This window comes from Pinus tabuliformis, chromosome 3_2 (genome assembly GCF_031772625.1).
Source record: "Pinus tabuliformis cultivar Carrire ecotype Pingquan chromosome 3_2, CPIR1, whole genome shotgun sequence".
NCBI lineage: Eukaryota > Viridiplantae > Streptophyta > Pinopsida > Pinales > Pinaceae > Pinus > Pinus tabuliformis.
In genome coordinates, this window is record NC_142302.1 from 1154500199 (window position 1) to 1154644377 (window position 144179).

Below are 144179 nucleotides of genomic sequence, written 5' to 3' on the forward strand. Positions count from 1 at the left end.
ACACCACTCATTCCTCAAAAACGAGCCTTCTCTAAACCCTTTTCAGAATCGTTAAATATGAAAAGATTATCAAGCGCTTGTCTTCTTCGGCTCGTTAAAGTGATCGAAAAGTCATCCCTTTTGTATTATTTTAATCTTTTTTGGACTTAAGGGATTATCCTATGAAAAAGAACTGCTGGAGTTTCCTTTTCATCCCTTTTCAAACTCTCTAAACATGAAAAGGAACGAGTTATCCTTGTCATTAAACTTGTTAAAAAAATAGCGACAAACTCGTCCAGGCGAGACAGAGTTTCATTTTTGTCCCTTTCAAACCCTCTAAACATGAAAAGGACCGACTTATCTTTGTCATTAAATCATTAAAACAATAGCGAAAAACTTGTCCACCCAGACAAGAACGAGTTTCATTGTCGTTAGACTCGTTAAAACACGGCGACAGGTTTGCCGGAAGGGAAAATTATAGAACAAGCATATGTTATCCTCCTCAAGCTTGACAAAAATAAAGAGGTACTGGTCAGCAATGACTATGGAAAAGGGGAATAAAACTTTAAAACTCTATGGTAGCAGGTCGCTCTTGAACATGACTTTCACTCCATCACCATGATTGAGTCAGGTTGGGTTATTTTGTTCATCGGTCACTTCACCATTGGTCTTTCACACCATCCATTTTGGGGTTAACGCTACCAATCCATCTCAGTGTCGCTGATATGTTCAAGAGAAGTCTTTCAGTTGAGAATTCACCATCCAGTTAATGCCTCATCCACTGCAGTACCTTCAACCTCCATTTTTCATGACCGCCATTCTTAAACCTTCTGTCGTCAGATCATTTTCACCTCCAAAAAATCATTTGCTTCATTTTGTGTAGTAGATGTAGGATACATCAAGGCCCTCCTACGACAAGTCACTTCTTGTCGACATCAGCTCATTATCCAAGAAATTGACTTAGAAACAACCCTTTCAGTACTTTGAAGCTTGCATGGCAAGTTTCTCACTTCCAGCGATAGGTTGACATCAATGGCCTTCGACCGAAATATTTTGCGTGGTGTTCGACATCGGATCATATATTCACACCACATGAACTATATTGTAGTACCTTGAGGGTCATTATCATTACCAGTGATTCCTCTTGCATCTTTTAACATCTCACATTATTGGCTGGTAATCAGACGATATCTTTCCATGTTCGACTTCGGAACATCTTTTTACACAGATCGACTTATACAACGGGCGAAGATTGAACGAGTTTGAAGACCCAGGATCTAGTTTCATCCATCCAGGCTGCGATATATTCAGGGATATAAAGACATCAAATGTATGCAGAAGCTGCATAGATGGTCATCCAAGCCAGGGATGATGACTCTACATATGAAGAATCACCAGTCTGCAACTGCAGACGATTATCTGTTCTATGTACATGAAATGAATTTATAAAGTTGAGCATGGGAATGCCCACCTCTGCTAGATCATGAAAATTATATTATGATGATGTATTGTATTGTATCCTATATAGGTCACCTTCCAGTTTCGAAACCTCAGATCCTCATGATAAAGCATTTCACCCAACATCAAAGATTTATGACTTCATGCTTTAGGGGGCAACGTTTATAGACATATTTGGGCACTGCAACCACAATCTTATGTGTCTATAAACTAGGGCTCTTCTAACCCCTAAAAGTGTTGTTTCATACCCTAAAAGATCATGATCAACTTATTACATCATTCCCCAAAAGTTCCACCTAAAAAACCATCCATAATTGGCCTAAAATGGACCATACTGACTGCTCCACTGTCAGTGTGCGATGCATATTGACTTCTACACTAGCCAAGTGTGATGCATACTAATGAGGCCTTCTATAGGGTGTGATGAGCGAGGATGGACAAATGTCCGGGACAATTTGCTAAGTGGATGCTCATAGAATCTTCTAGAAACTTCCCCTCTGACACTTGCCTCTCTGAATTCACCCATGGATGAGTAAGAGATCTAAACTTCAGTTATCTCCCCTCTTGTGAAACCAAATGTAACAAGTGGAATGACACTAATCAAACCCCAAAGATGACTCACACCCTTGCACACATCTATAAATGGATCCCCCATCTAAGAGATCCGGAGGCTGGAATATTGTGAATTGCAAGTAGGTGTTGATAGTTTGTATTTGAGAAATAGAATTGTATTGTTGGGTGATCTAACTATTTCATGAGGTGAAGAGGGCTTTGATGCTGGGAGGATGATGTTGGATCAAACAACTGGGTTGAAATTCTCCCTTCTACTTAATAAATTTCTTTGAATTTTCTTCCATATAACTATGCAATTGTGAATGTTATTATTTGTGAATGCCATTGTATGTTCATTATATTTCTGATTCCGTAATGATTATGATATAATAGATCAAGATGCTTTGATGGTTCTTTGTTACTTTGTTTCTACATGTACTCTCAAAGCGAGATAAATATGGAGAGGAGTTGCAAGTTCTGTCAAGGGGGAGAGAGATCAAGCAAGTAGTTAAGCAGAAGATCCAGGTTGGTTCCTTTGTCTTTCTCTTATCTATTATACATAGAAGAAAACACGAATTGCTTTAAACTGTTGTTTCTAGGGTAGCTGCCAAACCTAGAGGGTTAATCGATCGAAAAGACACTAGTATTCCTAGAAACACTGTGCCTCTTCCTTTTGCATAATTTGTGCAAGTTTGTAATTAGCTTCTAAACTTGCCACCTTTTCCTTTAGTCTATTCATTTCTGTAGCCTGAATTGACATCTCTTCCATGGCTTTAACTAATTCTGTTGCTTTTTCTCCTGATGTACCTACTGTTGTTGTAGACTTTGTTGTAATTGGCAATGTTGTGGAAGGTGGAGCTATTGGTGCAAGTGAAGCTGCCAATGTAGAAGGGACTGATGTAGACACAATAGGGATGACGTTTGCACAAGTTGATGCAATGTCAATATGTTTTAATTGGATTAAATTATCCAATTCTTTCTCAATTTATTTTAGTTGATCATTGAGTTTTAGAACCAAGTCCATCAACTCTTCATGTTTGGTTTGGTTCTCTATGAATTCAAGTGTTTGAGGATGTTGCAGCTGAGGTATCTTCAATTGCTTCTTCAGTGCAACAATATCATCATTCTTCTTCTTTATCAGCTTCTCAGTAGATTTTATATCCTTGGGATCATGTCCCAACTCAATAACCAAGTCTTCCAAAGACTTAATCTGTGAGGAGGCCTTCTCTAACTGAAACTATGCTGAGATGTTGTTCAATGAGTTTTGTAGCTGATGGGCAGCTATGGCTTTACTTGTGAGGGTGGAGTATATCATTTCTCTAGCCTGTTTATGCAATTCTATTTGGTCTATGGGATGAATATCCCTTGCCAACACTTCAAAGTCAACCCTCTTTAAATCTGATGATGTCTTGGGCTGATGTGTTGTAGATTTGATAAAGGACATCTGCAGCTTTCCCTCCTTGATGTCAAACGCTAACATTAGCCTTTTTTGATTTGTGGGAGTGAGATTTAGGTATTGAGCATATGTTTGGGCTTTAAGCCTCTCATTTATCATTTTGATTTCCTTATACCTGTCCTTTATGTCCTCGTCTTTGTCAATAGGCCTACTGAAGGAAGAAACTTCCACACTAAGTTGTTGTTATAGACATATTTGGGCACATCAACCCAAAAATTATATGTCGATGTCTTAGGGCTCATCAACCCCTAAAAGAGTTGTTTCATACCCTAAAGAAACTTAGTCTTCTGAATACATCATTCCCTAAAAGTTCCATCTCAGAAATCATCCAGAAAGTGCCTAAATTGAACCATACTGACTGCTACACTGGCAAAGTGCGATGCATACTGATTGCTACACTGTCAAAGTACGATGCTTACTATTTAGGCCTTCTATAGGGTGCGATGGGTGAGGATGGAAAAAATTTCGGGACAATTTGTTAGTTGGTTGCTCATGGAATCTTCTAGAAACTTCCCCTATGCCACTTGCCTCTCTGAATTCGCCCAAGGATGACCAAGGGAACTAGGAAACCATCTCCAATTCCCCTCTCTTGTGGAACCAATTGTAACAAGTGGAATGACACTAATCAAACCCCATGGATGACTCACACCCTTGCAAACATCTATAAAAGGATCTCCCATCCAAGAGATCAGAAGGCTGAATTGTTGTGAATTGCAAGTAAGTGTTGTTAGTTTGAGTATTGAGGAGAGAGCATTGCATTCTTGTTGGTGTGTTCTTGCTAATTCATGAGGTGAAGAAGGATTGACACTGGGAGGATGGCATTGGATCAGACAACTGGGTTGTAATTCTCCTTATTATTAATAAAGTTCTTCAGTATTTTTCCCAATTGATTGTGTAATTGTGAATGCTTTCATTTGTTCATTATATATTTGATTCTGTAATGTTTATGTTGTAATAGATCACGATGCTTTGACAGTTCTTTGTTGTTGTACTTGTGTAGGTACTCTCCAAGCGTGTTAAGTACGGGGAGGAGTTACTGGATCTACCAAAGGAGTGAGAGATTAGGCAAGGGATCAAGCGAAAGTTCCAGGTTGGTTTCTACTATCTTTCTCTTATCTGTTACACATAGGAAAGATCATTGAATTGCTTTAAACTATTGTTTCTAGGGTAGCTGCCAAACCTAGAGGGTTAGTCATTCAACAAGACACTAGACACTAATTTTCCCAAAAACAAATTGGTGACTCTGCTGGGAAAGACCAGATGTTTGTTTTTTGTTATTGTTTGTTTTATGTTCAATTTTATAAACTATAGACAGCGTCTGAAGCCAGCCAAGTAGCTTTCAAACTGCTCTTGCTCTGTAATTGCATAGTAGATAAACGTTGCTTCAATGTATCTCTGGTTTAGTTTATGAATTAAACATTTGACTTGCAAATACATCTAGATGCCCTTTTGGTAGCTCAGTAACCTCTTAGGACATTCCATCATACTTTTCTTATCATTGTTCATCAAAACCAAGCTTGATTCATTGAAAACTACTCCAAATTTGAGCCAAAACACTTTCAGAAATCGCTCCCTGGACCATCGCACTGTCTTCCACTGTGACTCAGTATGCATCTCACTTCCCGAATGGGCAGGGTGAGATGCATCTCACCCTCTTCAAAGGCCAGGTGCGATGATCATATTGTTGTCTCCAAAGGCCAGGTGCGATGATTGACTGAACTCAATTTCCCATCTAGGAGTTGAGAGTTTTTGACTTGTTTTCAGATTTGTTTGGTTGTTTTGCTGAATATGAACAATGTCTCTTCACTGAAGCTTAGTTGCATCACTTAATTCAGCCCCACTTAGACTAGGATTGTTAAATGTTTCTTATGTATTACTTTATCAATTGCAATTTTTAGTCGAAAGTTGTTTTTCTTGTCAATTGATCTTTGTCGAAAGAAGTGTCGTAAAGTTGTTCCTCTTTCGAATTCTGAATTGTCGTAAAGTCTTCATTCATTAAAGATCAATTGATTTATATGTGCATATGATTTGTCTTTTCATTTAAAGTGTCATATTTCTTCATCTCTTTAAAATCGAAAGTGTCGTAAAGTCTTCCTTTTCGTTTAAGAGAAATTGTCGTAAATCGTCACTTTTATGAAAAGAGATTTTTGATCATTTGTGCATTAATTTTCCTTTCTGTATCATTCACATTAAGGGAAAATGAAAAGAAATACATGCATTTTGCATTATTCATATTAAATTTTGTGAATGCTTGATAGGAATAGCTAGGGAAATTGCATTAGATGTGCTCTTTGCTCTTTGTCAAAGATCTTATTGCTCTATCCTTTAGTAGCTAAGGTTTTCATCATTCAAACTAAATCAAAAGTTTGTTTATCATGATAGTTGCATTTTAGGAATTGCGAACATACATCACGTGGTGAACCTTCAAAGGAAAATTTTAAGCAAGATCAACTTAAAATGAACCTCAATTAACTTAACAATGCTTTGGAATTTAACGCAACACATCTAGAGGTCTAGGCTAGAGATGTGTTCTAGCGTCATTAAAACTAGTGGCTATCGTTTTCATTGAAGGTTGGGTGATTCCTCCTTTTTGATACGACAAGTGCTAGCACGTACTTGTGCTCCCCATACCGTAGTGTATATATTGGGAGACCACAATATGCTTGAATCATTTATCCATAGGAAACCGAGTCTGCCGCCTTATTGATCGCAATGCACTGAACACAGCATTCAGGAAGATTGACTGCCGTACATAAGTCCTTGGTAATTTCTCTTTAATTTACCACCAAGGTGTATATTGCAGTTTTGCGATTGGTTTGGTAAACCCTTTGTCTAGATTCTCCAAAGTAGTCACTTTCATTCCTTTTCGACTCTCTAAAAGAAAAGGTCCATCTGAGCACTTGTCCTTTCAGGCTCATTAAAAATCGAAAGAGACTAGAGTCATCTTTAGCTTTTTCTTGACTCTTTAAAACTGAAAAAGCAAAGTTGTGTCCAAGTGTCGTTAAAATTAATTGACCGCGAATAACATCCCTATTCCTTAGTTGATCTTAGGTTGGAACATATGGTGAAAAATCTGAATTCCACCGATCAAGGAATCCCTTTTAATGGAAATCCTAGTCCTTTTCCTTCTTTCGGAAGTATTGGTGCTCCTTATATGGCTACAATGTCCCTTCCCGAATTTACCATTGGCCTACCAGTATGGCTGTTTTCAACCTCTTTGGTTCAAAATGTCGTTGTTTCTTTGCAATCGAGTACACCTCCAATTGGACAAAATCAACCTCCAGTTGATCCTAGAGTTGACCTTTTGCCTTCTTCCTTGTTTCCTTCTTCCTCTTCGTCTGATGAAAGTATTGGTACTAGTAACTAGGTGGCTAAGAAGAAGAAGAAATGGAAGAAGAAGAAGAAGAAAATTCAGCAGAGGGGCAACCAAGCAGTCATTACTTTGAATGCAACCACTGATGAGAAACCATCCGTTAAGCCACACAAAATTCAATATCCATGCATAATTTGTGCGGGAGACCATCTTCATCAAAATTTTCCTTACATTCCTCGGATCTTGGAAGAATGGTCTTCCCGTTCACACCATCCCGTGTCATCAACCTCTGGAGATCATGTTGGTAACACACCATCAACTAGTGATAGTAAACTTCATGGATAGAAGGGAAAGGTCAAGTTTCCATGTAGGTTATGTGAAAGGAATCACCCCATTCACCTTTGTCCCTATCTGGATGAAGCCAAGAAAGTGTTGGATAACTATCTTGCTTCACCGCAGCGACTTCCATTTGGTTACAGGAAACTCTCCCTAAATCCTTCACTAGTTGATAAACCGACTGACCAAAATCAACTGTCAGTCAAAACCACTCTCTCTGAAAGTGAATCCAATGAGTCTATACCCGACCCAAATCAACAGGTCGAGGCAAAAGTTGACCTGATTTCACCTTCAGAAAATCGTACCTTTTCCAAAGAGAGTGAAAATGATACCGCTCAAGTTCTTTTTGTTACTTCAGATTCTAACGAGCTTGGGGGAAATCTGCCTATTCCATCAAGACAGGAGGAAAATCCTCCAGTTCTCATAACTCAAGGGGTTAATTCTCCCATTTCTATGGTACCCCCTCCAAGTAGTCTAGTCACTTCCTTTGATTGGAATCGACTGGCAGGATCCCGCCTTCCTTCTTATGTGCCTTTCCAGATCATAGTACAAGTTTGTAAAATGATTGTATCTAGCACTATTATAGATGAAGGTGCATCAGTGAGTATCCTTTCCTCAACTGCTTGGCAAGCACTCGGTTCGCCACCGCTTGTGCCTGTTACACAAAATCTGTTGGGCTTTAACAAAGGAACCAGTCGACCGTTAGGGATCCTTCCTCAGTTACCTATCACTTTGGGAGGAAAAACCATTTATCTAAACGTGATGGTAGTCCCAGGTGCTTTAGATTACAATTTGCTTCTTGGGCGTGACTATGTTTATCACATGGGAGCTATTGTTTCAACACTCTTTCGAGTGATTTGTTTCCCGCATGAAGGCAAGATTATCATTGTTGACTAGCTTTCATTTCTCGGTCCAAATATGGCTCCTAGTCAACCATCTTCCCTAAATGGTCCTTTTGTACCAATGGTATCATCCCCGCCACAGGTTAATTATGTGGCAACCTGTTCCATACCTACATCGACTGATGATAAATTCAGTGATGTTGTACATTATGTACTGGGGGCATTGGAACCAAATCTCTCCTTCATGACCACTTATCAGTTCTGAACAAGGAGTACGGAGGATAGTTCCTTGTCTTGTGTCAACCTCATTAAAAAATGAAACAAGGAATATGAGGATGGTTCTTTTACTGTGTCAACCTTGTTAAAAAATGAAACAGGCCCCCGAGGATAGTTCGTTGTCTTGTGTCAACCTCGTTAAAAAATGAAACCAAGGGTCTCCGAGGATAGTTCATTGTCTTGTGTCAACCTCGTTTAAAAAAGAAACAAGGAGTTTGAGGATAGTTAGTTGTCTTGTGTCAAACAAGGACTCCTGGAGAAAATTTCTAAGTCGAGTATTTGATTAGATCTCGTAAAATCCTAGTCGAGTCTTTCACTTGATCTCGTAAAAGAACCTTCATTCCACCCACCTGATAGCCATGAGTAGTCTACTTAGGTGAATGTAATGAAGCTTGGGGGGCATGCACCTAGTGGTAAAGTTAAATTTTCCTGTAGGTTATGTGAAGGGAATCACCCCATTCACCTTTTTCTATCTGGACGAAGCCAAATAGGTGTTGGATAACCGTCCTGCTTCACCGCAGTGACTTCCATCTGGTTATAGGAGACTCTCCCTTTCATCATGCTGGGGGCATGCAAACCATTTTCAAGCATATTTTTTTCATTTCGAGCTTGTGTAAAAATGAATCAGAATCTAAGCATAATTTTTCGTTTCAAGCTTGTGTAAAAATGAAAGTGAATCCAAACATAGTTCCCTATGGTTCAAGCTTGTCTAAAAATGAACCCATTTTCAATTTTTAATCCTCGTGATTTCCATTCTATTAGCCTTTTCTATCAGATGAGCCTTGGTTGTTTTCATCCCAACGCCACCATCTCTTTGGCCGATCATACACTTTCACTTAGTTGTTTTACCCTTTTTTGAGGAACAGTTGCAATGAGTGGTCTTATTATCCAGCCTCTTCACATAAATCAACATGTTTTGAAAAGTTCCAACATCACCAGAACTAGTTGCTACCCTAGACACCACTCGTTCCTCAAAATAGAGTCCTTGTTAAACTCTTTTGAGACTCTCTAAACATGAAAAGATAGTTGAGCGCTTGTCTTTTTCCGTTCATTAATGTATTGGAAATGACATCCCTCTTGTATTATTTTATCCTTTTTCGGACCTAAGGGATTACTTTACAAAAAATAACTTATGGAGTTTTCTTTTCGTCCCTTTTCAAACTCTCTAAGCATGAAAAGGTCCAAGTTATCCTTGTCATTTAACTCGTTAAAATAATAGCGACAAACTTGTCTATCTAAGATGAGACCGATTTTTACTGTTGCTAAACTCATTAAAACATCAAATAGCGACGGGTTTTCCCGAAGGGTGAATTATAGAACAAGCATATGTTATCCTCCTCAAGCTTGAAAAAAATAAAGAAGTATTGGTAAGCTATGACTGGGGAAAAAGGGAAAAATCTTGAAGAATTTATGGTAGCAATTCGCTCTTGAACATGACACTTTCACTTCATCTACATGATTGAGTTGGGTGGGGTTATTCCGTTCACCAGTCATCATATCATTGGTCTTTCATACCATCCATCTTTCGGGGTTAACGCTGCCAATTCATCTCAGTGTCGCTGACATGTTCAAGAGAAGTCATTCAATTGAGAAATCATCCAGTTAATGTCTTATACACTGCAATACCTCCAATCTTCATTTTTCATGACCACCATTCCTGAACCTTGTGTCGTTAGTTCATTTTCACCTCTAGAAATCATTTGCTTCATTTCGTGTTGCAGATGTGGGATACATCAAGGCCCTCCTATGACGAGTCGCTTCTTGTCGACATCAATTCATTATCCAAGAAGTTGACCTAGAAACAACCCTTTCAGTACTTTGAAGCTTGCATACATCAATGGCAAGTTTCTCTCTTTCGGCGACAACTTGACATCAATGGCCTTCGACCGAAAGATTTTGTGTGGTGTTCGATATCGGATCATGTATTCACACTACGTAAAATGTACTGTAGTACCTTGAGGATCATTATCATTATTGGTGATCCCTCTCGCGTCTGTTAATAGCTCACATCATTGGCTGGTAATCAGGCGATGTCTTTCCATGTTCGACTTCAGAACATCTCTTCACATGGTTTGACTTGTACATCAAGCGAAGATTGAACGAGTTTGAAGACCCTGGATCTAGTTTCATCCATCTGGGCTGCGATATATTCAGGAATAAAAAAACATCAAATGTACAAAGGCTCTACACAGATGGTCATCCTAGTCATGGATTGCGACTCTATATCTATAGAATCATGAGTCTGTATCTGCAGATGACTATCTAATCTATGTACTTGAAATGAAATTTATAAAGCTGAGCATGGGAATGCCTCCCTCAGCTAGATCATGAAAAATCATATTATTATGGTGTATTTTATTATAACTTATGCAGGTCACCTTCTAGTTTGAAACTTCAGATCCTCATGATAAAGCATTTCACCTGACATGAACATTTACGACCTCATGCTTTAGGGGGCAACTGTTATAAACATATTTGGGCACATCAACCCCAAACTTATATATCGATGTATTAGGGCTCATCAACCCCTAAAAGAGTTGTTTCATACCCTAAAGAAACTTAGTCATCTGAATACATCACTCACTAAAAGTTCCATCTCAGAAATCATCCAAAAAGTGCCTAAACTGAACCATATTGACTGCTACATTGGCAAAGTGCGATGCATACTAACTACTACACTGTCAAAGTACGATGCATACTGTTTAGGCCTTCTATAGGGTGTGATGGGCGAGGATGGACAAAATTTCGGGACAATTTGTTAGTTGGTTGCTCATGGAATCTTCTAGAAACTTCCCCTATGCCACTTGCCTCTCTGAATTCGCCCAAGGATGACTAAGGGAACTAGGAAACCATCTCCAATTCCCCTCTCTTGTGGAACCAATTGTAACAAGTGGAATGACACTAATCAAACCCCATGGATGAGTCATACCCTTGCAAACATCTATAAAAGGATCTCCCATCCAAGAGATCATAAGGCTGAATTGTTGGGAATTGCAAGTAAGTCCTGTTAGTTTGAGTATTGAGGAGAGAGCATTGTATTCTTGTTGGTGTGTTCTTGCTAATTCATGAGGTGAAGAAGGATTGATGCTGGGAGGATGGCACTGGATCAGACAACTGGGTTGTAATTCTCCTTATTATTAATAAAGTTCTTCTGGATTTTTCCCAATCGATTGTGTAATTGTGAATGCTTTCATTTGTTTATTATATATCTTATTCTGTAATTTTTATGTTGTAATAGATCACGATGCTTTGATAGTTCTTTGTTGCTGTACTTGTAGGAATTTACAGGGTAAGTTCCTCAGAAATAACACCAAAAGGACACCGCTCACAACCAGATCACAGATCAATACACCAGTATTTTTGACGTGGTTAAAACCCTCAAAGAGGGAAACAGTCCACGGCCTGTGCCAACGTGGCTACTACAGGCAATTTATTAATCAAAGAATGAAAATTTACATAAGCTTCTCTCATGCACGGATTACCCGAACAATGACCCTCCATGTGCTTTAAATAGAATTCATGGACCAATCGGGTGTCAAGCCACGGATCAAGTGTCGGTAATGCCGAGGAGAGAGTGAACCGTCAGATCACTACATATCGTGACCGTCGGATTGTAAGTTACAAAATGTACAACGGTAAAGAAACACACTTTACCTAACTCTATACTAGACCAAGTTGAACTTAACTATTTCCTATGTGTCAGAATATCCTAACATCCCCCCTTAAGAACAACTTGGGATAGGATTGAAGGATTTACAAATATGACACAATAGGAGAAGGAAGGAGGCACTAGAGCCTATCCCCCCTTAGTGACAACTTCCTGAACTCCAAGCATATATCGAAGTTTATTGAACTTCGCCTCTGTGAGAGCCTTTGTGAAGATGTCTGCAACCTGATCATTTGTTGAACAATATTGCACTTCAAGAACATGGTCATGAATGAGCTTTCTGATGAAGTGCATGTGTAGTTCAATGTGTTTGCTGCGCTGATGCTGGACTGGATCTTTGCATAGCTGAATGGCACTTTGATTATCACACCAAAGTGTGGTTGGATGTTGCTGCTCAAAGCCAAACTCTGATAGGATCTGACGAAGCCACAAGGCTTCCTTACTAGCTTCCACGGCACCACGATACTCTACTTCTACTGACAAAAGAGAAATGGAAGCCTGTTTCTTACAAGCCCATGTAATAGGTCCGGAACCAAGAGTGAAGACATAACCGGCAGTAGACTTCCGATCATCAGGGTCACCTGCCCAATCAGAATCAGTGAAACCAACTAATAGAGGAGCTGCTTTGGCACTGTAATGAATCCCAAACTGTACTGTACCTCGAACATAACGAAGTATTCTTTTAGCTGCTTTCCAATGACTTTCACGGGGGTTTTTCATAAACCGAGCAACAAGGCCAACAGCAAAGGAAAGGTCAGGACGAGTATGGGTTAAATACAAGAGTTTTCCTACAAGTTGACGGTATAAGGATGCATCAACTTCAGGAGAAGTACAAGAGACTGAAAATTTGACTCCAGACTGAAAGGGAGAAGGGGCTGGCTTATAGTCTTCCATGTGAAAATGACGAAGAATATCACAAGCATACTTGCACTGGGAAAGGGAAATACCCTCCTTGGATTGCAAGACTTGAAGACCGAGAAAATAGTGTAAGTGTCCTAAGTCTGTCATTTCAAATTTCTTTTTAAGGCTGGACTTCACATGGTTTATAAGGTTGGGATCACTACCAGTAAGAATAAGATCATCAACATAAAGAACAAGGATGATAAGAGAGTTGCCCACTTTCTTGCTGTAGACAGTATTGTCAGAATAACACCTAGAAAAGCCAGATTCTAAAAGAAAGCTATCCATTTTGGCATACCAAGCCCGAGGAGCTTGCTTGAGACCATAAAGAGATTTCTTAAGTCGACATACAAGGCTGGAGTCTGTTTGGATGAAGCCAATGGGTTGTTCCATATAGATTTCTTCATGCAATTCCCCATGCAAGAAGGCAGATTTAACATCCATCTGATGGACTTCCCATTTTAAAGAGGCAGCAAGGCAAAGAACAAGGCGGATAGAGTTCATTTTGGCAACAGGGGAGAAGGTTTCAGTGTAGTCAATGCCTTCAACCTGTGAAAAGCCCTTAGCAACAAGACGATCTTTATGTTTATCAACTTTCCCATCTGGTCCATACTTGGTTCTGTAAACCCATTTACATCTAACAAGTTTCCGTCCCTTTGGTAGAGGAACAAGATCCCATGTATCATTTGCCAACAATGAATGATATTCTTCATTCATAGCTGCTTCCCAATGTGGATGGCCTGAAGCTTCTGCAAAAGTGTCAGGATCATGATTTACTGGAGCTTGAGCCAGTAGAGAAGAGGCTCTTTCAAACTGAGAACGTGTATGTCGCTGATCTGTAGGATCACCGGCAAGATCACCTGCTGCATCCCGAGTAGCACGGACCCATCTTGGAAGTTGAGGATCCTGAGAAGGTGGGGGAGGATTATCATCCTCACTTTCATCATCTGAAGAAGAAATGTTTTCAAAAGTAGAAGAGATAGGAAGAGGTGGCACATCCGCCGGACTAGGCTCGCAGGCCGATTTATTTTCATCAAATTTTACATCTCTTCTAATGATAACATTTTTGGACTTAAATGGAATAAGTCTATAACCTTTTACATCTTCAGAATATCCAACAAAAGTACATTTCTCACTCTTAGGTTCTAAAGCTTTATGCTTTTCATCTGGAATATGGGCCCATGCTTCACTTCCAAAAACACGAAAGTGACTTACATCTGGTTTAATGGAACTCCAAGCTTCTTCTGGAGTGATATTCTTTAGAACCTTAGTAGGAGTGCGATTGATTATATAATTTGCACAAGTAATTGCTTCGGCCCAAAAACTAAGAATGAGTCCTTTAGATTGCAGCATACAATTAGCCATTTCCTTTAAGGTGCGATTTTTCCTTTCAGCTACACCATTTTGTTGTGGAGTGTATGGAACAGTATGTTGCATTTGAATTCCATTTTCGGTGCAAAAGTTGATGAATGTGTTTTTAACATATTCTCCACCATTATCAGTTCTTAGCTTAAGAATTTGATGTCCAGATTGATTTTCAACAAAGGCTTTGAAGGCCAAAAATGTGTTAAATACTTCGCTCTTGAGTTTTAAGAAGTATACCCAAGTGCGTCTGGAGAAATCATCAATGAAAGTTAAGAAATACTTGCAGCCAGAGAATGAAGCAACAGGAAGTGGACCACATAAATCACTGTGCACAAGCTGTAAAGGGGCTGAGGCGTGCCAAGAGGCACGTTTTTCAAAACTGTCCCGATGATGTTTTCCGAGTACACATCCGAAACAAACACCATCTCTGCAAGATACCATAGGAAGACCTGTCACCATATTTTCTTTACATAGATGCTGAAGGGAGCGATAGTTTAAGTGACCAAATCGCTCATGCCAAAGTTTGCTCATTTCATCATTATGAGCAACAAATACTGAGGGAAGATTTGATGACCCAAAGTTGTGAAACTTATACAACCTTGTGGAATCATCAGCAATACCAGTAGCTAGAATCTGTTTAGGATCTCTCAGATCCTTGATTACAACATCATGAGGTGAAAATTCAACAATTTTACCTTCACCTGAATGAGTTATCTGATATACAGATAGAAGGTTGCAGGATAAGGTTGGAACACTTAATACATCATTAAACTGACCATTGTCTAGATGAACAGTTCCAGTCCCTACAACATTAAGAGATCTATCATCACCAACATATATATTTTTGGTGTTACAATCATTTAAAGAAGAAAACATGGCTTGGTTTTTGGCCATGTGATAAGAGGCTCCAGAATCAATGAGCCACTCATGAGAATGAGAAGAAGAAGATACATTTAATGCATAACCAGACTGAGATGATTGACAACGACATGCAGAAAGTGCCATTCCTGAAGATGAAGTTGAAGTTGAAGTTGAAGAATGCTCCACATGGATGTTATGTTTCTTCATTGCGGCTTCCAAGGCTTCCATCTTCTTAAAGCATTTAGATTCTAAGTGGCCATCTCGATTACAAAAGTTACAATGTCTATCAATCTTCTTCCATTTGTTTTTATTGGTCCTATCATTTTGCTGAAATGATCTTTCATTTTGAGGCTGAGTTTGCTTAGGACCCTTGTTTGGTTTAGGACCATTCTTTTTACATATCGTGACCGTCGGATTGTAAGTTACAAAATGTACAACGGTAAAGAAACACACTTTACCTAACTCTATAGTAGACCAAGTTGAACTTAACTATTTCCTATGTGTCGGAATATCCTAACAGTACTTGTGCAGGTACTCTCCAAGCGTTTTAAGTACGAGGAGGAGTTACTGGATCTACCAAAGGAGTGAGAGATCAGGCAAGGGATCAAGCGAAAGTTCTAGGTTGGTTTCTACTATCTTTCTCTTATCTGTTACACATAGGAAAGATCATTGAATTGCTTTAAACTGTTGTTTCTAGGGTAGCTGCCAAACCTAGAGGGTTAGTCGTTCAACAAGACACTAGACACTAATTTTTCCAGAAAAAACTACCTTTCCAACATCTGAGTCTGTGATGTGGAAGGCTCTTGTATGTCTTCAGATGGAGTTGTGGGCCTACTTCTGTCTACCTCTGTGTTGGTAACATGTGCTGATCCTTCTATGTATTCCTGTTCAGAGGTCGGATTGAGCCTTTGCCTCTTGTTGTGACTTGTTTCTTGTTGCAAATTAGAGGTGTCCATTCCTGAAGTGGAAGCTCCCTCTCTGTTTCTTTTTGGATTTTTCTCCTCATTCTGAGGAGTCTTCATGACTGGAGGGGCACTCATGTCTCTTTCTTGCTCTCCTGGTACTTGCAAAAAAGAGCTTTCATCAAGCTACTTTTCCAAATCAATCAGAGCATTTTCTACATCTACCCTTGTGCTGTCACTGTCTACTAAGGTATTTTCCACCCATTCTGTTTGATTGGCATATGCCTCTATTTCTGGTATGGGGTGGTGGATGAAAGGTCCTAGCTTGACCTTTTTCCTTTTCTTGGTAATGAATTCTAAAGGGTCATATCTCCATACAAAACTCCTTTGGAATTTCATTCTTTGCAGGATCAGGTCTGCCTCTTTCCTTGCCTCTCTAAAATTGCATATGAAGGGACCTAATTGATCTTTGATTTCGAAATAGGATTTCTTCTTGGCATTGACAAAGTTGACTTCATATGCATTGATGATATGTCTGTGTTAGTTCCAGTCTTTGCAGCCTGTCACCAGGGATCAACATGAGCTCTTACTATGTCTGGTTTTGTTAGATGTTTTGCACATGATGTTCAACACAAAACATGTTACAAGTGTGTCCATCAGAAGAAGCTCGGAAAAATATTTCCAATGGTATATCACACTCCCATAAACGGTTCCTGGATTAGAAGAAATGAATGAGTGATTCTTGGTTATGCATGTTTTGAGGTCAATTGCTGCACACAATGACAAGTTTAGTACAAAATCAATTTTTGAAATAATAGTAAGGAATTTTTAAAACGTGAAAGAGGTTTTTTTTCATCACATACCAAATCAAAAAAACCTCCTTCAGTTTATGCACAGGTGCTACTATGTGGGAGATATATAGTTATCTTTGGAGCCTACATTTAAACAAAGCCAAATTTTCATATTTTTTACTGTTTTAGTCATTTTAGTGCGGGGCCATTTTACAACATATGGAAAGTAATTTTTAAAAACCCAAAGAGGTTTTTGTTAAGCACGCGCCATTTAACAAAAACCTATTTCAGTTTTTTCACAGGTGTCATGGATTGGGATATGTGACTAGATCTTTACAACTCATTTTTACAGATTTAAATTTTTAATGATTTTCTGTTTTAAAGATGATTTTGTAGAACAAATTGCGAGCTACTGGAAACAAATTTCCCAAATTTGAGAGAGGTGTTTCTCCAGAATGACCTTATCTACAAAAACCTCTTTCAGTTTTGTAAAAAGTGCTATGGTTTAGGAGATACGAGTTCATCTTCAACACCTATTTTCATAAATTCGGCCCAAGTTTAATGTAACTAATTCTATTTTGAAGAAAATGGTTGAGCTCAAACCCTTAGTACAAGGATGAGCAAATGTATATATTTTATGAATTTCATAATGTAGGGATTGGATTTTGATAGAAGGTTGGACACTTGGGATTGCTTGGCACTCTATTGTACATTTCATTTTCTGCAATTTTGGCAAAGAAAAGACCAGGGTTTTGCAACACTTGTTGGGATCCATGTGGCTTTATGTTTTGATGGTGTGTTTCTCTATGTATTTGTAAGTTCACTGATGTTTATGTATATCATTTTCCCTTCTCTTGTCTTCTGCAATTGAACAAATGAGTGATTAAGGTAGAATTCATTGGACTGTTATTGCTCTGCCTTGATATTTTGTTTAATTCTACATGTTTTCATCTGTTTGAGGAGGATTCTTGAGACCCTCTTTCCCTCCTTGGCTCCTCACCAGTATAATCCACCCATTCATTCAATCCAAGGCATCAAAACTACTGCCTATCTTGCCCCTACCTGAACTCTGCAAAAATTTGGCCTCATCCCCGGACCCAAAATTTGCCTTTCCCTTTTTCCAACAAAACCCCCAAAAAATCAAATCAAATCCTTGCACTTCATACCTAGCCTAAGATTAGTTTGTATTTCAGTCATCTCCAGCCCCATTGATTATTTTTCTGCCGAGATTTACCCGGAGAGAGCCCTCTCCTGTCCTCGTAGGGCTAGCTACGAGGCTGAGCGTGGTTTGATGTGGACCTAGAACCTTGCCTTTTCAGCCTGAGGAAAATCTAGGATTTAATAGTCTGTAATATTCTACGGCAAACAACCTCATAGGGAGGTATCTTGGCAACTTATATGGTGCAAGTAGGCAACCATATATTATGATTTATGTGTGATTTTGGTAAAGGTACCAATCACCCACTTTGGTTTGTTTGGAAAGTTGGAGGACTTTTTTTATCTCTGGACTTAGCCGAGGTGGAGGATTCCAGTGAGCATAGTCATGATTGGATACACAAAAGAATCTATGAAGTCTGAGTATGTATATGGTGATCCAAACTCATGGAAAAGTGGGGTCCAAAAAATGACAGATCTTGGTTGGCCCCTGGTGTCAAGCTTCTGAAGAGTGAAAGGAAACTTATCTGACTGATAATACAAAAACAGATGGTACAATACAGAGGAGTATTTGAATACTTTCTCATTGCCCATTCTAGTGAACTGCTCATGCATTCTATCAACTATAAAATTGGCAAAGTCATATGTGGTTGTAGGAGGTTTCTCTGGGGTATAAATGGACATGAAGGCAAGAATAAGTTCATCAATGTATTCACTGGTAGAGTAACCCAAAACACAGGATATCATGGTTATAATGTTCTGGCCCCATTTAGAGAAAATAATTGCTACATATGGAGGGGGATCCTTAGGGATGTGTTTTTCCTCTCTAATGAAGGTTTGGAACAACTGGGCCAACCTTGATGGGCTTAGCTTGGGATACTGTTCCAACAGGGCTCCAATTGAGAGTGGGGTTAGGTTTAACCCTAGTTGGAACTGAAGCATTTCATTAATGGACTCAGTTGTGATAGTGAATAGAACCTTTTGGTCATGAGACATTATGGCTCTATGGCTGGGGACGTAGCATGCATAGCACATATGAACAATTTCTGGAAAGATATGAACTTGGGGGAACTGGTATCTGGGTAAATTGGACTCCCAGAGGCCAATATCATTTGTCTTTGCTTAAGCAATGAATTTTAAGCAGGAGCTCTATTGCAGTTGTGTCTTTGATTTGGAAATCCCTGTCAGCCAGGGGAAGGTGGTCCAGGTCTAAGTGTGGAGTGGTAATGGGTCTAACGTCCATGGCAACAGGGGCAGCCATAATTCAGTTCTTGTGGATTTGAATTATGCTCTGGGGGGTTTTATCAAAGGTTTTGGGTTTTTTCAGAGGGTTTAGGCAAGCAGTTTCTTAAAATTGGCAGTATTCTTACTTAGTTTTTAAATCAAAACACTCCATAGGCTAAAGGTTTTGAAATTTGTGGGGCTAAGGGGCAATTTGTGGTACAATACTTGGAATTGGGTGAATTGGTTCTAAAAATGGTGGTTCACGGCAGCTGCAGTGGTTTGCGTGGTCTTGGTACAAACTGAACAGTCAGCTAGGTTGTCTGCAACGTCTTCTGGAGCGGTCTTGAAAGTCTGGTGGTAAATTTGGCGTTCACAAGGATTGCAATGGTTCACAGAGTTTAAATACAGAACGCGCGGAAAAATGGCGAAAGAGGGCTTCACGGCCTTTTATAGAGAAAATGATTGATTTTGGCAGGTTCACTTTCGGATGAATAGTTGACATTTTTTCGGTTATGTGGGGGAAGCGGTTTTGGAGGGCCGTTGCACCACTTTTGTGGCGCAGGCGGTATTTGGGAGGGGTAACCGGATGTGATACAACGTTTGACACATAGCATCTGTGGGGTCGGGGAAAACCACTTTATCGGGTGGTTAACGTTCAACCATCGGGCGTGGCCGATATGGCTGTGCGCCGTTGGATGACGGGGGGGTGATGATCAATGGTATTCAGGCAGAAGAGCTGTGCGGGGGGAAATGGTGGGAGTTGATGAGGGGCCTAGGGGTTTAATCATGACGGTTCGGGATTAGCTTAGGGATAAATCAGAGGTTTAAAATGATGGGGTCGAGCTTAATTACGGAATTAGGGAGTCGAGGGAGGTTAATACCGGAATTAACTTAAGTTTATCGGGATTAGGTAAACTAAGTAAGATTGTATTAGGATATGGGCGGTTTATATAGTTTTTATGAAAACTAAGGGTGGGGGTATTTACGTAAGGGAATTAATTTAATACGAGATTATGGGGATTTCGGGGAATTTATATAATAATATTAGAAATTAATATGAAAATGTGATGGCGAAGTGGGTTTTTCCTTAGTACAAGGGTAAAGTAAACATTCGCGCACTTAGCTTTATACTTAGGAAAAAGGCTTTTTTGTGGGTTTTTTAGTGAAAAGAGGTTTACATGGGGGTTCCCACTTTTCTTAGGTAAAAGATGTCAACCATAGGAAAGTGTGATTTTATTAGGAAAATGAGGGGAAATGAAGAGAGATGAATTTTTGATGAAGGGGGTTCTAGTACTTGTTGTCGATAAGCCATCAAGCCGAGGGTCTGGCCCCTCCAAAAGTCAAAGAAATGCTCTGAGCATTTTTGACTTGTAGGATTTAAGTATTAGAACTTATTTATGGGAAATTAGCGAAGTAAAGGGGTGAAATGAATGAGGGGATGTTAAATAAACCATATTGTGAACTATTGTATTTGCTTTGTTTGCTGCTTATGCATATTTGAAAGATGCATTTAAAACTATGACATAAGTGCTTTTGTGTAATCACATGGTATTTCTACAACCTTTCTACTACTTACCCATTTACTTACCCTACCATTTTCTCTTCACTTTATTTGGGTGCATTTAGGCTAGAAAACCCTTATCAATCTTTTTCTTTTCTTTACAAAGTAAACTATATAATTCTAATCTTATATCATCCTAGGGTTCAACTTAAACTGATGAGCTCCTTTTATTTACTCTACCTATCTAATGATCTGCCAAGATAACACTGTTTGGTAAGATTTATTCTCTAACTATAAACATAAAATTTAAAATATGAAATAGCCAAGTTTAAACATTTTGACTATCATGGATTGTGGCATGAGTAACAAGTTGCACACAATCATTATTATGCATAAAAGTAAATAGTAGTGGCATTTTGACTTGCTCACTTTCATGGTCTCTTTTTGTCTTTTGGGGTTCATATATTTTCATTTTTTTGGCCTTTTCTTATTATTTTTGTCCTTTGATTATTCTTTTAGGACATACCCTCTTTACATTTTTTAATTTTTTAATATGGAAAACATTTGTAGAAAGCAAAGGTATGTACAATATTACAAGGCTTAACCTTAGCCATTCAAAATTATGACCCCTGTTCGTATAGGAACCTAACAATGGATTGTGCGGAGGATCTCCGAACAATCATAGCTATTGGCATAGTGAAATATCTTTGCACAATGAAATTGATAATCATTGTTATATAATATTCATAATATTTTAATACTAAATAATATATATTTCAGAGTTGTGCGGAGTATGGAGGATCTCGACACAGTGAAACCCATTGACAGGGTGTAATATCTCCTCATAATGAAATGGCAATGCGAATGCAAAAGAAACAATGAAAGTTGTTTGCATAGTGAAAGATCTCCTTTTACTGAAAACTCTTAATTGATTTAATAGTTAAGCATTAAATTTCTATGAAATCACAATATGGATGCGGAGGAAAGATAAATCCGCACAACTTCATGTGAAAATAAGCTTCTTGTTATGAAGTCAATGTCATTAAAATAGAAGGTCATCATATGTCTGATCTCTTAGTAATGATTCATTGAACATGGTGCATGAACTTCCTACTAAGAGGAAATGTGGATTCAGAGGAAAGCTAATTCCACACATGTTCTATACTTCACACAATATTGGTAATATTTTAATAGGGTTTATGTCTGCCTTAACATAAATTGACCAAAGGTTATGCGGAGCACATAGAAAACTGTACACAATGGAATCTCATTGTACAAAACTCTTGTCATAATAAAAACTCTTCGTTCACTTTTTTAACTTAATACATGAAGCATATACTGAGGAATATTACATATTAGTTATGCAATAAAGTTCTTTTGTATACAATGAAGCCAAAAATCACGCGCGACAACTACGAAAATACAATTTAACAGCATGGCAAAAATTTACTTAGCTAGACGAACTGTTAGGAGATTACTATGATCTATTTTATTTATTTTTATATGTTATAAAGTATTAAGTTTTAATTCACAAGATTAATATTATTTTAAGATATATATATGATTGATAGCCCTTGGGGGCAACTCAATTGGAAATGGTTATGAAATGAAGTGTCATGTACTAGGATATTTGAGCTTCAAACCCCCCCAATTTACTTGTTTCTGTGGAAGGGGCATACATAGGCCCCTAGGGGTTATAGTGGTAGCGTTCAGAATCAACCCGTGTCACGTGAATACAAAACCAACCTAATTGTTGATTCCTCTAGTCTCAGACAAAAAGAAAATAGATTCATATATGATTGACACAATGCATATTAATATTAAAAATAGAAAGAATCATCATGCATACTCATAATGCTTGAAAAAATGATACAAGATATGTTCCAATAATCAAATGAATTGCATATATTAATCAAATGAATAAATAATGCATGAATAGAAAAAAATAGAGATAGAGAGAATCATTGTAAATATTAATAATGCATGAAAAGGTCATACAACATTTGTTGCAATAATTAAATGAACAAGATTAATTGCTGCAATGCAACATAATCCCTATCTCTACTGGTAATTGATCCGCATTTCGCCTACATTTCTACACATGCTTCCTTAGCAAAGTCAATTGCACACACTTCCTCTAAACAGTCAATTTCACACAACTTCCTTCGTACAATGGCTGCTATGCATAAAGCTTTTTGCATAGTGAAAGCTCTTTGTATAGTGAAAGCTTTGAATTGATTAAAGGTTTTTAGATGGGAAGGAAAGCTTGCCCACACAACTTCCACATTATTGGTTAACTTAGCTCTCCCATATAATCATTGTTATAAAATATTGGTAATATTTTAATAATAAATCATGTATATTTGTGGGTTGTGCAAAGGATCTCTAAACCATCATAGCTATTGGTATAGTGAAACATCTATGCATAAAGAAATGGATAATCATTGTTATATAATATTTTTAATATTTTAATACTAAATAATGTATATTTCAGAGTCGTGAGGAGTGCGAACGATCTCAACATAGTGAAACCCATTAGTAGAGTGTAATATATCCACATAATGAAATGACAATGTGGATGAATTGATTAAAGATTATGAAGATGTGGAGGAAAGCTAAGTCCGCACAACTTCCATGTTATATAATATTGGTAATATTTAAATACTAAATAATGTATATCTCGGCACAGTCAAATCCATTCGCATGGTGAAATGGAAATGTCGATGAAGAAGAAATCTATTTGACAGAGAAATGCCTTCATAATGAAGTCATAAAGCTTTATGTAGACTGAAAAACATTCGCATCCTCTATTCACACAATTGTTTGCATAGTGAAAACATTCTATGCAATGAAAGCTCTTTACATAGTGACAACTCTCCATTTACTGAATGCTCAATAACTAAGCATTAACTTCCTGTCTTCAGACATGCTGCATCCATAGATCTTCTTGTGCACACGCTTCCTCTGCACAGTGAATTTCACACAACTTCCTTTACACAATGAATGATATTCATAAATCTCTTCGTATAGTGAAAGCTTTCAATTGATTAAAGGTTGCGTTGATGCGAAAGAAAACTAAATCCACACAACTTCTGCATTCTCTGTTCACTTATCTCTCTCGGATAATCATTGTTATATAATATTGGTAATATTTTAATACTAAATAATGTATATTTGTGGGTTGTGCGGAGGATCTCCAGACAGTCATAGCTATTGGCATAGTGAAATATCTCTCCACAATAAAATGGATAATCATTGTTATATAATATTCATAAAATTTTAATACTAAATAATATATATTTCAGAATTGTGTGGAGTACGGAGAATCTCGGCACAGTGAAACCCATTGACATAGTGTAATATCTCCTCAGAATGAATTGTCAATGAGAATGCAAAAGAAACAACTTTCGTTGTTTGCATAGTGAAAGTTCTCCTTTTCTTGAAAACTCTTAATTGATTTAATAGTTAAGCATTAACTTTCTATGAAATGAAAATACGGATGCGGAGGAAAACTAAATCTGCACAACTTCATGTGAAAAGTAAGCTTCTTGTTATGAAGTCAATATCATTCAAATAGGATCTCATCATCTGTTTGATATCTTAGTAATGCTTCAATGAACATGGTGCATGAACTTCCTATGAAGAGGCAATGAGGATGTGGAGGAAAGCTAATTCCACACATGTTTTGTACTTCGCATGATAGTGTGCGACGATATTTTGTACCGACACATACATTTTTTTTTGCCTAGATGGTTGTTCTGGATGATTATTATTATATTATATTGGTAATATTTTAATAGAGTTTATGTCTGCCTTAACAGAAATTGACCAAAGGTTATACCGAGCACATAGAAAACTTTACACAATGGAATCTCATTGTAGAAAACTCTTTCCAAAATGAAAGCTCTTCGTTCACGTTTTGAACCTAATACATGAAGCATACACTGAGCAATATTACATATCAGTTGTGCAATAAAGTTCTTTTGTATACAATGAATCCAAAAAGCACGTGCGAAAACTACGAAAATAAAATTTAACAGTGTAGCAGAAATTTACTTAGCTAGAGGAACTAGTGGGAGATTATTATGATCTGTATTTATTTGGCTATATTATTGTGCACAAGTGCCGAATAACTAACATTGAAACATTGCCCGAAGTGCTCAAATAGTTCGCGGATGCTGGAAATAAGCTCTTCATATAGAAAAAGCTCTTAATTGGTTAAAGGTTGTGCATATATAGAGAAAAGCTAAGTCCACATAGCTTCTATAATCTCTACCCACTGAGCCTTGTCCGAAAATAATTATTATATAATATTACTTTAGTATTATATAATGTATATATGCGGGCTGTGCGGAGTTCCGGAGGATCTACGCACATTCATAGCTATTGGCATAATGAAATATCTATGCACAATGAAATGGCAATGCAGATGCATAAGAAAGCTAATTCAACACAAAATTGTTCGCACAATGAAGTCATAAATATTTCTGCATAGTGAAAGTTCTCCGTGTAGTGAAATCCCTTAACTGATTAAAGGTTGTGTGGATGCGGAGAAAAGTTAGGTGCACACAACTTCCACATTCCGCAAAAATTTTCAAATTTTTTGTCCACTTAGTTGTTCTACACAGTCAATACTTCGTACAATGTTCGCATTTTTTGCATAGTAAAAACTCTCCATGCAATGAAATATATTTGCATAGTGAAAGCTCTCGGTTTACTGAAATGGCTTAATTGATTAATTAGTTCAGCATTAACTTGCTGCAAAATGGCAATGCAGATGCGGAGGAAAGCTAAATCCGCACACCTTTTGCATTTTCTGTCGTGATCTCTCAATGTTTTCATCGATGGTGGAAATGCATGGGTTGTTGGTGTTGTTGCTAATGGAACTTTGAACATTCTCTTTCCAAGGTTTGGATGAAGCGTAGTTGTGGGTTTGTGATTCCCATCTTTGGGGTGGTGGAATTTTCCTGGTGGCTTTCGTTGGGCTGGAATTATTTCCGGCGGTGTTTTTGAATTTTGTGGTGTCTGGGTACATTCATTCTCTTCGTTGTGTGACAACATTCTTTTCCAATTTCTTCTTCCCCTAAGGCGGCTTGTTTCTGGGGTGGCATTATTATTCCTTCACGAACATTCTGAGTGTCTAGTGGAGTAATTTTTTTCTTGGATTGAACACAGGTGGCTGGCTATTCACAAAATCGGGGTGGGATATTTATTATGAATGACTTGAGATCTGAGTAGGTGAGATCACAAATATGTTTGATTTCCTTGACGATCGTGCAAGCAATATGAGATATTGGGATCCTTACATGCCCTTGACTATTCATTTGTATTTTCGGATTGATAAACTGGAAGTAGCGACATACAAAATCTGGGTACTATCTACCCGCGGGTGGTCGGTCTGTGCAAACTTGGGTTGGTGAGATTGGTATTCCTAGTGGATCACACGTCGACGGTGGTGGTGTTTTATTTCCATACTTACCACTTTTAATGTCCAACATTTGACCATCTCCCGATTACCAGATTCCCATTCCTCAGTCGTCGACATTTCCTAATTTGGCTTGTTTGATGTGTTCATATTATTTTTATTTCCTGCTCCACCCGAGTGGACTGTGAATTGTCACATTGTATGATTGTCGCGTTGACTTGGAAGCCACTTGTCCTTGCAAAAGGACATGCAGCACATGGATTATAGTTCAGATTTTCTTAAGACTGATGTTTTTGTGCATAAGGCGTTCATACAAGCTACATTGGAGGTTGAATTGGCATATTCTAAATCTCGACAGGAGGTGGGGACCCATGGTCCGTCGGATCATACACTTGTCACTTTGACCTCGGATGGACCTACCCGTGTTCATTCAGTGGAGGATCTGGAGACATGTCAAAGATTACTGAACACGGGGTGGAGGGCGAAAAAGAAGGATCGAGGTAAAATTATCGCGGTGACTACCGATATGAAAATTTTGAGTTTCAGATATGATATTCTCTGGGACCGAGTATCCATTTTGCAAAAGAGAGCACTCGTGGGTCAATGGGCTTTTGCAGATTTACAAGAACTAGATATGTAGGACTGGGCTAAATCTCAGTGGGCGCCAATCTTAAGATATGCACCTAAGGTTAGTCTGTTGATGAATTCTTGGTACAATTTCCATAATTTCTATTGAAATAATAGCAGAGAAAGAAAGAATAGCAAGAACAAAATGAGAGAAGACCAAGAAATAGAAACTGAATGTGTATGTGTTTTATTCAAAAATGACTTTTCATCTACATGAACTTTCGATATATTCATGTCATTACCGTTACATAACTAAAATCTAAATTGGTTACAAAAACTGTTTAACTATGTTTGTTTAACCAAGTTCGTTGTCAAACTAACAAACTCCACCTTGACAACAACTTTCTCATTCATCATCTTTCCTGCAAGCCAAGAGAAGCTAAACACCACCGCAACTTCTCTACTGTAACTGGCTTTGTGAATATGTCTGCACAATTTTCTCGTGTGTGGACCTTTTTAAGAGCTACTTTTCCACCATCGATCACATGTCTCAGAAAATGATATCTCACATCAATGTGCTTGGTTCCGCTGTGATAGGCAGGGTTTGTGGCCAAGTGAATAGCACTTTGACTGTCACAAAGTACACTCACTTTCTCCTGCGTTCTTCCGATTTCATCGAGCAAACCCTTTAACCAGATTGCTTCTTTACTGGCATCTGAAGCAGCTATATATTCAGCTTCGGTAGTGGACAATGCAACCGTGTCTTGAAGCTTTGACATCCAACTAATTGCTCCACCTGCAAGAGTAAAGACATAACCTGTAGTAGATCTTCTTTTGTCCAAATCACCTACATAGTCAGCATCTACATATCCGCAGACTGATCCTTCACTACCATTAAAGACGATGCAATGATCTCTTGTGCCTCTTAGATATCGAAGCACCCATTTCACTGCTTGCCAATGTTCTTTACCTGGATTTGCCATGAATCTGTTGACAACTCCAACTGCATGTGAAATGTCAGGTCTTGTAGATACCATCGCATACATTAAGTTGCCTACCGCATTTGCAAATGGTACATGAGACATATACTGCTTTTCTTCATCAGCTCTAGGACTCAAAACCGAAGAAAGCTTAAAATGGGAAGCTAGGGGAACATTAACAGGTTTCACATTATTCATAGAAAAATTTTCAAGTACCTTCTCCACATACTTCTGTTGTGATAACCAAAGCTTACCATTTTTCCTGTCTCTGTGTATCTCCATGCCCAAGATATGTTTTGCTGCTCCAAGATCCTTCATATCAAACGCCCTAGAGAGTTGAGCCTTTAACCTGTTGATCTCTTCCATGCTTTTGCTTGCAATAAGCATATCGTCAACATACAAAGCTAAGATAATGAATATGCCATTGAAACTTTTGAAGTACACACAATGATCATACTCACTTCTTATAAAGTTCTGGCTCACCATGAAGGAATCAAACTTCTTGTACCATTGTCTAGGAGACTGCCTCAGACCATACAATGATTTCCTGAGCTTGCAAACTAATCTTCTGCTGCGACCTCGTACAAAACCTTCTGGTTGTTCCATATATATCTCTTCGTTCAAATCACCATGTAGAAAAGCTGTTTTAACATCTAACTGTTCTAACTCAAGATTAAGCAACGCAGTTAGTGCCAACACAGTACGTATAGAAACAAGTTTTACAACTGGAGAAAAAATCTCATGAAAGTCTATACCTTCAACCTGAGAATACCCTTTTGCTACCAGTCTCGCCTTATATCTCTCGATACTACCATCAACTTTTGTTTCAGCTTGAAGACCCATTTACATCCAACAACACTTCTCCCTTCAGGAAGCTCTACAAGATCCCAGGTATTGTTCTTGGCTAAGGAGTCCATTTCTTCTTCCATAGCCTTTTTCCATTTCTCGCTATCTGTATCATCTATCGCTTCCTGATAACAAGACGGTTCCCCATCTTCAGTAACCAAAGCAAAAGATGAAGCAGAATCTTCATACCTTTTGGGAGTTTTCCTTTCCCTTGTTGATCTTCTCAGGGTGACTGGTTGCTGAACTGGTTCAGAAAATCGCACTGGTTCAGAAGCTTCAACGGCTCCCTTTGTGTCTTCAACACCTTTGTCTCCAGAAGTCTCTCCTTCCTTTCGACTGTCACCGAAAGATCTAGCCTCCAACTGAACTCGTTGACTCGGCGATACCTGTTCCTGTTCCATTCTTTCAACATTCGATTTTAACAAAGAGGATTCATCAAATGTTACATCTCTACTAATGACTATCTTCCGCAATGTAGGATCCCACAACCTATATCCTTTCACTGCATAGTCATACCCAACAAAGACATAACATTTCGACTTTGGATCTAACTTTGAACGCTGATTTTTCGGAATAAGAGAATAAGCATCACAGCCAAATATCCTCAAATGAGAATAGTCACAAGACTGACCTGTCCAAACTTCTTCAGGAATTTTACAATCAATCGCTACTGAAGGTGATCTGTTAACTAAATAACAAGCAGTAGATACTGCTTCTGCCCACAACTCCTTTTGCAAGTTAGCATTGTTGATCATGCTTCTGGCTCTTTCCATAAGAGTCCGATTCATACGCTCAGCAACACCATTTTGCTGAGGAGTATAAACAGCAGTTTTGTGTCTAACAATGCCCTCATCCTTACAGTATTGTTCAAACTCAACAGAAGTGAACTCACCACCATTGTCAGTTCTTAGACATTTAATAGATTTGTTTGTTCTTTTCTCTACCATTACTTTAAATTGTTTAAAGACATTGAATACATCAGCTTTCCTTTTTAGCATATAGACCCAAACTCTACGAGAGTAATCATCAATGAACGTTAAAAAATACAATGCACCTCCATATGACATAACAGGGGAAGGCCCCCACAGATCAGAATGAATGTAGTCTAAAACATCTTTACTATTATGATTGCCAACTTTAAATCTCTGTTTACACTGTTTCCCATACACACAATGTTTACAGAAATCTAAATTCAAGGATTTCAGACCGGGAAGAGATTTACGTTTCATCAGTATGTGAAGACCTTTCTCGCTCATATGGCCCAAACGCTGATGCCACAGAGGAGTACCTGCTTCTTCCTTTTCTGACGCAACCGCTGCTTCACCGACCTGAGTACTTCCTTTTAACCTGTAAAGATTCCCGACCTTCTCTGCCTTCATAACCACAAGAGCACCTTTGAAGACCTTCAAGACGCCATCCTGACCTGTACACTTATAACCATCTGAATCCAACACTCCCAAAGAGATTAAATTTTTCTTCAAATCAGGCACATGTCTAACACTAGTTAATGTCCTAACTGTGTTATCATACATCTTAATCCTGATATCTCCCATCCCAACAGTCTGACATGACATATTGTTACCCATAAACACAGAACTACCGTTTACATTTTCATACGAAGTAAACCAGTTTCTATGTGGGCACATATGATGCGAAGCACCAGAGTCTAACAGCCAGCTATCAAAACTATGAGAGACATTACATTCAGGTGAAGTTTCATCTATCATACACAATTCTTCAGCAGATAAAAATTCGTCTACAATACCTGAATCAACCTGATTCGCTTCGTTCTTCAGGTTTTCGGATTCCTTCCGTTTCCAACAGTCCTTCTTCAAGTGTCCAACTTTACCGCAGTTCCAACATTTTGCCTTACACTTTTTGCCCTTAGATTTCGACCTGGAAGACCCCCTTGGTTTGTCTCCTCTTTCCTTTCAGCGTCCTCTAGCGACCATGGCTTCTGATGTAGTTGTATCGGTGCTGGATTTCCTTCGTACTTCTTCAGACAGAAGAGCTCCCACGACTAATTCAAACTTCAAAGAATCAGCAGAGCTGAAGCTGATTGAGGTTACGAAGTGATCCCATGATTCAGGCAAAGAACACAGCAAGGTTATGGCTTTATCTTCTTCCTTTATTTTGACTTCCATATCTGTTAATTGACAAATTAGTGTATTAAAAACATTCAAATGTTCTGCAATGCTTGAACCTTCTTTCATTCGAAGACTGTATAATTGTCGTTTCAGATAAATTCTGTTGGTTAATGATTTTGTCATATAAAGGTTTTCAAGTTTTTCCCACAAACCTGACGTCGTGGTCTCTTCAACGATGTTGAAGAGAACTTCATCCGCTAGACATAGCCGGATGGTACTGAGAGCTCGGGCATCCAAGTCCTCCCAGTCTGAAGTAGTCATGGTTGTAGGTTTCTTAGTAACCCCATCCAATGCCTTGTGCAAACCTTGTTGCACAAGCAGATCCTTAACCTTCAGTTTCCAAAGAGCAAAATTGCTCTTTCCGGTGAATTTCTCCACCTCGAATCTTGCATTCGACATCTTGGCCATTTTCCCTCCTTCCTAGGATTTCAGGCTTTCAAAAAAAATAACTTCCCCAATTCAAACAGAAAGACAAGTTTCAAATCCTTTGATTTCTTGCAAACCCTTTTGTTTTTCTAGTTTCACAACATTCGTGCAAATCCCTTGCAAACTTGTTCTTCTACAATATTTAAAAAAACCATTTTCCCTCCTTCCTAGGATTTCAGGCTTTCAAAAAAAATAACTTCCCCAATTCAAACAGAAAGACAAGTTTCAAATCCTTTGATTTCTTGCAAACCCTTTTGTTTTTCTAGTTTCACAACATTCGTGCAAATCCCTTGCAAACTTGTTCTTCTACAATATTTAAAAAAACAACAACACCCTTTTCAATCTCTGCTGCTATCTTTAAAATCTGAACAACCTTTGCTGCTATCTTTAAAAAAATTTCTGCAAACCCTTCCCTTTTTTCAATAATTTTATAAAAACCACAACAACAACCTTTGCTGCTATCTTTAAAATCTGAACAACCTTTGCTGCTATCTTTAAAATTTTATAAAAACCACAACAACAACCTTTGCTGCTATCTTTAAAATCTGAACAACCTTTGCTGCTATCTTTAAAAATTCCTGCAAACCCTTCTTTTTTTTTTTAAAAAAAATTCTGCTAAAAAAAAACAATACCCGGATTGCAACGCCGTCCACAGGGCCGTCCTCAGGGATTCTATCTTCAGCGTTTGGGCAATGGCCGTCCTCAGGGATCCAGCTCCACAGGGATTCTTCAAGCCTCAACGCCAGGGATTCTTCAAGCCTCAACGCGGATCCAACGATTCGGATTCTTCAAGCCTCAACGTTTGTGCAACGCCGTCCTCAGGGTTCACCACGTCTTCAACGTTAGCAACGCCGTCACGTCGTCCACGATTTTGCTACCGTCCACAGGAGAATTACAGCCAAAACACGTCGTCCACGATTCTGCTACCGTCCACAGGAGAATTACAGCCAAAACACGCCGTCCGTCCACATGTTGATCACAGGTTCGCACTGCAGGGATTTTGTCCAGGCTCTGATACCACTTATTGAAATAATAGCAGAGAAAGAAAGAATAGCAAGAACAAAATGAGAGAAGACCAAGAAATAGAAACTGAATGTGTATGTGTTTTATTCAAGAATGACTTTTCATCTACATGAACTTTCGATATATTCATGTCATTACCGTTACATAACTAAAATCTAAATTGGTTACAAAAACTGTTTAACTACGTTTGTTTAACCAAGTTCGTTGTCAAACTAACAATTTCCATTTCTTACATCAGGAAGATTTAGAGCGCATTTTTAGGACTCCTTGGGTACGGGGGCGTAGCTTCCTCCAGCTCCACAGAGGGTATGTGGGTTTTAACCCTATGAAGGATACTCCGAAGAAAAATATGGTTTGGGTTAAACTCTCGGGCCTCCCTATTGAATTTTGCACCTGGTGGTTCTGAAGGAGATTGGGAAAGTGATTGTTCGATTCATTTATATGGAACCTGGTTGTTTGGGTGCTACATGGATCTTGGTGGAGCACGACTTCTCGGGGGGTCTCCAGGAACACATAGATTTAGAATGGGAGAAAATTTGTATTAGGCAGTGGTTGGACTGTTGGGGCATCCCCTTTTGATGCCTCTTGTGCCATCACACTGGACACCTCATGGCCTGTTGCCCACGGCGACACTCTAACGATGGTGGAGAAGGAAAATGAAGGGGAGGCTATCGGTATGGTCGACGTTTCCGGGACAAGCCACATGACAGACCGGTTATATGTACAGATTCTAATCCAAATAAGTCACCTTCACTATTTGATTCTTCTCACTCCCCATTTCCCTTTCTCCTCATTCCTCTCCTGAACATTTTTCCCTTCCCCGAGTCGAGGGGATTAATGTTAATATAAATATGGAGGCCCCCCATATACCCAGTACCGATGCCATCCCCTGCTTACATGCCTCACCTCCCTCATTAGTATCCCCTCCAAACTATGCCCACTTGATTATTTCATAAAATTCCTCTCGTCCTTATGTACCTAATGAGGTGTCACCTTGTCCCGTTCCCCCTCTGGTCGGTTCCCCTCTCATGCTGGTGCCATCATCCTCCCCTCCTCCACTTGAAGACCCTATGAGAGAAAATTCTCCTCATAACTCGGTCGGGAGCGACCTTGAATTTCTCATGGTTAACCTTGTACTGGACTTGGCTGCCTTCACTATCCATAAGGATGTGGGGTGCTCTATCTCTCCGACTATCAGTCCAAACTCGACCCTCAACATCACTATTAGACGTAGAGAGGCAAGGGTAGTAGACACTTTAGAGGAAGACCGAACCCGAAGTCACTTCTTTTTCAAGAGTCATCATAATTGTGAGATGTTCCCATCATTTCTTCTTATGACCCTCGAGCCCTTAGAGAAGATGCACCCGGTCCATAGGATTGATTTGTCTCTCCCTAAACATGCGAGATATGGGGGGGTTCCTCTAAACTTCTTTCCCTCAGTCATCTTTTCCTTTATGTTCGTCCTTATATTATTCTGTTGCAAGAAACTATGGCGGTCTCCCATAAGGTCATTGAATATTTTTGGCATTATTTCCCGGCTTGGCGCATGGTGGTTGTTGATTCTTGTGGGTTTTCAGAGGGCTCTGTAGCCTTTTGGACCCCCGGTGGTTATCGTTGACTGCATATAAGTGCTTCGTTGGCATCTTGTTGACAAGACACATTCAAGGAGATTCAAAAAGAATACATTTTCTTAACCTCTATGCTCCATGCAAGGACAGGGTGGTATTTTGGGACCGTTTGGAGGCAAGTGATATCATCAAGATCGGTTCTCTAATCATTGTGGGAGACTTCAATTCCACTCTCTTCATGAGGGGGTGTTGGGGGGAAATGTGCGGGCGAGACCCTTTGGCTGATAGACTGTAGACTCTTTTGCAGAAAAACATTTGATGGACATATATCCCAATCTTTCGCCCACTTGGTATAACGGCAGAACAAGGGAAAAACATATTGGGAAAAGTTTGGACCGCTTTTTGGTGCATGAAAACATGTTTGAGCGATTGGGGAATCTATGGTCCTAGGTGGATAGGAAATTCATTTCAGATCACCTTCCCATTGTATTACAATGGCGGACCGAACAAGTTAGCCTGGGCATTGCCTTTAAATTCAATCGAAATTGCCTTTAAATTCAATCGATTATGGTTGGAGGATGAAGATTTCAACAAATTGGTTACTACAACTTGGAAAATGGTGGTTGCGGAGCCGGGGACATCTTCCATTGACCACATTTCTGAGAAATTACAATTTCTCGAGAGTTAGGTCCGGATATGGGAATGACTTAAAAAAACCATCTTCATGGAATTGAAGGTTATTGTTGCGGAGATTGATTGTCTTGGTAGGAAGTTGGATAAAGGGGCCCCTACCCAATCACAATTAGAGCGGAAGGCGCTGGAGGGCAAAAGAAGGCACATCTTACAGATCCAGGAAGCCACTTGGCGCTTGAAAAGTCGGCCTTTATGACTAAACGAAGGGGACATGAACCGCTTCTTTCATAGATACACAAACCAAAGGAGAAACATTAATACAATTTGGCAAACAAAGGGAAGAAATGATGTGAATGTTTTCACTACAGCTGAGATACCCGAAGAAGCGGCGCATTTTTTTTAATCTTTTTACAGGGATCGATCTGGGGTTAACATTGAGGACCAAATTTGGGGGTCGGAGAACTATCCTCTCATGTTTGACATGGAACAAAATGAGGCATTATTCAAACCAATTGAGATGGACGAAGTACGAAGGGTATTGAAATCTTTTGCAAAGGAAAAATGTCCAGGCCCGAATGGCTGGACAGTAGAGATTTTCCTTCATTTCTTCGTTTCATTTCTTTGTTTTGATGGGGCAGGAGCTCCTGAATATGTTCGAAGAATCAAAGACTGCCAAGAATGTTACAGGGGCCATTAATTCAACCTTTATAGCTCTCATTCCGAAGATAATTGTTCCCTCCACGTTTTTGGATTTCAGACCAATATCGCTTTGTAATATAACATACAAACTTATCTCTAAAATCATTGCGGAGCACATGAAGTTTACTCTTTCGGCCCATATCTCTTGAGAACAATACGGTTTCCTGCATAAACGTTTGATACGTGATGTTGTGGCCACATCACATGAATGCATACATTCCATTCACGCGAAGAAAATGGAGGCATTGGTCATGAAGGTGGATATCCAAAAGGCATACAATTGTGTGGATTGGACATTCTTGCGCCTCTTATTGACAAAAGATTGGACTAGCGATGTACAATTGCGCCTCATATTGACAAAAGATTGGACTAGCGATGTACAATGTTGAATGGATTATAGCATGTGTTAATTCGATTTATTTTGCGGTTTTGATTAATGGATATCCTTCCCGTTTTTTCCAAGCGAGAAGGGGATTGCGGCAGGGATGCTCAATTTCACCCTTACTCTTTATTTTGGTTATGGACGAGCTCAGCCTTAAAATCAAAGAGGCTCGATCATCGGGTCTTTTCTGTGGCATAAATTTGGGTATGTATGACGATATCTCCCATAGTTTTTTCGTTGATGACATCCTCACTTTCAGGGTGGTATCTAGATCACAATGGTCGACACTACATTATATCTTTATGAGATCTGGTGAGGCATCGACGTTGATGGTAAATGGGGGCAAATCAATTCTCCTATTTTTCGGGGGGAGACCAGTAGGTGATCGATTTTATTGTCGGTAGATTTGGTGTTGTAACAAAGCCCCTGTGTGAAGGCTTCACATATATGGGATATCGACTCAAGCCCAACAATTACAGATCTACTGACTGGTTATGGCTCCTGGATAAATTCCAACACAAACTATATGGCTGGTCTCATAGATGGCTTACCTTGCGGGGAGATACACCCTTGCACATACGCCCTTGCACATACGGTTCTTCAATAGATTGTGGTATATTGTGGTATATTGGGCACATTTATATATACTTCTCACAACTATTATTTCCAAAATTCGAAGTATGATGCCACATCAATTGGGTTGGCATTGGGGAGGGAAGAAAATTCCCTCTGATCAAATTGGATAAGATCACCATCTCGAAGGAATATGGTGGATGGGGGATTCTGGACGTGAAAGTGATCAAATGGGATAAGATCACCATCCCGAAGGAATATGGTGGATGGGGGATTCTGGGGGATTCTGGATGTGAAAGTATTTGGATGGGCTATTTGATAAAGTCCTTATGGCATGCTCTATTTTCGAGAGAGTATCTAGAGGGACATCATTTGGGTGAAGTACCTGAAATACAAGAATGTTTCTGATTGGATCAGGGATGGCACCATAGGGAAAAAAATTGGTTCTTATATCTGGTTGAGTTTCCACAAAGTAAAATCTTGGTTTCTCCAGTGGCTTTGGTGGTATTTTGGTAAAGGAAATTGCATACTAATTGGTTTAGATCATATTCTAGGCATTAAACTTGTCGTTGGCCTCACGGCAGATATTATAGACAGACTACATGAAAAGGGATATTTCTATTTGGAACAGGTCATTCATCATTGGCATCGTTTGTTTCCTTTTTGGAAGAAGGGCACAGATATGGGACTGGTTGGACACAGTGTTCAAATTTGAACACATCACAGCCCTTCTGAAGCCCTCTAGCACATCAGAGAAGTGCTCAGCAAAATTTACCAGTCAAAAGAAATTTAAATTTTGATTTTTATAAGTTTTAAAAAAAATTAAAAGAATATTATAAAATGCCCAATGAAGGGCTACCTGTCCATAGGACATTTCAAAAAATTCCAGTTCTCTCATTGATGTAACACTCTAAAGTCTAAAGGAGGTTATGGCAACACTCAAGAAAGTGCAATGGGATGTAATGGAGGTTGTTCATCCATTCCCAACCCATCAGTCATAATGGCAGCACTGATAGAGTTAGTAGTGATGATATGAGGTTTATGTTCGCATTCATTGATAACAAAGGTTTCTTTTCGCATTCATTGATAACAGAGGAGAAGTAGCTATGTATTGGTATCCGTGAATAGGCATATTTTGAAGGTATCAAATATTTAGAACAAACAAAATACAAAAGACAGAATTAACGATGACTAAGGTATATTACTCTGAGCTGGTGAATCTTACCTACATTGATTTTTCCAATCCCAACCTTATGGCGAGTACAGCACAAATTCGCAAGGTATTTTAACTCTCAGTTATAATCTGCAACTTTCATTTCCATGGCCTTTCATTCAGTTCACTGATTTAGGCAGAACTGATTAAAATTATTATGTATGGAATGGTTGATTGATCCTTATATAGTCATGTGTAGCACAAGTTCACAAGGTATTTTAACTCTCAGTTTTAATTTTCAACTTTCATTTCCCTGGCCTTTCATTCAATTCATTGATTTAGGCAGAACCAATTAAAATTATTATGTATGGAATCATAGATTGATCTTTATATAGTTATGTGTAGACTCTGTATTTTTTTTATATCATCCATCATGTCATCGATGAAGATTTTTTGGACTAAGTCTTTGAGCAAAGTCGACGGCTTTTTGCGCTTCCGGAGGAGGAAACAATGAAATTGCTGTGAAATGAGAACCATCAAGGTTACACTCCATATCAAGCAAAATCTCTTAATCTTTCCATTCAACTGGAAGATTTGATGTGGATTTGTGTCTCCTTATATTTCCTGCTTGTAATTACATCTTGCTCTGCTCAACTCTGAAAAATTAATCCATTAAAGTATTACACTTCATATTTTTTCATATATTCATTTTTCCGAGGGATTGGAAGGGGAGTTATGAAGCTTTTGAAGCATCAATAAAGGCAAGTGATTTCATGGTCCCAATTAATGGCCTTCAGCAGGTAGATTTCATGGTCCCAATTAATGGCCTTCAACAGGTATGCAGTTCAACATTTGAAACGTTATTTTTCATACTTGTCCAGTGGTTAAAAATAGATTAAAGTGACAATGTTGATATTTTTACATCATAATCACATACTACATTTTATGTGGTATCTCCATTTTCTTTCATTTGTAAAATTGTATTCTTTCTTGTCAACTCACCATTACCACAAGATTGTTCAATTACGAGATTACTTCATTAGACTTATCATCCTACGGCTATGAAAAAAGCTTCCATCCTACCTTTATGAGGACATATTCATGACATTACTTTGATGTTTCACATAGATAACTTGACATAGTATAATAAGGCCGATAGGTTTCCTTACATTTTCCATGAAGACATCATTACTTTGAAACTTTGATGTTCGACATGGAAATCTTGAGATAGCATAATAAGACCGATATGGTTCTTTATTTAGGGTTTATTTTTAGGGTGGTATATAGACAAAGTAATCTCTTTATTAATTTGAATTCTTATTTCATAGTAATAAATGAATACATTGTCATTTTATAGTAATAAATGAATAAATTTTCATTTTATAGTAATAAATGAAATAAATTAGTTAAAGATGTAAATTTATCGTGTTTAAAAATAAATTAAAATGATAATATTGACATTTGTACATCATAACCACATTTTTTGTTGTATCTTCATTTTCTTTCCTAATTTGCAAAATTTTCTTTCTTTCTTGTCAACCAATCATTCAAACAAGGTTCTTCAATTTTGACAACCATTTAGACAAGATTGTTCAACTATGAAATTACCCCATTATATGGTGGTAACTACGCTTTGTGATTCAAACGTTTTTTATATTCTTGTAAATAACTACTACCATCTCTTTTCTATTTTTAGATGATTTCGTAACTAACCACAATGCCTACAAAAGCCTAGCATTGTTTCCATTTGAACTTACTGTAATCAAGATTACTAGTAAGCCTAGCATTTGTAAAATCAAACTTCATTTAAAACCCCGTATTTCTTCTCTTATCTTACAAAAAAAATTCTTTATTAACTCTCTAGTTTTTGAAAACATTGAAATTAATGCTATAAAAAAATTGAGAAATTATAAGTGTGCCTCCCATAAAATTATGTAGAGTTTTGAACGGGGAGAAGTGTTAAAATGAAACTCCAAGGCTGTATTAATAAGTGCACAACATAAGATTGGTGTGCCTACACGATGACAACTTAATTTTCTTTTTCCAACGGGTCTTCCCAAAAGATATAGAATGCCAATAACTATCCTACAACTACTATTGTGTCTCCCACTTCATTCTCTCCATTCGACATCTAGGAAATAAGTTGTGTGTGTGGGTGTCCATGTAGCTACTACTATGAAGGGTTTTTAAGTTGATGTTTAAATCATAGAAAAATTAAATGACATTGTTAATGAAAAGAAACCATATTATTAGAAAAAGACATCAACAAAAAGAAACCGCATTATTAGAAAAAGATATCAACCAAACTTGAATTCATTGTAAGGGCCAAATTTGAAAACCATTTTTAAACAAATAAAAAAAACGACTAACCAAGCCATACAACAACAACACTATAGATGTGTACTACATATTACAATATTTCCCTATTAGATGTGGAAAACTTTCCTTTAATTACATAAATTTTTGAATCTATAAAACTTGAAGTTTTTAATGGAGATAAAAGTCTATTGATAGTGTTCTTTGATTGAGCACTGTTAAGAGAAAAGTTCAATTTCCTTGTTTTTTGAAGGTATATATTTATTTTTCTGGTTTGCTTCAAATTGTTTTAAACTTAACAAAATAGTTAGTATAAATTAGAAACAAATGAAAACTAAAAATACTTTTTCCATTGTGCAAATAGATTTATATTTTCAATGATGTAAATTCAGATACTTTTGAATATTATCTAATGAATAGAATAAACATATGTTTACCTTTTTTTAGTAGAATTTGAGAAAAATGTTTGCCTATTTACTAAATTCTATTAAAATTTTATAGTATTTTAATGTAGCCACTTTTTAAATTTTAAAGATTTAGGACACCATTTCATTTTGTCAATTTTTTTTATAAAGAGTTTATTCAATATACATTTGTTAATAGAAGTACAATTTTTTTTATAACTTTTCATCAATGAAGGATTAGATAAATATATGCCCTTCAAAATAAAATTAAGACCAGCCCTTCAAATTTGATCATTGGTTGGACACACAGCCGATGTTTGGGAAACCCACATTTTGGAACTTAAAAGAGTGTTTGTGCAACACTAAGAGAGGCGACTCCATCAAATGGGGTGGGATTTGCCATAAGTGAACAGTGGAGGTGGCAGGCACATACATGTACATTTTGTGTTCTAAACTCTCATTAAATAATACTTATAATACTTGTAGGTTCAGAAAAAATTGGAAACTCAAGGTTCCTATTAAGATCATTCTCTTCACCTGGTTGGTTTGGCATGACAAAACACTAACTTGGGAGAACCTACATAAGAGGGGTATATATGGCCCAGGTTGGTGGGCTATGTCAAAATTCATCTGAGACAATTCTACATCTTCTATGGGAATGCACAATTGCATCACATGTATGGCACTGCATATTACAATATTTTCATATTCCTTTTAGAACTTACCTCTCTGTTGAACAATGTCTTTGTTGGTGAATCGAGAGGGTGGGAATACATCAGACTATTCCTCTCTACATCTTCTGGGAAATATGGCACGCTAGGAACGGATACATTTTTTTACGATATCCCCATCAACATCCACAGGGTTTGTACCAACATCGGGACATGGATGGGCACACAAAAAATAAGAGTGCATGGGGATAAAGATTTAAGTGTTCGTCTCTTTCATCCTTGCATACAATTTCTTGCAGGGTACTGCGATGGTGCTGCACAAGCAGGAATATGCGGCTGTGGTGTATGGCTTAGGATCTGCAACAGAAAACAATACAAAATATCTTGGCACAGTGGCACTGTCACTAACATGAGGGCTGAGATCTTGGCATTATGGGGACTTCTATGGTTTGCAAAGGAGCTTTCTATGAGTACACTTCACGTATATGGAGACTCCAAGTCCCTCATTGACGGAGTGCTAGGGAAAATTGTACTTTCTCTTTCTCCTCCTCGTCTTGATGGCTGGCTCAACCATATACACAATTTAAAACAAACCTTTGAAAGCATCCCCTTTCATCACATTTTCAGGGAGTCTAACATTGTTGCTGATTCACTGTTGGAAAAGGGTCTTACCAAGGCTACAAGTTTTATGCACTTTCAATATCTGGAGGACAACACTGTTAGACAGGCTGGCTCGATCCAACTTCCGTAGTTTTATAGACAATGTCCATTATATTTTGCTAAATTTTTGAAAATATATGTCACTGTTTAATGCATATTCATTAAGAGGTAGAAGTCAGCATTTTTGTGCACAAACGAGCTATTATCCTTAGCTCCATAATGACCCATAACTTGGACAAGGAGATGCACTCTCTCATTCTGTTTGCTGGAGTTTTTATGCATGCTTTATTATTGAAAATGTATTCGTACTATATATAAACCAGTGTTTTTTTCCTCTGAACAAATAAACATCCTCCAATTCTTTTATCAAATTAGCTAGTAAAGATGTTAGTTCTGGAACATAATGTCAATGTCTAGATGGTGGTTTCATTCCTGATTGGGGCTATTTTCTATGCGGGTGTGTCCTGTTATAACGGCTACCTTTTTTCCAACTCTGATATCACCGCATTCCGAAAAAAAGTTCTGAAGAACATGTCATTACAAAATTCCGTCTTGAAAACTGTTGTCTATTGAAAACTGGGTGGGATGTGAAAGTTGATTTTCTTCATATGAGGTCCAATAAAGTTGGAACGCTGTCAAACATCTTGGAACTATTGATGATAATATGGGAAAAATTAAGTAAACATATAAAGGGAAACATAAGGGAAAACGAAAACTTTTAATTTAAGAATTTTATGTTGTCATTGACTCATTTGTTTCCCTTCTAAGGGTCAAACTCACAAGTTCTTGCAAGTTCCAACAAGTTTGACAAGTTTTCACAAATTTGGGCAAGTTTCCACTCAGTCTAGGGTTGAGGTGAGATTTCCCATGAGTTTAAAGCAAGTGCCTGTTTCATAAAAGACTTTGTAAGACTTGCCAATCCCTGCTAAGTTTCACAACACTAAGCATAATTATTGTCACACTACTACATGCCCTATGAAACATGTAACAACATAACAGCAACGAAAGGAAACTCATTTGAATATGATAGTGATAACAAGTTCTGTATAATATTGATAAAAAAATATACGATATAGAATGGTAAAAAGTACAGAAACGAAGCTCAATTGAATATGATAGTGACAAAAAGTGCATTGTAATAGTGATAAGAAATATATGATAAAGAATGGTAAAAAGTACAAAAACAAGTGGAAAAGTCCTTGCTTGCAAGCATCTCCCTAAAGAGACTGAGAATGCCAAAACCAAGCGGCAGCGTGAACAAGCAATTTATAGCCTCATCTACCTCACAATGAATGGAATAATTTTTCAAAACATGCTCATATTCATAAGCTATAGTCTGATTAAAAAGTTAACGTGCAATTAAATGTGTTGGAATTGGAAAACTTGACTAATGAATTTGAAGAAAGAAAATAGGATAGAGCAACATGTCACAAAGTTGTATTGGAAAGCTTTAAAGATCAACTAAAAACCTATATTATACTCCCTGGAATGCAATTTGATGGACCTTGAAATTTACGAAATGAGGGCTAATGTATTTTATACTATGAAAAGCAACCTTCCATGTTTTAGATGTAAAACAAGTTCTTCCTATTAAAAACATATGCAAGCTAAAACATAAACAGTAAAAAATGTTGAAACTTCACAGCAGCAAAATATATAGCAGTATAAAATTTGATCATGTCAAAATTGGTTAGATGATGATGAACCCTTTGAAGCATAATTATATAGATTTATGTAAACCTTTTTTCAAAGATAACGTAGGCAGACATAGCATTATGTTTTAGCTGAATATCATTCTAAAAAAACTTATTCCCAAAAAATTGAATGGAGGGGGCATTATTACCCACTATGACCTGCAGTTCACACTTCCTCTACTCACACTGAGAGAGCACTTCTCAATATTGTTTAACTCCATGCGTATTTCTGGCTGCCTTATAAATCTACTTTCCACATGTCCTGATAAATTTATTTTCTAACGTGAAGAAATTTTGCTGCTGCCATGGTTATCAGCAACCATTCTTTCTTCCCAAGCATTTGTTGAAAACTGAAATAAGACTAGATGTATGGTGTTCACCTCTCAAAATGCATTTTCATTGTTCAGTAACCCCTAGAATGACTCCTTCCTTCCCTTCTCCCAAATAAACTGTATAATCACAACAATAATATAACCTGGGAAAGCAAGATACTGACGACAAAACTAGATGAAGCACTAAACGTTTTCACAATGTGCCAAGAACTAACCTGGAAGAAAGAACTCAGGAAGGGAGGCTTCAAGATGGCTGCAATAAGCCAATTGTCTTAGAGAACCAGCGACAATATGCAACTCCCAAGAGAGAAATATCCCATAATAGCTAAAATATTGTTGAAGAAACATGAAATGGCAGGATATATTACAAACATTAAATAAGAATGAGAGATGCCCACTAAGATGTCATAATGAAAGAAAAAAATAGAAAACAAGATGCATCATCTATGCAGCATGACGATCAGGCATAGAAATATACTGCATTTTACTCGAACAATTAGGCATTGGAGTGGATAACCCCTGTCCTTATTGGCATCCAAGTAATGTTATATAAAAAAGATTGATTTTGTCTGTCTAGGTTATAAAGGACTTGGTTTTTGAAATGGTCACATCTACTTTAACCAGTATAATATACAACCAAAGACCTTATGCATTTGAACCAAACCCTTCAGAAGTAAATGCCAGTAAATATTATGAGCAAAGTCGTCCCCCCCATTACCATAACTGGCGATGGTCCATTGATCATACAAGAGTAGAATAACATGAATTGACAACTTTTCAGATCATATATTTCAATCTTTCAACAAATCATGTATGAACAAAATATAATAATTGAAATACATCTCCCTTGAAGGACTTAGTATAAAAAATCAACACTGAACATTCATGCAGCACAATTCTCGCCTTCACGCATTTAGAGAAGGTTGAAGCCTATAAAGTACAGCTTTAGCCCTTTCACTAAACTAGACAGAATATTATAGATTTCATAACTTCGAATTGAGATTTTGTTTCAGACATGTCATGAAACAAATGCTAAAGAGGGTGGCAAAGAGGGAAGCTGATACTATAAAAATCATATGCCCTGGGACCCAGAGTTGTCCAGCCAATAAAGTGGTTCATTACTAAAGATTTAACAGACAGCAAGAAATGACCAGTCATCATAATTAAGTTCTTTGTTTAATTCTCCTGAGACACGTCTGTATTTTCTTGCTTAGATTCATTATCAACAGACTCCTCCAGCTCGTATTCCTCATCATCATCATCCACTTCATCATCTTCAAACAAATCCCTGTTTGCAAACTTATTATAGAAGCTTCCCCTGGAATCTGATTCATTCACAAATTCCAGGCCATAGGACGTATCCCTATATTTCACTAAAAGCCAGCGAAGCAATCTGTCATCCTTGTTCAGGTATTCTAACTCCTTGGGAAATTTTGGAGTGACCATCATTGTCATCTGCATCATTTGACCCTGCAAAAGAGCAAACAGCTCAAAGCATTCATTTATAATATAAAATTTAGATTCATTGTCCTATGGAATAAACAAGTAGAGAACTCAAACAGGCATTCATAGTTCAATTCCAAACATCGGTGCAAGGCCTATGAGGAACATAAAGAACCCTGGAGTTGCTCTTATTTTCCCGCTGCATTCATAGTTCAATTCTAAATATCGGTGCAAGGCCTATGAGGAACATAAAGGACCCTGGAGTTCCTCTTATTTTCCCACTTCCTGCTACTCCAATATCCCTTAAAACAAGCACTAGAAAACAGAATACATATACCTGAACTTTTTCATAATCCTTGACAACTGTATAATGTAAATATTAATGGGAAAGCCACCAAATTACAGAACAATGGTCAGACTCTTATATCTGTGTCTCCTGTATTCGCATGCATATTAACCAGGTATACAATGAAACATGGCTTTCAGATCTTGATATTTTAGTCTTAATTTTCTTTACCATACAATAAAGCATACTAATTCTTCATATCTGGTGCAGAAACCTATCTACATTAAAAGCTACTATACCTTGCGTACTGTATAGAACAACAACCTCTTTTGAACGCTTGAAAGATTATAGGGTATTTACAAATAGTGATTGTAGCAAAGGAATTTCACACTTTGGTCTGACTTCCCTGTGATGAGTTAGTTACCCCTTATCCTTTCTTACAAATGATCTTTTGTGCTAGATCACTCTCCCTTGTGTAACCTCGCCTTACTCTAGATGTATGACGTCTTGGATGTGAAGTACTTAGGTAAGGTTACCCCTCTTTGCCTCACCTCCTCTATTACCTCGGTCATTGGTTTGACCCTGTTAGACTTTGGGGCACTCATTTTGCCTGTACTTTGGGTTATATTTAAGGCTCTGAGCCCCTTATATAGCCCATGGTTAGGATGCCTCATTTTGAGTCCTCAATGACCCAAATCCATCTGGAGTTTTTTAACTATGGATCCACATGGTCAAAGATTTCTTAACCCTCAATGATTTCTTAGCATCAACCCATGAGTTTTAGGGATCTTATCACATATGTGAGTCATTGCTCATGAAACAGAATGTTGAAGTCAAGGAAAACACCTGGATAAAGGCTAAGAAACCAGTGGCACTTGATCAAAATCCAGGGTACAACTCTATCATACAAAACATTTTCCCAACAACTTTTTTAATGTTCAATTCAACCTTGAGTTTACCTATGCTCCTCTCATCTATGTAAATCCTCTTCAAATACTCTTTGAATCTTCTATCTTTAAAAACCTATATTTCACAAGAACACCATTGGATTGGCATCAAGCCTTGATGTAACTATCTAACTCATCTTCCATGCTCTTGGGCTACTTGTTCCTATAATCTCCAACACCTTTACAAGTATCTCTTTCTTTTGGATTAATTTGTCCATTGAAAGTTTGTTGTTTTGTCCTAAGGCATCTCCATTGGCTTACTTCCTTCCAACATATTGGACGATTCAACCCTACTACCTCAAGGGAGGTTCCATCACAATGAGGTCAAGGGAGTAGGGGAACTTTGGGTCACCACACAACTCTTCATTGTTCTATCATTTATATGGTAGATCTATATATTTTTACTGCATTGTATTAGAGATCAAAATCAAGCATGTTTTGTAGGAAGGTGTAGCAACAATTGCAAGTTCATTCAAAAGAATAATTCTTCTCTTGGAGGCTTGTAGCACCTCTCATCTTCAGCCCAAGCAACTTCAACACCTACAATAGTGTCATTCTAAGTGAGTTCCTTTTTTCTCATCTTCAGAATTTAGGTTGATTAATTAGCTCACCAAAGGAGATCAGTAAGTTAACCTTAGATACTTTGCTTTCCATTATTAATGATGATGATAATGGTCTATCGGACCTTAAGAAGGTAAGAGATTACTCATAATTCTTTAGCATTTTATTTTTATACTTGAAAAGCATTAAGAGAAGAGTTCCAAGATCACCTTAGTTTTTTCAACTTAAAAGGTCAAGAAGGTTGGTAGTGTAACAAATATTTTGAAATTTAGATCTAATGTGAGTATAAGCTAGACACTCTAAGAGAAAGTGTTTCTCATCTCAACCCTCTTAATGTTGCAAAGGTGACAGACACTTCACCCCCATGGTGTTTTGGGAATTGGCCAATGCCTAGTCTCACTATGAAGCTCATGACAATTTGTTCTTATTTTAGCAATGCTTATTTTCTTCTTTACACTAAGTCAAGATAGAGAGATAATTCTGATTTATGAATTTGGGTTGATCACCTCCTTATAATATCTAAGCTTCCTTTTTTCCTCCAACTCTTTATCATACCACAATTTCTCCTTAAATTTTGATGTAATAATATCTTTCATCTTATCTTTATTCTACAAATTGATCTCCTCTTTTATCCCCAAATGGTCTAGCCAAGAATGGTCATCCTTATGCCATCTCCACTTGAGCCTAAGCTGATAGTTGTTGCTAAAGTTGGAAGAAATTTTAGAAAACCTTTTGTCTTATGTATTGTTTAACTTATTTTTATACATAAGATACCTAGTCATAGCCATGCATTCAATGGGGAAAAGACTTGCTTGGATCAGGAGGATAGGATAGGGTTTATTTCCTTTAATCTTGAGGTTGTAGGTTACAAATTTCTTTTGGATCTGTTCTATCTTCCTCCAGAACTCTCTAGAGATACTACAACCCCGGACCTCGTATCCATATCAAATAACAAGAGTGGTGAGAGTATCAAAGAGGAGTTTCTTTTTATCCCATATCAAAATATCTATCAACTTACAATTGTTTTCAAGCCCATAATAAGCTTTCCATCCTCCAAGTTGTTGTTGTCATGTATGAAAATACCATATGTAATCTTTCTAGATTTAATTATCATGACTTTTGTTTTGTCAGTGTTAAGTTTTAACAGTCATTACCCATCTTGGAACAAAAATCTTGGAGGATTCTTAGTTGCCTGCTAAGATCATAATGACTCCTTGCCAAAAGAACAATATTGCCAGCATAAAGTATAAGAGTTATGACTATATTGGTGAGCATGGGGCCAACACAACCTACATCATTCAAACACTTTTCTAGTTTATCAACCTATATGCCAAAAAAGGGTAGGGGACAAGGGAACCCTTGCTTGACTTCAATATTGCAATTAATTTCTTCCAACCAACCCTTAGTGGTCCTAAAATTGGCAATAACATTCTCATACAACCTTGTCACAGCCACCCTCAACTCAAGAGGAACCATTATCTCTTCCATCCTTTTCCACAAGTTTGTCCTGGGAACAGTGTCAAAAGTTTTTATAGAGTTAACGAAACAATAGAAGAGAACATTTTTATTATTGCTACACTCCTCTACAATGATCCTAAGAGTAACAAGGTGATCCACAGTTGAATGGTATCTCCAAAACCCAACTTGGCCTTTAGCTCTTTTATCATGGCTTTCTAGCCATAGGCTAATCTTCTTTTCCAAAATAATTCCATACAGGTTGGTTAAAATGTGGCTAATCATAATGGTCCTATAATTAGAGGGAATGTTTTTATCCCCACTTTTAAAGATAGGTACAATGAGGCTCTATGTCCAAGGCTTAGGGAATCCTTGCTTCAATGCCAAATTGAAGAGATTATGTGTGTGAGGAACGAGGATAGGCCCCCCCATTTTAAAAATCTCAACTTGGTAGCCTTCAATGTCCTTAGCTTTCCCAATTGTGAGTCGCTTAATCCCAAACCCAATGTCTTCCAAAGGAAAAATTTCATCCTCTATGGGTACACTTTCTTGGTTAATTTGTTGTTACATTTTTGTTGTTGAGACACAATCGAATTACCTTAATTAATTCATTTCCCTAGGTCACATAATCAACCCTAGAACCCTAATTAACCTAGTGGCCTTCTCTCCTTGTTCATTCCTCTCTTCCTTTCTCCTATGATTTCTCAATGTTAGTTTCCCTAAAACTGAGTGGTAACTCCACTCTCTCATTCCTCCTTTTGGTAGCATGGTTCCCCCACTAAATTACCCTCGCATTGCATTTTAGTAACTCCACTAGGGAGTTCTCATCAACCCTTCCCTCTATCAAGCAAAGGCTTTCTCTTTCTTGTGTCTATCTTCTACTCTCACCATAGAAAGTATTATGTCCTTTTTCACCAAGAGAAAAAAGGCCCCCCTTCTTCTTCTCCACCTTTCCACTTGATTACTTCCAAAAGTAATCCCTTCTCTTTCATTTTATCCCTCTTGGATGGAATTTATGAAGCTCAACACCATTTTGATGGCAAGATACATGGTTGGTCATGATCCCCCTCCTCTTTGTCATAGAACACACCTTCAAGGTGCATAACTACAACTCTCTCAAGGACTCAACTTTTTGTGAGATCCTCAAGTTCAATATCCCAAAATTCTTGTTCTACTTGAGACTCTAGCCTCTTCCAAGCATGAGGATAGCTTCTTCTCTCAAACAGATGAATATTACCCTTCCTCTAAGCCACCTCCTATCTCAACAAAACATCCTATTGTTGGAGTTGGAAAATGTAACTAGTTTCAATCTTCATAATTGTCATTGTACTCATGTTATTATGTATATCTTATGTAACAGAAAAAAGAATAAAGAAAAATTATTATTTTCAAGCACGGGTTTCATGCTTTTGTTGATTGGTCAACTAAGTTAAGCATTTTCTTCATGTTTCTAGGGTTTGTCATGTCATAAGAATAATTTTCATGAGTCAAGAGATTCCATATCAATTGTCTAAGACCCATTTGGGCAATTGTAACATCAAAAATATTTATTTTTTTATCTAGAAAGTAAAAAATACCTCCAAGCACAAGTTGGCCCTTCTAGTGACAAGTCAGCCTAGAAGAGGCTTATTCGACCTCATGAGAAGGCTATATAAAGGAAGTGTTACCCACCACCTGTGGGTAGTATATATAGGAGAAACCACTGTTGATAATATTGGCGATATATCGGCGATATTCGAAAATATCGCGATATTTTCGGCAAAACGATATATCGCCGAGAAAATATCGCGATATTTTATGTTTTGAAAATATCGCGATATTTTCAAAATATCGGCAAATATCGGAAAATATCGGCAAAATATCGCGATATTTTGAAAATATCGGCAAAATATCGGCTATATTTAAAAATTTGAAAAAATTATTTTTTATGCTTGCCGATATTTGCCGATATTTTGCCGATATTTTTGCCGATATTGCCAATAAGATATTTTTTGGACCCTTGCCGATATTTTGCCGATACTGATATTTTCAACACTGGGAGAAACAATTTCTCCTAGATGGCCCTCAGTCGGCAGCCAACAGCCCCTTGCAGCCCCCAAATAGCTCGACGTGCCATTTTTCTCCGCCACCTGAGCCAGCCATGTGGTCCACGTTGAAGAATGTAACTAGGTTTGGTCTTCATAATTGTACTTGAAGTCAAAATGTAATATATTTGTCAAGAGAAAGCAAAAAGAATTTTATTATTATTGAATTGACTTGTTAAAGCATGGGTTCATGCTTGGGTCAATTGTCTTACGTCAAGCCTCCATTGTCAGCTTTAGGTTATTGTCAAAGTCAATCTTATTTGAAGACTCCTCCATCCATCAAGTCTCCTTCAAGTCGGCCTCAAAATAATTCATCATCAAGTCGGCCTACAAGACACATCTCTTCAATAACTCATTACAAGAGGGAAACTACTATAAATAGGAGTGCAACCTTCGACCAAAATCGCAGAGATGAACTCGTGGATCTCAGAAACAACCGTGGATTTCAAAGAGATGTTTTCGGTTCTATTACAGAGGACACAGTTCGGATGATTTCAGATTTCGGTGCAATTACAGTCAGTGTTAGAATGATGATGCAGATTACAATTCAGTGCTACCACAGAAGTCATGCTACTACAGTTTCGGTGCTAATACAGTGAATACATTTCAATGATATTACAGTGGATATATCTCGGTGCTACCACAATGAATGTCTCTGTGTTATCATAGTGATGAAGTCTCAGTTCTTCTCAATGCTATCACAGTAATGTAGTCTCAATGCTAGTGCTATCACAGTGATAAAGTTTTGATGTTAATGGATAAACTTCGATGTTATCACAGTGGACAACTTTCAATGCTATCTTGGTGAATTCGGTGCTATCACACAAGGATGGTTCAGAGATCATTCTCTCAACATACACGTTTGGTGCCATTGCAAGGATCAAAGTGTGAAGAAGAATGACTGCTACAAGAGCAATAGAACTGAAGAATGACAAGGTTGACTTGATGGAGGGAGGTAGTCTCAAGTCTAAGTTGTAAGGGTCTTCGTGGTTTCATCTTGAATCTACTGAAGGAAGAATTTTGACTGGGTTTTCCCCTAGAGTGGACTTTTGCCCTGGCAACGTGCCTGCATCTTGTGCTCACTTCTATTTGTTGGTTGGCATTAGTCTTGATGATAAGAAAAGATAATTCGAAAGAACAAATAATAATAATGAAAAACATCACAAGATAATGTCATTATAAGAGAAATCGTGTAATTGCCACCCTTTGGATATCTCAACATGGTATCAAAGCTATGGTCATGGTCAAAGGCAATTTGAAGAAGGGCATTTCTAGGCTAATGAAACTAATGGAATGAAGATTACAGTGAGCATATTAAAGACACCAAGAAGGAGGAGGTTCGGATGTCTCAATGAAAACAGTCGGATCATTCCAGAGAATGAGCTTGTAGAATTTCGGTGAATACACAGTACAACAAAGGAGTAACTTCACTATAAATTGCAGAAAGATTCTCGGCATATAAGTGTGGACTGACAGTGAAAACAAGAGACAGAATTTCGGTTTATTACAGTGAAGAAAACTCGAACCATGAACTGAGTCATCACAGGACCAAAAGTTTGTGTATGGATAATCATTGCTTGGGCTATATCTACAACACCATACTACAAAATAATGTATGCCATTACTAATGACGAAGATAGGGATGACACTACAAGTATATAAATATAACTTTGTCATAAGTTATCAAATAGAACCAAAGTATGAAGCATTTGACTAAACTGTGTCATCACGTCTGAAATTTGTTCTATGGAGAAAGAAGCCTTGAGGACCTGAATTGAAAATCTGAACCAGCTCAAGTAAATCAAGTATTGATGCATATACAACAAGTATAACAAGTCTAATAAAATCAGAGGTATGTAATTCACAAGGTATGTATATTTATAAGCTTTTAGATTTCTATTATCTCTAATGGTTCATATAATCCTTGTTTATAACTAGTCTAGGATAAAGAGTGTGCTCTCTAGATAATATATTAGAACCTTAATCGTCTTCCTCAAGGATTTACAAGTAATCTAGGAAAAAGTCCTTGATTGAAAGAAGGAATAACTTTTCATAGGATTCCATCCGCCATGGTTATGTAGGAAATCTAACTTGAGAAATTAAATCATGTTCTTGGTATCACATGTTTTGCTTGTAAGTATGTATTACAGGTATAAAAGATCATGGCTTAGTACAAAGAAGACACTTCAAGGAATCCTTCCAAGGTCTGTTCAGGAACATCTCCAGGTATGTCTTAAACTATACACCTTATAAAATTCTCTTAAAAGTACGTTCATCTTATTTTTGTAATTTGCATTACATTACTAACATCATTATGTCTAGTTGTCTCGAATCATAAAGATTCTTGTTTAGGGTGATTCATCATTTGATAAATCTACCCTCCTTACATTCTTGATTGCTCTTATAGAACCCTAGACAGGTTCTCAAAAAAAACCCTAAACTTAAGGGTATGTTAATGATGATGTATGAAACCCTAACCTGCTTAGGGTTATTGGGAAATGATATTTGAAGTTTTAATAATGATGTCATGTTTGGGGTTTTGGTGTGATCATGAAAACCCTAACTTGTTAGGGTTGAATGGTGTCGTCTGAAATCACATACCTTTGAAGTGTTGGTATAGTAGGGTTGCTTTGCTATGTTATAAAACCCTAGATCTTTAGGGTTTGGTTGTGGCTATAAACAAAACCCTTGTTATGTATTTAAAAGTAAGATCCTAGGAATGAAGCCCTAGGTATATATGTGTCCATTTGGTTGAAACCCTAGCTTGGTCTAGGTCAGTGTATGTCTAATGTATTAATGTTGTCTACCATATGATATGCTTATGCATCATAATGAATTCCTAGATATGTGTGTTGACCTAATTATTGATGGTCATAAGTCTTAGGGTTTAATCTAAGCCCTTGTCTAAGATTGATATTCTAGGATGATGTCGTTTGGGAAATCTAGGGTTTTGCAGCTAAACCCTAGTAGTAGTTAAATTTTTAAGATGTGTGATATGACAATCTGGAATCTATGAAATTGTATTGTGATTGTTGAAGATAAAATCTAGGGTTTATATCAAGCCGTAGTAGATGTTGGTCATATGTTGTCACTGGTTTTGATTATTAAAGCTCGTGTATGAAATTTAGGGTTTGTATGAAATCCTAGTAGGTAGTCTAACATATGAATTCTGAAAGTTGTTAGATGCATTGATCTAATTTGTTTCTAAGGTTTGCTATATGAAAGAACTTGTCATTGAAAGAATATTGAAACCCTAGGCATAATGAGTTTGATACCTTGATGAGTTGTGGATGTGATTTAGGGTTTGTAACAAAACCTGGGCAAGAAGTTGAAGTATTGAAGTATAGTCTCTTTTTTATTATGTTTGTAAAATCTAATGCTTCCATTATTAAAAGAATGTGTTATGGCTAACTTCATGCTTCTATAGTTCTGGTTGTACTTGCTATCTAAAGTTGTGCAGGTACATCATCTTCAAGATGGTGAAGATGATCGACAAAAAATTTGATGTGATAAGCATGATGTGAATGGTGATGGTAATGATAACTCTGATGAGAAGGATGGAAGCCACAAAAGATTCTCCGATGTCGTAAAGAAGAAGTAGAACTCCCTAAGTTAAGAGGGAGCCTAGATGAAATCTCCCTAGGTTAAGATGGAACTTGAATAAAAGGAATATCCCTAGGTTAAGAGGGAACTTGACTGAAAGGAATCTCCCTAGGATAAGAGGATGGCTGAGAATATTTCTTTTACAGGAATGATTAGATCCTCTCTGATTAAGAGATTAAGAGGGAGTAACAGATATGCTTCTCTACTCCATATGTCATGCACTAGACCAGGACTAACAGTGGTAAGTTTTAGTGAAGGTCGTGAGTGAGAGAAAGAAATTGGAGAATGTATTTTTTTAAGCGCTGCTAAGTTAAGAAAATCTAGATCGATTTATGAAATATGTTGTTGCATGAAAAGTAGGAAAGGAAGTTGCATGGTTGAGGAATCTTCTGTCAAGATTCATTGGGAAAGCTCTAAGTCCTACTATGAAAAGTTGAAAAGCGACATCTAGTTGTCTAGAAGACCCTGGAGGTTTGTATATATTTATGTACATTTGAAAGTTTGTTACTGATTGACGTTGTGTTTGTATAGGAAAATCTCTCGATAGCATGTTGGTTACTGATCAGTTTGATAGGGAGAGATTTATTGTCCTTGATCTGTTGGATCAAGAAGTGTTAAGGCTTCGTGAGTGAAGCATTCTTTGGGAGGACATCTGGTTGGCACTTTGGGTTGATTTCTAGGTCCCGAAGTTAGGAGGGTGGTGTTGGTCATAGAGCTCTGACCTCGGATACACGCCTAGATCCTTAGGTTGATGGTTAGCAAGTAAGCCTAATGGTACCTAGAGAGGATGAAAGCTTGAGTCCATCTTAGTACCACCCAGATAGATTGCCCTGGTCAGGGATCTAGTCCGTAGCATTGTGGTGCCTAAATTGTTAAGAGACCAATGGATCGATTGCCCTGGTCAGGAATCTAGTCCATGGCATTGTGGTGCCTAAACTCCTTCGTAGATGATTTGTTTTGAGATCTTCCATGTACCTCTATGGTTATATGTAAATATGAATACCTCCCTAGTTAAGAGGGAGTGTTGAAGAATGTAACTAGGTTCGGTCTTCATAATTGTACTTTAAGTCAAAATGTAATATATTTGTCAAAAGAAAGCAAAAAGAATTTTATTATTATTGAATTGACTTGTTAAAGCATGGGTTTCAAGCTTGGGTCAATTGTCTTAGGTCAAGCCTCCATTGTAGGCTTTTAGGTTATTGTCAAAGTCAATCTTATTTGAAGACTCCTCCATCCATCAAGTCTCCTTCAAGTCGGCCTACAAGACACATCTCTTCAAGAACTCATGTCGACTCATTACAAGAGGGAAACTATTATAAATAGGAGTGCAACCTTTGACCAAAATCACAAAGATGAACTCGTGGATCGCAGAGACAACCATGGATTTAGAGAGATGTTTTTGGTGCTATTACAAAGGAAACAGTTTGGATGATTTCAGATTTCGGTGCAATTACAGTCAGTTTTCAAATGATGATGTGGATTGCAGTTTGGTGCTACCACAAAAGTCATATGCTACTACAGTTTCGGTGCTAATACAGTGAATACATTTCAGTGATATTACAGTTGATATATCTCGGTGCTACCACAGTGAATGTCTCGATGTTATCACAATGATGAAGTCTCGGTTCTTCTCGATGCTATCACAGTAATGTAGTCTCGATGCTAGTGCTATCACAATGATAAGGTTTTGATGTTAATGGATAAACTTTGATGTTATCACAGTGGACAACTTTCAGTGCTATCTCAGTGAAGTCAATGATATCACACAAGGATGGTTCAAAGATCATTGTTATCTCAAGATACAAGTTCGGTGCCATTGCAAGGATCAAAGTGTGAAGAAGAATAACTGCTACAGGAGCAATAGAACTGAAGAATGACAAGGTTGACTTGATGGATGGAGGTAGTCTCGAGTCTAAGTTGTAAGGGTCTTAGTTGTCTCATCTTGAATCTACTGAAGAAAGAATTTTGACTGGGTTTTCCCCTAGAGTGAGGTTTTTCCCTGGCAGCGTGCCTACATCTTGTGTTCACTTCTATTTGTTGCTTGGCATTAGTCTTGATGACAAGAAAAGATAATTTGAAAGAACAAATAATAATAATGAAAAACGTCACAAGATAATGTCATAATAAGAGAAATTGTGCAACTGCCACCCTTTGGATTTCTCAACAATCCCTTGCTCATCTATTATGAATGTATGTTTGAAGGTGGGCCTCCCAACCCTGAAGGTATGGATTTTCATTGGTATAGTTGAGTAGTTTTCCTTACTTGTCATGGGCACTTTTGGGCATGAATTGGTGGGGGGATTCAGCGGAAAGAGTGGGTTAGGTTTGTATTCTTGTCTCCATTGCCTGATTTTGTGGTTACCCTTATATCCTAGTCCCGTGGGATCTCCTTTACTGGCCATTAGCTTTAGGGTTGGCACTACATGGGAAATCCCAATTTTGGTTGTGTGTTCATGCTTCCCGACACCATCTACATTACTCCCTTTCCACTCATTTGAGCCCCATTCATCGTTTTTCCCGTCCTGGTCCACATAGGGTTGGCCTCCCCCTCCCCTTGTCCACACCTTGGGTCGGACCTGGAACAATGACCCGGAGGTTGATGCAGCTAAAAAGAAAAGAAAAAGCATAATTTGGCCACTCTCAACAAGAAATGTACCACAAAATGCAAAAGATGGCTAGGACATATAAATTTAGCACATGGGAAAAATTCGAGCATGAGCTCTACCCCTTATTCATGGTCATCACCCTGGTTCCTATGGGTCCTAGATGAGCCCTCTCCATCCTTAAGGAACCCATGATTGTCCCAACCCCTGGTGGATGATGAAATGCCCCACCTCAAAGGGGGTATCCCTGCTACATATTACACATCATGATCTCCATCCCCTAGAGCCCCGAGCAGGTATGAAAAAAAATCAATCAAAGGCAAAAGGAATATGAAGAAGGGCGAAAAAACAAAGGCTGGGGTAACTCATGTGCCATGATTTGCTCCATCCTACACTCATATACCCAAGTGTGGACTTCCCTTGTTATAACTACCCAATGTACCTTAACATGTGGTCTGGATGATTCCCCTGATTCCCACTCCATTCCATCATTATATCATTTCTCACCTACCTCTTGATCTGAAAATGGGGCACTTAAGGCTTCTTGTCTAACTTACAAGAACCTTCCAAAGCTTTAAATTTTCCCAAGTCTTATTGATTAACCAATGTGGAATTAAGAAATGCTTGAAAATATGGGTGTATGCTTGTATTTGTTTTCAACTAATTACTTGCTTTAATTTTTATTGTTGTGTTGTAAATTAGTGTGTTGACACTGATGTATAAACACATATAACAGTAAATAAAACAACAGAGATAATGCAGCTATAAAACACACACAGAAACAGCAATTTAATTAAGAGTTCACCCACACTTCTTGGGCTACATCTCCGTGAGCTCTAGTCAACTCAACTAGGCTCTCTAAGATTATGGTATAAGTCTTTTTACAAGCTCTTTGGCTCAACTCCTGCTCTTCTACACATAACAGTGGGTTCAGACACCATTTTATCCCTTGGCTCTTGAAGCTCTAGCTCATGGCTCTAGCTCTTGGCTCTTGGTTCTGGCTCTTGGCTCTGACTCTGGCTCTTTGGCTCTTGGTTCTGGCTCTTGGCTCTGACTCTGGCTCTTTGGCTCTGGCTCTCGGCTCTTCGCTCTTCTCTCGGGCTTCTCTCTGCCTTCTATCAGGTTATATCCCTCTCTGGGCTTTTCACTTGAACTCCAAGTGACTCCCTTGGCTGCCTTTTGCTTCTGCATTGCCTCTTTGGCTTCTGCCTACCTCCTTCGCCTTGGCTTCCTGCCTTGGCTTCACTTTCAGCAACAAAAAACCCCAACAACACCCTCAGCAACCAACAGTCCTCTCGTTCTGTTGTTCTGTGGCTTTTTAAGCCAAATCGCGTTGCCTGTTCATTTTCCCTCTCGGGCTCTGCAACTTCCGGCTTTGGTCCACTCAAATCCCTCTTCTAGCATTCAATAATCATTGCATAACGCCTTTAGGGCAGGCGGCCACCTGTTCTGTAACGGAATGGACCCATCGGCGCTTGAAATCCTTCAAAAACAGTCATTCTCTTTTTGCACAAAGAACGTTGTAAAACAAAGGAAAATCCGCAGAAACACTGTCTTTCGAACTTCAAAAGTCCTTAATCCCGCCTTATATTTCTATCGAGTCCGCCTGGGAGTCACTATCGCATATCACAAATGGCCTGGTTCCAAGGTTTCTCTTGGTATTTCGTTTGATAACGAAATATATGAAAATACATTAAAATATGGAAAAATCTCACTTATCGGACTTGAAATTATTATAATATCACATCTATCGGTTCCCTCAGGTCCATAATATCACATCGCATATATATAACATATATCCCCGCTCCTTTGTAATGCGTCGATGCGATATCGCGATGCGACTTGTCGCAATCACAAATCCCCTGAGCTCCAGGATCTGTCCACATATCATGGCCTAAGCCAACGCCGATATCGCTAGGCCCAAGTTCCCGCCTCTGCCTCGTGGCATCGCCAATTGCGATCTGCCAATTTCGGCGATCGCACCATCGCATCGGCCCAGTCCTATCGCGCGTCTGCCTCTGATATCCGCCGACTGCCTTCCCCGATTGTGATTGCCAATCGGATCTGGACCGTTGGTCGGCCAGATCCGACGGCTCCTATGCAGATTTGGTTTAAGCCTCCGATATCCCTTATTTTCGTTGTTTTCTCATGTTTTTGCCTTTTTCCCAAAGAATAAAAGGGGAATTTCTTTTTATGATAACTCCTTCATCTGAAGTTTGTTTTCACCCATTCAAGTTGCGTTGGATTCAGAATGAGGAGATCTCTGCAATGAAACTATTTCCGGGAGTAGCCTGCGACTTTCATTTTCCTCTGATTTACAAAGGATTTGTGCCATTTGGCACCTTTTACCCCTTATATGAAGTCTTTTAGACTTAGAGGTTTATCTAAGATGCATTTTTGGATCACCTCTTAAAGGATGTACTATGGACATGCCAACCCTTTTGGAGGTTGAAACCACCTAGTAGGTTCCTTGGTTAGCCTCTCTTGAGCTTGAAGACACTTGCACTTTCCAAAGCCTACTATGGAAGGGCATGCCACCATGAAGTGCCCCATTGATCCCATAACTTGTAAGCATTATTACTTGATTATTCTAATGATCTGTTGTATTGGAAGGCAAGGGGACGCATTGGATCTTATGCAGGGTTGTAGGTGGGTCTTCATTTAGGGCTTGGTCTCCCTATACGGGGTCCTAACTCTCCAAAGAGCCACATTGGCACTTGTAGGGTGAGCGTTGAGAACCATGGGTCTCCACCATAACAGATATTACTTCATGGATCCCCAACAGTGTTCATTGATTGCTCGTGTTCCACCTTTTGGATGAGGATGATGCACCCGGTCCACCATGCCCAGTCGACTCCACAGTTGCACCATACATTTTCCAGATGTTCCAGGACGCCTCCCGATGCAAATGGAGGGTTTATGTCATCACTCCAGCCCTTACAGATGGTTTACAAGCATATTTGATCCATTTGGAGACCATGAGGTTGTCCTTGTGCCCCCACACTCATTTGGGAGCATCACAGGTTCTTGATTGGAAAACAAGGGGTCAACCCTTTGTCCACTATGTTTGGAGTCCTTTTCTTCATCATGGCACCCCTTAGACTTCATCAAGCCTCCTTAAAGGCCCAACGACATCACTTTGTTGATCGTTCGACCCTCTTGAGAGGTTTATCTTTACATTATTGAGCTATTTGGTGGGCTGTCACCAAATGCTTTGTTATTATGCACATTATTTTATTTTAGGGGCTAAATTAGGCCTAATTAGCTAAATCGAATTCATTAGGAAGTGTATAAATAGAAGTGTGATGGAATCATTTGATCATCATCACTTGGATTGGATCATTCTCTCTTGTGAGATTTCGCTATTCTTTTTGGAGGACAAAATTGGATGGATGGATGAATTTTGATGTTTGGATATCTTCATTTTTGTCTTAGAGCTTCTATATTGGCATATGATGATGATTGGATATACTTGTTCTCACATGTAAGTGCTCTTTTAATGCTATTTTGTCTTTTTCTTATGTCACATGCATGTTGCTGGGGAATTTCGCTATACTAGGCTGAAATTTGTTGCTTTTCTTGTGTGAAATGGTGGAAATTTGTCTTTTTATAGCATTGCATCATGTCATGGGCCATGTTTGAATAAGTGAATGTTCCTAGAGATATTTTGTTAAAATTTTATCTCGATAAGTCATCACATATTTCATATCGAAGTATAAAGACCTTGAAGCAATTGTCCCATGCCCTAATTGCCATGCAAAATTGTTCTAGAGGCCTCCTTGACCAAGTGAAATCATCCCAAGCATTGGAATCATCTTGACTCCATTTCTCCCAAAGGATTAGGCACTGGTCCTCCATAGGTGATCACCAAAAAGCATAATCTTTATCACCTCTCCCTCTTTCTTCTAGGCCTAGCCTCCATAGGGGACCTAGGGCATCACATTTCTCACAAGTTACCCATCAAAAAAATTCGATCTCCTAGCCTCTACTGCGTTGTTGTGTCTCCTAGGAGCCCTCCAAATTTGAAGCCATTCCGATGGTGGGATCTCAAGATACTTCAAGCCCTAGCTCCGAGATTGTTTCTTGCCCTTTGATTCCCTTGGCTAGTGACCTCATTGGGATCATTGTATTAAGATTGTTGAAAATTCTTCCTTTGATCCCCTTCTTCCCCTCAATTAGGTCAAGCATACCCTTGATTGATCAACTCCACCCCCTTGACCTAATTTTGGGTCCACTTGGTCCCATGTGGTCCCACAACCTTTTGAAGATAATTTCACAAAGACCACTTGGAATCCAAGTTTTCACAAGGATCTCTTGGACTAGGTCCCTCCTTTACAAGTCTTATTTGCAAACCCTAGCCCTTGAAATCCCCTTGGCCCTTCTTAGAGAGCTTTACACCTTGCTTCTCAAGCAAGCAAGCCACAAAATTGAGTCTCTCTTGTGAATAGGCCCTTAGGAATCACTCTTTATCCCTTCATTGACTTATTCATCTAGTGATTCCCTTCATATCGGGTCTCCTCCCATCGGTGAAAGTCTGTAAAGAGCAGGGAGATTTAGCTGAGGTGACAGTGGGCTATTGCTCCATTGTTGCCCTTGACCTAGTAGTTGTCCCTTTAGGATCCCCTCCTAGGACCCCTGCTAGTTTGAGCGGTAACATTTTGGCGTTGTTGTTGGGGAGGAAGCAGGTCTACCTCCCTAGTGAATCATTGGGGAATTGATTCATTAACGACATTTCTAATATTCCCCTGGTGACTCCATTCATTGTCCAATCCCCTAGTTTACTTGAAGGCGACAACATTCCTCCTTTAACTAGGGCCGCTATGATCTAGGAGGATCTCGTCAGATCAATTACACAGTTTCAGTGTCGTCGTCAGCATTCAGTTCAGTGTCGTTAGCTTCGACAGTGTTGTTTATGGCTCAGGTTGTTCAGGTGATGTTAATGGTTTTCATGGTGATGGTTTTGTACCTAGCTGTCGACATGTGGTTGTCATCAATTCCACCAGGATTTGGTCGTCGACATGTGTTGTGGTTCGCCTCGCAGGATTTGGGTTGTTGACATGTGGTTGTCATCCACTTTGCAAGATTTGGTTGTCGGCGTCTTCATCATCAGTTCCGCCAGGGTTGGTTATCGAAAAGGATTCAGGTATCGCCATGTGGTTTTACGTCACATTGTGACAAATGTGTTGTAAAAGGGTTTTTAGAACAAAGTGTGTAAAAGTCTAAAAGACTAAACACTTAACCTAAGTCTAAAAACCTAAAACCTAAATTCATGTATTAAAAAATGCAATAAAAAGCCTTTCCCTAAGTGATGCAGGAGCATCGGCTCAGAAATATCATTGTATTTTAGTAGACATAGGGGGTCTTGTGTTTTAAGGAAGTTGGTTTCCTAAGTATTAAATTACTGTAATTATTAAGGTTTTTAAGTAAGTTCATGAGAGATTAAGAATAGGATCTAATTAAGTATCAAGAGGTATATTGTAAATGTTCTCGAATGAAGGGGAACATGAGAGAATCAGGATAGTTGAGAGTTCATAGAGATTGATAGATTTGGAAATTAATTGTAGATCTTAAATTAGGAATTAGTTCATGATTTATGGAATTGGGAGGATTCTTAGGGTTTAGTTGAAATTATTAAGGATCTGAACCAGCATTGGTTCATAGAACCTTTTGTATAAATGTAAGCCTACAAGGCATAGAAAGAGTTAGTTAGTTAGAGTGTGAATTAAAATTTAGATAGATAGTAAAGGTTTGAATTGTGAGCCTACAGGCCAGAGAGTAGGTGAAGAGGCCACTGTTTAGAAATCAAGCCAAAGAAAAGAACCCTTTTGTAAATATTTGTTTATATATATATACAGAGATTCGATTCCGAATTATAGTGTACACTAAGTGATTGAACTACAAACGGTGTGTAAATTGTGGAATATTTCTGTGGAATACAGAGGTGCAGGTGAACTTGAGCAAATTTACACAGAGGACAATGCACAATCAACAGTGCGCAATCGAGACTGTAGACAGTTCTACATGTGAACTAGGCGTGAGAGAAATTCACCGAAGAAGCTCAAAAATGGTAGCGGAATTGCAAAGATTGCGAGGTGAATATGTTGTAAACAACCAAGACTTTCAGATCATGAACCGGTGGACGAAGACGAAGTGCAAAACACAAATAAAACTGACAACAGTCGCGAGAGTGTTGTGATCGTCAATTGGAGGAGATCCTACAATCCTACGATGATCGAGTTCAAACTAGCATGCGATCTATCAATGGCTGACAGACTCGATGCATCTATTAACCAAAGTTTATTCGTCGGTTCATCGTGACCGTTCATCCTGGTGAAAATCCGACGGTAATCGCTCTCGAATGTGAGCACGAGTTAACACGTTGGGCGGACCCGATGCGTTATTCAAAAGAAGTTTAACTTCTTTGAGTTCCAATGGGAGAGATGGTAAGCAGTATATCGCGTGGAAATAAAGTGGTAAGCGGAATTCCTTGAGAGCGCGCGATAAAACGTGGAGGTGACACGTAGCATGCCGAGGGGGAAGCAAAACAGCTTTTCTCGCACACTTCCGGAATTTTATCCGTCGTGCTAGTTAGAGCGCGATATGACGCGATAACTGTTGGAACTAACAGAAGAGAATTAACGGTGGAGATTTGAAGTGCAGGTTGGGCATCGGTAAATGTGCAAAGTTCTGTGAATCGGCAGAATGGTAAGTAATGACGGGTTAAATGGTTTATGTGTAATTTTTATTATACACGAGTTATAATAGAAATAAAGCGGGATAAATATACTATGGGTTAAGTTAAGTTTAACCAAAGTCTAAAGACCATGGTGTGGTTGATAAGTGCGGATAAAAAGAGTTAACCAAAGATATTGAAGGGTCGTATAGTTTCCACTCGAAGGTTTATAAAGGTTTAGACTTTGGATAATTGAATGAAATGTTTCCGCATAGAGTTTATTTGAAAGAGCATTCAACCTTCATCTAAGAGAGTTTTTCCTAAGTATGAGATGAAAATTCCTGGGACATGAATATGAAATGCATTTGTCTGCATACTGTGGATATTTGTGGCTAAGGCTGCATCACTAAGTCTAAGCCCATTCGGGCTATTACAAAGTTTGTAAAACATTAATAAACATTGCAAAAACCATATAAAAACCCTTCGGGCTATTGCATAACATAAAAAAAACTATGAATGGGTCTTTGACCCACATATAATCAGTTCCCATTTTATGTAGCTTTTGATATTTGTTACTTCATGTAAAAACATCTATGTAGCTGAAACAGTCTCAGCAGTGCTCTCTGCAAAGAGCTGGAATGTATTTGTTTCTCCTAAGTTTGGGCATATACAGCCTCAGATACTAGAACTCCCTGTGTGGAGTCACGACAAATGGGGCTTCTTAAGGAAGGCCACTGGACCACAATATGAATGCAACAACATCTGCAAAATGTAATTTCTCCATATTAATAGAAATTACGACTTTTTCCTTATGGGAAAAAAAAACATAAAAAAATTATGTAATAAACAAATAAAACCATATAACAGTGCTTAACCGCGGGTTTAGACCACGTCGGAACCGCGCCATGTGAGTGGCCAAAGGATATCCGTCAGGGTTAACAGTGTTAAGGCCTGACTGCAGCAGATAACAATTGTGACATGTCGAGGTTGTGACATGTGAACAGCAAGGTAACCGCACAGTCTAGCGTAACCGCAGCAGATAAACCGCGCAGGGAACGGAACCGTCGGCGGTAGTTGTCACATGCTGCAGAAAGACCGCGCCAGAATCGCCAACAACTAACCTGCAAGGTGGTGGTTTATGGTTAGACCGCCCAGTCACATGATTCAGCTCTGTTCTCCGCGCAATTAACCTGACCGCCAGCGGGTTATTATAACCTAAAGTTCATTTTTGGGTTTGATCGTTGAGTTTTGTTCTATTTTAATTAGATCACCATGTGACTAGGCACTAAGATGTCCTCTACTGATAAGACTGGGAACACATGATGGTTAATGCTCAACCAAATGCTATGTTTAGCCATAGAAGCTCAAAGCAGAACCTTGAACTCTATAAATTCATCCTTTTACTCATGGAGAAGAGAGGAGAGTGGTTTTGGATTTTGTATGCAGGTTCTAGAGGTCATAGTCGTTTTTGTTTTCAGTGTAACAGGAGCATCCGGAGTCGAAATTGGGAACCGTGATAGGCGTTGGAAAGCTAGTTCAGAGAGCTATCCTTTGACAGTGACCAGAAGTGCCTGTGTGCACATTCAGTTTGGTCAAATCTCTGTGTAATCAACCTCTTATGTTTCAATCCTAATAAAGCAGTCACCCATCTTGAAAGCGGACCCAGAGACGTAGTCCATCAGGGACGAACTCCATAATCAATATTGTTGTTTGGTATTGCTATGTTTTAGCTGTGTTTTCGTTGTTTTCACTTTTGTTTTGCATCATACTTATGTTTTATCATCTGTCGTAAAAGTCTTCTTCTCGAGCAGTTCTCACACTTTCAACACTTTGAGTTAACATTCTATTCATTAATGGCTAATCAATTCTACATCAGTTTTAACTTATGATCATTTCAGATCATGCTGCAAGAAGGAGAGAATGAACTCCATCAACTGTTAGAACCACCCTTCTCCCTGAGTTTGAAAAGGTCAGTGATCCCACCCCAAAAATGGCAACTAGTTCCAACACTGACTGTCCCAAGATGACCAAGAGTGAAAGGCATTTGGTTAGTGTCTTCTCCCCTTGAAGTTTAGTGATGACCCGAAACCATTACCCGAGAAATACAATAAATGGTTACCCAAATTCAAAGGCAATGCTACCATGAGTGCCCGTGATTTTGTTGAAGAATTCTATTGGCATATGTCCCCTAGGATGATTTTTGATGTAGATAGGCTCATGATGCTTTTTGCGTTATCACTTAAAGGACAAGCGAGAGAATGGTACCTTAGTCTTCCCCCAGCATGCATAGAAGATTCTGACCAATTCTAGGACCTATTCATGAGAAGATGGTCATGCAATTCCCAAGGAACCTTCAACATTGGAAAATTTTATCAAATAACTAGGGGAAGGGAAGACATTCGAGAATTCATCCAGAAATTTGATAAGGTAGTCAGGGATATCCCTTGAAGCCCCCCGATGCTAACATTCTCGACAAATTCATCAAAGTTGTGGGTGGCCATCTTACCTATGCATTAAAGGATAAGAAACCTTCAACACTAGCTGAGACTAAAGAGATATCAATGGAGGTTGAAGAAAACCTACAAGTATCTAGAGTAGATGTTGATGACCATCCCAAGGCAAAGACAGAGGTCAAAAGGGAAAAATCCAAAGATCAACACGAAGAAACCCTTATGGCCATCCTCAAAAAAATAGAAAACCTTAGTGAAGAAATAAATTCACGAGATAGGCTTTACATGAACAAAATCATTGCCTTGGAAAGGGCCCAAAAATCTAGCTACATTCCAAAAGGGAAACCCTTTCCTAAAAAGCAAAATGAAGAAGACAAGGCAAGTTCATCTCAAGTCCCAAACACCTTGGCTCCGACTGATGCAGTTGAGCAAGATTCATCTTCCAAGGATGAGAAAAGTGAAAAGGACGAAAGTGATAATGAAGAGGTAGATGAGAAGGCTAACCTTGTAGAATCCGATGTCTTCAACATTTTGTTAGGAGGTTCATACACTCATCCTCCCATTAGTGAGGTCACCTTTAAAGAAGAAGAGGAGGAGCCCATTCTTAATGTTGATGATAGTGGAAGATTCAAAGGGGTTCAATATTCACCAAAAGGGCAATAATAAGGACCCTGCAACCTCTAAGGAACCCAAAAAAGATGACTCAATTTCCAAGCAAGTCTCTCCTAAGGAGCCTCTCCCTAAAGATCCTCCTAAAAAGGATCCCCCAACGAAAGCCAATCCAAAAAAGGATCCTCCAAGGAAAGAAAACACCAAGAAGAAGGAAAAGGGCAAAGAGGTTGGACTTACCATTAACATAGAGATTTCTATAGGGAAAATAATTGTACATGTTCCATTGAAAGATATTGTGAAACTTCCAAAGCAACAACAGCAAATTAAGAAATCCCTAGGTTTTGAAGAGGAAGAATTACCCGAAGAGTTGCAAAACATTCACCTTCTTGATCTCAACCCTGGATATGAGCCATTCATGCTTACTTTAGCCATCAATGGCCTTCTATTGCATAATTGTATGTCAGACTCAAGGGCTTCCGCAAGCATCATGCCCTTAAAATTCATGAAGCGATTGGGTCTTAACATCACTCGGCCATATAAGAAGGAATGTGGTGTTAACTCCAAGCCTGTGGAGGTGGAAAATCTCATAAAGGACCTTAAGGTTTCTTTGGCTATGAACCATGATATATCACAACTTATGGATGTTGTGGTCATAGACATCCCTGATGTATGGGGTATGCTCTTATCAAGGAAATGGGGAACCACTATTGGAGGTCATCTCCAAATGGAGTTGTCATACGCCACTATCGCGCAGTCTGATGGAACCCCCTTCACAAGAAGCCTACCTACCCTTCTCATGTGGCTAAGCCAAGACCAATCCCATACTACAAAACGCATGAGATCAAGAAGCCTTCTCCCATTCTCCCTTCACAAGAAGTCTAAATTCTCAAATGACCAAATCACAAAGCAAGCAAAAAGTGGAAGCCTCAAAAAGAATATAAGGTGGGGGACTTGGTCTTGGTTGATCAAGACCCAATGTCTGTCAAGATCCACGAGAAAGTTGGGGAGGATTATTATTACATTGCTAAACTCAACGACGAACTTTGGCCACAACCGGTCAAGTTAAGTCGTTGAATTGAGGTTGGACCAGAGTCAAAATTAGCCGTTAGTCAAGATAGCCGTTGGAGTCTCTGCTCAGACTATTTAACTTGCTAAGCTGGATCTGTTTCTTCAACTTGTCCTGACGATGAACCACACTTGTTGGTTCGAAACGCGTCGACAAATGATTTATCTTGTGATTTACGCCGAAGAATTTCTCTTAAAGTTAAGTCGTATCATCTCTTTCCTTGACACTTGACATTGTACCATATGCGTGTTAGAGTAGGATGCATTGCATGTTGACTTTTGCATTAGAACTAACATCATATGATATTTCTCATGGTAGATTAGTTGCATTTAGATTAAATTTGCATACTATTTTCTTTTATGTTGATTTTACGGCCTAACGCTAAGCATGGGTGATCATAAGACACCACGAAAACATGTTGCCTCGTGTGTTTAGTCTTTGATATGTGCAAGTAACAGGTATACAGTAACCAAGAGATTGTTGGTGTTCTCATGACCTCCCGTTCGAGTAGCTTCGCCCACTTGTCCGAGAACTTATGCACCAGTTGGAGCCAAATGTTACCCACCACCTATGGGTAGTATATATAGAAGAAACTTTTTCTCCTAGATGGACCTCAGCCCGCAGCCAACAGCCCCTTGCAGCCCCCAGATAGCTCAATGTGCCATTTTTCTCCGCCATCTGAGCCAGCCATGTGGTCCCTCGCCCATCTGTTATGAATGTATGTTTGAAGGTGGGCCTCCCAACCCCGAAGGAATGGCTTTTCATTGGTATAGTAGAGTAGATTTCCTTATATGTCATGGGCTCTTTTGGGCATGAATTGGTGGGGGTATTCGGCTGAAAGAGTGGGTTAGGTTTGTATTCTTGTCTCCATTGGCCGATTTCGTGGTTACCCTTGTATACTAGTCCTGTGAGATCTCCTTTACTGGCCATTAGCTTTACGGTTGGCACTACATAGGAAATTTCTAATTTTGGTTGTGTGGTCTCGCTTCCCAACACCACCTACATTACTTCTTTTCCACTCATTTGAGCCCCATTCATCTCTTTTCCCGTCCAGGTCCACATAGGGTTAGCCTCCCCCTCCCCTTGTACATACCTTAAGTCGGGCCTGGAATGATGACCCAGAGGTTGATGCAGATAAAAAGAAAAGAAAAAGAATAATTTGGCCACTCTCAACAGGAAATGTACCACAAAATGTAAAAGATGGTCAGGACATACAAATTTAGCACGTGGGAAAAAGTCGAACATGAGCTCTACCCCTTATTCATGGTCATCACCCTAGTTCCTAAGGCCCTAGATGAGCCCCCTCCATCATTAAGGAACCCATGATTGTCCCAACCCCTAGTGGGCGATGAACTACCCCACCTCAAAGGGGGCATCCACTGCTACATATTACACATCATGCTCTCCATTCCCTAGAGCCCTGAGCAGTTATGAAAAAAAATCAAAGGCAAAAGGCATATGAAGAAGGGTGGAAAAACAAAGGTCGGGGTAACTCATGTGTCCCACCTCAAAGGGGGTATCCACTGCTACATATTACACATCATGCTCTCCATTCCCTAGAGCCCTGAGCAGTTATGAAAAAAAAATCAATCAAAGGCAAAAGGCATATGAAGAAGGGTGGAAAAACAAAGGTCGAGGTAACTCATGTGTCGCGATTTTCTCCCTCCTACACTCATATACCCAAGTGTGGACTTACCTTGTTATAGCTACCCATTGTACCTTGACATGTGGTCTGGATGATTCCCCAAATCCCCACTTCATTCCATCATTATACCATTTGCCACCTACCTCTTAAAGGATGTACTATGGACATGCCACCCCCTTTGGAGGTTGAAACCACCTAGTAGGGTCCTTGGTTAGCCCCCTTTTGAGCTTGGAGACACTTGTCCTTGCCAAAGCCCACTATGGAAGGGCATGCCACCACGAAATGCCCCATTGATCCCATAACTTGTAAGCATTATTACTTGATTATTCTAATGATTTGTTGTATTGGAAGGCAAGGGGATGCATTGAATCTTATGCAGGATTACAGGTGGGTCTTCATTTAGGGCTTGGCCTCCCTATACAAGGTCCTAGCTCTTCGGAGGGCCACATTGGCACTTGTAGGGTGAGCGTTGAGAAATATGGGTCTCCACCATAGCAGATATTACTTCATGGATCCCCAACAGTGTTCATTGATTGCTCGTGTTCCACCTTTTGGATGAGGATGATGCACCTGGTCCACCATGCCCAGTCGGCTCCACAGTTGCACCATACACTTGGCAGATGTTCCAGGATGCCTCCCAATGCAAATGGAGGGTTTATGTCATCACTCCAGCCCTTACAGATGGTTTACAGGAATATTTGATCCATTTGGAGACCATGAGATTATCCTTGTGCCCCCACACCCACTTGGGAGCACCACAAGTTGTTGATTGGATAACAAGGGGTCAACCGCTTGTCCACTATGTTTGGAGTCATTTTCTTCAACATGGCACACCTTGGACTTCATCAAGCCTCCTCAAAGGCCCAAAGACATCACTTTGTTGATCATTCAACCCTCTTGAGAGGTTTATCTTTACATTACTGAGCTATTTGGTGGGCTTGTCACCAAAAGTTTTATATTAAGCACATTATTTTATTTTAGGGGATAAATTAGGCCTAATTAGCTAAATCGAATTCATTAGGAAGTGTATAAATAGAAGTATGATGGAATCATTTGATCATCATCACTTGGATTGGATCATTCTCTCTTGTGAGATATTCGCTATTCATTTTGCAGGACAAAATTGGATGGATGGATGAATTTTGATGTTTGGATCTCTTCATTTTTGTCTTGGAGCTTCTATATTGGCATATGATGATGACTGGATATACCTGTTCTCGCATATAAGTGCTCTTTTAATGTTATTTTGTCTTTTTCTTATGTCACATGCATGTTGTTGGGGAATTTCGCTATACTAGGCTGAAATTTGTTGCTTTTCTTGTGTGAAATGGTGGAAATTTGTCTTTTTATAGTGTTGCATCATGTCATGGGCCATGTTTGAATAAGTGAATGTTCCTAGAGATATTTTGTTAAAATTTTATCTCGATAAGTCATCACATATTGCATATCGAAGTATAAAGACCTTGAAGCAATTGTCCCATGCCCTAATTGCCATGTGAAATTGTTCTAGAGGCCTCCTTGACCAAGTGAAATCATCCCAAGCATTGAAATCATCTTGACCCCATTTCTCCCAAAGGATTAGGCTCTGGTCCTCCATAGGTGATCACCAAAAAGCATAATCTTTATCACCTCTCCCTCTTTCCTCTAGGCCTAGCCTCCATAGGGGACCTAGGGAATCACATTTGTCACAAGTTGCCCATCAAATAAATTAGATCTCCTAGCCTTTACGGCGTTGTTGTGCCTCCTAGGAGCCCTCCAAATTTGAAGCCATTCCAACTGTGGGATCTCGAGATACTTCAAGTCTGAGCTCCGAGATTGTTTCTTGCCCTTTTATTCCCTTGGCTAGTGACCTCATTGAGATCATTGTATTAAGACTGTTGAATATTCTTCCTTTGATCCCCTTCTTCCCCTCAATTAGGTCAAGCATACCCTTGATTGATCAACTCAACCCCCTTGACCTAATTTTGGGTCCACTTGGTCCCATGTGGTCCCATAAACTTTTGAAGATAATCTCATAAAGAACACTTGGAATCCAAGTTTTCACAAGGATCTCTTGGGCTAGGTCTCCCCTTTACAAGTCTTATTTGCAAACCCTGGCCCTTGAAATCCCCTTGGCCCTTCTTAGAGATCTCTACACCTTGCTTCTCAAGCAAGCAAGCGACAAAATTGAGTCTCTCTACTGAATAGGCCCTTGGGAATCATTCTTTATCCCTTCATTGACTTATTCATCTAGTGATTCCCTTCATACCGGGTATCCTCCAATTGGTGAAAGTCTGTAAAGAGCAGGGAGATTTAGCTGAGGTGATAGTGGGCTATTGCTCCATTGTTGCCCTTGACCTAGTGGTTGTCCCTTTAGGATCCCCTCCTAGGACCCCTGCTAGTTTGAGAGGTAACTGGAAGCAAGTTCGATTCATTTGGACACACTTCTGCGATTCGATCTCTACAAGAAGGAGGAAAAGAAATAAGCGAAGAAGACGAGGAAGAAGTCAAAGATCAAGGAAAAAAGAAGGAAATGTCCAAACAAAGAAAATTTGCACTCCAAGATTTCACACGTGTGAAAATTTCAGGATTGCAGAAAGCCGAAGTTGCAAACATAATTACAGGTCCGAAATTCTATTGCAAGGAGGCCGAAACTTTTGTTGCAGGGGCCAAAGTCTAAGTTTTGACTATCATTGGAAGAGTTTGACTATCTTGACTTGAGGAGACTTTTGTCTTGTTTGGAAGAGATCCTTGAAGGGTTGATTTGGTGCTTGGAGGAGGTCTTAGCTTTGGGCTTTGGGACTTGGATTTCACATTTGATCTTATTCTATAAGATGAGAAGAGATTATTTATGGGTTCTCCCCTTTGGAGGGGTTTTGCACTGGCTTGGAGCCTATATCTTGTGTTCTATGTGTATTTTGTTGAGAAATCTAAGGGCAACAAGTGTAGGTGATTTCTCTTTTCTTTGATAATTGTTTGTGGTGTATTTTTACTTTTCTTGATTAGCTTCTTCTTTCACTTGATTATTATTGGTATTCTTTTCATCAAACAGCTACCAAACCATAAAGAACAATAAGACAATGGGACACAAGATGTAGGCAATCAGCCAGGGCCAAAACCTCTCCAACTTGAGAGGAAAACCAACCAGAATTCTTTCTCTTCTTATAGACCTTCAATTGACAAATTCCAATACCTTTGACCCTTGAACAAGAACCTCTAAGACCAAGTCAAACCTTGCTTCTAGCAACTTCTATAAATTTTGGCTTCCAACAGCTTCTTCTGCAACTTCGACCTACCTAGCAGCTTCTCCTACAACTTCGACCTACCCAGTAGCTTCTCCAGCAACTTCAACCTGCCCAATAGCTTCTTCTGTAACTTTGACTTACCCAATAGCTTCTTATGCAACTTCGACTTGCCCAGCAGCTTCTTCTACAAAAACCCTAACCCTAGCACGTGTGAGAAATGATGGTGTGATCTTGTTCCCTTCTCCTTCGCTTGGGTAGATTCTCTCTCCTAGAGAATTCGGCTTCCAGAATGGCTCTTCTTAATGACCTAATTTTACTTTTGCAACTCGTCTTTTATTGCAAATTCCTTCACACGTGTGGAGAGAAGTAGACCAGAAACAATTCCAAAAACTCAATTTTCTCTTCCTCCTTCGTCCTCTTTCTTCTTCGCACTCTTTTCCTTTCTTGTGATCGAACTTGTGCGAGTGAAGTGTGTCTTCCAAGTGAAGTCGATGTCTCCTTTATATAAGCTTCTCATTGGGTCAAATTGTTCCTTTTAGGCCGACTTGAATAGTGCATCATAACTTGGTCTTGGAGGTTTCTTTGAATTGACTTTGACTCAAATAAATTCTTTGTACAATATGTAACATATGCCCAAATGGGTCATTCATACATGACAATGACACATAAACCCTAGAAGCTCTCAATGGGAGCTTGACCTATAAAATAAATTCGTCTTGAGCATGAAACCCATGCCTCAAGAAAACAATATCAAATTTATTTTTCTCTACATAAAATCATGATTACATGTGTCATTATGAAGACTGAACCTAGTTACATATTTCAACACTCCCTCTTAACTAGGGAGGTATTCATAATCGATACATGGTACTTGGTGTAGAAATTTCTGTTTTCCCACCCCGGTTTTCAGTTTCTCCTTATTTCTTCCATATAGTTAAATGCCCATTCCCATAACCATACATTTAACAGACTGAAAAAAATAAATATTGCTGAAAACACAAATTCTGGAAATTTTTCAGAATGCTGGAAATTGCAGAATTAAAAATCAGCAATCAAAAACAGCCATTAAAACACTGATATTTTTGGTCAACTTGACCCTGGAAAACCCCCCTACAACTCTTGGGGAAAACCAGTTTGAGAGCTCTTCTTTATTTCTGAAAATTGCCTTTTTATAGTGAGAATTATTCAGCAAAAAATCAGCAAGCAAATTTACAACTTATCTCATTTCCTGTGCCTCACAGCAATCTGGAAATTACAGCAAACAGAACAACAATAAATGTTGTACGGCCTCCGTTTTGTGTGCAGAAAAATCAGCAAACTGCTCCTCGATTTTTGTGCAAAAATCTGCCTTTCACTATGTGCTGAATCAGCTGTACAAATCTGCTCAACTGCTGCCTTGGAATGTGTGCCAAGCTGCTGTCTCCTTCTCCTCCCTGCTCAGAAATCTCTCTTGCTCTCTTGCTCTCCTTCTCCCAATCTGCTCATGAAAGAATGAATGACCTTTTCCTCCTTTAATATAACTCCAAGTGACTTTTGGGTGATCCAAGTGACTTTTGGGTGATCTCTAAATCCTATGGCTGAAATAGATTTAGATCAATGGCTGAGATTAAATGCTCATTTAAATCTCACTTTCTATTTTTTAATTCACCCTACTTTAATAAAGACCCACTTAGTCATTTATTTCCAAAGTCACTTTTCCTTTCTAATTTTTCATTTACTTTATAAAAGTTACTTTAAAATTAGACTTAGTAACTTTATCACTTAAAGTCACTTTTAAATTAGATTTAACTTTATAAAATTATAAAGTCACTTTAGGAGAAAAATTAAATTCTTTTAGACACTTTTCCCTAGGCCAAAGATCAAAGCCTAAGGGAACCACCTGTCCTCTGGTACCAAATTTCAACACTCCCTCTTACCGAGGAAGGTGTTCCTCACCACACCCATCTTGTCTCTGAAGTAGACATGCTTGCCCCGTGGTAAGGCTTTGGTAAGAATATCTGCAACCTGCTCATCAGTGGAAATATACTCAAGTTTCACAACTCCCTTCTGAACATAGTCTCTGATGAAATGATATCTGATCCCGATATGCTTTGACCTGACATGAAATACTGGATTCTCCGTGAGTTTAATGCAACTCTGATTATCACAGTAAATCACTGAAGGTCTCAACGGCTGACCAAATAAGCCAAACAACATCTTGCGAAGCCAGATAGCCTCACAACTAGCTAGACTGGCTGCCATATACTCTGCTTCCGCTGAACTCAGTGCTACTGACTGCTGCTTCCGGCTGAACCATGACACTACTGCTGAACCCAACCCAAAACAACACCCTGAAGTGCTCTTCCTATCAGAAGCACAACCTGCCCAATCAGAATCAGTGTACCCTGCCAATCTCACTCCATCTCCCTGCGTGTAGTCCAGACCATAATCCACTGTCCCCTGCAAGTACCACAAAATGTGTTTTGCAGCCACCCAGTGAACCTTCCTAGGCTCACACATAAACTGACTCATCGTGTTGACTGTAAAACAGATATCTGATCTAGTGTTGACCAAATACATCAAGGAACCAATCAGCTGCCTGTACAATGTGGGATCCACCAACTCGGAATCCGAAGCATGAAGCTTCTTCCAGTTGGTGATCATCGGTGTCGACATGGGTCTACAATCCTCCATGTGGAATCTGCTAAGGATGTCCACAATATACTTCCCCTGCCCCAGGAAGAAATGCCCCTCCTCCTGCCACACCTCCAAACCCAAAAAGTAATGCATCAAGCCGATGTCCTTCATCTCAAACTCCGCCGCAAGATCTCTCTTGCAGTGCTCTATGAGTCTCTCTGCACCTGTAATAATCAAGTCATCCACATACAGCACCAGAATGAGAGGCTCCTCACCAATCACAATAAAGTAAAGGTTCGGATCTGCCTCACTCTTTGTGAAACCCATCCCCTGCAAGTATGCATCTATCCTGGAGTACCAAGCTCTGGGAGCTTGCTTCAGGCCATAAAGGGCCTTCTTCAATCTGCACACATGGGACTCCTTCCCATGCACCTCAAAGCCCTGTGGCTGCTCAATGTACACCTCCTCCTGTATGAAGCCATTGAGAAATGCGGTCTTCACATCCATCTGGTGGATCTTCCAACCCATCTCTGCTGCTATCAATATAATGGAGCGGATCGAAGTATATCGAGCCACGGGAGCGAAGGTCTCCTCATAATCAACTCCCTCTACCTGGGAGAACCCTCTAGCCACAAACCTCGCTTTGAATTTCTCAATGCTGCCATCTGCAGCATGCTTTACCTTGTAAAGCCATCTGGAAGTAACCACGGATTTGCCCTCAGGCCTCGGCACCACCTCCCAAACATCATTCTTCATGATAGAAGAATACTCCTCCTGCATGGCCTCTCTCCAGACCTGCTGGCTAGCTGCCTCCTCATAGCTAGAAGGCTCAGAGTCAAGGATGCTGGTAACCATCGCCATATAACTACAAAACCTCTCAGGTGGTCTACTCTCTCTGACCGGCCTCTTCGGCTCAGCAACAGATGTGGCATCTCTCAAGGTGTCCTGAAGCCACTTGGGCTTCCTCTTCCCTGAGCATGCTTCTCCCATAGGAGAATGAAACTCCTCCTCCTCATCACCATCAGTAGCCTGAACTCCTGACTGTCTGTCTGCTGTCCTCCTGCCTGCACCTGAACCTGTAGAAGCTGAGGTACCGTGTGAACTGTCCATCAGTGGACTCCCTAGTGAACTGCTCTGTGAACTGCTCTGCATGCTGCCCGGAGCACCACCCCTCTGGCTCGGCGAGCCACTGCTCACTGATGGACCTGACATCCTCATGGATGTACCTCCGGATCCTCCTGATCCCTGCCCACTGGATCCCTGTGACTGACTCAACTGCTGCTGAGGGTCTGGCTGATCCAGATACTCTAACTCCCGTGACCTCCTAAAGGCCCTGTCCTCCTCGAACTTCACATCCCGTCTGACAACAACTCTCCTCTGTGCAGGAATGTAAATCCGAAAGGCCTTTGAGGTCTCACTGTAGCCCACAAAGATACCCTTCTCTGCGGTGGGCTCTAGTTTGGTCCTCTTCTCCTTGGGTATATAGGAGTATGTAATGCATCCAAAGATATGAAGATGACCAAGATCAGGCTTCTTCCCAGAGAAAGCCTCCTCCGGAGTCATGTGCCCCAAGGCACGATGCGGACTCCTGTTCTGCAAGTAAACAGCTGTGTTGCAGGCCTCTGCCCACAAGAACAATGGCAACCCCTGATCATGTAACATGGCTTTGGCAGCCCCTATGATGGATCTGTTCTTCCTCTCTGCAACCCCGTTCTGCTGGGGGTTGTAAGGAACAGTGAACTCCCTCCTAATGCCTGCCTCCACACAAAAGTCAACAAACTCTCCAAGGGTGTACTCTCCTCCATTTTCCGACCTCAAGGACTTGATCTTTCGACCTGTCTGAGTCTCCACAAGAGCTCTGAACTCCTGAAACCGCTTGAAGACCTCACTCTTGGTCTTCAAAAAATAAATCCAGGTCCTCCTGGAGTGATCATCAATGAATAAAACATAGTACTCATATCCACTCAAGGAAACATGAGACATCCGACCGCTCACATCGGAATGAATCAAATCAAGTATCCCCGTCGCTCTGCTGTCACTGCTGGGAAAAGGGGATTTGGCAAACTTGCCCATCGCACAACCTCTGCAAGTATCAAAGTGATCAGTACTGAAATCTGGCACACCTGTAGTGATCTCCCGCAATGTCCTCAAGGCTCCATGATACATATGTCCCATCCTGCGGTGCCAAATCTCACACAGCTCAGAACTGCTAGCTATGCTGTCGGTACAACTGCTCAATGCCAAAAGGGGTTGGAATGCAAACTTGTACACCTTTGCATGGTGTACACCTATCACTCTAGCTGAATCAGCTGGAGTGCCCCTAGGATACATCAACACCTGTCCTCCCCTGAACAGTACCTCATATCCTCTGTCCTCCAAAGCTGAGACGGATATGAGGTTCTTCCTCATCCCTGGCACATAAAGAACCTCTGACACCTTCAAGGGAGGTTTGGACTCCCTCTGAAATGTCACTGTCCCCACCCCGACTGCTCTAACAACTCTGTCATCACCGAGTACTACCTCAATATCAGTGCCACTCTCTGAAAGCTCTGAGAAGTACTCACGGACTCCTGTCATGTGACGTGAAGCCCCACTGTCCACATACCAGATACCTGTAGATGCTCCGCTAATCGAGGGAAAAGCATGCTCCCTCTGAACCTGTGTGGCAGGTGATCCTGCACTAGAGGACTCACACGTAGTGAACGCAAACTCTCGGTCAAAACGACCAGCAAAATCCTCAATCTCTGCTGAAGCTGCCACGTCATGGTTCTTCCCCTTCTTCTTCTTCTTCTCCGGACACACAACTGCATAGTGTCCCATCTTTTGACAATTCCAACACTTCACCTTGGAATAGTCCTTCTGTGTGTTCCCCTGTTTACCTTTACCTTTGCCTTTGCCCCCACCACTGCTTGTGGAAGCCTGCTTCTTTCCTTTGCCTTTCTTGCCTCCTGCCACCAGTGCTACATCCTCATCCTGCTCAACTGGCTTGGCTGCCCCAAGCTGACCTTTCCTGATCTCTGTCTGAATGCAATCATCCCAAAACCTCTCCCATGTGGGAAGGGTCTCACGTGCACAAACCCCATCAGCAAAGTTCAACCATGAACGGGGGAGGCCATTCACTGCAATCCGCACCAACTCAGTGGGTGGAATGGCCTCTCCAATCGCTGCCAACTCATCTCTCACATTAGTAATCTTTGTGAGATATCCAGCTGCACTATCATTACCCATCTTAATGTTCTTCAGCTTCTCCTTCAGGACCATCTTCCGGTTCTCATTGGTACTCTGGTAGAGATTGGACAATGCTGTCCACATCTCATGGGCATTGCTCTTTCCTCTCACATGAGGAATGCAATGGTCTTTGATTCCGTCTAGAATCAGCCTCTTACCCTTATTGTTCTTCTTTTTATACTCAGCCAACTGAGTAACATCAGTGGGCACAACAACAGGGTTCTGTGCGGTATGCACCATGATATCCCAGACTTCTGCCTCCTCAAAGATACTCTGCATTCTCTCCTTCCAAACGCTGTAATTTATATGCCCATCCAACCTATCCTCCACCCTCAATCCCAATGACATCCTGCTGTCCTAAAACTGAAAAAATAGCACTGTTGTAGTAAAGATAAAACTGCTGTTTATGCAAAAATCAGCTTGCTGGAATTTTCTGAGTGAAAAATCAGCAACTGTAATTTTTCTTTTTGCTGTCCCAAACTGCCCTTCAGCACTCAAGCTCCGATACCATGTAGAAATTTCTGTTTTCCCACCCCGGTTTTCAGTTTCTCCTTATTTCTCCCATGTAGTTAAATGCCCATTCCCATAACCATACATTTAACAGACTGAAAAAAATAAATATTGCTGAAAACACAAATTCTGGAAATTTTTCAGAATGCTGGAAATTGCAGAATTAAAAATCAGCAATCAAAAACAGTCATTAAAACACATTAAAACACTGATATTTTTGGTCAACTTGACCCTGGAAAAACCCCCTACAACTCTTGGGGAAAACCAGTTTGAGAGCTCTTCTTTATTTCTGAAAATTGTCTTTTTACAGTGAGAATTATTCAGCAAAAAATCAACAAGCAAATTTACAACTTATCTCCTTTCCCGTGCCTCACAGCAATCTGGAAATTACAGCAAACAGGACAGCAATAAATGTTGTACGGCCTCCGTTTTGTGTGCAGAAAAATCAGCAAACTGCTCCTCGATTTTTGTGCAAAAATCTGTCTTTCACTATGTGCTGAATCAACTGTACAAATCTGCTCAACTGCTGCCTTGGAATGTGTGCCAAGCTGCTGTCTCCTTCTCCTCCCTGCTCAGAAATCTCTCTTGCTCTCCTTCTCCCAATCTGCTCATGAAAGAATGAATGACATTTTCCTCCTTTTCCTCCTTTAATATAACTCCAAGTGACTTTTGGGTGATCCAAGTGACTTTTGGGTGATCTCTAAATCCAATGGCTGAAATAGATTTAGATCAATGGCTGAGATTAAATGCTCATTTAAATCTCACTTTCTATTTTTTAATTCACCCTACTTTAATAAAGACCCACTTAGTCATTTATTTCCAAAGTCACTTTTCCTTTCTAATTTTTCATTTACTTTATAAAAGTTACTTTAAAATTAGACTTAGTAACTTTATCACTTAAAGTCACTTTTAAATTAGATTTAACTTTATAAAATTATAAAGTCACTTTAGGAGAAAAATTAAATTCTTTTGGACACTTTTCCCTAGGCCAAAGATCAAAGCCTAAGGGAACCACCTGTCCTCTGGTACCAAATTTCAACACTTGAACATTTTCAATCTGAAGAATTCTCATAAGAAGAGTTGGATTGGTAACCCATCTGCTCAACATCAAATCAACCAATGTTGTCACATAGCAAGGCCTTGACTAACAGCTCTATCTCTCCACAAGATCAAAGCACAATGCTCGCAAGACTAATGATTTATAGACACCTTCATCATTGTCTCTCAAGGAACATACCCAACCTGGGTGTTCACAAGGTATGTCCTTCTAGGACTATTCTTATCTTGGATTCCCGGTCCTCAAAGAATATCGTCCTCCATGACTACTCTTATCTTGGATGCCCCACCACATCCTCAAAGAGTATCGCATGCCAGATGCTTACACAATCCTCCATTCTTTCTTCCCATGTGAAGACAATAATGATGTGCCTATCTCTCCCTCTTAACTAAGGAGGATATACCCATTCCTATGAAGGAATGTACCCATTCCTATAAAAGGAATGTACCCAAGCTCCCTCTCATCTAGGGACTTGTCCAAGCTCCCACTTAGCTAGGGACTTGCTTTCCAAGTTTCTTCTTTACCAGAAACTTTCTTCCAAACTCCCTCTTAACTAGGGACAATTTCCAGCAGCAGTTATCTCTTCTTTGGTGGAGATCATGGGACCTTTAGCTGCTTGTAGAGCTCCTTCATTCGATGTCATGAATTTCATCTTCTTCGTCTTGTAGGGCATCGACCATCCATCACTTTCCTTCATGAACCATGTCAGTCATGTCATCCTTCCTTTCATTGGAAAGTGATTTGCTAGTCCATATTTGGCTTTCCTTCATACAACTACCTTTTCCACATCATGTATCCTTCAGGATCTTCCATCCTTCCACATGAGTACTTATTTGTAGATGACATCCACAATTCTCTTTCGGTAGTGTCATATTAGCCCATCCAGATATTGTTCAAAAATCAAAATGAACATCAAATAAAAATTACCTTTTGTGATGGCCCTTCATCATGACATTTGCTTGTTGCAATATCAACATCCTACATATATATTGACACATCTTCAAGATATTGAATTGTCAAGGGTCTTCTTTCTTTCCAAACTTTCCCAAGGTCTTCATATCTTTCCCATGGAGATATCACGGCCAATTCTTCTAATCATCGGATGTTGATTGCCTTTTCTAGGTGACCATAGTTGCATCTTTCACGACCTCTTCTTGTCTTTATTCACATATTGCTTCCCAGGAACTTCCAATCATAATTCCTTCATCTTTGTCAACCACCTCATATTTCATGTGAGGACGTATTATATTGATTTCATCTAGTCAATATGTGAATCATGCCTTCAATGCATCTTTCCAACAAAAGAGAATCCTTTATTTTGATCATACTCGTGAGGTAGAGAATCCAGCGATCTGCAACTATATGATGACATGACCTAACTTATCAAACATATGCATACATACCTCTTTTCTTCTTTTGGTCATCTAGACTTCCTTCAGCAGTTTCCTTTCCTTGATTGAGAGTATTTCAACCATCTCGACATGTTGCATTCCTTTGTCATCATACCATCATTCTTCCAAGTAGTGAATCCCATCCAAGGTGGTATTCTTGGCGAGATACTTGCTTCTTCCAAGAGATGACCCTTCTAATGAAGATTCCAATGGAGGATCTTGATTATGCTCATCTTGGATGCTCCTTTCCAATGACGTATGATGAGCTCTACACTAGATGACTTGTCTCATAAGTACTACTCATGCTTTTAATGAGGTTACCAAGAGCTACTTCCTTCTAATGATGACTGCCACAATCTTCTACTTCAGCTATCTTTCAAGCTTTTTTTATGTCATGAGCTCTTGTTTTCATTGTATGCTATGATGCCATCTCATAAAATGATGCAACCTACCATGCTTCTAATGCTTTCTACTCCAAAAGCTATACTTTACAAAACTCGAAAAGAACTAGGTGGAGAAGATTATCTCAATCATAGTGTAGATCTTTTACTTCCTCCTTCTTTGATTACTTCTTTTCAACTTCTTCCACTTCTTTAGTGATATGGGCTTCTTCCCTTCCTCTTTTATTGTTGTCCTTTTTGAGTTTGGGACAATCTCTCTTGTAGTGCCCATATTCTTGACAACCATAGCATTGAACCTTGGCCATATTCTTCTTCCTTTTCTGAGGACCAAACTTCCCTTTTCTCTTAGCCATGGCAACAAATGCTTTTGTTTGCTCATTTGATCCTACATCACTTTTTGCCTTCAGCCTGGTTTCTTCAATTTTGCATAGTGACCAAAGTTCATTGAATGGGGTAGCTTCCTTCTTTCCATAGATGCTTGATGTAAAGTTGTCCCATTCCTTTGGTAGTGCATTGAGCACTATAGTTGTCATTTCCTTATCAGACATTATTTCTCCCAACTCTTGTAGTTGGTCTCTAATTTCTGACACCCTCATAAAGTATGAGGCTATTCCTTCTTCTTTTGATATCTTCATCTTGTAGAGTTCTTGTCTTAATGAGATCACTTCTCCTGCAGTGCTTACGGAGAACAATTCTACAAGTTTGTTGTATATTTCTTTTGATGTTTCTAACTTCGATACGTAAGGAATGAGGGGATCTTTGATGGATTCTATGAGAATCCTTTGTGCCCTTACTTCCCCTTTCATGTACTTTGCAAGTGCTTGAGCTTCTTCCTTTGGAGGTTTAGTGATTGAGCCCTTAACATGTTCCACAACTTCATTTTCTATGAGGATCAAATTTGTCCTCTTCTTCCATGCAAGAAAGTTTGATGCCCCAACCAACTTGTTGCTTTCCTTGCAAAAAGACATTTTGATAGATTCAGATGTGGACATAAAGATACTTACTTGTGAAGATACTCCTTGATGACAATATCTTCAACCTGCTGCCTTCTTGATTTTGATGATGATATTGATAGTGGAGGATGACTTCTTGATGAAGATGTCTTCCTTCAAAAGTGATCCTTGACTCAAGGAGAGGGAGATCACCTTGAATCCTTGATGATGATGATAACGCCTCTCTTTTTGCTTCCCTTGGATGTGTAGACTTCAAGATGCTACAATTTGAGGTTCTTCTTAATTCAAGTAGAGGTAGGGTCTTTCGAGGTCTCCTTCTCCGTGTGATGGTTGAGCGAGGTTCCCAAGAATGCTTTAAGTGTAGAGTCCTCCTTTGAACGAACTAGGGTTTTTGAGGTCTTCTTTAGAAACTTCTTTGATGAACAATGCTCTTGATGATCTTCTAGTGTTTCACCTTAGCTCTGATACCATGTTGAGAAATCTAGGGGCAACAAGTGTAGGTGATTTCTCTTTTCTTTGATAACTGTTTGTGGTGTAGTTTTACTTTTCTTGATTAGCTTCTTCTTTCACTTGATTATTATTAGTATTCTTTTCATCAAACAGCTACCAAACCATACAAAGCAATAAGACAATAGCACATAAGATGTAGGCGATCAACCAAGGCCAAAACCTCTCCAACTTGAGAGGAAAACCGACCAGAAATATTTCTCTTCATATAGACCTTCAATTGAAAAATTCCAAGACCTTTGACCCTTGACCAAGAACCTCCAAGACCAATTCAAACATTGTTTCTAGCAACTTCTATAAATTTTGACTTCCAGCAGCTTCTTTTGCAACTTTGACCTGCCCAACAGCTTCTTCTGTAACTTCAACCTGCCCAGCAACTTCTTATGCAACTTCGACCTGCCCAGCAACGTCTTCTGCAGAAACCCTAACCCTAGCACGTGTGAGAAATGATGGTGTGATCTTGTTCCTTTCTCCTTCGCTTAGGTAGATTCTCTCCTAGAGAATTCGGCTTCCGGAATGGCTCTTCTCGATGGCTTCCAATGTATGTGATGAGGCTCGACCATAAATTGACTCAACGTGTTCACAGCGAATCATATGTCAAGACAGGAGTTTACCAAGAACATCAGGGCCCCCACAAGTTGTCTATATTCAGAAGGGTTTGCCAATTCGGGCTCAGCAGCACTTGCACATAGCTTCTTGAAGTTGAGTTCCATCGGAGTAGACACGGACTTCCAATCTGTAGGTTTTAAGCCCATATATAAATTACCTGCAAACGAATTCTTAAAAGCAAAAAATAAACAATGGCGAGTGCATAAAACATATATACACAGAGATTTTTCCCGTGCATCCCAAAACCGAGACTACCAGATTGATTTTTCATTATGTTCCTTTCAATGTTACAATACATATATATACATGCCGAAGCATCCATAAACCCCAATCCATTAACCCTAGATTAGAACATAACGGTAGTTCCGTTGACCAAATCTACAAAAATACCATGGACAGAAAACCATCATGCCCAAAACCATGTGCGAAAACCATAGGTAGGTTCGCTCACCTAATATAGGGTCCAAAAAAAATCCACAAGGCGTTGCCCCGGACCCCGTAGAGGGGGGGGCTACCACCCCCCTGCTACGCGCAATGTACAGGGGGGCTACCACCCCCCTGCTACGCGCAACGTACAAGGGGGCTTCCGCCCCCCCCCCCCCCACGTGTGGGGTAGTCGTGGAAAAGAATATAACACATACCCAACACAATCCACTATCCCACATATCTCAAGCAGCTTCACAATGTATTTTCCTTGAGAAAGGAAAATATCACCTGGCTTTTGCCAGACCTCCAGGCCTAGGAAGTAGTGCATCAGTCCTAGGTCCTTCATCTCGAAATCGAAAGCCAACTCCCTCTTGCATTGATAAATGAGAGGGTCTGCACCTATCAAAAAGAGATCATCCACATAAAGGACTAGAATGAGAGGCCTGTCATTCTCAACCTTGAAATATAGGTTAGGGTCAGCTTCGCTCCTTGTAAATCCCAGCTTCATAAGATAGCTATCAATCCTCTCATACCAAGCCCTAGGGGCTTGCTTCAACCCATAGAGGGCTTTCTTCAATCTGCATACATGTGTCCTTCGATCCTGTACTTAGAACCCCTTGGGTTGTTCCAAGTAAACTTCTTCCTTACGTGAGCCATGCAAGAAAGTAGTCTTAACATCAATTTTGTGTAAACTCCATCCTTGAGAGGCAACAAGAGCTATAATGGAATGGATAGTGGTGTATTGAGCAATTGGTGCAAATATCTCATCATAGTCCACCCCTTCCTTTCGAGAGAATCCTCAAGCAACGCACCTGGCCTTGTATTTTTCAGCGCTCTCATCAACTCCATGTTTGATTTTGTAAAGCCATTTAGAAGTGACCACAGACTTTTCCTTCGGTATAGGAACTGTTACCACTCAAACCAACAGGGGACCTAAAGGAGTTCCTAAGAGGGCAACTGCTAGGTTAAGGGCAACGATGGAGGCTTAGCCCATTGTCACCACAGCTAAGTCTCCCTGCTCTTTATGAACTTTCACTGATGGGAGGAGTCCCGATGGTGTAGGGATTCACTTATAAATTATATGTCAATGGACAAGTGAGAAGTGACACTGAAAACTCTTTCCCAAGGATGGAGTGAAGAATGGAGCTTACTTCCTCTTTAAGCAAGGGAATAGGTCCACCAGGGCTAAGGGATGAGGATTTGAGGGTTGAGGGAGAAAGGATAAACTTATGATCAATCCCTATAATCCTTGGGAAACTTGGATTCCCAAATGGTCCTTGATAAATAGTCTTTATTGAGAAGTGGGACCACACGGGGCCAAGTGGACCCAGCCCAAGTTCTCGGGGATGGAATGTAGCAACCAATGATGGTCCTATCCTGGACAAGATGAGGGGAAAGGACCAAACAATAATATTTACTTCAAAAGGTTGAACTGATCCTATTAGTGTCTAGCCTCGTGGATGCCTAGGCAAAATTCGGTCCTAGAGCTATGGCTTGTGATTCCCGGAGATTCCACCATCAGAATGGCTTCAAATTTGGAGGAGAGGGAGGGGACCCACCAGCACAATAGCCTAGAAAAGATCGATATTTTTCCTTGGACCAATTGTCGTGAAAGTGATGCCCTAGGTGACCCACTAAGGCTAGACTTGGGATATAGGGAAAAAATGGTGAAAAGAAAGGTTAATATGATCACCCTTTTTATGGAACCAGTGCCTAATTCACTTGGGGATATGGAGTCAAGGATGGTAACGAGTAAGGACTTGGATTCTTGATCAAGGAGGCCCATAAAGTCAACTTCATCCAATGTAGATAGTAAGAAAAGAAAAGTGACTTTGAAGTATTTATACTTTAAATTAAATGATGGAAGCTTCTTGAGATAAAATAATCTCTAGGACATTTCATTCATATAACATTGGCCCATACATTTAATAACTAAAACATTGCTCAATTCCACATTACAATAATGTAGCAACTAGCCTAATTTTAGCAGTATGCAACAACAAGAATAACAATGATGAGAAGCACTTACAATGTTATAGAGTATATCCAACCAGCGATTCGTTTGCATAACAAAGCTCCAAGATAAGAGAAATAGTCCAAACCCATACATCAAAATTCATCCATCTCCAAAAATATCCTCCAAGGAAAAAGTGTGAAAAATCTCTAAGACTAGAGAGATCCTAAGTCAAGTGATGATACAAATGAATGTATCTAACATCAATATATAGTCTCCTAACGAATTCGAATTAGCCTATGGGCCCCTAAAGATAAAATAATGTGAAAATAATAACTCCTAATGGTGACAAGCCCACCATACTAGCTCACAATGTAAAAACAAGCCTCATAAGGGGCCAAATAATGATATATGCATGTCGTAGGGCCCTCCAAAGGCTCAATAACATCTTCAAGTGCCATATTGAGGAATAAATTCCTCGGAATATGATGGAAAAGGGGGTGGCCCCTTATTCTCCAAGTGGTAGACTTGTGGAACTCTCAGTGGGTCTGAGGCCACATCAATGACCCCATGGATCTCCATATGAATCAGAGATGTATGTAGATCCTCTGGCCCAGGTGGTGGAATGAATGTTGCCATGACATCGTACAAGTGTTGGGACACCTACCAAGAGTGGGGGGCTCCTGTGGGGGCATGCTGGGCATAGTTTACCAATCATGTCAACATCGTCCCAAAAGTGGATCGCTAGTAGTCTCTGAATATCCATGAAGATCTGTGGAGTGTTGTCTGCTGTTGTGGAGGCCCATGGCTCTCTATGTACACCCTACATGTGCCAATGTGGACCTCTAGGGGTCAAGATCCCATATAGGGAAGCCAAACCCAAATGGAAACCACCTGCAATCCTACGTAAGATCCAATGCATCCCCTAGGCTTCCAGTACAACCAGTCATTAAATAATCGAGTAAAGGAGCTTACAAACCATGGATAACAAAGTGGGTACTTCATAATGGCATGCCCTTCTGTAGTGGGCTTTGGCATGTGCTAGTGTCTCCAAACTCCAAAGGGGGTTAGCCAAGTACCTTATTAGGTGGTTTCAGCCCTTAGAGGGGATAGTATGTCCAAGGTACACCCTTCTAATGGGGGTGGCAAGTGACAAATAGGTGAGATGGAATAGGAAATGAGAGGGATAGCCCTAGGTCACATAATGGGGCATAGGGGTAGCTAGATAAGGGGAAGCCCACACCTGGGTATATAATGTATAGGAGGGAGCAGTCGTGGTACATGAGGTGCCCCGACCTTGATTTTTCCACCCTTCTTTATATGCCTTTTGCCTTTTATGAATTTTCTTTAATTAACTGCTCAGGGCTCAAAGGACAAGAGCATGATGTGTATAATATAGCAGTGATTACCCCTTTTGAGGTAGGGCAGTTCATTTCCCTCCAGGGGTTGGGACAATCATGGGTTCCTAAATGATAAAGGAGGCTCATCTAGGGCCTATGGAACCAAGGTGATGGCCATGGATGGGGTAGAGCTCATGTGTCGGCTTTTGCCCACGTGCTAATTATTTTTGTCCCAGCCATCTTTTGCATTTTGTGGTACAATTTCCTGTTAAATGTGGCCATTTATGCTTTTCAATTTTTCTTTTAATTGCTTCAACCTCTGGGGCATCATTCTAGGCCTGACCCAAGGTGGGGGCAAGGGGATAGGGAGGCTAGCCCTATGTGGACCTAGAATGGGAATGTGGACCCAGGTGGGAGAAAAGATGAATGGGGGTATAGTGAGTGGAAAGGGAGTGATATGTGCGGATAAAGGAGCGGGACCATGCACCCAAAATCAGGGTTTCCCAAGTAGTACCACCCTAGAACCAAATGGTTAATAAAGGAGATCCCACAAGACTAAGATCCAAGGGTAACGACCCAAAAGAGATCAAGGGGACAGGAGCACAAACTAAGCCTACTCTTTTCGCCAAATCCCACCATCAATCCATACCCAGAAGTATCCTTGATAACCTAAGTCACCTGACACAGGGATTCGGGATTCGTAGGATTCGGGGGTTCAAGTGTCAGATTCGAAGACGTTGACCCCTCGGAACAGGAAACGTAGGATTCGTTATATATTATTTTATTAAAATATATATATATATATATATATATATAAAAATTAGATATTTCTTACACATTCTAATTAATGATACAAATTCATTGATTTCAAACATAGATCTTCATCTATAGCATGCATAGTACATACAAAATTCAAATACATGTCAGTGGTCACATAAATCATGATTCATAATTCATAAATGAAAGACAACTTACAACTACAAGATAGTAAGATAAAGACACTGACAACTGTAGTTTTCTCATTAAGTCATCAAATCAAAATGTGTTACATAGGTAGTGTTGGTGCAATGCCAATGGCAAATAGAAATAGAAAATATAAAACAACTACAGGTATACAAGCCTCAAGGCAATAGGTAGTCATCAATCCTCAGAGTCATCATCAGAATCAGCATCAATGTCCTCATCATCATGGTCACCATTGCTCTCCTCTGCATCCTCCTCCCCTGTATCCATAGTCGCCTCTGCATCTGTTGGTGTGGAGGATGACCCCTCAAAAATATCACCATCATCAAATCTAACAAGCTCTAACATTGGATCATTGAGATCCATGTTGGCCAATGCCAACTCAACACTACTATCCAGACCCATATCATCAGGAAAGACATCCCACATCTTTGTCTTTCCCCTCAACCACTCTTCCCTCTGCCTGTAAATAAGACGAAGGTTGGTGTGCACATACGTCATTGTCTCTGCCCTGGACTGCTCAAGCCTACTCTTCTTTACACTATACAAATTCCCATATGTGCTCCAATTCCTCTCGCAACAAGAGGATGAAGTCACCTGAGAGAGGAGCCTCATGGCTAACTGCTGAAGAGGAGGGCTTGTTGCCCCATGATTTGCCCACCAAGAATAGGGCTTCTTAGCCCCCCTGTCTCTAATCACATCATATCCTGCAAATCGACTAGTGCCAATGGAAAACTCTGCAAAGGCATCCTCCACCTCATCAAGCAATGCACTATCCTGAAAAACCCGCCTGAATGCCTCTTTCCTCCCCTGTGAGATTTCACCATCCATGTGAGGAGGGAATCTGCGGGAAGGTCCACCATTCAGCCACTCATGGTTGTAGTATTTTGGGTTCAATGAGTGAGCCAAACAATGTAAAGGTGTACAATTCTTGTCCCATCTACTGACAAGAATATCCTGTATAGTATCACAGAAGGCCTCTAGTGATGTCTCATACTCGGGGCACTCACTTTGTAGAATAATGCTCCTCACAGATTCAATCATGGAATCCCATCCCTCATAAACCTCTCCTAGGATGGGTTTGTTTGTATCTGCAAATCGAAGCAAAGAAATGATAGGGTCCATGATCTGAATAATTAGATCTACCCTCTCCCACCAAGCATCATCTAGCATTGTGTCCTTCACTCTTTTAGAGGCTACCTGATCTATCTTTCTTCAAAAAGACCAAAACTCAGAAATAACCATGGACCCAAGAGCGGTCTTAACCTCCCTCAACCTCTTCAACATCATGAATGAAGAGGCAAACCGTGTATCAGCAATCTTCAACAATGGATTTCAGTGCTAAGTTCAATGAATGGACAATGCAAGGTGTCCAAAACACTTGTGGATATTTAGCTTCCACAATCATGCCAGCAGCCTTGCAGACAGGTGCATTATCTGTAATGATTTGCAGACAAGAATCAACACCTATATCTTCAATAACTTTAATAAATAACTCACCAATAAATTGTGCATCATTGTATTCTCCAAGTGTATCCACTGCTTTCAAGAAAACTGGACCATTCAAGGAAGACACCATGTCACCATGAAGTTGATGATTGGATGTCATGCTGGATCTGTCCATCCATCAGAAACAATGCTAACTCCAGATGTTGGCCATGATGCTACAATAGGCTCAAGCATTTTTTGCACCTCTTTTTTTGCCTTTGTCAACAATGTGGTACTAAGCTTCTCTGAACCAGGAGGCACATACCATGATGGAGACCCGTGAGTTAGAGCTCGACACATCTCAATAAATAAAGGTGAGCGTGCAACATTAAATGATATGAAGTTTTGATAGAAAAAGAAGGCAATGGTGAGATCAAGCTCTTCCCGTTTCTCTTTTTGAAAAATCTTGTCCATTGGACCAAGTGTAATTGCTCTTCTTTTTGCTGCTTGTCCCCCAATAGAACTCTCAAATGGAAATTTGGTGGTGCCTTTCCTCAAAAATGGTAGGGGGTCTTCATTCTTGGTTTTTCTTGATTTTGCAGCCACATTTTCCATACCAATGGACTCCTTTTCCATTTCTTTCCTCTTTTGTAAAGGAACAGCTTTACAAGCTCCAATTTCACAACCAGGTAAAGCCAACAAATGGCCTTTCACACGAAAATATGTGCTTTTGAAAGCAATGTGACAAAAGTTGCATCTCCATTGCACATTGCCTCCTCCCTTCCCCTTGGTGCTTGTCCCATCCTCTCTTGTGACATATTTCCACAAGGGATATTTCTCAATGTTGTCTTTAGGTCCTCCTCTTCTCAACATTACTTGCAGCAGACTCTGATGATATTGGGGGAGGAGGGGCATCTCCAATGGAGACATTCTTCCCCTTCCTTTGCCCCCTAACTACTGCCTTTGATTTAGCCATGAATACCGTAAAAAAAATGAACAAAACATGCACAAATTTGTAAAAAAAAATCATATACAAACTTTTGTAATAGAATAAGAAATGCAAAAAAATGGAGTTGAAATGCACTTACCTAGTGCTTGAATCTCCATGTTGAACACTCTACTCCTTTAGCTCCTTGCTCCAAACCCTTAGCTCCTTGCCCATAGCTCAAACTATGCAAAAGTGAATGAGAAATAAGGTGAAAACAAAAAAGAACAGCGCGTTTTTAAGTCTGCGGAAGGCATATTTAGGGGATTCGAATCCCAGAATCGGGATTCGATGTGTCCGTACAGGATTCGTACGAATCCTGTACGGACACGTTGAATCCTGTTCTAGGATTTGAATTCCTAGCGAATCGTATCCGATTCGCAAGATTCGGATTCTCAGAGGGGTTTGGATGAATCCAGTTACTTAGTTGATAAGTAAACCCAATACTCAATTACCAAATGACAAAACATACCTTTAGATTTGGGGGGGCCACCTTCAAACATACAATCAATGCAGGTGGGTGAGGGACCACATGGCTAGCTCAGGTGGCAGAGACATGGCACAACGAGCTAGTATGAGGCATCAAGGGGCTACCGGCTGAGGCTCATCATGGAGAAGAATTTCTCTTGGGGATATCACTCACAAGGTGGTGGGTAACAAGAACCACAACCCAAACATCATTCTTCATGATGGATTTGTACTCCTCATTCATCGCATCCTTCCACACTTGGTGTTTCGTACTCCTCATTCAGTCCTCAATATTTTGATCTTCTTCCCTGTTTGATTCTCCACCAAGGCTTTGAAAGCACGGAACCATTTGAATACTTCATCCTTCTTCTTCAAGAAATAGATCCATGTTTTGCGAGAGAAGTCATCCACAAAAATAGCATAATATAAGTATCCTCCTAATGATGTTACGAGCAACATACCAAATAGGTCAGAATGGACCAGTTGAAGAATATCAGAAGTTTGACTTTTGCTTGAGGGGAATGGTCCCCTTGTAAGTTTCCCAGCTACACAACCCTGACAAACACCTTCATGATTCATGTTGAAATCAGGCATACTTGTGACCATCTTCCTTACCCCAAGTAAGGCTTTGTAATGAAGGTGGGCAAATCTTCGGTGCCATAATTCGGATTGAAGAGAAGTGTCGCAAGACATGGCTCCCAAAGGACTTCCTCCAACTTGATAAAGACCATCAACCCTAAATCCAAGTGTAAATGCATCTTTAGGGTTTCTTTGCCAAAGACGTACCTTTCCATCAACAAATGCTACCTTGGAGCCATTATATTCCATCGCAAAAATAGATACCCGGGTTCTTCTTCAAATCGGGCACATACAATATTTCTTGTAGATGAATGGTTTGACCTTGATTCAAGTGAAGAGTGACGTTACCTATTCCTTTTACGAGATAGGTGGCATTATCTCCAAGTATGATTTGCAAGTTAGTCTTCTTTTCAACCAAATTCGAGAAGGCCTCTTTGTACCCAATGAAGTGCCTTGAGGCTCCACTATCAATCAGCCAATGATCTATCTGGAGGAGATGCAGTAGATAAAACGGAAATAAGATAAAATTCATTTTGTTTTTCTACAACATTACTTTCCTCATACCTGGAATTTCTTGATCTTTTGGGAGGATGACCATTTCCATATCGAACAGCGGGAGCATTCCTCTTTCCTTTGTTGTTGAACTTGTTGTTCCTTTGATTGTCATTGCTTTTGTAGTTGTTGTGATTGTTGTTGTCATCATCCCTTGGAGTATCCTTGTTGTGAGGACACTCTCTAGCATAATGGCCAAACCTGTTGCAATTGAAGCATCTTCCTTTTCTTCCTTGTTTGAATCTCAGCTTAAATCCTTGACCTTGTCTTCTTGGACCAACATTGTTCTTCCTTTTACTATGAGCGGAGAAAGCAGTAGGATTATTTCCATTTGAGGGTTTATCTCTTTCCATCATCCTTATTTCTTCTTGAGTGCATCTAGCCAATAATTCATCAAAACCCGAAATCCTGTCATTGTTGAGGGTGGTGATGTTAAACACAGTCCATTCTCTTGTAAGACCTCCAAGTGTAATAAGAGTGAGCTCCCTATCACCAACAACTTCTCCAATAGATATAAGATCACTCTTGATTTCAGTAATCCTCATGAAGTAGGATTGAATGGACTCTCCTCTATCCATTTTGATGTCTTTCAACTTGTTCTTGAGAAAGAGGACTTGATTTGTATTGTTTACTTTGAACATCCCAACTAGCTTGTCATACATCTCCTTAGATGTTTCCAAATCAGAAATATAGGCAACCAAAGGCTTGTGAATGGAATCTACAATCATTTTCTTAGCTTTGACCTCACCTTTAATGTACTTTGTTTTTGTAGCAGTGGGTACATTTGAAGGAGATTCCACCACTCTTCCCTTTACATAGTCCATAGCATCATTCCCTTCCAAGGTCAAATCCAGAGATTTGTCCTTGAGTTTGTCCTCGGATTTGACGTATGATGTAGTCATCATTGAAGCTAGCTCAAAATTCTTGTCCAACGGCTTTCCTTAGTGATTTCTTTTCTCACTCTTGCTTGGGCTTTGTCTTCAACTGAGCTCTGAAACCATGTTAATTTTAGTTAACAATGATATGTTCTATGCTTAGCACAATTTACTTCAATGTTCCTTTAGTAGCCCAATAACAATTTCCAATTAGTTCTAGTAGTAGTCACATTAACCATTAACACATTGACAGTAGATGTAAATAGAACATAAAACAATATGCAGAAGACAAGCCAAGACAGGAGAACACAAGATTTGGCGAATGCCAGAGAAAAACCCCAATGTGGGGAAAACCCTTCGATCAATTCTTCTTATTATTATTCAATAGTTCAGCAGAGAGAGAGAGGGAGAGTACAAAAGTCAAATTGACTAGCCCAATACAAAGTCAAATCAGCCTTGTCAAATTTTGCAGTCAAACTTCAGCGCTAACCAAAAATTCAACGCTGGTCAAAACAACAGTCAAACACCTCCTTTGAAGCTCAATCAAAGGCAGTCAAACTTGGCCTCCAGCAGTGGTCAAAGTCAACTCAAAACAATCACAAAAGTTTGGGTCAAACTCAGTCAACTTGCGTTCAAACAGGCATGCGGTCATCGCAAGTCAAACAAACCAGAAAACCTTGATTTCTGTGCCAATCAATGCGGCCTAAGAAAATCAAAATTCTGCCCCAAAAACCGCAATCAAAACTGGTCAAAATCACCTCGGTTAACACTGGTCAAACTGTCTGAAATTCGACCTGTAATTTTTGCCCAGAAATTTTGTCCTCCTAGCCGCATGTGTGAGAGAGAGAGAGGTTGCCCAAGTTGTACGAACCAATCTGATGAAGAGAGAGAAGAATGTGTGAGTGATGGATGTCCAAATGAGGTGTGAGGTCTCTTGTATTTATACACTTCATTGTGGGTGAAGAGACACATCCATTGGGCTTCTTGAGCCTACATAATGATGAAGCCAACCTGATCAATTTGCACATGAGTGGGCATAAATTCAAAATCACACTTCTGCTTGTCCGAATGAGATGATCTTTATATCAATCTTGGACCTCTCGAAAAGAGGAATCCAATGCAATCATCATCTCCATCAAATGAGTTGTCCCAAGGTGGAATTTGGCCCTAGTTGCCAATTTTAACAACTATTTCTCACGTTGATATAGACTGTTTATTCTCACATTGAGGCTCAGAGTATATATATATATATATATATATATATATATATCTCATCCTTTACAGGTGTCTCGACTTCCTTGATTTAAGGATGACCGTAGCTCTGTAATAGTCCTTTCAAGTAGGGCATAAATTCAAAATCACACTTCTACTTGTCTGAATGAAATGATCTTTATATCAATCTTAGACCTCTCAAAAAGAGGAATCTAATGCAATCATCATCTCCATCAAATGTGTTGTCCCAAGGTGGAATTAGGCCCTAGTTGCCAATTTTAACAACTATTTCTCACGTTGATATAGACTGTTTATTCTCACGTCGAGGCTGAGAGTGTATATAAATAAATAAATAAATATATATATATATATATATATATATATATATATATATTCTCATCCTTTACAGGTGTCTCGACTTCCTTGATTTAAGGGTGACCGTAGCTCTATAATAATCCTTTCAAGTAGGTCTCCAAAAACTTTAAACAATTCGACCTTTGATCCTTTCTTTGCTAATTTCACAGACTACTTTTAGTCTTCAAAATTTATGACTTGGTCATCTTGATTTTGCATAGTAATTGTTATCACAGTTTGATTTTCAACAGTTGTCCGTTTTCAAAATAATTTGGTTTCAGTTTGAATATGAGCTTCCAATGTGTATAAAGGATTGGCATTCCAAAAGTGACAATTTCTAGCATTTAATTTTCAAATTGCAGTCTTGTTTTCAGTTTGGGGTTGGTTTGAGATGGATTTCATGAGCATGTTACAATTCTCAGGATTGGAAGCAGGTCCTCTATTAGCACTAATTTTGTATTTTTACGGAGTCAAAATGGCGTGAAGGAAAATTGTTTGTTTCTTGAATAGTTTGAGGCATAAGGTGCATTTGAAATTTTGATACAGGGGATATCATGAGCCTTAGGGTTTAGTATAAATCCTCTTAAGGAGTACCTAACCATAGAACCAAATTTCATAAAGGGTTGTGTTGTGATTATTATTTTCAAAGAGCGCTGCAAAAATATCTTCCAACGCCTACAAGTGGTGCTGCAAAAATATTTTCCAGCACCTACAGGAAGCGTTACAAAAACATTTTGCAACACCTACAGAAATGTTATAAAAGTGAGCCCTAACCGCTAGGTGTTAATTCAACATTTGATTTTAAATGTTGAAGACCTTAAAGCCTAAGTTAAGTTAAAGTTTCAAGAAATATTACATCAATTAAGGTTTTAAATGGTCGAAAAGGTCTTTCAAAGGTGTGTTAAGTTTCAAGTAGATGCAGTAACAAGTTAATCTTCAACAGAAACACTTAAGCTTATTTTTGCAGCATTAGAGTGGTTTTTTCATCATTTTGCAGTGCAATTGTCAACAGCTAAAGATGGGGAAGTCGGGGCACATCAGGCGTTATGAACCTGAGAATATGGCATGGCTCGAGGCATATGATGAGATGATGCCTATGTTTAGAGATGCGGGTTGGGAGTCAATATTTCACTATTTCAGTGGTTACAATTTAAACTGGAGCCATGATTTCATAAACTCTTTTGATGGCAGCATGACTAAGATTAGGGATATGCAATTTCCAATGATAGAAGACTCAATCACAGAGGCTACGGGACTACCAACTGAAGGAGAGAAATGGTTTAAGAAGAATATGGTTCAAGGTGTTGATTTGAACTTTTCCTAAGGATGATTCTCATAACCCTTACTAGAGCGTTGGAGTTCCTCACAACCTATTGAAACCCGAGTGGAACAACATTGTGATGATAATCAAGATGTACTTCCCCTGCAAAGGTAGGTATTCTAAAGTTTACCTGTATCACATGAGGTTCCTTCTGTCATTTGGCTAATTTCAGTAAAATGAGTCTATCGTATTTCTTCCACCAGAGTCTATTAAAGGTCACTACAAAAGCTAGAGCTAAGAGGGTTTTGTATCCCCATGACATATGTCACCATGGTTTAATAAAGATGCTCTACATTCATGAACTAAACAAGCAAATAGAGCAGATTAGAAGAAACCCTTTACCTAGGAGACTAAGAAAGGGTAAAACTAAAAAGTCTAGTGAAACCCTAGAGGCCGAAACCAATGAACGAGCTCCTGTTGAACCTGCAAAAAACCCAGTTAGTGAAACAAAAGCTAGGGTTTATCAACGAAGGCCACAAAGAAAACAAGAAAAGGTACAAGAGGTTGAAGAACCAGAACATATGGAGGTAGAAAGAAAGGAAAGCATCCAAGCAGGAAAACAGAGAACAAAACAGAGTATTTCAGAAAACCACACACTATGCCTACAAACAAGTTGAGATTAGATTTTAAGGCCAAGTTTAACCCTAAATTGAAAGAACCCATCATTATTGATGAGGAAGAGAACGCAAGACCTTATGGGAGCAAGAAGAAGTCTGCAAAAAGGGTAGAAAGGAAAACCCTAGAAGCTAACAAAACCACTCAGAAAAAGAGCAAGAGAGTCACAAGGTCAATGGCAGGTCAAGATAAGCTAAGCATGCTTGCACAAGCAGCGGAGAAAATGGTGAATTGAACAAACTGAAATATTTCCTTTTGCAAACATTACATCAACAAGAAGCAGGGGAGGTTTACGATTTCTGCAAACCCTAACATATTGTTATATACCATAAACTACATCGATGGGCAGTTTTTGTAGTTTCAAGGACGTGTTAGTATGAAGATAATGATGAATACCTTTTGTGGCTCCAGTCATGCAGTTGAAGTTTCTTTTTGTAGTTTTGGTTGCACAGTCAATAAAATAAAGGTGCCTTCAAAAGTGGAGACAGTTTTGAATTCGGTTGAATGATTGGAAGCAGTTTTGCAGGTTCGATGTATCTCAGTTACAATAGGAGATAAAGGCATATGTATTGCAGTGACAGTACACACTGGCTACAATCCAGCAAGTAGTTTCTAGATCCAGGTTTTTAGTGATTTGACTCCACAATTTTTTCCAAAGAAGCAGCATCAATCTCGAGATCAGTTTTCTTAGATCTTTCATTTTGTGTCTATATTCAAGATTGGAATTCAAATAATTCTATCAATATAGATTAGGCTTTACTTTGTAATTTAAGTCATAAAAATATTGTAATATTTTACAGTTACTTTCCCAAATATTGTGGTTCTTAAAACTTTGTATATTTTCCTATATAATGGATGAAAAAGAATGTTCAAAGGGTTGGAATTTTGTGGAAAAAACCTTGTGTATTGTTGTACTTTTTGAGATTAATATATATTTTGCTATAAACAATTTTATATGCCCAGTTTGCAGATATTCATGTATGAATAATTTCCTGTTTGTTTTCTATTGTGTTTAAATTTCTCATTAGTCACACCTTCTGAACATTTGTCTTCAACATTTGGATAAAGTTTGATGAATTAGAATTCATGTGGAATTGCTCAGATTCATGTTATTTGGATGCTTAATTGTTTTTTCATCTTAAATATCACTGCAGAAATCTCAGTGCTCTGTCTTGATGTTTATCTTCTATAGTCTTCTACATACCTTGATGATAACCTATCAAAGAAATTGTGAGTTATCTTGCCTTTGTTTATAGTTGTTCATGTGATCTGTGTTTAGCAAGTATTTATCTTTTGTCAAAGACTCCATGCCCAATGGTCTCTTTCATTACTTTCCAAACCAAATTCATTTCTGACAAACCAAATCTGGCCAATGAGCTTAATGACCTACTGCTAAAGTGACCTTGAGTAGTAGTTTAAGGAGAACTCCCTCTCCAAATTAAAGGGCCAGCTTTCAATCTCAAAGTGGTATGAAGGTTTCCTCAGTTAGTTTCCTTCCACGGCCAGGAAAACTTCCGAGTGATAACAGTACTTATGGTAACTTCAGATGCACAGAACTGGGTGACTTTTAAATTTCAATATTGATGACAGAGACTAATATTCAAGTACAGAACTCCGCTTTATTTCATTATGGACTCGGCCTTGTTAAAACTTAAGACTATTGTTCTAGCCTCTCAGATCTTTAAGTAAAAGCTTCTTTGATCGTTTAACTATTTCGATTCACAAATTATGGTCTGCGACCTTGTTGCAGGGATATAGACTCATAATTATGCCCAGAAATATACTATACCAGATTGGTTCTTCTCCAAGGTAACTCAGCCTTCAAAAGTAGATATGCAACCTTTTTCCTTTAACACAAAAGTGATCTCTTTAGTTGCCTTGTTTCACTAACCTTAGCTTTGATACCATGTTGAGAAATCCATTAGGGCAGCATTAGGGTTTCTTATTAGTTAGATTTCTCTTTTACTTGACAATTTCTTGTGATTAGTTATTACTTTTTATTCTTTGTTATCATTATTTTCATCATCAAGACAATTGTCAAAACAGGAGAACACAAGATGTATGCACTCAGCTAGGGCAAAACCCATATGAAGGAGAAAACCTAGTCAAACTCTTCCACTAGTAGATTCAATCAAATTGAGACAATCTTGACCTTTTGACCAAAACATAGATTCCCTTTATCCACCAAGTCAACCCTTAACACAAATCAATGAAGTCATTTAGAATGTTGGATCTTCTTCTTTGCAACTTCTGTAATTCGACTAGCATCTTCAGCCCCTGCAATTAACTTCAAATACTTCACACGTGTGGCATAGAAACAAAGAAATTCCGTCTTTTGTTTTGATAAGGTTCTCTTTGTTCTTTTCTTGACTTTGCACCCCTCTTCTTGACATCTCCAATCGCAGATCGAATGAATGTGTGTGTTTGTCCCTCAATAGATCGAATGCATGGGTATAAATAGTCTTCTTCAAGCTGGTCGTATCTCTTCATGAGGCCGACTTGGTGGAGAAGGCAAAAATGACATTCTTGACTTTAATAATAAATTTCTTTCTTGATTTACAAGGCCCAAAAGGGTCTCTTACATGTTGACAAGTACTAAGACTCTAGATACAAACCCTAGAAGCACACAATGGGTGCTTTGACGTATTGACCAATGACCCAAGCATGAAACCCATGCTTTAATAAGTCATTTTTCTTTTACAGTAAAAATTTCTCTTTTTCTTTCTTTGGACAATTACATCATGACTCAAATACAATTTATGAAGACCGGCACTAGTTACATTCTTCAACAATGAGTACCCTCATCTTTAAAGATGAAATAGATCTTGAAAAATGTATCATGAAGAAGTCGGATTTGAAAACGCTTGTCCTTCAACTATTTGCTTATGAAACTTGACATTACCTTGAAATATGGAATGAAGTCAATCTATTCATGAAAGCAATGGATTTGCTACCAGATTTGCATGGGAAAATCTAGTGTTAGCACCCCTCTATACCTTGTCTCTTGTCTATTACCTTCGGTTGTCAATTCAACTTTGTTAGACCATTTGGGGTGCTAATCTAGGGCATTTACTCATTGTTTAGGCTTTGCTTGGGGCTCTAAGCCCCTTATCTAGCTCACATTTGGTTAGGATACCTTATTTCAAGTACTCAAAAGCCCAAATTTGTTTTAGGTTGCTTAGTTGGGGATCCACGGAGTCAAGCCTTCATTAATCCTTGATGATTTCTTCGTTCCAAATGAACCACAAGTTTTTTGGGCCATATCACACCTGTAAGTTGTGGTCCATGGAACAATGTCAGAAGTGGTTCATAAAACAGTGTTAGAATTTGGGGAAAATATTTGCGATAGGGTTTAAGAGACCAACAATATTTAGTCAAAACCCCACAATGTGACTCTTCTATACAAAACACTTTGCCCAATGGCTAGACTAACATTCACTTGCCTTATCATTTATTTGCCTATTTTATCACTTCTCTACTTTTTGTGAAGCCTCTTCTATTACTCTTTGAAGCTTCTACCTTTGAAAACCCATATTGCAAAAACACTATGGAATTGGCATCAAGTCTTAAGTTTTGACCTAGCTATCTTACTACCCTTCCATGATTTTGGGCTACTCATTCTTTGCCATCTCCAACACCTCTACATGTATCTCTTTCTTTTAGTTTGGTTTCTCCTTCGAGGGCTTGTCATTTTGTCCTAGGGCATCTCCATTAAATTGGTCCTTGCTAACACCTTACCTTGGATGATTCAACGTTGATACCTCAAGGGAGGTTCAAACACAAATAGGGAAAGGGGTGCGCAACAACATTTTCGGTCACCATATAACTATTCATCATTTTATCATTTATATGGTAGATCTAGGTGTTTTTATTACATTCTATTAGAGATGTAATTGCATTTGTTTTGCAAGTTCATTCAAATTGGGAAGCCCTCTCTTGGATGCCTGTAGCATCTTTCATCTTCAACTTGCACAACTTGAACACCTACCACAACATCCTTCTAGGTGAGTTCTTTCATTTTTGTATCTCTTTCAACTTCGACGTATAGGTTAACAAGCTCAACAAAGGAGATCAATTAATTAACCCTAGCTAAATTGCCTTCCTTTGTTAATTTCTTGTTAATTCTATTGTCGTTGAGACATAATTGAATTACCCTAATCAATCTACATCCCTAGGTCACATAATCAACCCTAAAACCCAGATTAACCTAGTGGCCTTCTCTCTCCTTTTCTTTGTCTCTTCCTCTCTACTAGGGCAATTCCACTCTATCCATCCTCCTTGTGGTAACACGGTGCCCCACGCTAACCTTCACACTAGCATAATCATGCAAGTAAGTTCAGTAACAAGGACACTATTCCCATTGTCTTTGGGTTGTTGGTAAATCAAACTACATAGTCATCTTCAATAACAAAGACATATATCACCAAGCTATGTCTTTTGTGGGTTTCTGATTTCTAAGGAGACCTAGGCTTGGATACAAGGCCTTTTTATAGATATGTTTATGTCACAAATCCACTAGTGGTTGTTCTACTTGGGGATCCTCGATGCTGCTACGAATTTGTCTTGAGTGTATAGCTACTAGCAAGTAATTAAGATGGCCAGTCTTTGCTTCATGTAGCAAAATAGATGCACTAGAACATTTGAAGATTTGCCCAAAGGAAGCGTAAGTAGAATTTGATTAAATTCTTGATTTGAATGGAACCTTAGTTCATGGGTGAGTTTGACAGAGTATAAACCACCCACCAAGATTCCACTCTTCTCATGTGTTAAAATTGGCAACTAGGGCCAAACTCCATGAGGGTCACCTCATTTATGGCAGCTGATATTTTTCCTAGATTCCTCTTATAGAGAGGTGTAGGATTGATCTAAAGATCATCCAATTCCGACAATTATTTATGGAGATATGAATTTATTTGTAATTACTTGACAAATTGTCAAGGTCGGCCAGCAGTGAAGTGTGTGGCACACATGCCCAGCATTGCATATAAATAGAGGAGAGGTTGAGTCATTATTTCATCTCATCATCTCTTCTTCTCTCTCACTCTCCTTTCTTGTTTGGGTTAACAAAGGAGCAGCTAGTGGGAGAAGAAGGATGCAGCCACAAGGAGGAGGACGCAGCAAGGAGAAGGACGCAGCAAGGAAGGGACGCAGGTCTGTTCTGCGTTGACCTAGGGTGCAGCCAGCAAACAGGGACAGCGTTGACCAGCAAGGAGCCTCCTTTGACTGCGACCTTGTGTGGGGAGTCTCCCTCAAGCAAGCCGCAAATCAGATCTACTGTTTGGAGGGCTAATTTGACCACAAAGTAACCAGCACAAATTTGGTTAGGGCTGACCGCAGGGCTGCCTGAACGTTGACCAGATTTGACCATGTTTCTTGAGCTGTTTCGGGTTGTCCTTCATCTATGTTGAAGGCTGGGTTGTCTAAGGTTGATCCTAGACTATTTGTGAATCATTTGATTCACTTTGCAAATGCTGGTTAGGGCATCTCTTACTGCTGTCATAAAAATTATAGATCTGATATATTGTACTATTTCTCTCTCTGCTGAACTATTGAAGATTAAAGAAGAATTGATCAAAGGGTTTCCCCGCATTGGGGTTTGTCCCTGGCTAGCTGCCACATCTGGTGTCTCTTGTCTTGGCTTGTTTTCTATCGATCTTTTAATGTTCTATCTGCACTTTACTTTATGTTTATGTGATTGCTAAACAGTGGCTAATAAGAAGAAAAGAAGTAAATTGCTCTAAGCATAGAACATACCATAATTTAACATGGTATCAGAGCTGAGGTGAAGACAAAGCCCAAGCAAGAGCAAGAGCAAGCGCAATCACCGAAGAGAAGGTTGGCAAGGCTATCTTAAAGAAATCATGGGGTCCTCAGCACACTTCCCTTGCTGAAGACAAACTCCGTGAAAAGTCTAACTATCACGGATGGAAGATGTCTCTCGATCTAACATTAGAAGAGCAAGAAGTGTTGAACCATGTGAGAGGCAGAATTGTTGAGCCTCCATCAAATGCATCCGCTGTTGCAAGGGAGAAGTCAAAGCAAGGAAGATCATTTGGGACTCTATCGACAAGCGCTTGGTGGCCTATGTTTCCGAGCTAACCACCTCCAAGGAAATCTACAATAGACTGGTGAGTTTATTTAAAGTTAATGATGCAAATCAAGTTTTGTTCCTTAGAAATAAGCTGAAGGAAATTAAGAAGGGCAAAGATGAGAGTATGCAAGCATATTTCTTAAGGATCACCGAGATCAAGAATGATCTCCTATCTATTGGGGAAGTAGTTCCTGACAGGGAAATGACACTCACAACTCTTGGAGGACTGCCACCTGAATGGTATATATTCAGGACTACTCTTCTCAACAATAATGTAATTCCTGGATTTGAGGAATTGATGGCAAGATGCATTCAAGAAGAAACAAGGATGGAAGAGCAAGAAATGCCCGCACTTAAAGGCCATCCCTCTGCCTTTTCTTCTCATGCTAAAAGAAGAAACAATTCTGGGGCTAAATCCAAAGGAAAGGCTGGACCGAAGGGTGGAAGAAAAGGACGATGTTACAATTGCAATAAAATGGGCCACTATGCGAGGGAGTGCCCTAATAAAAGGGACTCACACCATGACGATGATCAAAATCACTCTCAAGGCAATCAAAGGAATGGCAGGTCCAATGGCAAAGGTAAAAGAAATGTCGAAAATCAAGGAAGAGGACAACCCTTCAAGAAGGCAAGAAACTCCAAGTATGAATCTAACGTTGTTAACAATAAGCAAGATGAATATTATCTACCAGCGGCCCTCTCTACTACTGCTCCCCCGGACTCGCTGGGAAATTGGCTTATTGATAGTGGTGCCTCAAGGCACTTCACTGGTTACAAAGAAGCTCTCTCTAATCTGATAGAGAAGGAGACCAACCTGGAAATTGTTCTTGGGGACAACTCAAAATATCCCGTGAAAGGCATAGGGAATGTCACTCTTCAATTGAATCAGGGAAATACAATTCATTTACAAGATGTATTATATGTACCTGATCTCAAAAAGAACCTGGTGTCCATTTCGGCAATGGAAGACAAAGGCTACAAGGTGGCCTTCATCGATGGCAAGGTACATGTATGGAAAAAGAACTTTAAAGATGCTTTCACTCTTGGGTTTCGAGTTGATTCATTATATCAGATCGAAGAAACTCTGTTGGGTGTCATGTTTTGTGACACATCTCTTCAGTCCAAACTATGGCATCAGAGGTTTGCTCACCTTCATTATAAAGCTCTACCCGATGCAAGACAAATGGTGACTGGGATGCTCGAGTTCCGAGTAAAGAAAGAAGGTGTATGTCCGGGATGTGCCGAAGGGAAGCTCAAAAGGGGACCATTCCCCTCAAGCCAAAGCAAGACCTCCGATATATTGCAGTTGGTTCACTCAGACATATCCGGTATGATGCCTGTGAACTCCTTGGGAGGATATTTATATTACCTCACTTTTACAGATGATTATTCTCGCAAGACTTGGATATACTTCTTGAAAAAGAAGGATGAAGTGTTCTCCTGGTTTCGTCACTTCAAAGCCTTGATCGAGAATCAAACCGAAAAGAAGATCAAGATCTTAAGGACTGATAATGGGACTGAGTATGAATCCAATGAGTTTCATGACTTTTGCAAAGAGGCTGGCATTAAGAGGGAGACTACTACACCATATACTCCTGAGCAGAATGGTGTGGCGGAAAGGAAGAATCATACGATTGTGGAAGTTGTCCGTGCTATGCTCCATGATCAAAGACTTCCGAAGTTTCTATGGGCCGAAGCTGCAAATATCGCCGTATATGTACAAAACCGATGCCCTCATCAAGCATTGGGTTCCAAGACTCCCAAAGAGATGTTCACTGGTAAGAAACCTGACGTATCTCATTTTAGAATTTTTGGAAGTCCTGTATATTTTCATGTGCCGAAGGAGAAAAAAATAAATTGGGTGCATCTGGAAAAAAAGGACTCTTCGTGGGCTATAGCGAAAATACTAAGGGCTATAGAATCTATGTGATTGGTCAAAGGGAAATCGAGATTAGCCATGATGTCACCTTTGAAGAAGATATGGCTCTTAGCAAAGTTGACAATCTTCCTACTCTAAGGGGATCTAAAGAAGCTGACACCAAGGAACTGAAGGAAAAGGAAGATGAGACGATGCCCGATGTGGAAGAACATATGGATCCTATTGATCCCCCTCCGCAAGAGCACTCCTCTTCTAGCAAGAGGCCTTCATGGCTTAAGGGGACACTTGATGATGCTGAAGGGCACGTTGCACCCAAGGGAACCTTCCGTGAAAGTAAGAAGCTGACCAGGTATCAGGGATACTTGACCATCATGAACACGATCATCCAAAATGAGCCTTCGTCATTCACAAAAGCTATCAAGCATCAAGTATGGAATGATGCTATGACTGAGGAATATGAGTCCATCATGAAAAATGATGTCTGGGATGTGGTCCCCAGACCCTAGGACAAAGCAGTGGTCACTTCGAAATGGCTTTACAAGATAAAGCATGCAGTTGATGGAAGTGCGGAAAAGTATAAGGCTTGTTTTGTCGCTCGTGGTTTCTCTCAGAAGGAAGGTATAGACTATGACGAGATATTCGCACCTGTTGCCTGATATACCACCATCCGCTCAATCATAGCCCTTGCTGCTTCGCAAGGATGGAACCTACATCAGATGGATGTCAAGACTGCATTCTTGCATGGTTCGATCAAAGAGAAAGTCTATGTGGAGCAACCCAAAGGATTTGAGATTCATGATCGAGAATCTCATGTGTGCAGGTTGAAGGAGGCCCTCTATGGGCTAAAGCAAGCACCCCGAGCGTGGTATGAGAGGATCAATAGCGACTTGATGAAGCTGGGATTCACTATGAGTGAAGCCGACCCTAACCTTTACTTTAAGGTCAAAGATGACAATCCTCTCATACTAGTGTTGTATGTTGACGACCTCTTTCTAACAGGGGCAGACCCTCTCATTCACAAATGTAAGAGGGAGTTGGCTTCTGAGTTTGAGATGAAGGACCTAGGACTGATGCACTATTTCCTAGAACTAGAAGTTTGGCAGAAGCCAAGGGAGATTTTCCTATCTCAAGGAAAATATGTGGTGAAGATATTGAAGTGATTCGGTATGGTGGACTGCAAGCCCGTAACTACCCCGATGGAGCTTGACTTCAAGAAGTTAAGAGGTAGTGCTGTTGGACCTATTTTACGAAATGCTTCCGAGTATCGTCAACTCGTCGGAGCATTGATGTTCTTGGTGAACTCCCATCCGAATATATGCTTTGCAGTCAACACGTTGAGTCAACATATGGTTGAGCCTCACCACACACATTGGATTGGTGCCAAGAACCTGTTGAGATATCTTCGTGGCACAATCACTCATGGGTTGAGATACACTGTCGGAGATGTGAGACTACTTGGATATACAAATGTTGATTGGGCAGGAAGTGTGGTGGACCGAAAGAGCACTTCTGGGTGTTGTTTCTCTTTAGGATATGCCTCAATAACCTGGATGAGCAGGAAGCAGAAGTCAGTGGCTTTGAGCACCACCGAGGCAGAGTACACTGCTGCTAGTATGGCCTCTTGTGAGGCGGTCTGGTTGCGAAAGCTCTTTAGTGAGTTGTTTGGATTTACATTGGATACCACCGTGATCCTATGTGACAACCAGAGCGGGATTCGTTTATCAGAGAATCTCGTATTTCATGATCGCTCCAAGCATATCGATATCAGGTACCACTATATTCGGGATATGGTGCAGCGGGGAGCAATAAGGCTCCAACATATCAGTACAGATGAACAAGTCGCCAACATTTTGACAAAGCCCCTAGGAAAGGTCAAATTCTTGACTTTCCGAGAACGACTTGGTGTCATTCAGAGACCCTCTTATGAGGGTCGAGTATGATGTATTGAGCTCTGGGAGCTCCAAGGGGGCGCGGGGTACTTCTTGGAGTGACATGCGACCACAGGGCGACTCACCATCCCCTGGTGGTGCACTATGTACAGGGTGAAAGGTTCAACCTTCCCCTGTGACACCCCGTAGCGACTATAAGACAAGATGATTAGTTCTCCTGTGGGCCAGGATGATTAGTTCTCTGTGGTGACTGTAGGACAAGATGATTAGTTCTCCTGTGGGCCAGGATGATTAGTTCTCTGTGGCGACTGTGGAACAGGATGATTAGTTCTCCTATGGGCTAGGATGATTAGTTCTCCGTGGGGATTGTGGAACAGGATGATTAGTTCTCCTATGGGCTAGGATGATTAGTTCTCCGTGGCGACTGTGGAACAGGATGATTAGTTCTCCTGTGGGCTAGGATGATTAGTTCTCCGTGGCGACTGTGGAACAGGATGATTAGTTCTCCTGTGGGCCAAGATGATTAGTTCTCCATGGCGATTGTGGAACAGGATGATTAGTTCTCCTGTGGGCCAGGATGATTAGTTCTCTGTGGCGACTGTGGAACAGGATGATTAGTTCTCCTGTGGGCCAGGATGATTAGTTCTCTGTGGCGACTGTGGAACAGGATGATTAGTTCTCCTGTGGGCCAGGATGATTAGTTCTCCTGTGGCGACTGTTGGACAGGATGATTCGTTCTCCTATGGACAGGATGATTAGTTCTCCTGTCGAGGCATCCTACCCATGCACTCTGGGACTCATGGGAAGTACCTCTCATCTGATCAATGAGCAGAGAAATGAGGTTAGGGACCATAATAGTACTATCGATGGACGCATCGTTGTATCTACCGTACTCCCTATGCCAGAATGACCTCCATTGATCTGGGATCAATGATACTGATCTGGGATCAATGAGAGTGGTATGACACACTCTGAGACTGACTTTGGGTCAGTGGAGGATGGTATGACACATCCTCGATCATTTCTTCTTCTTCATAGTTTGACCAAAGCAAAGCAGAGGCGGGCCAAGCAGTGCAAGGCAACATTTGATGGTTGGAGAGTAGCAACAGTCAGACGGATTGCAGATGGAGTTCTCGCTAGTTGAGAGGGAGTGTTAAAATTGGCAACTAGGGCCAAACTCCATGAGGGTCACCTCATTTCTGGCAGCTGATATTTTTCCTAGATTCCTCTTGTCGAGAGGTGTAGGATTGATCTAAAGATCATCCGATTTCGACAAGTATTTATGGAGATATGAATTTATTTGTAATTACTTGAGAAATTGTCAAGGTCGGCCAGCAGTGAAGTGTGTGGCACACATGCCCAGCGTTGCATATAAATAGAGGAGAGGTTGAGTCATTATTTCATCTCATCATCTCTTCTTCTCTCTCACTCTCCTTTCTTGTTTGGGTTAACAAAGGAGCAGTTAGTGGGAGAAGAAGGACGTGGCCACAAGGAGGAGGACGCAGCAAGGAGAAGGACGCAGCAAGGAAGGGACGCAGATCTGTTCTGCGTTGACCTGGGTGCAGCCAGCAAACAGGGACAGCGTTGACCAGCAAAGAGCCTCCTTTGATTGTGGCCTTGTGTGGGGAGTCTCCCTCAAGCAAGCCGTAAATCAGATCTGTTGTTTGGAGGGCTGATTTGACCACAAAGTGACCAGCGCAAATCTGGTTAGGGCTGACCACAGGGCTGCCTGAACGTTGACCAGATTTGACCATGTTTCTTGAGCTGTTTCGGCTGTCCTTCATCTCCGCTAAAGGCTGGGTTGTCTAAGGTTGATCCAAGACTATTTGTGAATCATTTGATTCACTTTGCAAGTGCTGGTTAGGGCATCTCTTACTGCTGTCATAAAAATTACAGATCCTATATATTGTACTATTTCTCTCTCTGCTGAACTATTGAAGATTAAAGAAGAATTGATCAAAGGGTTTCCCTGCATTGGGGTTTGTCCCTAGCTAGCCACCACATCTAGTGTCTCTTGTCTTGGCTTGTTTTCTGTCTATCTTTTAATGTTCTATCTGCACTTTACTTTATGTTTATGTGATTGCTAAACAGTGGCTAATAAGAAGAAAAGAAGTAAACTGCTCTAAGAATAGAACATACCGTAATTTAACATCATGGTTTGCCCCACCCAATCAAAAGGGGATCTCACTAGGTGAAAGTCTCAGATAAATTTGACAAAATAGATACCCCTTAAACTCAGCACGTAAGTAAAAGGAAGTTCATGTTGTGCAATGCATGCCACTGACCTTGAGTCATGTTTCTTGAAACAACTTAAAAGAAAGTTCAGCTCATTTGATTGCTCTGAGAAAAGAGCATAGATTCATCTAAACATTAGATCTATCAAGCATTGAGAGAGATCAAATTCTTTGAGGTGAGAATTGGTGCAAAAGCTTCAGGTTTGCAGCTGGAGGAATATGATCCTTCTTAGTGCTTAATAGATCAAGTGTTTAGATAAATCTAAGCTAGTGTATTTTTTTATTTTATTTTATTTAGCAAACAAAAATCAGAACTCAACAAGAAGTTCAAGAAAAGGACCCTGCTCATCAATAGCAGGGTGCAAGGGATTTCAATTTTCATCTGATGAGAGCATCAACCGCTCATGTATCAAGCAGATTTATGGAGATTTGGCAAGTTTGAAGGCTATAATCTCCAACGAAGGTGAGGTTACTCCCGGAGATCAACTCGCTGGCATCTATCTGTTCTTCGCTCCGACAGAATATTGTGGACATCCTTCATCGACCCAGCAGCCTGCTGGTTTCCAGATAAGCAAGGCTAAAGTCTTTCATTAATCAGTTCGACTTTTTAAAAACATCTCTCTTAGTTATTTGAAGTCCTGTACATCCAGCGGGGCTAGTAGGCAGTAGCAACGAATTGATTTTTGGCTTTGAATCTGAACAGTCTGATAATTTAATAGGAGATATGAAAGGCAATGTAAATGACCCACTAGTTTCTTTGATTATTTCTTGGGATGTATTTATGTAAGGATGTATAAATTTTGCATATTGCTCTATAATAGTTGTTTTTGCAGCTCCAAAATGACTTTGGATTAATGATGAATGGGTGTACTGTTAAGACATTCTTTGCAATAGGCCATCAGTTCAACCGCACCTAAATGTTGGGTTAAAAAAATAAAAAATAAAAAAAACCTTCTGCAGTTGAAAAGCATCAACATAAAAACATAAAAACCTTGCTTTCTAGACCAAAAATTAAAAGAATATATATATATATATAAATTCTTTTAAATTTTGGTCTAGATAGCAAGATTATTATTATATTGATGCCTTTCAACTACCGCAGAAGGGTTTTTTTAAGCCCAACAAAAAAACAGATTATTATTATATTGATGACTTTCAACTACCGCAGAAGGGTTTTTTTAAGCCCAACAAAAAAACACTTCTGCAGTTGAAAGGCATCAATATAAAAACCTTGCTCTATATATATATCCTCAAGACAAGTACGTGTGGCATTTGGCAAATATCCACGTCATAAGTAGAAGAAGAAAACAAGATTTTGAAAAGGCGGCATCTCATAATCTTGCCCTCCTTGCAAGGGTAAGTAGGGAAGTAGGCTATTTTGATGCCATGATGGCAATACACTCTGAAGGGAAGACAATTGTATTATAAATATCTGGTTTTAATTAAAGGAAACAAAAAACATCCCCAGGCGAGTCAAAGGCATTACGAAGACAACCTTGCATGTTGATATCTCCTGTAAAGCTAGTTTTCAGATTTGGCATATGACATTTGCAGAAAAATGCTTTACAGTTTTTAAGCCAAGAACATAATTGCAAATACCTACTAAAATTTAAAACCATGGATACTATTTAGATCCGTGTCTCGCTGCCTAGAACCCTACAAGTTGAAGTCTAAAAGCTCCTTAATCTCGGGAAAAAAAAATTACGACGTTTTATTGATTTAAAACCCTGTAAATGATGGTAAGAAAGGAATTAGGTAGAAACCTGATAGTATCTGCCATCGAGCTTCTTGATGCCATAACCCAAATACACCTTCCCAAAAGACTTGATGTCTGTCACAACTCCGTTTAGTGAATGAACGCGCCTTCCCAACCGACCCACAAGCTCAATAATGGCCGTCCTCTCCACCTTGGGCTTCAGGAGCAGCATACAATCGTACAGAGGCATTTATTACACCTCAAAGGCACCAGAACTCTATGTAACTTATGGCTTGTGTTGTTTGGCATTAAGACCTGCGGGTTTAAGGTCTTGGCTGCACGGGGAAAAAATAGTTTAAACTGGAAATTGGGAGCAACGACATGTGAATCACTTAGTTGATTGTCCGAACACAGTGGTGCTGGTTTTCTGCCAGAAAATGATGTGGGATAATGGGCCAGTTATAAACAATCTTTGTTTTAAAAATAAAAAATAAAAAAAATTGGTCATTACTTCGGGGGAGGTGAGTTTTTAATGGTGGCAGATTGAAAATTTCCTGTGAGAAATTGGTAGATTGTGGTGAGTTTTTAATGGTGGCATATTGAAAATTTCCTGTGCAAAATTGGTACATTGTGGTGAGTTTTTAATGGTGGCAGATTGAAAATTTACTGTGCGAAATTGGTAGAATTTTAAATTTTAAGTAGTTAGACGGAATATTTAGAATTAAAAGTGTGGGAAGTTATTAAATCAAATCTGCATTATATAAATAAATAAATAAAAAATTAAAGTTTTAATGTATTATGTTTATAGGTATTTTTATTTTGGAATAGGATTTTTATAATTTTAATTTAATTATCAATAATTAATAAGTGGATGATTGTCAGTAAAAATTTTACAAATAAACTTGGAATTTCGGGAGATTTGAGATCGTTATTTAAATGTTCTTGCTATTGCACATATCAGAGTTTTTCTTGCTATTGCACATATGAGTGTTCTTGCTATTGCACATATGAGTCCAAAGGACCCACCCCGCACTCCGCATCTCTGCATATTCGGGTCTCACCTCCTCATTTAGAGAGACGAATTCAACTTGGTTCAGAGAGAGACAAATTCAGGTTAATGTCAGCATGTAAGGAGATGGGAAAACTTAAACCTGTGGGAGCACATCTTGAGCCTGAGTAATTTATTTTCACTAGAGGTTGGAATAGATCAACTTTCAACTTATACCAATGGAGGAAGTTTCATGATTTGCATAAGACTGATAACTTTATTGTTGACACCTTTTCAGGATCTATTTTGACTCCTTCTTGGGAATTAATATGGTCTAAAATATTTCCTTCTTTCATGGAAAATATGGACTTCTTAGGATTAAGGGAAATTCCAATTTTTTTGAATTTTTGAAATGCTTGTTGAAGATGTTTCAAATGTTTAGAATCTAATTTTGAAAAAATAGTAATATCATCTAGATATATCATAATGAATTTGTTATTTTGACCAATAAAGGCCAAGTTCATAGCTCTCTGAAAAGTTGCATGTGCATTCATTAGATTGAAAGGCATCTTTGCATACATAAAGGTGCCCCAAGGTATAATAAATGTTTTCTTATTTAGATCCTCCTTTTGAATGACCATCTAGTTGTATCCTAAAAAATCATCAATCATGGAAATCTTAGTTGCACCAATGACTTTTTGTAGAAGATAATCAATCTTTGGAAGTGGATAGTTGTCCTTGAGTGATATGTTGTTTAGATTTATGAAGTCAACACACAACCTAACAAGAAGCAAATTAGTTACCCACTTAGAATATCTTAGTGGGACTATAATTTTAGCATCCAATAGTTCTTCACTTCCTTCTCTATTGTTGACAACATAACTGGATTGATTTGCCTAATTTTCTACTTGAAATGCTTAGAAATAGGTTTTGATGGAATCTTGTGTTGAATGATAGATGTATCAAAGGTTTTTAGATCTTCATACTTCAAGGCAAATACATACATACATACATACATACATACATACATACATACATACATATATATATATATATATATATATATATATATATGTTTAAACAAACATATGTATGCTTTCTTTACCTCATGTGGCAGAACTTTGCAAGTTTGATAAACTTAGGCTCCTCTGTTATTCCAATATTAAGAATCTTCTACCTCTTTGGTTTGTTGCTTTACAAATGAATTTCTAGGAATATTATTATGATCAAAAGTATTTCCAATGGTACCAATCCTATGGGAATAAATTTGTTTTTTAGTTGTATAATTTTATGATCAACAATAGTATCTTGTCATTTTATTTTTGGGTTTGGTACTTGGAATTCATCCTCCTAATATAACTCTTGATCAATATAAGTAGCAGAAAACTCATCTATGACCTCCATAAATCTCTTGATCTGTTGATCATCCTTAAAAACTTGCCAATATTTGACATTATTAGGGATAGATGGCCAATTTTTTACTTCTACTTGATATTCTATTTGAGGAATAGCTTGTGCTTTTAAGGTACTCGCTAACACAACCAAAAAAATTGCCAGATGATTTTCCTCTCTTTGAATAGTATTTATATTAAAGGCCTCTACATATATCCCATGCCTCATTTCTATAAGATCAGAGCCTTGGTTGCTTGGTATGACAAAGGTTTTTGACTCAATTGATTACCAATTTTGAATCAGCAAACAGTGCAAAATTGTGACTTCTTTTGAAGACAAAACTAATAAAACTCTAGCTCTTAAACCTTGTTTTGAGGAAGCCCCATCAAAATATAATTTCCACACTTTATTTGCTAAGGATTCTTTAGTATTAATAAATCTATTTACAACATCTAAAGTATCAAACTCAATAATTACAAATAATATATAACAACCAAGATCTTGGTAACCAGAGTATATAAGGAAATTGTTAGGATGCTTGGCAGCACTAACATTAAAAGCGAACTTGGATTCTTTGTATAACCGCGTACTCTCTCCTTCAAGGACTAGACTATTGCATAGGTCATATATAGTTGAAGGCAAATTAGTTATACAAAGCAAATTAGTTGTTAGATCATACCTAACAAGAAGCAAATTAGTTACCCACTTAGAATATCTTAGTGGGACTATAATCCTTCTCTATTGTTGGCAACATAACTGGATTGATTTGCCTAATTTCTACTTGAAATGCTTAGAAATAGTTTTTGAGGGAATCTTGTGTTGAATGATAGATGTATCAAAGGTTTTTAGATCTTCATACTTCAAGGCAAATACATACATACATACATACATATACATATACATATACATATATATATATTGTTTAAACAAACATATGTACGCTTTCTTTACCTCATGCGGCAGAACTTTGCAAGTTTGATAAACTTAGGCTCCTCTGTTATTCCAATATTAAGAATCTTCTACCTCTTTGGTTTGTTGCTTTACAAATGAATTTCTAGGAATATTATTATGATCAAAAGTATTTCCAATGGTACCAATCCTATGGGAATAAATTTGTTTTTTAGTTGTATAATTTTATGATCAACAATAGTATCTTGTCATTTTATTTTTGGGTTTGGTACTTGGAATTCATCCTCCTAATATAACTCTTGATCAATATAAGTAGCAGAAAACTCATCTATGACCTCCATAAATCTCTTGATCTGTTGATCATCCTTAAAAACTTGCCAATATTTGACATTATTAGGGATAGATGGCCAATTTTTTACTTCTACTTGATATTCTATTTGAGGAATAGCTTGTGCTTTTAAGGTACTCGCTGACACAACCAAAAAAATTGCCAGATGATTTTCCTCTCTTTGAATAGTATTTATATTAAAGGCCTCTACATATTTTTCTACAATATCCCATGCCTCATTTCTATAAGATCAGAACCTTGGTTGCTTGGTATGACAAAGGTTTTTGACTCGATTGATTACCAATTTTGAATCACCAAACAGTGCAAGATTGGAAATTTTAAGCTTTCTAGTAGCTTCAAGCCACAAAATGAGGGATTCATATTTTGCTACATTGTTGGCAACTTCAAAATCTGGTTTGTAGGACATAATGATGACTTCTTTTGAAGACAAAACTAATAAAACTCTAGCTCTTAAACCTTGTTTTGAGGAAGCCCCATCAAAATATAATTTCCACACTTTATTTGCTAAGGATTCTTTAGTATTAATAAATCTATTTACAACATCTAAAGTATCAAACTCAATATTTACAAATAATATATAACAACCAAGATCTTGGTAACCAGAGTATATAAGGAAGTTGTTAGGATGCTTGGCATCACTAACATTAAAAGTGAACTTGGATTCTTTGTATAACCACATACTCTCTCCTTCAAGGACTATAACTATTGCATAGGTCATATCTAGTTGAAGGCAACCACCTAATATGACACCCCATGACCTAGAAAGAAGAAACTCGAACTTAGCTGGAATATCTACTACCACCACATCCATGACCATATTTTCAGCATTAATTTGTGCCAAAGACAACCAAATCTTTGATTAAGCCAATGCACTTAACCTTTCTTGAATCAAAGGAATATAGGTCATGATATGGCCTAGTAATCTACAACTATGACTTTTCCATTACAGTGTTATGCATTAATATATGAGATGCCCCTGAGTCCACAGTACAATTATGAAGGAAAAAATCATGAAACTTTAAGGTAACAAAGAAAGGAGCAACTGCTTTGTTTCTTTCCTCATCATAAGGACCAAACAACACATAAGGTTTTTCATCTTGTAAATTCAAAGTACCTTGATGAGCAACAATATGTGGATATTGAATCACTTTGGCCATTTACTTCTAGTAGATAGGATTTTTGGCCAACTCAATTAATGGAACAAGTATTTTAACATTTTCTAGTTCCTTCTCTAAGTTAAACTGAGGGGAAATGCTCTCTACCTTTGTTTGTTCTTCATTATCTTCAGGTTGTTGCTAATGAGCTTGTGAAGTAGTAGGTCCTTGTTCCTTCTCTTTAGATTGATCAGTGGTAACCTTCTTGTTTTGATTAATTTGTTTGGTTGGGGTTACTCTGGGCTTTAAATCATATTTCTTTTGAAGTTCAGCTTGAAGAAAATTTGAAAAGACTTTATATTGAGAAAGGAGAGAAGGATCTATACCTTGAAGTGTTCCATGCTCAAGCTAATGAAAATATTCCTATGCATCACAAGTGTGAGAAGCCCGACCTTCAAGACAAATTATTTATTCTGCGAGTTGTTTAAGGTCCTCTTTAACTTGTTCATCAATAATTAATGAATTTTGGACAGGTTGATCAACATTCCTTCTATCTACAAAATTTGAGGTTTAAAAGGCCTTTAAAACTGGTTAGGTGGTCTATTCGCAGGTTCTTGACATTATTTAGGAGGAATTGTGTTCTCCGGCTCCATTCTAGCTATTTTATTAGACAAATTCCTTATCGTTATGGTTATTTCCTCCATACTTTGATCATGTTCTTCGTTAACTATCCCTAAAGGACTTGATTCATCCTTTGCCAAGTTTTCTTTCTCCTACATCCTCCTTCGCTTTTAGCTTTACTGAGGCAACTATATTAGCCTCAACCTCGATTGCATCATCTTTCATATCATATAATGATCTATATTACCTTTCTCTTAGGATTAATGCAAAATCTAGTTCAAAGGAATCAACAAAAAAAACTTTAGCACATGTAGGAGAAGGGTTCATATTAAGAGGAATTGTGTTATATAACTTATTGAACCTCTTGATAAAGTCAAGAATAGTCTCCCCAACTTTCCTCTTCAAAGAACCAAATGTTGTGAGATATTAAAGGTGATCCCTTTTCTCACCCCGCTTTTTAAGAAATGTATTTGTGAGGGCCTACCATGAATGAATGGTATCACCCTTCAATTGCCTTAACCACTTTCTAACCTTTCCTTCAAGAGGTTGCACAAATAACCTCATATAGACATCATCATGCTATATATTCATATTATCTGTAAAGTTTAAGAAAGTATCCAAGTGCTTATCTGTAATGATTTCACCTTCACCATCACATTTAGGTAAATGTTTCAAATACCCCTATGGGAAATCATGTAATTGAGTAGATAACCTTAGATAGGATTACATAGTAGCTACCAAGTTACCTACTCTGACCATTTTTTGTTGTATATTTTGTGGCAGACTGTTGCTGTGGTTGATGATATTAAGAAGCTTGTGCCTGTAAAACATGCTTTACCTTTGGAGTGAAAGGATTAATACATAATTTTAATCTCTTATCTTGTTGTGACACATGAAGATGGATGGTATAGGAGAATAATGAAAAGGGCTCTTCAGGTGACTCTAGCTCAACTAAAGTATGAGATGTTTCTTCGAAAGGTTCAAATTGTTTGATGAGGAAATAAGTTTGGAGGGAAATAAACTCATTTTTCAAAAAGACAAAACACTTTACAAGTTAATTCAAGGAATTGATTCTCGGGATTTTATTTAGAATACTCAGGAAAGCAGACAAAATTGAGAAGTAGCTAAAGAAGTGGCTTCTTGTCTTTGTTTTATATTTTCTTATTTGATTAATCTTTCGAGATCAAACAGGGCCAAAATATCTTTAGGATTAGGGTTACTCCTTGTAAATTTCCTCAAATATGTTAGGGTTCATAAAGTGAAGTTCACCAAGTGAACAAATTTATCCATCCAATCCTTGTTCACCATCAATGAAAAGGTACAATCATTTTCTTATGGAAAAATATCTTATTTCCTTTGTTCCTTGGCAATGACATCAAATTGATGTTGTATCATTGAGATAATTTTTGGCTAGAAAACTATGCCAAGGAACCAATAATGCTTTTGAAAGAAAAGTTCTGATTCAATTCAGTTCCTATTTTATGGACTGCAGGATAATACCTTTCACATATCTAATCAACATGCGAGCTTCCAACTAAGGTCAATAACTAATTGGGTTAATTGTGGTGTTCAAAGAAAAGATGAAAGGGTATAATAGGCTTTATAACATTCACCAAATAGTTTGAGATTTATTACTGTAAAAAATGTACATGATTGATATTCCAATGAATCTATAACAGAGCAAAAACTTTAATAATATGAAACATGGACAACAATCTAATCACTCATTTAGAGATACGTTAAAAGAAAATAGATTCTATCATAAGTATTTGTGTATAACATAACATTAAAATTTTTAAGGAAATTGATCTTCAATTTAGCTTATTAGAGATATCTCATATAACTTCACGTAATTGCACATATGAAACATAATGTAGAACTTACAAAGGAAAACTACCACAAAAGGTTACACATTGCCAATAGGTGAAAGAAAAATCTCTTGATTAAAAACTACAACAAGAGTATCCTCAGATAGAATAATACAATTTGATCCAAACCCCTTCTTTGAGTTCTTTTTGTGTTTTTACATAAAAATATTACAACATATTTTTGTTGCAAAGGCAACTTTCTAGGAACAAACTAATAAAAATAGAAATAGTTTACAAATATCCAATAACCTTTGTCCACTTGTCCCTTTTTCAACTACATTTTCTTAATGAAAAAAATATTTGGGGGGGGGATTTGGAAAATCACTCCCAATCTGACCCGATTTGATAGATGTATGACATCATTTTTCTGTGGGAAAAATCCAAATCTATGAATTTCTAATATGTTGGAGTAGTTTAAAATAACATTTTCACTTGATAATGAATGTAAAAATTGTTCCAATCATGTTTGAAAACTTACTAGAATTTGCCTTGGTTCTTGATAATGCTTCTTTGTATGCATCTAGAGACATCAACCTACCACTCTGATCCCAATGGGAGGGCATACCCATGTCCTTTAAAACACTAAATTTGGAATTAAATAAATCAAATTCTTTTTTAGCAAGCCTACATTTATCTTGTGCCTGTTGTATAAAGTTTCTCTTAGTTGAAACTGTATTGACCTCCATGATACATATGCTCTGTCTTCCACACCTAGATTTCACAGTTATTCTCGATTCTTGGTTTTGACGAATTTTACTATTTTGGTAACAGTCTGGGGCTTATCTCCTAACTCTACATGGATTCTTTCAATGGCATTCTCAATATTATAGCCCAAGTCTTGTTCATCTATAATGATTCTAATAGATCCCCACATCTTTGAAATCATTATTTCCCCCCAAATAATTTTTCTATCTTCAACCAAAGACTGTGTTCCTACTAGTTGATTCTTCAACCAATACATTTCCTTCTGTAATCCTTCTTTTAGGTCTTGATCAATGTGGATTGGTGCATTTCTGTCAACTAATTCCTCCCCGAGATTACTTTTTTTAGAATTATTTACTATGAGTATTTTCTTGAGATTACTCAAAGAGGACATTGTTTTAGTCAGCTTCTTAAAAGGATCAACTTTTGTTGTTGATGATGTTGAAGAATTTGATGCACATACATGTTCATTTTTTCTTTTATAAGGATGATAATTTGTTGCATATGACTCTAAGTTGTTTATTCTATTTGATTATTAGGGACAATACTTATTATTTTTCTTTTTGTGCAACCTCTAATTCAAGTGTCTAAACATGTTCAATGGATGGAATTTTAAGCTTGCTTCTGAGCACTTGAATATTGATGTCCCTATATCTGATTAGATTAGGTATAGTTGAAGATTCCTTTGGGTCTATCCCCAGTTTAACTATATGTTGCTCTGGGTCATCAATCTTCATTTATTTAGTTCTTGTTGCAATTTTATCCCGCTTCAATTGATTAGTAAATTTTGTGAGCATTGTTTCTAACTTTGAAGCATTGATAACAATATTTGTTAAGCTTCTAAATATCATTTCTTTAGTATGTCTATGTAGGTCCATCTGGTCCACTAAATGTGTTTTCTTCAAATCAATAATGAACTTTGTTGCCTTGTAATCTTATGCAATTTTTATAGTTTGAGTTTTAGGTTCCAAAACTGTCATGCTTAGTCATCCCTTCTCATAATCTAAGACAAAGAGTAACATTGTTTGTGAAGAAATTTAACCTTGCTTCCATAGATCTATATAGGCATCATGTTTCATCTTAAGATTCTTTCCTTAATTTCCATAAACTAAGAATACATGTTGTCTTGCTTTCTTCCTATTGAAGGTGACATGACAAAAGATGATGTCATTTGAACCACATAAGTTGTTGGGAAGGGTTCCCATTTGAATCCAGGCTCGCTTGATGAGCTTTCTCTCTATTTAGAGCTAAAATGATACCTCCTCTTTTTCAACTCTTGTATTTTTCTGCAACCTCTACTCCTCATCCTCTATTTCTAGAACTAAGCAGGATTATTGTGTTTCGTCAAATCCTCTATTGAGCTCTTTTTCCTTTGGTTGTGGTGCATCCATGATCTAGGTGGATGTTGGTGGCCACCCACCTATCCCATTTGGACCCCCACAACTGTCTCTTTCAGTTTTTCACTTTCCTTAATTATAGCGCAGTTTACTATTTTTAGCAGTTTTTCGGGTCCTAAACTTCCGGAGCCGTTTTGAGGCCCTAAACGACTTTTTTTGGGAAATCCACCGCCAAGCGATTTTTCTGATAAAAATCGTCTTTTCCGTCGTAGTCCTCGGAGAGATCTTTCTAACGGGCTATCATGCGCGTCAAACGGAGATAGTACGACCAATTCGCGACCCCGGGAAGTTGATGTACCAACTTACCCAAAAACGGGGCCCACAATTTGGCGTTTCATCTTCTAGGGTTAGGTTTTGGAATGTGAAGGGTTTTCTATTGTTTCTCAACAATAAATAGGCCCTCGAGCCTCATTGTAACACAGTTTTTGGGGGAACAGTTCAGAGGCATGTAGCCGACACATCTCTTCTCAGAGATAAGCTACCATCGCCCTAGCTGGGTTATTTCTATTTCTATTTGTAAGCATATTTCAGTATTTTACAGTAATGAAATGAAGTATTATTCCCGCTGCATATCTGTCTTTATGGTTAGCGCATCTCTGTGTTTATGGTTATCTCTGTAATTTATTGTGTTCCTGTTTAAATCTGGATCAATCCATAATATTTGGTTGTGAATTTTGACCTACTATTTGGCTAGTTTGAGTAGTCTAGACTAGATCTTGCTCCCAGACATATCTATTTGCAAATTGTTCAATATTTGGTTTAGGAACATGTTTATAAGGAGTTGATCCTTATTTCACTCTCCTTTTTGATATGATCTTGTCAGGATCATATTGCCATAATTCTCCTTGGGGAAATTTCACCTGTTTTACCATCTCCTCAACCTGTTGTAATGATGCTCTGATGTTGATTAAGAAAAGTCTAACCTCTTTCTTTAGTTTGAACATAGCTAGATGCTTCTTTGACACAAAATGAATATTATCTCAGTTGAGGCTTGGTCTAGTAAATTCTAATACAAATATCCTTATAGGTAAGAAAGTTGGAAGCATGTAGGTAGGAACTTCACAAGCATAGATTTTGATTTCTATAAAATACTTGTACACATACCAATCCCCTACTCTAATATCTAGGTTGTGCTGGAGAATCTTTTTAGTTTATGGAAACATTCTAGGAGGAAGCTCATCAAATAGTAAACTATATGCAACTAACAAAAAATGGTTGACAAATTTAACAAAACCCAAATTCTTTGGATGTGTTTACACCAATGGAGTCTAATGAATTACTAAGATAACATTGCCATTCTATTCTTGAGTATGCAAATGAAGATTTGAAAACTTATCCACCTAAAAATATAGAAAAAGTATATACACGGATTGACTAATACCTAAAAGACTTAGTGAGAACATAATGGGATAAGTGAACATTGATGACATCGACCAAACACTGACTGAAGTGGAACTTAACAAAATACTTTTTGGCTGATGAAAGTGAAGTTAGAAACCTCGATACTATATAATCTATAGATTGGTCATCGTCATATCCTAATAAACACAAATCATTGATATAATTTGCCTTGAAATTTCAAGGAATATGATTCAGGTGTAAGGACGAGCATTCTCTAGTAATTGAGAATTCAAAGGAAAGAAAGGTTATAGGACAATAGATTTTTCGTCAGAGGTTAAGTTGTTATAACACTGACTTAGAAAATCATTGTTTAGGGGCTGCATTTGATTTGACATTACTATCTTAAGCATTTCTTGAATGGAAATATAGAACATGGTTACTCCATTTTTAGACACGATAATTTTCTTTTGTTGTGAATGTGTATGAGGCTTATGATGATAATCAATTTTTTTGGGAATCTTTCTTTACCAGTATTAAAAGAGGAAAGAGTGATTATTAGTGGGAACTTGAATTTCAATCTTCAAAAATAAGAGGTTTGGGGTGTTTCTACAAGGTCAACAAGTTAGTTGATTTTTTCAAACACAAGATAGAGCAACCTGTACCTATGGATTTGAAAATGTATCCCTCATTTCTAGTTGGAGGAATCACAAAGTGGGAGAGATTGGGGTTTCAAAGTGATTGGATATATTTTTCATTTCAAAACAATTACGAAATTTATTTGATGTCGAGATCTTGGCTTGTCAATTGGATTTATCTCTGTTGGTTACGAGGAATGGTTGTTATCCTCCCCCCATAAGATCAATTCCTTCAAGTGACATGTTGAGCTTATATCAAGTTAATTTATGTAATTTCTTTGAGCCTTCTTGTTGAATGACTTTAAGCCCTGAATAATATCTTACCCTTGCCAATGGGTTGGAGGGTGGGGTGATTAAAAGTCAAGATATTGGGTTGGTGTGGGTAGAGGTTCAAATCATAGGTCCATTTAATTGTAGTCAACAATGAAGGATAACAAACCCTCAATCTCTTTCAAGTTCAATCCTAGTTAGCTAGAAGAGGATGAGTTTCATAACTTGATTAAAAGAGAGTAGAAATTTTTTGATACAAATTTGATGGCATTTACATGTGTTCATTTTGAAAATGGATTGAAGAGTATAAAAGTAAAGTGCTGTTATGCAACCAACTCACAAAATATAAGAAGAGATGGATCAACGACTTCAAAATTAGCCTCTTCGACGGGGCAACCTCCTTTAAATTACACAATCAACAATTCTTGGATCATTCAAATGACAAAAACTCCTTTCTATATATAAGAGTCTAAGGGGTCACAATATAATCATAGTTGACATAACAATAATAATGTAAGGGCATAACAATAATAATAGTGGGCTTCTATGGGGCACAATAATAACAATATTGGGACTACATGGGCGCACCAATAATAATAAGGGGGCTACACTGACAATAACAATGAGGGAATACACTATTATTATAGGGACCTAACATGCCCCTCTCCTTCAAAAAAGAGTTGTCCTCCACGCTTGAGTAATTCTGGATGCTTCTATATAAAATTCTCCTCCTCCCATTTGGAATCTTCAGCAGGTAAGTCCTTCCACTTGATGAGATACCTTGAAATTGACCGATTTCATAGTTGTCAAGTTCTTGTTTCCATGACTGCTTCAGGTTCCAATATGATTTTTCCTTCCTCTCAAGTTCTGGAAATATTGTTTCAGCTAGGAGCTTTTCACCTATAACCTTCTTTAAGCATGAAACATGGAAAATTGGGTGCACTTGGGAAGATGTAGGAAGCTCCAACTTGTATGCCATAGTACCAATCTTTTGCAAAACCTTGTAAGGACCATAATAATTTGGTGATAATTTATTATCTTTCTTAGCTTACTTGAGGGACATTTGTTTGTATGGTTGTAGCCATAAAAATACCGATTCACCAAGATCAAAACTTCTTTCATTGTGATGTTGATCTACCTGTTGTTTCATTTTATTATGCGCCAAAGTGAGGTTATCCTTTAAGAGTTGGAGAACTTGTCGTTGATGCTCGATGTGATATTCCAAGGCTTGAAACTTAGAATGATTGTTTAAGACTTTTTGGAGATTTGGAGAAATAGATGATTTTGATGTTTGAACCTCTAGTGAACATAATTGTGCAATTACGCCTCGTTGTTCTTTCTTTAGAAGATTTTTCATACCATTAGAGTTGATTACCTTTCTTGGTTTCCTAGCGATACCCCTTAATTCAACTTCCTTTCCTTCCCAAAAAAAATTCAAGAAAAGTTCTTGAAAATTAAAAGATATCATAACCAAAGATTGTAACCATTGGACTCCTAGTACAACATCAGCACCACCCATTGGAATGGAAAACATTGGACTATTCAATACATATTCTCCCATGGATAGCCTGAAATTATGGCACTTTCCAGAGCAATTTATGGTTCCTCCATTTGCAACCATCACTTGACACTTTGGTGCTGGATATAGGAAGCAATTCAATTCCTTGGTTATCTTACAATGAATAAAATTATGAGTACAACCTGAATCAATCAACACTATTACCTTTTTATTCTTGATATGTCCTTCTATCTTGAGAGTTTAAGGAGTGGTAATTCTAGTCAATGCATTACAATATATGGTCGAATTCATTTCTTCTTTCTCTGGGATTGGTTCCTGGTGTATATCCTCTTCTTTTGACGTTTCATGTTCATTTTCTTCCTCCTATTCCCAATCTATGTAAATTAATTTCTTCTCAGCACACTTATGACCTTTAGTGTATTTGTTATCACAATTGTAACAAAGCCATTTTTCTTTTTTTTCTTCCAATTGTTGTGGTGTCAACCTTGTAGGTTGTGGAAGGCTAGGAGCAACAACACTTCCATCTTTATAGTTATGAGTGGTAAGCTTCCTTGTTGCCATAATTTTGCTTTCAATTTGTCTTTCCAACCTGAATGCTTTCCCTAATGAATCAGGTTCCTAAAGGCGAACCTCATGTTGGATGCTATCCTTTAAAGTCCCTATGAATACATAAATCCTATGCTCCTCTAGAATATCATTTACCCTTATATTCAATTTTTGGAAGTCCTCAGTGTGCTCTACCATTGAACCCTTTTGTTTGAGATTTATCAATTGGCTAAAGAAGGTGTTTCTCTTTGTATCCTCATAATGTGCTTTAATTTCCTCCATAAAAATTGACCAAGTGACAATTTGTTTACGAGAGAAAAGCCATCGATACCATACAAACTGATTGGGTACTAAATATGAAGTTGCAATACGTACCTTTTGTGTGTTTTGCACATTATGGAGATCAAAATATTGTTCCATTTGTAGTATCCATGTTACGGGACCCTTGCCATCAAACTTCCTCATATCGATCTTTGGAATATGGTGGGTATTCAATCTAACATTAGATTCTATGAAATCATGATTGACATTTCTTTTGTTCTCATCATGAGTTTCCTCTACTACCTTTTTTCCATTAGGAAGCCTTTCTTGTAGCAACTTTGTCAAACCTTCCATGTCTTTCTTCAAATCTTTCATGTTGCCTTTCAGTTTTGCTTATATACCATCAATCTTAGCTTCCATACCATTCTTCAAACCATTGATCTTAGTTTCGATCCCATTCTTCAAACCATCCATCTTAGCTTCTGTTACTTTTTGTGAGAGCAAATTTGTTGTACTTGGTCTCATCATTTTGATATATCATGTTGCATTTCTTCCTCTTCTTCATGTGTCATGGTAGAGATTTCGGGTTTCTTACTAGGTGTTTCCATTTTATTTCTCTGAGGCATCAATTAATGATAATTATGCTTCACTATGCCCTTTGAATCACTTCAAACTATTTTTTCAAACAAAACTTGTGCAAAATTTAAGAAACTACACACCCTTTTTTCGCTTTGTAGGAGCTCAATATTTCTATTGTATCTCTGTAGTTTTGGATCTCCAAGGTCTTAAATTTTGTCCTATGGTATCCCTATGCATCTTCTTTCCAACCCCACAAGTCAGACCAATATTGGATTCTTCAAGAAAGATTTATGCCAAATCTCCCGCAATGACTTGATTATGGATTAGTTCAATAGAGCGAAATTGTACGGGATTCCACGTGTCACTGTTTCAACCTTCCACCCTGAAATCGCTACAAGAAAAACTACAGTCCATGCAATTTCATCCACTTTGTACATAATTCAGATCTGATGCCTAAAACACCAGTTATGACGATTTTCCCTAGGTCACCTGTTTGAGACAAAATTCTGGAGCCATCACAAACCTTAGCTTCCTCAAAGCATATCTCCGAAAATATAGCGAACCGAGATATGAAATTTTTACACAAAGTTCTCTGCAAATTTAGCGTCACCTTGTAACAATTTTAGCTTCTCAAGCCTCGTAGAAAAAAGTTATGACAATTTTCCCTAGGTCACCTGTTTGAGATAGAATTATGGAGCCCGAAAAAACCTAACTACGTTAGAGCATATCTCCCAAAATATAGCGAACCAAGATCTGAAATTTCAACATGAAGTTCTATGAGATTTTGGCTCCACGTGGTAAAAATTTCAGCTTCTGAAGCCTCGTATAAAAAAAAATTAAAGCAAAAATTCCAAGATGACCTGTTTGAAGAAGCGAAACCCTAGACTCCAAAGATCTGATACCAAATGTTATGAAACCAGCTCACAAAATAGAAAAAGAGATAGATCAACGAATTCAAAATTAGTCTCTCCGAAGGGGAAACTTCCTTTACATTACACACATGAACAATTTTTGAATCATTCAAATGACAAAACGTCCTTTCTATATATAGGAGTCTAAGGGTTCACAATATAATCAAGGTCAACATAACAATAATAATGTAAGGGAACAACAATAAAAATAGTGGGATACTATGGGTCACAATAATAACAATATGGGGACTACATGGGCATAAAAATAACAATAAGGGGGCCACACTGACAATAACAATGAGAGAATACACTAGTATTATAGGGACCTAACAGGTGGTAGAATGGGTTGTAAAGAAGCACAGGACAAGGATGGAGTCTTGAAAGAGACATAATTTAAGATTTCAAGGTTATATGAAGGAAATGTTGGGGATGTCTACACTGACTAAGAAAGGTAGAACTGAAAGATATGGAGTAAAAGAAGAGAAGGTTATTGGACAATAGGGGAAATCATCTAATAATGGGTGGTGTGTCCACTTAAAAAATTGAGACATTCTAAACTCCAATACACTTTATCTCCAAAAATATTACCACAATAATGTCCCCACTTAGTCACCAGTGATTCAATTTCAAGTCTTTGAGTGGCCACCTCACTCTCCCACCTGTCAAGGCATGACCTTCTGTTGATGTATTTTTGCACTCCTATTGTATTTTTCTCATCCCCAAAATTTTCTTGACTTAGTCATTTTCCAAGATAAATGTGCAGAAATACTATTTACTCTGCACCCACACTATGGTTCCCGCACTTCCAATACTTATTTATTTTCCTTTGTGTGCAGAAAAATTCATCAACCATGCTTCTACACATCCATCCTTCGACACACGTTGTATCCAACACATCATTATTCTTGTGCATTCAATCCCCTGCAAAAGTAGCTTTCTGCACATCCATATTTCTGCACAACATGTCATAACTTACATTTCCGCTTTCATTCCATACTTAGTGAAAATCATCTTTTTTTCTCCTTTTCAAGGCTAATTAAACACTCATTTAAGGAAGTTCGATCCTCAAGGTGGAAAAATGTTCTTAATATTGTACTATGTGAACCATATCTTCCTACACCTTGATATCATGTTATGTGAATTATCCATGTATCACACCTTACTATTGCACTATTGGGATTACTTAACTCATTACCTTGATACTTTGTTACATGAATTATTTCCTATGGCATCTCTTTAAGACTACATATAAGCTATTAACTTCCCTTATCATTCTCGCATGGCCCAATGAAGGTAGTATGTGAAAATGATATATCCTATTAAATACTACCATAATTCAAGGATTTAATAGATAAGACTTCCACTAAGGCCTCATTGATTTGCCATGCATCTCGAAAATACATTAAACCAAAGAGAAATATGGAAGCTAAAGGAAGGAAGGGGTCAATTTGTGGAAACACAACCAACTCATTAGCTAGAAAAAATAAAAAATTTCACTACTCTACTACATATCAATGGTACTTAAGCTTGGTCCTAGAATAAAGACATAGAAATAAAATTTGGAAGACATGGTTGGAAAATTTTGGATACATCACAAAAGTATCTAACTTCAAAGAAATAGTGCATCGGTCTACAAAACAATTTGATTCAAAGACTAGAACCATCAGAATCAATTCAAAGAAGAACCCACTGCTTCTTAGTCCCAAGGTTTTTAGAAGAATTCTAAATATTCTTGAGCCCAATAGGCAGCTTATGCTCACTAACATTGATTCTTTCCTTCACTCACAAGGTGACATGATGAATATTCTACAATAATTTATACTTCCCTATGCACCCATCTTGTATAGTCTTCCTTATATAAATATCTATTTTGTTGAGTTGTATAGATAATAGATATTTTTTTGGTTATTCCAGAGTTATGGGGCATGAATCAAATGCAATAGTTCCAAGGAAAGTATTATATATTTTGTATTTTTCTTTCAAAGGATACACCTTGTTTGATTAGGAGGGACTTATTTCCAATGATATTTCATATAAGTTGGTCAATTTCCCAAATACCCAAAAATTATATATGATGACCTACTTGGTAATGGAAATAGTTTCATGCAATACATTCCAATAGCTACGTTGTAAAGATAACAAGAACCTAGAGATGGAACTAACTCAATTCGGGTCTCCTATCTTGTGGAAGCACAAATCCCTATTCCATTTTTATCAAGTCCAGGATCATTTTGTCCACGAGTTCAACCATATGATGATACAGAAGTATCCCAAAATGATTTCTAATGAAGCACCATAGTTTTTTTATAAGAAAAGGGATATGTGAGAAGCGGGACGATAATACTCTCATCAGAATATATGGATATCAAGGCAAGGATATCCATACGTTCATTCTTAATAGATAATTTGTTGCTAAATTATGCAGACAATACCACCCATGGTTGATTTTATTTGAGAGGAAAAAGAAAAGGTAACTTATTACACTCCCTTTTACTATGGAAGAGACTATAGTAAAAAATTCTGCCCATTTTACATAATTTGTTAAATTATTGAAACCTTTTAATTTAGTTTAAGTTGAATCCATCTAAGGATTAGACCCAAAAGGTACGTTTTCTAGTCACTTGGAATCTATGAGATATACCATTTTGTTCACAAGGATTTCAGAAGAAAGTAGAGAGATTCAAGTCTTTGAAACACCTACCCCTTCCTACCATGTTATAACAAAAGAAAGTACTAATAGTGAAGGAAAAACAAAACAAAAAGGGAAAATACCCACAAGGTCTCATCATATTCAGGCACCACAAATTGGTTGAAGTTCCTATTCTAAAGAGGAAAAAAGAAATAATTGTTATAAGAGGAGATAAGAAAATGCCAACACTCTGGTGATGGTGATGGGGAAGAGCCACCCCCTCATGTTTCCCTTTAAAATCACATGTAATTTCATCATCTAAAAGCAAAGTTTTGAGTAAAAAGGGGTCGTAGAATGAAGGACTCATGGACATGGAAATAGACAGTATTGTAGTCCCCAAAAGAGTAATGACTTGAATGGATGAAGCCCAAAAAATTGTTGAATAACTGGGTGTTAAAGAGCCTACCTCATATAAAGAGAAATCTTTAACCATGTAGGACACTTGTTATGATAATTCTACGAAGAAGTTGCAATTTGAAAAGGCGTGAATGAAAAAAGAAGAAAGTAGTTAGTCAAGTGAAGAGTGAAATAGAAGTTTTAGGAATTGGACCTTATAGACTTTTGGAACTAAATCAAACTACAGGGGATTCCCTTGGTCATTCTATACAAAAGCAAGAAGATGAAAATTTAATAATGAAGAAAAGAATACATGAGCTTGAAGAAGCTCTTAGTCTAACACTCTTATTCATGGCTCCATTATCTATTCAGGCACCTAAAGTAATAGTAACACCTGACACACCCTAGAGGATAAGAAAATAAGCACATCTATTGACAAGAATATGACATACATCACTATGAATATTAATAAACGACTTGAAATCATAGAGGAAGCATGGGAAAATTTTCCACACTTGAGAAATGTATCTCTAAGTATTAAATATTCTTCTAAATATCTATGAAGGGACCTTGAAAATGATTTAAATACATTTATAAACAAAATCAACTCTCTCAGTGAGATTCAAAGACATCAGCAAAGCTTGCCTACCCAAAAAAGAATCAAGCAAATCAAATTAGGATGGTTTGCTAGAATTAAGATGCTCAAGGATGCCCTTGTTGAATGATTAAGCATATTAGATGTCCTTAGAAGCAATAGTTTCTTTAAAGCCATTAATTTTTTTGAAGATATTAAAGGCCTTGAATGATTAAGACTCCACGGTGTTCCCTGTAGATGTTTTAAAAGAAGAATTGGATACTATCAAAGTAAATTGGGGGCTAACTTTGACAATCAAGCCAAGTTTACAGAAGCTCAAATAAAAAAATGGCTAGTCACGTTCATCAATGACAATAATGACCAAATGGCTAATATTGTAGAATTGTAGTTAGATGCTAAAGAAATAGAAGATAAAATATTTACTTTGAGAGTGAAGTAAGAGATAACCATTCCACCTATGAAATACTACATCGAAGAACGGCTCAATTATTTTTGGATGAAGTCGTTAACCCATAATAACTACCTAAGCAGTTAGGATAACAAACAGACGAGGACCCAATTCTATGTAATTTCTTCTACAATAGCTACATGAGGGAGAGAATTCTTTCCATTTGTGATCCTTCTACAATTTTGTGAGTGTTTATTTTTCTTTCGAAGCAATTCCTCTCTTTCTTCTTAGTCTTTGATTAGTTCGACTTTATTAAATTGTTGCAAGTTTTCTAGAGCCAATCTTTGACTACATTTTATCTCTTTCTTCTAGGTACCTTTATCATTACTATGTGGTCCACGAGAGCCCAATCCCAGTCCCTTAGGAAATAATGCATTTTATTTTAGATTTAAGTAACAAGACTTTGTGACTATACTTTAGGCACTAGATTGTATCATCTGTAAACTGTTGTGGATATTCCACTAGACAGTTCATCACATCAGATCCAATAAAATTATATTTTAAAATCCTAAATCTATGCGTTTAAGGTTTTATTCCTCTTTAGGCTTCTATATCTGTGGATTTAAATTATGCAGAAAATATAGAACAATGAAATAAAAAATCACAAACCATGATTTGACACAAGATATGACTTGGGAAACCGTTTTGGGAGAAAACCCAGCTAGAAGGTGAGGTCACTCTACTCGCTTTCTTTGAATTTAAAATGGATGCAAGTTAAATAAGTATGGCTTATGGCTCATGGGAACTATAAAGCACAAATCCTCTCTGTGTTCTCTATCTCCTATCCCTGTCGGTTCTTTTGCTCATATATGGAACAAATGCACTTAAAAGAATGGAACCCCTTTTCCTCCTAGTGGCCCAACTATAACACAACTCGATAGCCTATTAGTGGTTAGTTTTTACTATCTCAACTCTTAACTAGAGTTACAACATAGACTCTTCTAGAGTCTTCTGCATCATAATCACATGGTTAGCCCCTTTTCCATGAATAATGGGGGTCAATGTGTCCCCTCAAATTATGGTGGTGAAAACAAGAAGGTCAACTTCTGAGTGGCATAACTTTTGCACACAGAATCTAATTAACATGATTCTTGTCATTGGAAAGGTATATGTGTATAGAATATGAAAAAAAAGCATGGTGCTAAAGTGGAAATTTTTTACCCCCAAATAACATTGTTTGATGCCTCAAAATTCTCTCGGAAGGTTTCAGACCCCAATTTGCTAAATTGGGTCTCACTAGTAAAAATGGTCCTATGAGTTGATTCCTCCACTTTTATGACTCTAAGAGAATCAAGATAGATGAAAAAAAATATAATGATCCAATCCCAATCACACCTTCCCATTTTGGGAGGATTTTGGTCCCCAAAATCTTCTACTAAATGAGGTGAGGAAAAATTTTCCTCCACCTTCTCTAAGGTGTACCATTTAGATTCACCTGAAAGTTTTTGTTTCAACCCAATTTGCCAATATTCATATTTCCATTGTCTCGTAGTTATAGACATTTTACACAATTGTATCTTCTTTCAACTCTTTCTAATAATTTGGTGCCAAATACTCCACAAAAGGTAGGACATGTTCCTCTTCTTGATCTAGCATGGAAGGCTCATAGATTTTTAGATTATCTACATTCACAACTGAGTAAATGCACATGTATGGTGGTAGAATGAGTTGATAGTCATTATCACCCACCTTTTCTAGTATCTCGAAGGGACCATACCATAGAGCCTTGATTTTCTTACCAGGATCATGTAGCATCAACTTGTTCAACTGTAGCCATACCCTATCTCCCACCTTGAACGATTTCTCTTTTTTGTGTTGATGATGCATGGACTTATACTTTTCTTGTGACTTATGTAGTGTCTCCTTTACTTGTATATGGATCTACCTAATCTTCTCAACAATTTTTTCAACCCTCAAGGAATCCCTTGTAAGGTCCTCCCTCACTCCTCCTTACTGCCCATATGCAATATCCAAAGGTGAAGGCAACAAATATATATAAAAAAAGTGGCAAATGGGGACTTACCAAAAGAAGTGTGGATTGCTTAGTTATAACAATGTTGTATATATACCATATTTTCATCCTAGGTCTTCGGATGCTTCTAAATATAACACTTGAAAAGGTACACCAAAGTCCCATTGACTACTTTTGTTTTCCCATATGTTTGAGGATGGAAAGTTGTAGACCTCTTCAACTTTATGTCTATCTTCTCCCACAATGTAGTCAAAAATGCATTGAGAAATCTCGTGTCCCTACCTAAAATTGTGCTCCTTGGTGTCCTAAAGTGCACCCATACCTATCCAAAGAACAAATTTACTACTTCTTTCCCATTGATGGTCTTTTTACAGGGCATCAGAACACACATCTTGTTGAACTTATCAACTACCATAAACAAGTAGTCATGTCCCTTCGTGGTTGTTGGTAAACCTGCCATAAATTCCATTGAAACACTTTCCCAAGGATTAGTGGGTATAGGTAAGGGATGATATAAACCCTGTTTCCTATTACTAGGCTTGTTGGTACAACAAAGCATGCATCCTATTATTAACCTAGCTACATGTTCTTGAATCTTGGGCTAAAAAACATACCTTTGCAAGTTGGCCATTGTCTTCCCTACACCAAAGTGCCCTGCAACATTGGAGGTGTGATCCTCTCTAATTAGTTGCAATCAGCTTTAGGAATACATAAATTATCTATCCTGTAGAGTAACCCATCCTAGAGATGGTAGTTAATGGTGTTGTCACTATCATGCACATGACTCTGAGCCTACAATTACTGAAACACCTCCTTGAAGTCCCCGTCCTTTGAATATGCCTCTCTATATGCATCATGGGTGAATGGCTCCATGTGCATCATAGTTCCCAAGTTGTGATCTTTTATGTGGCTGGCCTTGAAGCATGTTGTCCAACATTTTATGCTTCCCTTATTGTACATAATCACTGAATGAAATTACTGTAGAAACCCCATCCACTTGTAATGCCTGGTCTTTTGTAGCTTACTCTGGTCTTGAAGGTATTATAGTAGCTAGTGATTTGTGTGGATCATTGTCTCCTTTCCCATTAGGTAGTGATTCCACTTCTTCACAACTTGCGCCAGGGCATAGATATCCTAGTCCTAGGTAGGGTAGTTAAGAATTGCCCTAGGAAATGCTTCAGAATGGTAGTATACAGGCCTTCCTCCCCACATCAAGACCATTCCCATAGCATACCCACTCGCAAGTTTGGTAATGGAAGAATTGGTGCTTGACTATTCTTCTTCTCCTCAAAAGTCGTCTGTTGACCCTTTCCCCACTAGAATTGCTTGCCGCTTACTGTTATGGCATGGAGTGGTGCTATTACCACTGAAAACGAGGATATGAACTTCCTCAGGTATTGTGCTACCCCAATGAAAATCCTAACCTCAAAAACATTAGTAGGCATTAGGCATTTCATGATGGCCACCATCTTGGCAGTACCTATCTTCAAATCTCCTCCACCTATCACATACAACAAATACACCAAAGAATGTTGAGCCAACTCACATTTCCTGAGATTTGCTAGTAGCTAGTGCTTCTTTCATGTCTCTAACACCTGCGTCAAATGTGAGATGTGCTTCTCCCAGATAGCACTATACATCGATATATCATCCAAATAGAAAATAACAAATGAATATATAAAAGGGCACAATATATCATTCTTTAACCTCATAAATGTAGTTGGTGCATTGCATAGGTTGAATGGAATAACTAACCATTCATACAAACCTTTCCTATTCTGAAAGCAATTTTCTAGGCATCTTCTTCTTTGACTCGAACTTGGTGATATCCAGACTTTAATTCCATCTTGGTGAAGTACTTCACTTTCTACAATTGATCCAACAGATCATCTATCATGGGCAAGGGGTACTAGTTCTTGAGTGTGATTTTGTTCAATGCCTTGTAATCAATACACATCTGCCAAATCCCATCCTTCTTTGGCGTAATGATGATGGGTGGCCCACATGATGATGTACTTGGTTGAATGACACCCTGTTCCAATAGCCATTGCAACTGTTTCTTCACCTCACTTGCTTCTATAACAGATTGCCTGTATAACCCAATGTTTGGTAATTAGGAGTTCGACAATAGTTAGATCTCGTGCTCCACTTACCTCTTGGGCGGTAACCCCTTAGGCTCCAAGAATACATCCCTATATGCCTGTAGCAACTCTCTCAGTTGTTGATTCTATTTCTTAGTACACCCCTCCAAGGATGCCTTGCCTCTTACAGACTCTTCTACAGACCGATTTTCTCTAAAAACAATAAAACATACTTCTTGTTGGAACTAATGAATTTATTGGCTTGGATGGCACTCACTAGAACATTTTTTGACTTGCCTTTATACATGTTAATTATGAACAATTTTCCATCCTTGACGAGCTGGTACTGGTTGGATCTCCTCATGAATATTACATCTCTCATTTACATGTAGGGACTTCGAAATATGACTCCACATACATCAAGGGGAACTACATCTAGTTCTACTTCACCAGTAAAATCAACACTGATGGAAAATCTAATTTTGCATAATTTTGTTACCTTCAACTCTACATCCTTATTTACCCATCCTAATGGATATGGACCTGGAAAAATTCTAATCCCAAATTGTTGACCAACTCTATTGCAATGAGATTCACCTATGATCCTTAGTCAAATAGAGCATCAATCTTTATCTTCTTGACCTGTATCTTGATGTGGAAGAGCTGGGTCATTTCTTTCTCTTCTTGTTGTGAAGGCTATTTGGATTCACCTCATTTTGTACTAATGTATAGACAATATTCTCATCCACATTTGAGGTTCTTTCAACTTGATTTTTTGAATTAATGGCCATGAGATTCTTCTTCTTATTGTATTTCTATTTGTTCTTCAGGTTAAGTTCTAAATGCAACTTCCAACACTTCTCTTTTGTATGAAACAATTCCAACGCTTGTTCTTACCCTTTATTCTTTGCTCACTTTGAAACACATCAATATAAGAATAGTCATGCCTCAGCATTTTCGATAGGGGAGAAGGATAGTAAGTATGCCGAGATTTTAAGCACATTCCCTGATGTTGCTCCACTGCTAGCGAGCATAAACAGTACCCCGACGTAGTCACCTCAAGAGAACACAAGCATCACTTCGATGCCAGCAGGTTTGGATAGTACCTCGATGAAGTTGCTTGCTTCACCTCTTTGCGCATGAAATATTTCTCTTCTTTCACCATTTATTTATTTGATTTACAGAACCATGCTTAGGCACATATTATTTACCAGGGCGGAAGAGGGATCCCGACTTATTCAGAGCAAAAGAGGTTGTTCCTTATTTTAAGGGATTTAAAAGATACATGCTCATTTAAAGTTTTTCTCATTTCCCTTCTCTACGCAGTCAGGTTGGTAGGTCGAAACACCATTCAATACAATATTGAGTTAGGAATGAAGGTGTTAATAAAGATACGAGCTTCGTAGTTTGACCACAGGCTTTCTGTATTGAACGAACCATATTTTCCGTTTAAACGTCTTTGAATTTAAAAATATGTAAACCCAATATAAAGAAGAGGTAACAGATTAGCCAAGCATTGTTTGTCATCACAATTTCCTTTTTCATGTTTTCCCACATTATCTTTTAAGCCAAACAGGAATATCTTTCATGCAAAGTTTTGTTAAGAAAACACGAAAGAAAAGACAACAAAATAAAGAAGCAAGGAAAAAATAAAACTAATGTGTAGAACAACATGCATAATAGAAAATAAGAAAATAAAACACAAGCAGAGACTAGATGGAGAGCAGGACAGAGGGTGGATGCAATACAAGGGGAACTAGATACAACTAGACCTACTTCTAACCTAACATGCTATAAAATCAGGCCTGTGTAATTATATTTTCAATGAATCCACCACTGTTCCTAACCTGCAATCACAAAGATAGAGGAGATTAAAATTGACGTAATACAATGCACAACAGAAAAGACAAGAACCTTAATATCTTGCACAATTAATAAACAATCTTTTCTAAATGCAGAAAAATGTGTCATATTACCTAACTTTACCCAAACTTCCACCTTACCTTCTCAATGAAAACCATAATCAAACAAACCTTGATAGCTCCCTGTGAATGCACCTGCACTTATACTAGCCTAGATCCATATAACTCTGGATATATCATGTGTCAAGAGGGATCAAATCCCTCAAGGTGCAAAACTTATTTTTTGAGTATGGAATTTGAGGAAAGGTTTGCACCTTGAGGTATTTGATCCCTCTCGGTGCATGATAGATCCAGAGTTAGATGGATCTAGGCTGGTTCCAGTTGAGAGCGACAATGACACATTTTTAGATTATCATTATTATGTATATGTTTGAGATAAACTTCATACTTTTAAATTTACATTATGTTTTCTTTGTTTGACATGACTATATCATTCTCTTCTTTAATTTTGTTTTTGTTGCTTGCCTTGAATGGTTTGTACGTCTGCGCTTGGATGCTTTGAGTGGTTTGTGTGTTTATGTGTTTGGATTTGGATGGTAATGTTTGTGAATGTTACAATTGTTGTGTTATATTTCTATATGTGTATGTAATTGTCTGTTAGTAATTAGTTGGTGATGAAGAAGGGAGACAATCTTGTCGATAGTTTGCAAGAGGATTGATATTGCACATATATTTCATTTAATTTTAGGTATCACAACTTTTGACAATTAATAATTCTTAATAGTGTCCCTCCAAGTATTACTAAATATATTTTGAAGAGTAGTTTTAATAATTTACTGCATCAAGATTACTCTTGAAATCATTTGTTTCATTGCTAATGTTTGAAATAATTGATTTCCTTCAAAACATTTTAATGGTTTGTTTGTTTGTTTGTTTTTGTTGTTGCAAAAGTCAAGAAATAATGTAATTTTGAATTTGTTTTAATGAGTGGTCGGATTTACAAAATCTTTAAATTATTTGTTAGTTTTTCCATGTTTTCATATCTATTATATGAAAAGGATAGTTGTGATTGTAAACCATTCAATTCTTTAACTCGAACTATTGTAATAAACATCATACCTTGTCTCTCTTTCTCTCCAATATTAATAGGTTGAATTACTATAACACAAAAATCAATGCAAATTGTCAATCATTTTTTCATGCTTACACTGGAATCAATGCACGTTGTTAATCCAATCACTTTAAGTTAATGTATCATCATACATTGAGTTACATCAAATCAGAAATCATCATCTACATGGAAATCAATTCATCAAATGCACACAATTAAATAATATTAGAAAACATCTACATTGAAATCAATGAATCTAATGCAATCAATCAAATAAGATTAGAAATAAACATCTACACTAAAATCAATGCATTGAGTGCAAACAATCAAATAATATTAGAAATCAGCATCTACGCTGAAATCAATGCATTTAGTGTAAACAATCAAATACAATTAAAAATCAACATCTACACTAAAATCAATGCATCTAGTGCAAGCAATCAAATAAGATTAGGAATCACCATTTACACTAAAATCAATGCATCTAGTGCAAGCAATCAAATAGGATTATAAATCACAATCTACATTGAAATCAATGCATCTAGTGCAAGTAATCAAATAGAATTAGAAATCACCATCTACACCAAAACCAATGCATCTAGTACAAGCAATCAAATAGAATTAGAAATCAACATCTACACTGAAATCAATGTATTTAATGCAAGCAATCAAATAGAATTAGAAAACATCTACACTGAAATCAATGCATCTAGTACAAGCAATCAAATAGGATTAGAAATCACCATCTATCATGAATTCAATGCATTTAGTGCAATAAATCTTCTCCCCTCTCTCCCCCCTCCATCTATATCTATATCTCCCTCCATATCTCATTCTTTGTCTCTCTAACTCACCCCCAAACATACACACTCACCCCCAAACATACACACTCTCTCTCCATCTCTTCCTTTTCACTCCCCCCCTCTCTCTCGCTCCACTTTTCTCTCTGTATGTCTTTTTTCTTCCCTCCCCCTCTCCACTTCCCATCTCCTTTTCCTCCCTCTCTCCTCCTCTCTCTCCCTCCCTCTCTCCTCCTCTCTCTCCTCCTCTCTCTCAAGTCGTCTCTCTCCCTTTCCCTCCCATCTCCCTCTCTCTTCCCCCATCTCTCTCTCTCTCTCTCTCTCTCTTCCCTCCAACCCTGACACTATCTCCCTCCTTATCTCCTTTTTCTCCCCCTCTCTCCCCCCTCCATCTTTGTGTCTCCCTCTCTCACTCTTACCCTCCTATCCCTCTCTCACTCCTCTCCCTCTCTCTGTCTTCATTTCTCCTCTCCCATGTCCTTTAGTTTATCTCCTTAAATGCAAGGAATCAAATAGGATTAGAAACCACCATCTACACTAAAATCAATGCATCTAGTGCAAGAATTCTTCTTCCCTCTCCCCCCCATCTATATCTCCCTCTATCTCTCCTTATTTATCTCTCTAACTCACCCCCCCCCCCAAACACACATGCTTTCTCCCTCCATATCTATCTATCTCTCCCTCTCTCTATCTCTCTATTGTTCCCTCTCTTCACCTTCCATCTATATATCTATCTCTCTTTGTCTCTCTTTTGTCTCTCTATATCACCCCCAAAACATACACACTATTTCTCCATATTTATCTATCTCTCCCTCCCTCTTCCTCTCCCTCTCTCTCTTTCTTCCCCTTCTCTCCCTCCCCCTCCTTCTATCTCTCTTCCCTCTTGCTCTCCTCTCTTCCTCTCTCTCCATCTCCCTTATCACTCCCTCTCTCTTTCTCCACCTTTCTCTCTCCGTGTCTTTCTTCTTACCTCTCTCTTTCTCTCCCTTCCTCTCTCCTTCTCTCTCTCACATCCAATCTCTCTTCCTTCCTCTCTCTTCCTCTCTCCTTCCTCCCTCTGTCTCTCCCCCTTATCTCTCTGCCTCTCCCTCTCTCTCTCTCTCCAACTTTGTCACTATCTCTCCTTCTCTCCCCCTCATCTCCCAATCTCTCCTTATTTATCTCTCTATCTCACCCCCAAACATATAAATTCTCTCTACATCTCTCCCTTGTCACTCCCTCTCTCTCTCTCTCTCTCCACTTTTCTCTCTCTATGTGATTCTTCTTCCACCCCTTTCTTTCCTTCCAACTCCATTTCCCTATCCCTCCCTCTCTTCTCCTATCTCCCAAGTCCTCTCTCTCCCTTTCTCTCCCTTCCTCTCACTCCTTATCTCTCCATCTCTATCACTTTGTCTTTGTTCTTCCCTCCCATTTATATATCTAGAGTTAATATATATTATAATATAACAAATTTAATATTATATTAAATTAATATTGTATTAATCCTAAGTTATTAAATTTATAATATTAATATTATAATATATTGATATTAATGTTAGATTGAATGATATTTTTTATATAGCATGATAACAAAATTTTCAAATATTACAACTTTGATGTGGAAATATTTATGTCTTTAGAGATTTTAATATATCCATAGGATATGGTTTTCCTTTATTCATTTTACAAATATTTAATTAAAAGAATTTGGAGCAAGATTTTAGATTCTTTGTGTTGAAATAACCTTTTTACTTTATTTTACAAAATGGTATTGACTTTAGTAAAGAGTAAATATGTTTAAAATTTTACGTGATTTGGAATTTTAATGTGGTAAATTTTTTTGTTGAAGGTAAATTTATGATCCATTCAAATTATCTTATGATAATTGTATTGTAATACAATTATCTTATGCATTTTATAGTTATTTTATCATATACATTGAATTTGAATAACTCTATAAAATATTTAAATTAATTATTTTTATTTTTAGATTATTTTTTTTGGCCAACATGAGCAAAATTTCAACTTTGATGACAGGTGGACACGCTTATTGTTAGGCCCCTATACTACTAGTGTAACCCCTTATTGTTATTAGTACAACCCCTTTATTATATTGTTGTACCCATGTAGTCCCCATATTGTTACTATTGTGCCCCATAAAAACCCACTACTGTTATTATTGTGCCCTTACATTATTATTGTTATGTCGGCTCTCATTATATTATGACCCCTTAGACTCCTATATATAGAAATGAGGTCTTGTCATTTGTATCATCCAAGAATTGTTCATTTGTGTAATGTAAAGGAGGTTGCCCTCTCGAAGAGGCTTATTTCTAAGGTGTTGATCTATCTTTTCTATCTTTTTGTGAGTTGGTTTCATAACATTTGGTATCAGAGCTTTGGATTCTAGGGTTTTCGCTGCTCCAAACAGGTCATCATGGAATTTTCGCTATAACTTTTTTTTTTTTGGCGATGTTTCAGAAGCTAAAAAGAAAACCCATTTGAGACGAAATCTTGCTGAACCTTGGGTCCAAATTTCAGAGCTTGTCTCGCTATATTTTCGGAGATATGATCTGAGGAAGTTATAGTTTTTGCAAGCTCCAAAATTTCATCTAAAACAGGTCATCGTGGAATTTTCGCTATAACGTTTTCGCTACAAAGTTTCAGAAGCTAAAAAAAAAACCCATTTGAGAAGAAATCAGTTTGAACCTCAAGTCCGAATTTCAGATCTTGTCTTGCTATATTTTCGGATATATGATCTGAGGAAGTTAGGGTTTTTGCAGACTCCCGAATTACATCTTAAACAGGTGACCTTTGGAAAATCATCATAACTTTCTCTTTGAGCATCAGATTGAAATTTCGTAAGAAGTTACAGAAAGAGGATGGACTATATTTTTTTGTGTGTATTTTTTATATCTGAAGGTCAAAACAGTGACACGTGGCACATCATACAAGTTCGCTATTCTGAAAAGGTGTATAATCCGATCATCTTGGGAGATTGTGCATAACTCTTTCTTGGAGAATCCAATTTCGATCAGACTGGTGATATTGGAAAGAGGACACAGAGGACTACTTCAGCTCGTGATTTCAAAACTGGAAGATTCGAAATTACATAGTTACAATCGTTTCAAGATCGAGCTCCTAAAATCAAGAAAAAACAAGATGAGGAAGTTTGATGGCAAGGATCAAGTAAATTGGATACTACAGATGGAGAAATATTTTGATCTACATGGTGTACCACTGTTACAAAAGGTATGTATTGCATCAAATTATTTAGAACCATCAATTTTTATGGTATAAAGGGCTTTGTTCTCGTAAACCACTTGTCACGTGGTGAATTTTCACGGAGGAAATGATAGCACATTATGAGGATACAAAGAGAAACACCTTCCTTAGCCAATTGATAAATCTCAAACAAAAGTGTTCAATGGCAGAGCAAATTGAGAAATTTCAAAAATTGGATATAAGGGAAAATGATATTCCAGAGAAGTAGAGGATTGATGTCTCCATAGGGACTTTAAAGGATAACATTCAACATGAGGTTTGCCTTTGGGGAACTTGATTCATTGGAGAAGGCATTCAAGCTGGCAAGAAAAGTGGAAAGCAAAATTATGGAAACAAGGAATTATACCACTCACAACTATAAACATGGAAGTGTTATTTCTCCTAGCCTTCCACAACCTACAAAGATGACAGCACAATAATTGGAAGAAAAAAGAGAAAAAGGGCTTTGTTACAATTGTGATAACAAATGCACTAAAGGTCATAAGTGTGCTAAGAAGAAATTATTTTACATAGATTATGAAGAGAAGGAAGAAAAGGATCAAGAAACATCAAAAGAAGAGGATATACACCAGGAGCCAACCCCAGAGAAAGAAGAAATGAATCTGACCATATCTTGTAAAGCATTAGCAAGAATTACCACTCCTCAAACTCTCAAGATAGAAGGACATATCAAGAAGAAAAAGGTTCAAGAAGTGAAAGATAACATCGATAAAGAAGAAATGAATCCAACCATATCTTGTAATGCATTAGCCAGAATTATCACTCCTCAAACTATCAAGATAGAAGGGCATATCAAGAAGAAAAATGTTCAAGAAGTGAAAGATCACATCGAGCATCAAGAAATGAATCCAACCATATCTTGTAAAGCATTGGAAGAAATTACCACTCCTCAAACTCTAAATATAGAAGGACATATCAAGAAGAAAAAGGTTCAAGCAGTGAAAGGTCACATCGAGCATCAACAACAAGTTCTCCAACTTTTAAAGGATAACGCCACTTTGGTGCAGAATCGAATGAAACAACAGGTAGATCAACATCACAGTGAAAAATGTTTTGATGTAGGTGATCATGTATTTTTACAGCTACAACTCAAGCAAGCTATTTATAGAATGAAATGTTGGCAATACTACATGCACTTAAGAAATGGCAACCTTACCCAATGGGAAGACACTTCAAGGTAAAAATGGATCATGATAGTCTTAAATACTTTTTAGAACAAATATTATCTTTAGAAGAACAGAAAAAATGGGTCACAAATATGTTGGGTTATGACTTTGACATCATCTATAGAAAAGGGAAGCAAAATTTTGTTGCAGATGCACTCTCAAGAAAGGATGAGGATGTCGAAGCATTGTTTTGTGCTATTTCTATTATCCAACCAGATTGGATAAATGAAGCAAGGGATGAATGGAAGAAGGACGAAGAAGTGTGGCCACTCATTCAAAAGTTGCAGAAGATCCCAATTCAAACAATATTGCCAGAACTTGAAGAGGAAGGAAAAATCATATTGGAACCTAGATGAGTCACAAAAATAAGAACCCGACAGCTATGAAATCGATCAATTTCAGTGTATCTCATCAAGTGGAAGAACTTAACCGCTGAAGATTCCACATGGGAGGACAAGAATTTTATACAGAAGCATCAAGAACTACTCAAGCATTGAGGACAACACTTTTTGAAGGAGAGGGGCATGTTAGGCCCCTATACTACTAGTGTAACCCCTTATTGTTATTAGTACAACCCCCTTATTATATTGTTGTACCCATGTAGTCCCCATATTGTTACTATTGTGCCTCATAGAAGCCCACTACTGTTATTATTGTGCCCTTACATTATTATTTTTATGCCGACTCTGATTATATTATGACCCAATCAGATTATTTCATGACACAATCAGATTATGTATTACGAAATCCTCAGGATCCCCTAATCCCAAGGATTCACTTTTATTTATTTACTCTTTTAATGTTATATATAAGGCCGAAGGGAAAACGGGAAGAGGGCAGAATTTCATAACTTGTAATTATTATTTTGAGACATATAATATTGTCATCTCAGTGATGTTGTAACCTTGTTCCTTAGTTTAATGAAGAAAGATTGTGTTTGATCCATACTTATATTCTGAGTATTTCTTAGCAGAGACTTCCGGCGACTCTGGGCCCGGTCAAGAAAAGTTTTTTTGCTTTCTTGTGTTATAATCTTTTCTATTTAGTCTTTACTAATTGTTACTATTAAGTTAATATAATTTTGCTTATTGTGAATATTGACGATTCCGATTCATACTGCTGTTTATTTAGATTTAGACTTAGTTGTGTGATATATCTAAGTAATGCTTTGATTGGATTGGTTATGTTAGTTTCAGTAGTAGATTGCTGTCCATTTTGAGTTATGTTATCATAGATCTTAGAGATAGAATTAATCGATTTCCATAATTTTCTTATATAAGCCATTTGCTGTTTAGATATCATTTATGATTATATGCTCATTTGTTGTTTAATTATCAGTTGTCGTTCAATTGAGATTTGTTGTTCAATTAGGATTTGTCGTTCAATTAGATTTTTTATAGATTATCATTGTTGTTCAGTTGTTACAATTCTCTTTCCTGATTGAGTGAGTTAGTTTTAATTCTATTTGAAGATTGCTAAGCACGATTCTTTGCATTTGCATTTAGATTCATTTGATTTCGGAACAAGTTAAATAGAGTTGCATAGTGTGTTAAGAGTTCTTTCAGAGTTCTTTCAGAGTTATTTCTTCCATAGTTATTTCTTTCAAAATTGTTTGGAGTGAGTTGAAGAAATAGTTATTAGTGATTGCAACGATTAATCATTAGATAACATCTGAATTCACTGCACATATAGTGCTGAGACTCTTGAGATAAAAAGACTTACCTTGGGTTGACAATTAATGTAGGAATTGAGACTGTTTGTAAAAGGACATCTTAGTGCACCAACATTTTGGTGCCATTGTCAGGGAGAGTGTTTCAAAGTGATTTCCTTTTTTTTTTTCTCAATCTGTCTACTCCTATTATTTATACAAAAATATTATAGCAAGGCCATGGCCTTGAAAGTCCTGCCATGAATTTGGCATGTTACAAAAAAGATCATGATCTCAGTACAGTGTGAACCTTTAACAGTATTTTGACTACACCTATGACATGACACATTGCTGAACAAAAACTAAGACGAAACTTGCACAGCTAGACAACGGTAGACATAAACGACACATTGACAGACAGAGATCTGAAACATGCAATAACTTCGAGAATCAAAACAGAGTCGAGCTCCTACTTCAGAAACTGCAAGGGCGAAAACCCGGGCTGGATCAGTCATCCTCCGAGGTGTAAGGCTCCTCGACGACCCTGCACCCGAATTGAAGAGAGTCCTCCGAGTCAGAATGAGGAACCGCCGAGCCTGTAGGTTCACCACGAGCTAGCGCACTTGGACCTGCAGGGACAGCTGGATTCGCTAGCGAAGCACCTCCCATGACCTGGTGCTGATTGTCCACCGGATTCGCCATCCTCTGTTCTGCGAATGCTCCTGGATGAGCTGCTCCCAAACCCCTATTATCTTCACATTTGTCTATGGTGACTGAGACTATGAAGGTGGAGTTGGCGAGAGAACATGGGATGCGATAACGCATAGTGGGATGAGCAGCATGCTCACAATCAACCCTCCCAATTCTCCCACGACCCCTGCCTCTTCTGCTTCTGGTGGCCAGGGGACTACTCCGCCCAAGTTCCAACGTGTCCGAGGATCGCTGAGAGGCCGCGCAGCCACG

The 144179-nt window shown here is 38.5% G+C and overlaps 1 protein-coding gene across 1 annotated transcript; it reads right to left on the reverse strand.

Annotated features, from left to right (window-relative positions):
* Positions 1-43834: 43834 nt before the first annotated feature.
* On the reverse strand, positions 43835-110357 carry LOC149184815 (uncharacterized). The gene is made up of 2 exons (XM_089417725.1): positions 109930-110357; positions 43835-44547 (listed from the first exon to the last, which is right to left on the reverse strand). The coding sequence occupies exons 1-2, from the start codon at positions 110110-110112 to the stop codon at positions 44254-44256; spliced, it is 477 nt and encodes a 158-aa protein (XP_089273851.1). The 5' UTR covers positions 110113-110357; the 3' UTR covers positions 43835-44253.
* Between the last annotated feature and the right edge of the window lie 33822 nt (positions 110358-144179).

Bases quoted from the DNA above. Each gene is read 5' to 3' on its own strand.
- LOC149184815 (XM_089417725.1), bottom strand. From the start codon at position 110,112: ATGCCTCTGTACGATTGTATGCTGCTCCTGAAGCCCAAGGTGGAGAGG. The intron at 44,548-109,929 runs GTTTCTACCTAA...GCTCTTTTGCAG, and splicing joins TCGATGGCAGATACTATCAG to GGTCAAATGATGCAGATGAC.